A 144,179-nucleotide genomic window follows, 5' to 3' on the forward strand; every position below is an offset into this window, starting at 1 on the left:
AACGCTCTGCCCTCGAGCAGCGCTCCCCATCCCGATGTGGATGCGTCTGTCGACACCACTAACACTCTCGAGGAAGTCCCCAGGCTTACACCTGATTGGTACCAGTCGCTCGACTTCCAAGGTTTTAGAGCTTCCACACAGCTCTGATTGACCCTGAGACGCAGCCAACCGGATGCCCACGCTCTGCGCGGTACCCGCTCTTTCAACCAGAACTGCAGAGGGCGCATGCGGAGCAAGCCCAGCTGGAGAACTGATGATGCTGAGGCCATAAGACCTAGCATCCTCTGAAATTTCCTGAGCGTGACGGTCGCGCCGCAGCGAAAAAGTTTCGCCGTGCGCTGAATGTCTAGCACGCGCTGTGGTGACAGCCGCGCTATCATAGACTGTGAGTCCAGAACTGTGCCCAGAAACGAAGTCGTTTGACTGGGGTTCAGCGAACTCTTCGTCCAGTTGACTCTGAGACCAAGATTCTCGAGGTGATCGAGTAAAATGGTCCTGTGCTCCACGAGCTCTGATCGCGATTGAGCTAGAATCAGCCAGTCGTCCAAATAGTTCAGCACTCGCATGCCTCTGAGTCTGAGAGGCGCGAGCGCTGCGTCCATGCACTTCGTAAATGTACGGGGTGCCAGGGATAAGCCGAACGGCAGGACTGTATACTGGTATGCCTGGCCCTCGAAAGCGAACCTCAAGTATCGCCTGTGACGTGACGCTATCTGTATTTGAAAATACGCGTCCTTCAGATCTATCGACATGAACCAGTCTCCTCTGCGAATTTGCGCGAGGATTTTACGCAAATCGCACTGGTCGTGAGCATTCTGAAACTGCGTTTCATTAATGCTTTGTTCAGCCGTCTTAGATCCAGTATGGGTCTGAAACCCCCGTCTTTCTTGGGAACCAGAAAATATCTGCTGTACAGCCCCTCTTCGCTTTGAGCCTGAGACACAGGCTCTATAGCCCCTTTGCTCAACAGTTTTGATATTTCGGCGCGAAGTAGGTGTGCTACTTCTGAATTCACCGTAGTCTCGACGCGCGCTGTGAAGCGGCGAAGACGTCGATAAAACTGTAGCGAGTAGCCTTTCTTTATAATGCCTAGCACCCATTCCGAAACCCCTGGAAGCGCTGCCCATGCGTCCGCATGGATGGCTAAGGGCTGGATGCGAAGCGCGCTCTGTTCGCTGGGCGACAGAGGTGCTTCGGTGTGCTGCAGCATAGGCGGGATGCCCGCGAAATTCGGGGCGGGGGGCGCGCTGATCACAGCGGGCAGAGCGCTCGTCCTCAACCCGACTACGGTGCTTAACCGAGTGAGGGAGGGCTGAGCGGGTCCCGGAGGACTCATGGTGTCTGTGAGTAAGTGTGGGCACGGGGAAGCGGGCACATTTACTGCTTTGGATGCGCTGTCTGCCTGGGCAGAGCGAGCGCGCACAGGTTTCGTTTTTACAGAAACCCTGTGACATGTGTGACATAGTGTTTGTGGGCACTGGGAAGTGGGCACGTTTACTATGTTGTTTGCGCGATCGACCTGAGTCGATTTTATGGGCGCGCGCCCTGTGTGAAGGGCTGTGCTTGTGTGTAGGGATGGGCACATAGGAGTGGGCATCAGCGCTACATTTATTGCACCATCGGCCGTGGCCGGAATACCAGAAAATACACTCCGCACCCCTAATCCTTGGTTAGGATTAGGGGTGCGGAGTGCGTGCCTATTACACGCCATTAAAGGGATAGTTTGCCCAAAAATGAAAATTCTGTCATCATTTACTCACCCTCAAGTTGTTTCAAACCTGTATGAATTTCTTTTTTCTGCTGAACACAAAAGAAGATATTTTGAAAAATGTCGGTAACCAAACAGTTGATGGACCCCATTGACTTCCATAGTAGGAAAAAAATACTATGGAAGTCAATGGGGTCCATCAACTGTTTGGTTACCGACATTTTTCAAAATATCTTCTTTTGTGTTCAGCAGAAAAAAGAAATTCATACAGGTTTGAAACAACTTGAGGGTGAGTAAATGATGACAGAATTTTCATTTTTGGGCGAACTATCCCTTTAAGTGCGTATCATATGCACGCGAAAACTGCGTTTCATAAGAACTACAAATACAATTCGTGGTATTCGTACTTTCATGAGATCGGGCTGAGCAAACACATTTACGTTGTGGCAACATCTGCGCGAAATTCAACAACTGAGAGACGACATTCTGACAATATTTTTTTTATGCTAGATATCCCCCATTTAGCATGTTATGTTTTGAGGTTAATTTTTAATTAGTCAGATGTTCGATAATTATAGCCTATACTTTTTAAATATTGTTTATCCTTATTATTATTTAATGGGCCTAACCGTAAATTAGAAACAAAACACCTAAGTAAGTGTACACTTAGAAGAGTAAAAATGACAGAAGGTTACGTTAATTCAACTTTATTAAAACTGCATGGCAATCAATTTGCACTTCCAAAAGTCATACATTTGTGGAAAAAAAACGAAATAAACGAATATACAAATTTATTTTAAGTATAATAAAATAAAACATAAAAAGCAAAGGCAGATCAGAACATTTAATGAACAAAACCGGGTTCTGTACATGGCAGACAGGGGAGCGTAGTCGAAAGCCGGGCGATAAAGGTCGGTAAACGGAATCAGAGGAGGATACATCCACAAATCCAGAGTAGCAAAACTAAATAGCAGACAAATCAAAGGAAAAACTAAACATGTGTGCAAGCGGTTACCAAACATTTTTTTCTCTGAGTTTTGAGTTTTCAAAAAAAGGAAAAAACATTAACGTGCACACCAAGTCTATGCGCTTAAGTTGCTGTCTGTTTGGTTTCCATGGTGACGCGTCTAGCTTGTTACGTGACACCGCAGCCACAACAGCGCTGAATGAATGATGATCTGCTTTTATGTCATTTTTCCTTTTTTACATTTGTTAGCTATGGCATGAAATATCTGATATTCCGATTGTCAAATATATGCAACGCAATAAATATATATAACGCAAAGTATTGCAAGAAAAAAGCAAAATGAATGCGACCTTAAGACAATTTTTTAAATACTCGACGGGCCGGATTAAACAGCCTAACGGGCCGTATGTGGCCCGCGGGCCGTAGTTTGCCCACCCCTGATTTAGTGCATTAAACTTTTTCCTCTACATTATTACTTAGACATCAAGAATCAGTGTATGACTCTCAACAATGGTGACAATCAATGAAATGATTCATGCTGCAGTGCATGCTGGGTACCACCAATCAAAACTCACCCATATCTCCCAGCATGCATTGCGACATTAATAAATTATGCATCTGGGTTTTTTGTAGCTTGTTTTATGATCAGACTTGATCTGATTATCTGGATATTTTGTTTGATTGTCACCATTGTTGAGATTCATATGCAGTTTCTTGATGTCTGTGTGTGTCTAAGTAATGCCATAGATTTAAGTTTTTGTGCACTAAATATTTTTTAATAACCTATTTTAAATAATAGGTATTTGATAAATAACACTGCTAGATATACTGTAGAATTAAATTACTTCTATTATGAATAAAACAATATTAAAATCACAAGTCCTATATAATCAAAGCATTAGATACTACATAAGATCAGGAATTCAGGCAATTATATGATGATATCATCATCAATAAACAGCCAACATCACCCTATCTCATTTTCTCATGGCTTTCTTTGTTACAACAATTGTGCTTTATAAACACACAAGTATAACAACCAAAGAAAAGTTTACATTAAAGAGTCAAGGGTCAAGAGCCAAACTAAAGCAAACGCTAACCACCATCATGGTGACTTTAAAATACAACTATTGATTTCATTAAAACGGAAATGAAATAAAGTCAGTCTGGTTAGTAATAAGTGAAGCTGGTAATGCTGTTTGTGGAGTTGTTTAATCCTCCTCTCCTGAGATCTTCACAGATTTAATGTCTTCTTTTATCTTCAGTTGATTTCATCTGAGGCTGTGGCTGAAGTCAGTTGTAGTTCTTGTGTTTCTCTTTCCTTCAGTGATTCTGCTTGTTAACAGCAGGTGTTCATAATTAATGCTCAATCACCACTTAATTATCTCATTAACTTCAACACTGCTTCAATGGTACTTTAACTCTGTAGTGTGCACACATATGAACACTGAGCAGTGTTAATTTAACATGGGCGTTTTTCTGTGTACTATTACATAAATCTTACCCGTTTCATTTACATATGACTGACAAATATGAATCACATTCAGTTTATTAATACAATTGCATAAATCTTATCTGTTTCATTTATATATGACTTAAAATATGAATCACATTCAGATTATTAATTGGTTTATGTTAAAACTATGTAATCCAAATGGATGGAAATTTTATATGCAATTCAAATACATAAATTGTATGTTTAGACATAATTTTTTTTTGTGTGTGTGTATTTATATATTAATTTATTTTTAAATAATTAAATACATAATTATACTAAACAGTTGCATGGTTCGTATTGATTTTAAAGTTTTACTTTTATAAATAGTTTCCAAATATATGTAAATGTAAATTTTAAATTGTTTAAAAATATTTATTTTTCAATCCACTTTGGTTATAGGCCTAGTAATAAGCCAAAATAGTTATGAAATCACATATAAATATTTAGCTCAATAAAAATATCAATTGTAAAACATTTTAATATCACTTTCTTCAAAACAATATCAGCTTCAATATGAGTGGCTCATGGGCATAAAATATACAATGGTCTTCCACATTAACTTTAAAGCACAAGTGTCTAATGAGTGTAGGCCTACTCAGTGTTATTTATCTTATATGAAAACTCATTAACTTTGTTTGTTATAGAATATCTACACTCACAAAAAAAATTGTGTCTAAAAATAAGATTTATGTATTTGAATTGCATAACAAATTCCCATGCATTTGGATTACATAGTTTTAACATAAACCAATCAATAATCTGAATGTGATTCATATTTTTAAGTCATATCTAAATGAAACAGATAAGATTTATGTAACTGTATTAATAAACTGAATGTGATTTATATTTGTCAGTCATATGTAAATGAAACAGGTAAGATTTATGTAATAGTACACAGAAAAACGCCCATGTTAAATTAACACTGCTCAGTGTTCATATGTGCGCACACTACAGAGGTAAAGGGTGTTGAAGTTAATGAGATAATTAACTGATGATTGAGCATTAATTATGAACACCTGCTGTTAACAAGCAGAATCACTGAAGGAAAGAGAAACACAAGAACTACAACTGACTTCAGCCACAGCCTTAGATGAAATCAACTGAAGAGAAAAGAAGACATTAAATCTGTGAAGATCTCAGCAGAGGAGGATTAAACAACTCCACAAACAGCATTACCAGCTTCACTTATTACTAACCAGACTGACTTTATTTCATTTCCGTTTGAATGAAATCAATATTTGTATTTTAAAGTCACCATGATGGTGGTTAGCGTTTGCTTTAGTTGGGCTCTTGACCATTGACTCTTTAATATAACATTTTCTCTGGCTGCTATAATTATGTGTTTATAAAACACATTTGTTGCAGTGAAAAAGCCAAGAGAAAATAAGATCAAGTGATATTGGCTGTTTATTGATGAAGGTGTAATCTTCATATTGTGGCCTGAATCACTTGTCTTTTTCAGTGTCTAACGCTTTGATTATTGGGGTTATGTGATTTTGTTTTATTTATTATAGTAGCTGTGTGACCTGATAGCATTAGATCCAACAGTTAATCAAATACTATAAAGAATTTTAAAAACATTTAGTGCATTAAACTTTCTCTTCTACATTATTACTTAGACATCAAGAATCAGTGTATGACTCTCAACAATGGTGACAATCAATGAAATGCTTCATGCTGCAGTGCATGCTGGGTACCACCAATCAAAACTCACCCATATCTCCCAGCATGCATTGCGGCATTAATAAATTATGCATCAGGATTTTTCGTATCTTTTGTCACCATTGTTGAGATTCATATGCTGTTTCTTGATGTCTGTGTGAGTCGAAGTAATGCCGTAGATGAAAGTTTTTTGTGCACTAACTATTAAAAAAATATATATATTGTTTGATAAACAACACTGTTAGATTTCATGCTGTAAAATCAAATGGCTTCTGTTATGAATAAAACAATATTAAAAAGCATTAGACACTGAACAAGATCAGTGAATCAGGCAATTACATGATGATGACTTTGTCGTCATCATCATCATCAATAAACAGCCAACATCACCTGACCTCTTTTTCTCTTGGCTTTTTTGCTGCAACAAATGTGTTTTATAAACACATAATTATAGCAGCCAGAGAAAATGTTATATTAAAGAGTCAATGGTCAAGAGCCCAACTAAAGCAAACGCTAACCACCATCATGGTGACTTTAAAATACAACTATTGATTTAATTCAAACGGAAATGAAATAAAGTCAGTCTGGTTAGTAATAAGTGAAGCTGGTAATGCTGTCTGTGGAGTTGTTTAATCCTCCTCTGCTGAGATCTTCACAGATTTAATGTCTTCTTTTCTCTTCAGTTGATGTCAATAAGGCTGTGGCTGAAGTCAGTTGTAGTTCTTCTGTTTCTCTTTCCTTCAGTGATTCTGCTTGTTAACAGCAGGTGTTCATAATTAATGCTAAATCATCACTTAATTATCTCATTAACTTCAACACCGCTTTAACTCTGTAGTGTGCGCACATATGAACACTGAGCAGTGTTAATTTAACATGGGTGTTTTTCTGTGTACTATTACATAAATCTTACCTGTTTCATTTACATACGACTGACAAATATAAATCACATTCAGTTTATTAATACAATTACATAAATCTTATCTGTTTCATTTATGTATGACTTAAACATATGAATCACATTCAGGAGTACTGATTGGTTTATGTTAAAACTATGTAATCCAAATGCATGGGAATTTGTTATGCAATTTAAATACATAAATCTTATTTTTAGACACAATTTTTTTTGTGAGTGTATGAGGTGTCATCTATAATTTACTCCAATCTAAAACATGTTTCTTGAACAGAAAGTTCAATGTATTTGTAACATCAAGAATATATTTTGTTTAGACAATGGAGCATAGGCAATTATTACATCCATAACTTAAAAAATGTTTATTATTCAGCCTAAACTGGCAAGTACTTCAAGTGTCTCTAGTCCAATAAGCCTCAAAAGTTCTCTGGGAATTGCATACAATTAAATATTAGCTAAATATTTGTAAGTTCTATAAAACTAAAGATACCATCATCTTTAATCAATTTCCACAACCAAAATTCCCAAACCAATTGTCATTAAAAAAAAATTTTGTTTCTAACCTTGATTTATTTACTATTCCAAATTGTGCATTAATCCTTTGTGGAGGAAGAAATTATTACTGTACAAAGTAAAACCTATTTATGAGTGTATAAGTGTAATTGGTATGTTATTAACATCAAAATTGCATTTTAGTAAAAACTCTGGTGCCTTTTGAAATATAGCATTTGGTTTTACAGTTATAAGACATGTAACTACTTATTTCACTGTTATACTAGCCTAGATAACGGTGATATTACAAAATCCCAAGACCATAAGTTCACATTTGTTAATATTTAAAGAAACAGACGAAAATTAAATCAAACTCTTGATTGTTTAACTTCTGTATGTTTTCTTCAATAAAGTGATGTCATGAGCTAACTGTATGCACTTAATTTCTTTTTCCTCTATGAAAATATGACAAAACATGTATTTCTTAATGTGAATGGTCATTACTTGTGAAATCAATCTAATTTCACAGCTTTGTCAAATTCCTCTTTTAATATCAATTAGAAAAATAAAAAATAGAAAACTTTAGAAAACCTGTAAAAATGTTCCAAGGGTTGGTGAATAAATTCCAGGTGGTGTGACATCATCAGGTCACATGACCAGGAAGTTATATAGATTTGCATATTTCAAAAAATCATTAAAAATAGACAAAATGACATTTTCTAAATCAAAGACGTGTATGGTGTGTTCCAAAGGTTGGTGAATACATTCCAAGTGGTGTGACATCATCAGGTCACATGACCAGGAAATTATATCGATTTGCATATTTCAAAAATTCATTAAAAATAGACGATTTGTGTATTTCAAAAATTCATTAAAAATAGACAAAATGACATTTTCCAAATCAAAGTCATGTATGGTGTGTTCCAAGGGTTGGTGAATAAATCCCAGGTGGTGTGACATCATCAGGTCACATGACCAGGAAGTTATATAGATTTGCGCATTTCAAAAATTCATTAAAAATAGACGAAATGACATTTTCTAAATCAAAGTCGTGTATGGTGTGTTCCAAGGGTTGGTGAATAAATCCGAGGTGGTGTGACATCATCAGGTCACATGACCAGGAAGTTATATAGATTTGCGTATTTCAAAAATACAATAAAAATAGACGAAATTACATTTTCTAAATCCAAGTCGTGTATGGTGTGCTCCAAGGGTTGGTGAACACATTACATGTGGTGTGACATCATCAGGTCACATGACCACGAAGTTATATAGATTTTTTTTTTTTTTATCATAAGAAATGTAATAAAAAAAAATTTCACCAATCTAAGTTGTGTATTATATGCTGCATGTGTGTATAAATACATTGTAGGTCATTTGAGGTATTTACATAAAACAACCACAAAGTTAAATAGATGTATTTCATTTAAAACATTCAGTTTAATTACATATGTATAACAGATTTAAACCATATACAAGTTAAAAATTGGCTTAATCTATTTTAATCTATTTACTAACATCACACTGTAAAACCTAACAGTAATATTAACTAAATACAATTGAGTTCACAGCACTCAAATATTACCGAAACTTGAATGACTGAAACAGAACTCAAACTGAATGAGTTATAGAACATTTCTAGATCCCAGAATGATAATTGTATAATTAAGTGATTAATTAAGTGATGATTGAGCATTAGTGATGAGCACCTGCTGTTAACAAGCAGAATCACTGAAGGAAAGATAAACACAAGAACTACAACTGACTTCAGCCACAGCAAAATCAACTGGAGATAAAAGAAGACATTAAATATCTCAAGATCTCAGCAGAGGAGGATTAAACAACTCCACGGACAGCATTACCAGCTTCACTTATTATTAACCACTTTGACTTTATTACTGCCATTCGTCTACAGAAGTTCTTATTAGAATTAACAAAGGTTTAGAAGTTGATGATTTGAGTTTCATTTAAGGTCACCATGATGGAGATCAGCGCTTACTTTAGTTGAGCTCTTGACCCTTGACTTTTGCACTTAAGATTTTCTTTGGCTGCTATAATTGAGTGTTTATAAAACATATTTGTTATGGCACAAAAGCCAAGGAAAAGTCTGATCTGGTGTTGATGGTGCAGAATTGTTGATGACAATCATCATTTTGTGACTTGATTCACTGATTTCATTCAGAGTCTGATCTCTGATTAAAAGGGCAACATATTAGTTTCACTCAAAACTGTGATTCTACAGCATAAGAGCTAGCTATGTTGAGACATCAGATAATATGAAGGATATTAAAAAAATAGTTGTGCACAAAAAGTTTCACAGAAAAGGTATTGCATTATTAAGACTCACACAGACATCAAGAATCAGCATATGAATCTCAACAATGGTGACCATTAAAAAATGATGCATGCTGGGTACTAGCATAATACAAAACTTATCCATGGCTCCCAGCATGCATTGCAGCATAAATCATTTTTTAATGGTCACCATTGTTGAGATTCATATGCTGATTCTTGATTACTGTGTAAGTCAGCATAATACCATAGAGGTTTTTAAAATATATTAATCACAACAATGGGCCTTACAGCAGAATCAGTTATACTTTAATGAATAATACAAGTAATACATCACCTATCTAATCAGAGAATCAAGTCACTAAATGATGATTTTTATCATCTTAACACAACCACATGCTCATATTTTCTTTTGGCGTATGTGCCATAACAAATGTGTTTTATAAACACTCAGTTACAGCAGCCAGAGGAAAAACTGGTGTTATAAAGTCAAGGGTCAAGAGCCCAACTAAAGCAAACACGGATCACTATCATGGTGTCTTTAAATAAAACTCAATAAATCATTATCATCTAACCCTCTGTTCATTCTCAATAACAACTTCTGTAGACGCATGACAAAAGTCAAACTGTTTAGTAATAAGTGAAGCTGGTAATGCTGTTTGTGTAGTGGTTTAATCCTCCTCTGCTGAGATCTTTAGAGATTTAAACGTCTTTTATCTTGAGTTGATTTCATCTAAGGCTGTGGTTGGAAGTCAGTTGTAGTTCTTGTGTTTCTCTTTCCTTCATTGATTCTGCTCGTTAACAGCAGGTGTTAATCACTAATGCTCAATAATCACTTAATTAATCACTTAATTTATTTACTGCAGTGTATATCTACTTTTAGTAAACTCAACTGAAATAAGTTCAGAGTACTCATAACTATTGTTTTTATAAACTTAATTGAATTGAGGCAATCGGTTTCCTCAAATGAAATGAGTTAGCTTAACTTGTTGGGTTTTACAATGAATTAAGGCAATCGGTGTCCTCAAATGTAATAAGTTAGCTTAACTTATTGAATTTGACTTTGTATTACTGTTTTAGTGGACTCGATTAAAATAAGTTCAGAGTACTCATAACTATTGTTTTTTATAAACTTAATTGAATTAAGGCAATCGGTTTCCTCAAATGAAATGAGTTAGCTTAACTTGTTGGGTTTTACAGTGCAACTACATATGTAAAAGGATCACGTTTTTAGTGTTTTTGTGGAATAATGCACATACTTAAAGACCCACTCCGATGAAAATCATGTTTTTCTAGGTGTTAACATGTTCTTGTGGCATTTTTCTGATGTTAGAGGACATATCTTGAGAAAAATAAGTTCAAAGTTGTATTTCTGAGTATTTCTGCATTCAAATGGCTGTGAATCAGTAGCAGACGCTAAAATGCCAGCTAAAATAGACTGGAGTTGTGACGTAGTAACTCCACTGGGCGGTGCCACAAGCTCATACTCCCCTCCGCCCCCGCCCCCGCCCGCGCGGCTCAGGTTCTGAGGAGTAGAGAAGACGATGGCGGATCAACACCTATGTGCGGTAGCGGGTTGCAATGCTAACTGTACGTTCACACCGCCGCCGACTTGAGCGGCAAAGAAGCTCTGGCCGCCCTGTCAAGGACGCTTGTCAAAAAGTACGAGGAAGCTTGTTGACGCTTTGGCCGCTCTGACGTAGCAGCATTCTATGTTCGATCATGGGAGAAGAGAAGTGTCACACCATGAAAAGTAAACAAAATAAATAAGCAATACATTGACACTAGAAACCTTTTATAATGACAGCATTTGTATAACCGTTTTGGTCACATTATTATTTATTATTATTAATAGTGAGTGCGCGCGCGCGGCCGAGGCTCTCTCTCTCTCTCTCTGCTATCTCTCTGCGTTCTTATATGCCCTGTCAAGCGCGCCCTGTTAAACTGGCAGGACTTAAAAACACATGCAAATGATAAACTTTCACTCTGATGGTTAAACTGCAATTAATCCGATAATGATAGGAAACCCAGCAACGGCGATGATCAGCTTCTCCTCCGTTTTCTCGGAAGCTCAAGTCGGCGGCGGTGTGAACGAGGGGGAGGGTCGTCTCCGTGCCAACGGCTCCCCCCACAACGCAGAGGCGAATTTCTAATGAGCTACTGCCGCTCTGCTGAAGCAAAGTCCCAGAAAACGGCACAGGTTTTGTGATTTTGGCTAAAAACGGCATAATCATCATTTAAAGACCACTGAGAATGTTTAAAAATAGCTCAAAATATGATCGGAGTGGGACTTTAACCAACTTTGTTGTCGATTTGGCACTTTTGAGACACTCCCTAACTTGAAGTGCCCAAGTGGGGATCGTTATGAGGACTTTTTCACTTCCAATTCTTAAAACAATTACATAATCGAATAATATTAAAATTCACCTTTGACATTATGCTTTACAATGTGACCTAGACGAGATACAGCATCATCCATGACTATTAAGCCATTACATATCAATTAATGCTGCAGAAAAGATCGAATGTCTAACGAATGTCCAACATAAAACCTACTTTACCGCACCGTCTGTGGTCACGGTCTCAAAGAGCAAGGACAGAGTCCAAATTAAAACAATTCTCCATCGTCCAAATTAAACAATTCCCCATCGTAAGTACACATTGATGGCCTAAGACACGAAACGAGCGGTTTGTGTGAGAAAACGAACAGTATTTATATCGTTTTTATCTTTTGTACAGAGCCACGTCCAAGTGATCTGAAGGCGCGGGCGCTTCCTATTGTGTGACGTGTGCACAGACTGGTGCAAAGATATATACAATAGATGCCGCCTCGTTCCAATGAACTGCCGTAGCCAAGGCGGCATCTATTATATATGTCTATGCACCAGTCTGCGCACACGTCACACAATAGGAAGCGCCCGCCGCCTTCAGATCACCTGGACGTGGCTCTGTACAAAAGATAAAAACGATATAAATACTGTTCGTTTTCTCACACAAACCGCTCGTTTCATGTCTTAGGCCATCAATGTGTACTTACGATGGGGAATTGTTTAATTTGGACGATGGGGAATTGTTTTCATTTGGACTCTGTGCTTGCTCTTTGAGACCGTGACCACAGAACTGCATTATATGACTGACAGACAAGAACGGTTTGACCTAAAAATATCAAAATTGAAACTACTGCGGAAAAAAAAGACATCTACATCTTGAATGCCCTTGATGCCCTTCGGTATCACTAATCTGATACCGAAAAGTAAGACTGACTGATCTGATCTATCATACTAGATCTTAAGACACTGTCTTATCATAATGGCTATATTTATGTAACTGACCCTTAAAGTTGAAAAATAAGCCACTGTACATTTGTTGTAGGTGTTGATAGTGACATCAGTCAGAATGGCTCCTCCTCTTCCTCTGATCGTTCTTCTCATGATTCATGGTTAGTCAATGCAACACTTCAGAAACACTCAAGATAAATTTGATACTGCAATTGTATATGCACAAGCTGCTGCTAAATTGTTCGAGATGAATTCTGTGTTTCAGGGGTTTCTAGTGATGATTGGAGTGTGAGTTACAGTCCTTCACACATCTGTGCACTAAAGGACTCAACAGTGATAATGAGCTGCACTTATAAATACCCTACTGGACATCAGATCATGAAAGCGTTCTGGACAAAAAAGTCTATAAAGGGCAAAGAGCCTCGAGATCTGTCTGAGGATCCTGAATACAGTCAGAGGCTTCAGTATCTGGGAGATAAACAGCAGAACTGCACCGTCAGACTGAGTCATGTGACACTGAAGGATTCACACATGTACTATTTCAGATTCATCACTAATATAACAGAAGGAAAATGGACTGGTGATCTTGGAGTGACTCTTACTGTCACAGGTGACTTTGATGAGGTTTATCTCTTCTTCTGTGCATTATGTTGAATAATAATCAGTGTATGACAGCAGCACTAGATATAATGTGTGTGTTGTGTTCAGATCTTCAGGTGGAGTCTCCTAAGAAAGTGACAGAGGGAGATTCAGTCACTCTGAGATGTAAAAGCAGCTGCGCTCTGACTGACAGAGCAACATTCATCTGGTACAGAAACTCACAGCCATTAACTGAGAGAAGAGACAGAAACAATGAACTCCTGCTGCAGTCAGTCAGAAGAGAGGATTCAGGCAGATATAGCTGTGCTGTAGACGGACACACTCACATCTCTCCTGCTGTTCAGCTCAATGTCATGTGTGAGTGCAGATTCATCAGATTTACTTTTTTTCTTTTTAAAATTAGGAGATCGTGTTTGAATTATATGATTTAAGGTTTTATGTTTTGTCCTGTGTTAGATCCTCCAAAGAGCGTCTCAGTGTCCATCAGTCCATCTGGTGTAAAAGTGGAGGGAGATTCAGTGACTCTGAACTGCATCAGTGACTCAAACCCTCCTGCAGAAATCAACTGGTTTAAAGGAAAAACGTTTGTAGGATCTGGAAGAATCTACAGCATCTCAAAGATCAGCTCTGATGACAGTGGAGAATACAAGTGCAAGTACAGAAATAAGCATGGAGAGAAATACTCTGATGCTGTGACTTTAAACGTCATGTGTAAGTTAATGATCACCTACATATTGTTAAAAAACTTCAAATTCATAATTTTCTAGTATTTGTTATGAATTTTAATTTTTGTCTTTAGATCCTCCCAGGAGCGTCTCAGTGTTGATGAGTGGATCTGGTGTAATAGTAGAGGGAGATTCAGTGACTCTGAACTGCATCAGTGACTCAAACCCTCCTGCAGAAATCAGCTGGATTAAAGAAGGAACGATTGTAGGATCTGGAAGAATCTACAGCATCTCAAAGATCAGCTCTGATGACAGTGGAGAATACAAGTGCAAGTCCATCAATGAGCATGGAGAGAAATACTCTGATAATGTGACTTTAAACGTCATGTGTGAGTTTATTATAAAACATAAGATGCTAATTCTCTGTTTTGATTAATTTGGTTCATATTAGTAATTTTAAAAATGTGTAAGAGGTCTTAAATAATTTGGTGATTGTTATTAGATCTTCCCAGGAGCGTCTCAGTGTTGATGAATGGATCTGGTGTAATAGTGGAGGGAGATTCAGTGACTCTGAACTGCATCAGTGACTCAAACCCTCCTGCTCTGAACTTCAGCTGGTTTAAGGAGAATGAAATCTCAGCTGTTGGATCTGGACAGAGTTTCAGTGCACTACAGAGTGGACGCTTCTACTGTCAGGCTCACAATCAACATGGATCTCAGAGATCAGACGCTGTAACTGTCACTGTTAAAGGTAGAGCGGCTCATATACTTACATTACTCTTTCTATAGTGACTCAAATGAATCTTTTCAGATGTTTTACTCTTTTGTCTCAGTTGCAGGACGTCTGGTGATATTATACATATCCATTGGAGGGGTTTGTGGAGCTGCAGTGATCATTACGATGTTAGTGATTTGGTAAGATGTGTGTCTGTGGTACTCTCTCGTGTGTGTGAATGAATGACTGAGTTAGAAAGTTGTGAATTCAGTGAGACGTCATGATGAACGTGAACTGAGGCAAAATTTCCAATCCTAATTTTCCACACTGACAGCTACTCAGTTAGTTATTGAATAATGAAATCTGAAGCTCACATCATTACTGCAGTAAATCCTGAAGATAGACCAGATTTCATCACATTCAAAACGGCAGTGCCACGTCCTAGAGAAATACCATTAGTTCAAATCATATCTGTGTATTAATCATCAAATAGGTTCTGATTGGGTGTAATTGTTTCAAATCATTGTCTTTAAAGGGGAACCAGGTGTTTGAAACAGAGAAATGACACACAGGAATCTCAGGTGAGAAAAAAATATTTGGTTTTCAGTAGTTTACTAAATTCATTTGTAACTAAAAGTGAAAGTCTGAATTAGTGACTTTTTCTAGTGAGTTGTTTATTGACATTATTTATTTTCTCTTTATTCAGTTTTTTCTTTAATGGCAAAGATGAATCATCCCAGACCTGATCGTGACAGACGCGACGCTTATGATGTTGAATTGAGTGATCCTGTGTATGAGAATGTAATGGAAAGTGTTGTAAGTGTTTCCTACAGTAGACTAAACTCTCTTCACCTTTAGCCAAAAGAAAGTAAACGCTTAATGTCAGTGTGGAAATGTCTATATTGACTATATTGACTAAGTATATGGGAATTTAAAGGGTCATGAAACCTTAAACCAAAATTTCTGAGATTTTAACAGAGGTATGTGTGTTGAACACCATTGAAGACAATGTTAGCATCTGTTAGATTTAATAGTAGGGGGAAAATGGTTAAATTTTAGTTTTTTTCCGCTATTTTCATCTTCCGGGTTTAAAATCTTCATCATGTCCACGTCACAGGCTGTAGTACTTTGATGACTCATCGGTGTCTCATAATTATTCATTACTGAGTTTTCTTATCCAATGAGAAGACACTTGCTCTTAATTATTCATGACACCACGTGGAACTTTCCAATGACAGACATGTCAAACTGTGATATTGCGTAGTAGATGAGAGAGGCAATGATGGGACGCGCGTTTGTTTTCGTTGTGCAAAAGTTCCAGTGCATCTTTCCCTGCGATTCTGCCAGGGCTAGACTCTGACTGAGGGCGGTTGGTTGGCCATCAACCACGGACACATCTAAACGATGTGCGTGTAGCAACCATTCAACGGGAGAATGGTGGACTTCGGCCTTGTACACCAAATGCAGGTTGCTCTAGTGATGCGGTCCCGAGGACTTTTCTATCGCTTCAGAGGTGTGTGTGTGTGTCTAAAATGTAACCCTGACCGTTTTACTTGCCTTTTGTTAAATAATCACTCGTTATTAAAATTTAGATATTTTGATAATACCTCAAGTGTATGGAACGTATGCTTAATTTGCGAAAATTTCTATGTCACTGTCCATCTTTATTATGTGGGTTTAGGGGGCGCGTAGATCTAGGCTATGTACGGAACGTTTTTTTTTTTTTAAGCGGAAAATTTATTATTTTCAAATATATGCATTTATAGTGTGTATAGAAATAATTTATATGTTTTAAATACAATTATGATCACTGTAGGCTAATATATGTAGCAGGGCATTCAGTTACTTTTGAAAGGACAAAAATAAGGTGTCCTTGTATTTCATTAGACTTTAACTTTGCGAGCTATAAAAAAAAAAATCTAGCATTTCATCACGTTTTACCACTGATTTTTAGTGACAGTCAATATGCATGGGCCACTGGCGATGACAGTTTCCCCTCTCCCCTGCCGTGCCATACCCACTCCCCTCCCTTCTTCTCACAGCCATCCACGCCCATTTAAGTTGCATTTTTCAAAAAGATTGTGAGCTTAACTTGAGCTGAAAGAGGGGGGTTTCATGACCCTTTTAAAGGAACACTCCGACTTTTTGGGACTTTAGCTTATTCACAGTATCCCCCAGAGTTAGATAAGTCCATACATACCTTTTTCATTTCTGTGCGTTCTGTAAGTGTTATTTGACGCACCCACCGCTAGCCTAGCTTAGCACAAAGACTGGATGTAAATGGATAATGGTAGCATACTAATCCCAATAAGTGACAAAATAATGCAAACATTTTCCTATTTACATGTTGTGATCTGTATAGTCACAGCGTGTACAAATAACAAGGCTATATGAGACAGAGACCATTTTTAATCGTATAAATACTGGGAACTATATTCTCACTAGGCGTAGGAGCACAGCTAACGTTACTTGGGCGGAGTGGCTACTTGGGCGGAGTGATTAGCGCCGCACACGAGACGCCCTGTTGATGGTTCCGTAAACAAAACAAACGTGACTAACTAGCTAGACGTGACTCGTGATCATGGCTGATTTTGAGGAATTGTCAGAGGAATTTTACTGTGTATCAAACCAAGATCCAGAACCAGTTAGTTTTGAGCCAGAATACACAGACGAGGAGTTACAAACTTTGGAAGCTGTAAGACAAGATGCCGAACAGATTGATGTCGAAGGGAGAATCAGAACGAACATGACCTAATGGTCAGCTGTCCACCAAGTAAGTGATTTTGTTGTAATGATCATTCATAGTTCAATGAAATTGTAGTATAGCCATTGCATATAGTGTGGTCATGACAACACAATAATAACAATAAAAGGGATACACGGAGCCCCTATTCACGTAATAGTGTCACTCACTACTAAGGTTACATTACATTAGCATGGCACTGTTACAGTATGGCTAATGTTAGTCATCTCAAAACATAACGGAACACTTACCGCAGCAACAGGTGATCCAATTTGTCCTGTCTTTATTATCGATGGGATGGCTGTATCCTTTAGCACGCGTTTCATGGTCCGTGTGGCAACTTGCATTTTTACAAAATAGTCGTCTATAGTAAAATGTTCAGAGCAAACGAAATACTTCGTGATGCTGTTTACAGGTGTGTTTAGTAGCCATCGATTCATCAGGTCAGCGTTTTTGGTTGGAATTCTATGAAACATCATAGTATTACCTGGTCTCCCCTGTTTATTGTCGCAGCTCTTTACAATACAGCAAACACCCATGATTGTAAACTATAAATTTACTATCTAGTAATTGCTGACTCTATTACTCCAACTCTGAGCGAACTCTCTGCTCCTCACCACAGGGCGTCTCGTGTGCTGCGCTAATCACTCCGCCCAAGTAACGTTAGCTGTGCTCCTACGCCTAGTGAGAATATAGTTCCCAGTATAAATACGATTAAAAATGGTCTCTGTCTCATATAGCCTTGTTATTTGTACACGCTGTGACTATACAGATCACAACATGTAAATAGGAAAATGTTTGCATTATTTTGTCACTTATTGGGATTAGTATGCTACCATTATCCATTTACATCCAGTCTTTGTGCTAAGCTAGGCTAGCGGTGGGTGCGTCAAATAACACTTACAGAACGCACAGAAATGAAAAAGGTATGTATGGACTTATCTAACTCTGGGGGATACTGTGAATAAGCTAAAGTCCCAAAAAGTCGGAGTGTTTCTTTAATAACACACTCCTGTTTTTACTTTGTCTTCATTCATAAAGGCTGCTCAACTTGATGATTGTACACCCGAACTGGACTCGTCTCTGTATGAAAATCTTCGAGCAAGTAAGAATACCCACTAGACAGAGACAAAACCCAATCTATTAGCCTTTCCTCTTGACACATGTTGTTGATGCTTTTATTGACATATTTCAATATTAATGTTTTCACTTTCTTTCTTTCTTTCTTTCTTTCTTATTCTTTCTTTCTTATTCAGACTAACAAGAAGAGGACACAGTAAATATTACAGCCTTTATTCATCTCTTTGTGGGAGGAGCCCTGAATGATTGGCAGGAGTGCCATGATGAGTGTGACTGAAGTAATTAAGGGATCATTTTATAGATGGATGTGCGATAATGAAAGTAAACGGTTAATGAATTTATGTAAAACTGTGTAATCACTAGGTTGTGTGTTTCTCTTTATGCTTTTTTATCATGTATGAATCTTACTTAATTTAGATTATTAATGTTTTTGACTGTGAGTATCGGTATTGTTCATGTTTCCAATAAAAGGCAGAATAAAATAAGGCTCTAGTGTAAAAAAAATCCACACTTTTCTGTTATTCAGTAAATTAAGAATAACAGCATAACAAATGTTAAAGACCATTACACTTAGATATTGCTAGAGAGAAAAAAAATAGATCAAACTACATAAGATTATTAATAAGGATTACTGGTAACACTTTAGAATACTGTTCCTTCATTAATGAATAATTACACAGGAACAAACAAGTAACGCATTATTAACATTCTAGTAACTACTATTAACTAACAAGAAACTCTGATTAACAAATTAGTAAGTAATAGCGCTCAGATGAATGTAGTAGTTCATTATTAGCTAATCAATAACTACTATTTTTTTCATACCTCCCAGAGAACTACTATCTACAGGTTCATAATTAACATGAATAAAGCATAATTTATAATAAAAGGTAATGGTAACCCACTAGTAATGACTCAAGTATTACTACATCATTCAAAAGGAACTACTAATTATTTGGATCAGTATTCTAAAGTGAAAAACATGATAACAACCTAATATTGACTGAAGTCATTGTAAACTTTTGAGATTTTTGTAAGATTTTGAATAGTAATTCCTTCCAATGGATTTGGTAACACTTTAGTCATTACTAGTGTGTTCCCATGATCTTCACTTTAGAATACTGATCCAAATAATTAGTAGTTCCTTTAGAAATATGTAGTAACACTTGAGTCATTACTATCCAAAACCTTACAAAAGCCTTAAAAGCTTACAATGACTTCAGTCAATATTAGGTTGTTATCATGTTTTTCACTTTAGAATACTGATCCAAATTATTAGTAGTTCCTTTAGAAGGATGTAGTAACACTTGATTAATTACTAATGAGTTACCATTACCTTATTATATATTATGCATTATTAATATTAATTATGAACCTGTATATAGTAGTTCTTAGTAGTCTTCAGTGAGGTATGAAAAATAGTAGTTACTGATTAGCTAATAGTGAACTACCACATTCGACTGAACGCTATGACTTACTTATTTGTTAATCAGAGTTTCTTGTTAGTTAATAGTAGTTACTACAATGTTAATAGTGCATTACTCATTTGTTCATGTGTAGTTATTCATTAATGAAGGAACAGTATTCTAAAGTGTTACCGGATTAATGCACAAAATTACACTCGTTGTTCGGAACAAAAACATTTCTATGAAAAAAAGTCCTTAATACACAGCAACTTACGTTTCAACTTATTCCTTCTACGATGATGAAAACAGTTCAAACAGAAACAAGTTGTGAGTGACTAACCGAAACACAGACCACTCGAGCTCTACTTCGGGTTTTCAATCTCCCGCTCGGAGCGATACTGCAGCCAGCCAGAGAAAACACGGCCGATAATAACAATAACTTTTGTTTTCTGTAGTGCCTTTAAAGGAGATTCTCAAAGCGATCACAGTATAAGATAATACAAGTAAAGTAATAAACAAAATACAAAAGAAATCAAACAAAAAAGCATAGGTGGATTAAATAAACAAGAAACCAGCAATGATTACCACAATCAACAATAACCTAACTTTCCTAACCAAACCTAACCAAACCTAAGTTTTAAAATGCGTTTTAAAAATTCCAAGCAATTAGCTTTTCTGCAGCTGAAAAGAATAGCATTGGGACGCAATTTTGCAATATCTCTGAGATATAAAAAAAAGAAGTCTTAACAACGTTTTGTACACGAGGGTCAAATGTTAATGGGGAATCAAAGATAACTCCTAGATTCCATAATTTCTTCTGAAACTCAAATACAGAACCATCAGAACCACAGAACCAACCAAACAGGCGGCTATAAAAGTCATGTCATAAAAGTCATATCATTTGTGAGTCATAAAAATGTTCAAAAACCAGATTGAAGTTGCTCAAAAAGATTACTAACAGAAAGATGATTATGCAACTGTGAAGCTACAACTCATTATAAAATTTTAGCCAGGAAAGGAAGATTTGACATAGGTCGATTAGTTATTTAAAGGCAGACTAAGCAGTTTCCGTTTTTCTCAAACAGCGACCCCTAGAGTCACTGTGGAGTACTTGTATTTAACGTTACTTTCGTAAATACCACTCACGCAGAGCCGTCGTTTTCTTTTCCTTGACTCTTCCGACCGCGCTTCATTTTCTTCGTCGACTTTGCCATGATTCACGTCTGAAATGCGTGCTAGTGTCTTCCATAGAGGCTGCTTCATATGTTGTTGATGTATGAGACGTCGTGCCGTAAAGCAAATTATGACTCTCTCGAGATTTGTCGAGGCGCCACCTCTCAACCCTCCCCCCTCCCCCCTCCCCCTTTTTCATATCTGAGCTGTAACAAGTGAGGCAAAATCAGGTTGCACAAAATTCTGAAAACAGGGCACCCGAAAAACTTGCCGCACTAGCATTAGAACTAAAGGAGAGGAAGGTTGTTATTATACCAAGGAGCAGAGCGAGTATACTTGATTTCAGTAAGAGATGAGACAACAACAGTTGCATATACTAGCTGTGTCCCAAAGTGAAGGCTGCATCCTTCGAAGGACCCAGCCTACCCAGCCTTCCCAGCCTTCCCAGCCTCCGAAGGACACTCCGAGTCTAGCCTTCATAGGATTTGTAATTGCCACCAGGTGTTCCCCATTGTCGTCTAGCAACGCTGCGACAGGAGAGCTGCCATCCTACGCGGCATTTATAAAATAAAAAAAAATGGAGCAAGATTTTATAATTTTAATTTTTTTTATTTAATGTTTTACTGGAGGAGATGGTGGGGATGTATCTCCGGCTTTGTCAAGACCGTGGCCAGGTAAGGTAAACTGGTTTGCTGCATCCCGATTCAGAAGTTGCGTCCTTAATTGCTGGAGTACACTTTAAAATGTACATAAGTATTGGGTGTACTTGAGTAATGTAATGATAGGCTACTTATAAAAATACAAAATACACATAAAGCTGTTCAAATGTTTAGTTATAGGCTACTGTAACGATGGTGGCCCATTAATAAACATTTATGTTTACTTTTATATTTAATTTGGTTTGTTCTTGCGCCAGCCAGGCATATAATCCTGGCAATAAATAAATTCTCACAACCCACCAGCTACATATGAAGACATTGAAAAAGGGAAACTTGTAGAAACCAACCATCGTTTAACCATTTATTTTAGGAATTCAGCCCTAACATTCCAACATCACTGTTGTGACAGTAACACACTTCCATGGAAAACAAGAAAAAAAAATAAAAAATAAGTATAAACTATAAAGAAATATACATTTTTCTCTTTATAAGAGGGGAAAACACATGATTTGCACGCAAACAGCAATGACGTTGACACGGGCAAATTTTATGAACTTTCTCAGACAGTCACAATATAAGAGGTAAAGGAAAGTCTATGTCCAAGCAACCCATCAACTGATGAATTCACAACTTAGTTTCGATTCACACTCTTTTTATACTCTCCGACAGTCAAGGAAAAGTTCGATTAATTGTGTGTGTGTGTGTTGTGGGGCGTGTGCGTACTGTGGGTGCGTCAAGTCTGTACCCGATGCTGCTGCTGGTCTTCGTTTTGGGCCTTTGGTAAGTACAGGAACTTCGTTTTCAGCACAATCCAGGAAAATGCGATGAAGATTAGTCCAAGGCAACGCACCTCTACCGACAGCCGAGATAGAGAGCGTCCAAACCGCTCACAGTTTCACTTTCATTCCCACTGTCACGTCATCCGCACCCAGATAAATCACACCTCCAGGATACTGCAAACTTCCGTCATACTTCTCTTCCAGGCAGGTCAATTTCTCGTACCAAAGCACGATACTTCTGCACGTTCCTCGAACAAACAGCACCTTCCTCGAACAAGCAACACACTTCACTTCCCCATTACCAGTTCCCTTCCGCTCACAATTCCCCTCCTTAAATAGTTCGTCACACTGATCATCCTCTTCTGATTGGTTAAAGAGAAAAAAACAAAAAAACAAAAAATAAAGTGGCTAACGGATTCTGTTCTGCCACACTACCTTACAAAGATGTGATTTTTATGGAGTTTATTCTCTTGATCATGGTGATCTTATTTAGGCATGTTTCCAGCGTGCTTTGTTTTAACGCAGTTGACGCATAAAACACAAAACAATAAATAAACACAGTGAAATATACCTCTTAAATAAATACAGTGAAATATACCTCTTTAATATATATATATATATATAAGGTGGTAGGCTACTCCCGCTCGCCTTCGGATGCAGCCTTTTATATGGCATGCATCTGTATAGCAACAATTCCTTAAAATTGTGCTCGTTTCATTTTCAAAATAGACTGTAGACTGTAAGCAAGTACATTCGTTAAGTATTCGCATACAAATGTGAAGTAATGAGGGTTTTTTTTCTCTCTCACAGGACAGCAACACTACAAAAACATGGTATTTTAAAATATGATGCATTCCCAGCTAACACAAATACGTGACTGTTACGTAACTGCAACGTAATATGGTGACCAAACTTTCGTCGTGGCGACGTAACTTGTTACGTCGTGGCAACCGGAAAAGTGAAATTCCTGGATTCGTTGTCACGACGTAACTTTGTAACGTTGTCAGTAAGTAACGGTGACGTCGTGGCAACGTTGTGGATCGATAGTCGTGTGTTGGTAACCAGTTGGTCATTTTAGTTTTTAATAATATGGGCGGACATGCAGTGGTCTAATTTAACTTGTCCTCATTGGCCCAAAACTATTTTATAGACTTTTTCAATGACATATGAACGATACAGACTCAAAATTTGGTTAATTCAGTTAATTTACTATAGAACAAAGCACAAACAGCAAAAACAGTATGCAAACAGGTTATACATTTAAATGAACAAGGTTTTCCCCAAAAGCTTGAACATCTAACTACTCCTACACGTCTTCATTTCGGTGGCTTGCTTTGCTAACAAAGCAAGAATAAGAAAAGAAAAATGCAAGAAAAAAGAACAGTTGAGTGTTTTCCCATTTAACATTTAAATACACAAAGCAATTAGCACTGAAAGATAGAATCTGTATAAGCAGACAGTTTTGTTTAAAAATCGCTCATATATTTTTCTAAACATAACAACACAAAGTTATGTTGTGGCAAGTGCATTATTTCCTTTTAAAATAATTTGACAACTTCATGACAATGTATCACTATTCACTATATTCTATAAAACCTTAGTTTGAAATCTTTTTTTTTGGTACATTTAATAATACATATTATTTAGTTTTTCTTCTTCTGAAGTCGTGATTACGATGTCCATTTTTTTAAACTAGGAAACTAGGCCTATTTATGATGATTCCTGAAGGCAGCATTAAACCCCCAAAATGTCAGGTGATGGTGCAACTGTCCGAACAAATGAACAGACTAAGAAAACAATTTAAAATGGTGTCTTAATAATAAAACATTAAAAACAGAGCCAGAGGAGCCTAACTGATCTCTTTGGCAAAGTGAAAAAGCTTGTAGAGCTCTCTCAAATACTGATAAAAACTGCTAATTTCAAGTATGGGTAGGTTGGTGGTACACTTTCCATGTCAGGTGGTACAACTACAATACATAATATTGTTGTTGTACCACCTGACATAAAAACTTAAATTAGTTTAAACACTTTAAAATATCATTTAACATCTGAAAATTGTTTAAACACATTGTCTTCAAGAGTGTTGATGTCATTAGAAGTCTTCCCAAGTGAGGCTGGATCCGAACTGGAGCTGCTGTAATCTCTAGTCAAATATGCTGAGCATCCTGAGATGGAAACAAGGAGACAACAGGAGAAAGATTAGCATTGCTGCTGTTCATATTATTTCAGGCAAAAGATGGTCATGTGAACTTTTTACTATTTCATCATATAGTGCAAGATTATGAGATGTGTTAATTGAATGCTTGGCTAAAGAGATGTGTCTTTAATCTAGATTTAAATTAGGATAGTGTTTCTGGGCCCCAAACATTATCAGGAAGGTTATTCTAGAGTTATTCCCTTACATTCTATTGAATTAATAGGAAATCATCTGATTTTAATGAGAAAACATGGCCTAACGAGTCAGCATTTTAATATTTGAATACTATACATTCTTACAGTGCAAACATCCTAAACATTTCTGAGTATTATCAATGTTGAAAACAGTTGTGCTGATTAATCTTTTTGTGTAAACCAATGTAACAGTTTAATCCATTTTCTTTTCTCTCTCTCCAGGATTCATTGTGAAATAGACCCAACATATAAACAGTAGTTTACACTACTGTTCAAAAGTTTGGGTTCAATAGCGTAAAAAAACCAAAAAAAACTAAAAACAAACATATTTTATTCAGTAAGGAATCTAAGGATGCATTAAATTGACCAGAAGAGAGAGTAAAGATTTCGGTTTCAAATAAATGCTGCTTTTTTTCTTTCATTCAAATAACCCTGAAAAACACAAAAATATGAAGCAGCACAACTGTTTTCAACACTGATAATAATCATAAATGTTTCATCTATGGTTTTAGTTTTACTTATTCATATTGCTCATACAGTGTCACTTAAGTTTGGATGTCAAAACTTTCTTAAAATAAATTAAACAAACAAATGTAAATGTAAATATGAGAATTTAAAAACTAAGAAAATAACAGATGCATGTTGATATACAGTAGGTGACAAAATATTGTGAGAAAATGGATATGAAGTAATTTAATGAGCTTCCTCACTTCACCTGTTTCCAACTTCTCTGGCAGCAGCTTTCTTCAGAAATGTTGAAGTCATGGAGCTTCCCCTCTGTTGTAGAAGGATTATTTTGTTGCTGCTGAAATCACAGAACTATTTTTTATCAATTTGTGTTAACCATTGAGCTAGTTTCAGCCAATTTTTACACTCCATGTAAGTGACGTCATCGAGTACGTTTATGTTAAATACATACGTTTATGTTAAATAAATTAGCTCACTTCCAAACTAACTTATTTTTTTTTACAAAACTACCAAAACCTCTCATCTACCTATTAAGATGTGATTAAAAGCCTAAACGTTCATATCAAAAGCTCAAGCTATGAAGTTAGCAACGTTACCTCTTCTGAAAACGGTTGAGATGCTAACGGACTTTTTCCGAAGACACTAAACCATTTCTATTAAGCAAATATTCAACAGAAGCGTGTCAATTACGAGTAAGAGAAGTGTCAAGAACAGTTGTGTGTATTATTTGTGTGATTTTAGAGACTAAACTCACCAGAAAGCAGTGAAAACAACAGCGAGAGACGGAGTTCAGCTGCTTTGTCAGTTGCAGTCAGTGAGGCAAGCGCAGGCGCGTGCGGGTCGGTGCCGCGCCGTTTCCATGGCAACTCATCTCCGCTCCAGTGTTTGAGGTCGACTCGAAGGTTCACGCGCACGCCCATTAAAACGTCAAAGCCACGCAACATTTAGAAACATAAACATCCAGAATTATAACCTTACTTGAATAAAATGAACGTCTTTCAAACGTAAGAAATACTGAACAAACAATTGAAACAAATAAAATATTTCATGCAGTCTGATAAGATGGTAATGAAATTACGGGCCCGTGACGTTGCAGTTCCGTTGCCAGTAAGTCATGAAATTACCAAGTTATTACGAATAGAGTACGTATCTGGGACGTTGTTTGTTATCTTATAACTTTAGGAGGACGTACTGACGACGTTGTGGGTTGGTAATATGATGGTAATGAACTTACGGCCCCGTGACGTTGCAGTTCCGTTGCCAGTACGTCATGAAATGACCACATTATTACGAATAAAGTACGTATCTGGGACGTTGTTGGTTATCTTATAACCTTACGAGGACGTACTGACGACGTTGTGGGTTGGTAATATGATGGTAATGAAATTACGAGCATGCGACGTTGTAGTTACGTTGTCAGTTAGTAAGGTCATGACATGACCAAAAAGTACAAATACATTACGTAACTGTTACGTCGTGTGTTAGCTGGGTTGTTGTATAGTAAACTACTCAACAGTAGGCTAAATTACTTTAAATATAACAACCTTCAGCATATTCAGAATTAAAATGCAATATGCACATAGCCAAACAGTAATATGAATGCATATAAACATATCTGAAAAACCCTGACAAGGAGTTTTTTATGCAGAATAAATAACTGTACTTTTACTCTTGATATCTTAAGTAAATTAAATACAAGTATGCAAGATAACACTTGTACATAAGTAAGGTTTTAAATATAACTACTTAGATTTCCCAAATGTGCCATTAATACTTACTAAAAGTAGTTTAAGTATCACTATATCTTCCAACAATTACTTTGTCACAACTCTAAACAATTTCTCTTTTGTTTGTTTCTCTAAATCAGACCAGACCCCTGTACTGCAGGATAAACCTGAGCGTGCCAGTGCTGGACAGGTTTTTCAGTGACTTAGACACACAACCTGATTTTCGGCTGAGCAGAGAGGCCCTGAGAGTGGTCCTGGACCTGTTGAGAAGTGAACGGCAACACGGATGGGGTTCCACAATAGAGACCCTGGTATTTCTTTTCTGGCTGGCGTGTGGTACATCCTACAGGGTCGTCTCCAGAGCATTTGATATATCTCGTTCCACTGTCCACCGCATTATCCACCGGGTCGCTGAGGAGGTGGTGGCCATTCGCCACCAGGTCATTCGGTTCCCCGACACCCCAGAAGACCTGGAGGCAGTTTGCCGTGGGTTCGCAGGGCTGGCCAGACACAGAGCTTTCTTGAAAGCTGCAGGAGCAATCGACGGCTGCCATGTCCGCATCAAGCCTCCAAGCGGCCCTGATGGTCACTGCTACAGGAACAGGAAACTGTTCCCCTCCATCATCCTGCAGACTGTTTGTGACCATCAGGGCCGCTTCATTGACACCTACGTGGGCTGGCCGGGGTGAGTGCATGACGCACGAGTGCTCCGCCACAGCCCACTGTACAGGAGGTCAATGTACCCTCCTCCAGGGCACTTCATCCTCGCAGACGGAGGGTACCCATGTCTCCAACACCCACTCCCCCTCATCACTCCCTACAAGAGGCCAGTACGAGTTGTGGGAGCCCAGCGCTTTAATCTTCATCATTCCAGGGCACGCTCCATTATAGAGCGTGCTTTTGGGATGATGAAGACCAGGTTCCGATCCATCTTCCTGAAAGCGCTGGAGGTGCACCACACCTTTGTACCTCATGTAAGTTAGATGAAAAATACATTTGCAAAAAACATAATTAACTTCTTTCTTCCAGACCATATCATTTTTTGTTTTGTTTTTTCATTTCAGGTCATCACAGCCTGTCCCATCCTCCACAACATCTGCCTTTGGGTTGGTGACATCATGGCCCTGGAGGATGAGCATGAGGAGGATGAGCATGAGGATGAGGGGGAGCATGTTTTGGAGACGGTCAGTGTTGCTCCCTGGCGTGACCAGCTGTCTGCAGAGGTGTCTGCCCTGGAGGAGGTTCCCATTGACCATGATTACTTGTAACAGGCAAGTCAGAGAACTTTAAAGCTATAATGGCCAAAACCAAAAATTAATGTCCATAGAATGGGTTTATATGTTGAAATTCTTGATGCTTTGATTTGAGGATGTGAGTTCATTTATTTTATTCTTCCCTCTTTCTGAAATGATCTCAGTGAGATGGCAGCCGTCGATTGAGTCAGTCCTGCAAACCTGTTGTTAGACAATGCAGTGGACAGTGGAAATTATGCAGTCAAACACTCTGGACACCATCCTAGATGATGTCCCACTCACCGGCAGAGAGGCCTTACCAGGGTCTCTATCGTGGAGCCCACCCGGGTCCAGCAGCACCACCAGGGTCTCCCTGCTCAGCTGGAATCTTGTTTTATGTACTGTTCATTTAAATTATGTTGTCAGATGATATATAAGTTATGTTGTAAATGGTTATTTATTACTTATAAAACGTTATGTATCTATATAATTATTTGTTATTACAAAATATTGTTTGTTTGTTTTCAAATTGCACCTGTCATTAAAAACCTGTTAAAAAATAAACAATGCACAAAATTGGAACAAAAATTATGTTTATTATGCATTTTAAATAAACTGTACACAAGTTTGTTTTGTCATTTCAAAATAAATAAAATACCTCATTTAATATAACTTAGATTACAAAAATAAACAGATGCATTTTCTCCAGAATTGCTCTAAAAAAGCAGAAAAGGGTATTTATGAAAAATGATAACACAGGGGTGCAAATGAAATATTAACATTAGTGCATTGTTAACACTGAAAAATGACACATCCGGACATGCATTCAAAATAGTTTAGAAATCATATTTCTGGATACTCAAATGTGGTTAAAACCTTTGTAGACATAACTTGCATGACAGCACTACAAAAACACATTGCATCATCCCATTGCATCATCTACTGCTTTTCTTATTGTTGTGGGTTTTCTAGGGTGAGTGATATGTATTATAATACACAAATATGAAAATGCTGTCGTCACCGGCGCGCAATGACTTATGGGGTAGGAGAGGCCACTAAGGATCCGTTTTTGTATCTTTCCTTTCACGGGGAAAGAAGGGTGCATTTGGTGTCGCTTTTAGCCATCGTCGAGGCAACTGGCCTTCGAATACGTCCTTCGTAGGATGCAGAACTGAATTGGGACAGCCTTCATCGGGCCGTGGTGACGCAATCGGCCTTCAAATGTGACCTTTGAAGGATGCAGTCTTTGAATTGGGACGTCCTTCGTCGCACCGCTGTGACGCAATCGGCCTTCAAATGCGGCCAATTGGCCTTCAAATACGGCCTTCGGAGGATGCAGCTACTGGGACACAGCTACTGTCTGATCAGTTGATTTCCACAGTTAATCAAGTGCTTACAGCAGCAAACTATGGGATCCAGAATTTATTCGTGACATGGCCTTCCTCACAGATTATATGACTGTGCATCTGAATTATCTGAACACACAGTTACAAGGTCGGTCTCAGACTGTTTCAGACCTCTATGCACATATGAACGCTTTCCAACGTAAACTTAACCTTTTTCACAGTGGATTTTCGTCCAATCCAGCAAATTTGACACACTGTTAGACCTTACCGGGTTTTTTTACAGTAAAATACTGGCAACACTGTTGCCAGTAATTAACTGTTAATTGTGCAGTTCTTTACTGTAATCTATAGTATGTTACTGTAAAATGCACTAAAACTCGAGTTAACTAATTACACTTGCAGAAACCGACTGCCTTAAATTGACCAACTGTCATTTAAATGTATTAACTAAAATTTATGATGCATTAATAACGTGAGCAAAGTATTACTGTGAACTTATTTCATTTGAAACCACAACAAAACTTTTGTAAATAAAGAGATTTCCACTGGACCAGCAACTACACAGTCACCGCCTGTTAAATAAAGCAACATGCAGCATATCATCAATGTTTGTAGATCTTCTCCTGGACTGAAGCACAGGCTCTACTCTTCTGCACAATGGTGACCCAAAAAACAAGATTTTACAGTAAATTACTGGCAACAGTGTTGCCAGTATATACCTGTTTTATAACTTACAGTTTATTACTGTTAAAATACATTTTGTGGGTGTGTATTTTTATCTTACACTGTTAACCCTTTCAACCCCACAGGGAAATCCACACTACAAAGAGTAAAAGTAACATTGATGCAGTGTTGCAGTGAGATAATTAAGAGAATATGTAAGTGATTGTTGAGCATTAGTGATGAACACCTGCTGTTAGAACAGAAAATAGAGAAACACAAGACCTACAACTGACTTCCAGCCATTACACATTATTACACTTATTATTAACCAGTATGACTTTATTACAGAAGTTGTTATTAAGATTTTTAATTGAAAATGTTTGGTTTGAAGTTACCATTATAGAGATCAGTGTTTGCTTTAGTTGGGATGCTGATGCTAAAGCATCAGTGTTTATTTTGCTGCTTGAGCTGTGTTTTTGCAAGTCACACTTGTGCGCACACAGTTTATGAATGATTGCAGTTATAATGATTATGATGATAAAATCATCATATTACCTGTTCATTCACTAAGGCATTCATTCTCACTCATTCAGAGTTTAATCCTCAATCAAAAGTGTTACATTACCACCACTGTGAAACCACAGAAATAAATTACAATGACTCATTTTTTTTAACACATCATGCATAACCAGAGAAACAGAGCTACACTGACTTTTAGAAACACAGAGATATCACAATTTAGCACATGAATCTCAACAATGGTGGCAATATATATTTTTTTATTCATGCAGCAGTGCATGCTGGGCATTTTATATTATCCTGGAACCCAGCATGCATTGCGACATGAAACTTTTGATTGTCACCATTGTTGAGATTCATGTGCTGATAGTTGATGTCTGTGTGTGTCTGAGTCAGGCAGGAGTTTTTTTAATGCACTATATAATTACGATATTCTTCAGAAGACCTTATTACAGAAGTATTGATTTTGTGTTGTAGATTTACAGTTATATGCTAAATATGAAATACCCATCAATTCAAAGAATAGAGGCGTAGAATAACCTATAAAGACAAAGAATAGATCAGAGAAGTCGACATGTCCAGGATGAATGTGACATCATCACAAAAGCCAAAAACACCTGATCATCTTCTTCTTGGCTCTTTCTTGCCATAACAAATGTGTTTTATAAACTCACTGTTACAGCAGCCAGAGAGAGCTGAATGATAAGAAGTCAAGGGACAAGAGACCAACTAAAGCAAATACTGATCTCCATCATGGTGACAACAAACTTTATTATTAACTATTTCTCTGTTAATTCTCAACAAGAACTTTTGTACATGTATGATAGAAATAATCGTAAACTGGTTTCACACTCAGTGTGGCTGGAAGTCAGTTGTAGTTTTTGTGTTTCTCTTTTTTCTGTTCTTGATTCTCTGTCGTTCAGTGATTCTGCTTATCAGGTGTTCATCAGTGTCTCAATTCACTCACTTCTTTTCATTCACTCTGTCAAGGGGACTATATTAGTGAACTACTGTAGGGAATAGTGAATGAGGGTATAGGGTGTGATTGTGAAAACAGCCTCTGAGTGTCGATTTTGAGCAATGTTAATTCACAGTATATTCCTGTAGGCTATTTTTGTTTTATACGGTATATTACTTTTTTAATGGAAAATGGTATAATATTGTCAGAATTTGGCCTTTTTTTACAGCAAGGGTTAACAGTGCACACTTCTCTGCCTGCGAGGAGATGTGCAAATATGCTCCCAAATGCAAGATGTGTTTTGCCAAGTACAGAAAAGAAATTGAAAGTCTACAAGAGCAGTTCAGAATTCACTTCCAGGTCTTTCACATCATCCAGCCTTGCATGTGTCAGGGTATTGTAAAAGTTGTGTTGTTCTATCCAGCCCACCAGGGGGACTCAAGGAGAACTGAATGCACAAGTTACACACGAGTAAGTGTGTTCCTGATGTAAACAAGCTGAATACAGTGTTGTTCCATGCAGCTCTTCAAAAAACCTCAAGCGTGATTTAATGCCTCCTTGTTAATGCATACTAGAAAGCATAGACCTCTTCGCAGACCCTCTAAATGCAGCTGTCAGTGCAGAGCCTGAAGAGATGACGCTAGAACACTGGTCACACCGGTTGTTAGTTTGCAGCAAGAACTCTACAAACTTATATTGCGAGCCTTCGATCCCTCCATTACCATTACTCCAAGTTTAGAGGCGAGTATTATTGCTAGTTTTAATTTAACACGTATGCAGTGCAGTTGGCCTTCAGTCTAGATTATTGCCATATGTGCAGTGGAATGACAAATCCCTTTCCCAGTTGCAACCAATCTCCTCCTTGGTTTCATGAATTATAAAGTGATAATTTGTGGTTCTCTTAAAGAATTATGGAACAAGAATAAGGCAAATGTCTGTGTTGTACAGGATACAGCTTCTGCCAGGTCAGGATTTGCATAAAGGTTTAATGCAGTTCGCAGGTCTCTTATCAACACACAAAAGAGGAAGCGAGACTAAGGGTTTTAGTGAAGATGATCTTATAGAGTCCCATAAAACTCAATAAATTAATTTCAAGAAAAAAGGATCACGGTTGCATTTGTTCACTCAGCAGGAACTCAGTATGTGAACAATCCTGTCTGAGAAGAAAATCACACACATCTTAAAAAAATGCTCTGTTTACTTCCTCTTTCTTTCTCCGTTTGGCTAATTCTCGTGCTATGAAGGATGCTGCTTCATTTGCCCTGTCCAGTTTATGATGAGGTTTTTTCTTATGTTACAAAAAGTATTCTTGGAATAGAAAAAATGCTTTTTGCTTGATAGCTCTTAACTATATAGAATAAGTTGCCTTCTCAGGGTGCTGACCCACCAAAAAATAAAATAATTGTTTACAACTGCCCCTAGATTTCCATAAGCAAATATGTGCATATACAAAAAGGCTTCAATTCTTCTGTGGGGTTTACAATTAATTTTATCAGGAATAGCAGGTAATTGTATAAGGCATGCAACTGGATAAGTGTATGATTTTTGGCTGTCCTCACTCTGGTGTCAGTTACGGAGAATACTTCTGACACCTTTCCCACAGGCCGGAGATTTCTGGGTAGCTGAGCATCCATGATCAGCAACGTAGGGCCAACCCGGATGTCATTTTTGATGACTTTTGAAGTCCAGGCAGGCAGAATTTGAGGTAAATTCTCCAGAATTGGTTGGCAAGGATCTGGCTGTGACGACATCGGCTGACCAGCTCAGACTGGGGGAATACTGTCAGGGGGAGTGAAGCATCTGGCCCCCCCATTAGAAGACAATTTGGAGTAATGAGGTCAGGATCAGAAACATCGGATGGTGTATATCCCAGTGGTTTGGATTCCTTCAATCTCCACCAGCACAGTTTGAAGGACCTCAAAAGTCACTGATTGAGTTCCTAGAGTATCCATCAATGCGTTTTTCAAAAAGCGAATTTCTCGCTCCCAGCAACATCCAAAGTGTGGTGAGTTAGGAGGGTGAAATGGAATTGAATCTGCTGTTTACATGGACAGAACACAAATTCTCAGGACCTCAGACCAGCTTTTTTATCTGTTATGGATGGATGGCTTCCAAGCAGAGTATGGCCCACTGGATAGTGGATGCCATCACCTTGGCGTACCAGTCCCAAGAGCTCACTCCACTAGGAATGTTGCCTCTTCCTGGGCGCTGACGCATGGCACCTCGCTGGCAGATATCTGTAGAGCTGCGGGCTGGGTGACACCAAACACGTTCGCTAGATTCTATAGCCTATGTGTAGAGACAGTTTCTTCCCTTGTGCTTGCCTCAAGCAGCCAGTAACACCGAAGTACCCGCTCTAGTGTTGGCTTGCTGCGCCATTCCTCTCCCCATGGTGGAACCAGTGCTAGGCTGGGTCCTATATGTAATGATCCCTGCGGCGATCCCATATGTGTATTCTTTCACGGAAGGGCTCCCTGCTGTGAGCCCGTGGATTTCCCTTGGCAGAGCCCGCTCTGCCGTCATTGTCCGGTGTTGTGTCCCCCTACTATGGTGACATTCCATATGTTGTACTGCCCTGCTCGGCCAGTCCATTTTTTACAGTGTGGGGGGACCGGATGTAGAAGGAAGTTCACGTTAGGAAGCAGAAAAGTAATAGACGCCATTTGGAAAGTTATCAAGCGTGTAACTGATTTAATTCTGCAGAGTGTATCAGAGATATCTGAATACACAAGAAAGCTGATACATGTATATAACAGTCATCTCCTGCGACTGACAACAACCTTGATGAGCCTCACCTGTAAATCACTATCATTCATCTTCATTCATCTTCACAATTATACATCTTCATTCATCTTCAAGATCATCATTTTTCTTTAAGTAGGTTTAGTTCAGTAATGTTGTTCTCTTGTTGAGGGAGGGACTGTGATATTTCCATCACTGGTCATTAATAAACAGTGTTATCCACACAAAGCTTCACTGTAAAGCTAAAGTGCTTGTGTTAAAACAGTCAGTCATTTGGTTGCTGTTGATCTGATGAGCTTCAACACGGTAAGACAAACACACTCTTGCTTAACCCGTTTAATCCCAAATTTTTCCCAGACACAAAAATATCCAAATCATGTGTCATTAGTATCCCTTTGAAACAATCAATCATCATTTTTAGAAATTTTCATGGAAAAGTGTGTGAAAAAGTGTGTTATATGATCGGTCACAATTGTGACCGGTGGGATACTGTGTTGTATCAACCATTGGACAGACTGAATATAGGTCTATTTGACCTGTGCAGTGTGTGTGTGTGTGTGTGTGTGTGTGTGTGTGTGTGTGTGTGTGTGTGTGTGTGTGTGTGTGTGTTGTATCAACCATTGGACAGACTGAATATAGGTCTATTTGAACTGTGCAGTGTGTGTGTTTTTGTGTGTGTGTGTGTGTGTGTGTGTGTGTGTGTGTGTTTGTGTTTGTGTGTGTGTGTGTGTGTGTGTTGTATCAACCATTGGACAGACTGAATATAGGTCTATTTGAACTGTGCAGTGTGTGTGTTTTTGTGTGTGTGTGTGTGTGTGTGTGTGTGTGTGTGTTGTATCAACCATTGGACAGACTGAATATAGGTCTATTTGACCTGTGCAGTGTGTGTGTGTGTGTGTGTGTGTGTGTGTGTGTGTGTGTGTGTCTGTGTGTGTGTGTGTGTGTGTGTGTGTGTGTGTGTGTTGTATCAACCATTGGACAGACTGAATAGGTCTATTTGACCTGTGCAGTGTGTGTGTGTGTGTGTGTGTGTGTGTGTGTCTGTCTGTCTGTTTGTTTGTGTGTGTGTGTGTGTGTGTGTGTGTGTGTGTGTGTGTGTGTCTGTGTGTGTGTTGTATGAACCATTGGACAGACTGAATAGGTGTATTTGACCTGTGCAGTGTGTTTGTGTGTGTGTTTCTGTGTGTGAAAATTATGATTAGATTATTATTAGATTATTACATGAGAAATGTTAAGAATAGGGTGATTTGCATGTACTTGTTTAAGTGATGATTATATGAATGCTGTATTATAGATATATGTTATGCTGATGTGGGTCAGAATGGCTCCTCCTCTTCCTCTGATCTTCTTTCTGCTCATGATTCACGGTGAGTCTCTCTTACATTCACATTAGAAACACTCTGATGTTTTATTTAAGGCCTCATGAGTGGCTCATCTGCACTTTCTTCTGTCCTGTTCTCACATATTTCTCTCTGAAACAGGAAGTTTGTATTGAACATGTCAATTGCTCCTTTTAGAAATGTCCAATAGTCTTTTGCTACATGCTAGTCAGTGTCACATGGTTTAGGGGGAGGGACTTTCTCAATATTCAGAGCTTTTGATTGGACAGAAATCACTGTAGCAACAGATCATGAATATGTTTGGCTCATGTTCTCAGAAGTGAATGTGTACATGTTAAATATTTATCATGTCAAAGGAGTTCACTAGCATAAATGAGCTCTGAGCTGATAGATAAGAACTAAAAGCCACAAAACTAATATTATGATGTCATTGGGTATTTAATAAATCAACTTTGATTATCTTTGTCTTATTTGTCATGTATTTCATTATTTGAGAGAGCGTCATGTTGTTCGTGGCTGATTTCTTGGTTCTCTCTTCACTCCTCTGTCTCTGTACGTTTACTTCTGCTTTTCTGCAACACCCTCCATCAAAGCTGAAGAAGTAATTCACACTGAGATTATTTATTCACATTTATCACTCCATAGATTCTGAGAAGATGAGCTTATATTTCCTGTAATGAGTCGATGTTTCCAATAGTAATAAAGTATTGTCATATTTTCATGGTCCAGTGTAACTGATAAAACAATATTTTCATAAGTACACTCTAAAAAGAGTTGTGTTAAAAATGACACATTAAAATTGTGTTAAAAATGTTTTAACATTTAATGTTTAAATTAACATTTAAATGTTTTAACAGTTTTAAGACATGTAGTGTGTGTGCTCAGGCACATGTTGTCAAATGTAACACAATAGTTGAGTAAGTCATTTTAACACCCAAATTGTGTCAGGTTATTACATACTCAGAATTGTAAAAAATAATGTGGAAAAAATATTAACTATTTAATCAATAGTCAAGAACAGAATGCATGTGCACACAAAGTACAAGACAATGTCTCAAGCTCAATGACTGGACAGACTCACTGTACTGGACATTATTCAGTTATTCACGCTTCAACCCCTAACTGATAATGCTGCTTTTGACAAAAGTTCATGAAGAGATAACAGTTCACCGAGTTTGCACTTTAAATTCAATTAAAATGTGACAAAATATTATATATAACTAACTTTTATTCACACAGGCCAGTTTGTTTGAGAACACAGCAAACACTGCATACGATGCACATTGATAATTAATGTTGGCGCACTCTTATAAAATTGTGTCGAAAACAACACAACCTGTAAAAAGAAATGCGTTAAAAATGACATGTTGTGTAGAATCTAACGCACAACCTGTGTAATTTATTTGCACATCTGTGTGTTTATATAAGGACTACACGTGTTATTATACTAATGTGTTATTCCTCTTGTGTAACATACTAATTACACATACTAATGTGTAAACCTTTTACGCACTAATGTGTAGATACACAACTCGGATCGTTTCATTGAATAATTAGTGGCACATTTACTCTTGAACCCTTTACTTTTCTGTAGACTTTTCTCTGGCTGCTGTAACTGTATTTGTATAAAATATGTTTGTTATGGCAGGAGAAAATATCAGATGTATATTGATGATTATATATACCCTGTAGGTTCAGTGTTTGTCACGGAGTCCTTGTTATTCGTCACATCACTTTGGAGGTCTGTTTTCTTACCTGTTCTTGTTTTGTTTCTCGTTTATGGATTGCTTATATGGATTTTGACCCCTGCCTGGACTGGTTTTATGATTTATGGATTACCCATTAACCCTTGTGTGGTGTTCATATTTTTGTTACTCAGCCAGTGTTCGTGGGTCTGGTGGACCCGCTGCATTTTTGGGTTTTTAATTCAACACAATCAACAATGTTATGTTAAAATACTCAACAGATGTTTACTTCATCCCAATTACAAGCAATATAAACAGCATATATGGTCAATATTTTCTCTTTACCTTTGTTAGATCACATTTAAGAATTGCAACCTCGTGTGGGAATGGCAGGAGTAGAAACACAAAACTCACTCTTGCACTCTTTCACACTTACACACAATCTCTCTCTCACACGCATGCACACACACACTCATGCACACACATACACACACCCACAACACATCCACAGACACACACAAAACACACACCCACACACACACACATACACATGCACACACACACACACACTTACTTGGAAATGTGGTGTACGGTCACTCTCCATAGGCGTAATGGTTTTTCTAATGTACAAACTGTATAATATATCCCCCTACACTAACCCTACCCCTAAACCTACCAATCACAGAAAACTTTTGGCATTTTTTGAATTTCAAAAAACACCATTTAGTATGTTTTAGTGTGAGGACACAGATGTCGTCATAAACCATGTTTACGTTGTAATACCCATGTCATTATACACATTTGTGTCCTCATAAACCATATACAAGAACATACACACACTAACAGCAGGCCCTGACAGGAGGAGGACAGAGTAAAGGTACACAGGACCTACAATTTCCACACTTTTATTAGCCCCGGGTCCAGTGGACCCGAACATCCTGTGTGTAATATAAATGTGTAGGGGGGGGGTGTACAGTGTGTTTTCATTGAAAATGTGTTCTGATATATGTTCCTCACAGAAAATGAGCCAAGGCCAATGAGTCTCAGTTTGAAAAAATAATTAATTGTATCATTTTTCTTTTGATAAAAAATGAAAACGGGTCCAACAGACCCGAACACCATACAAGGGTTAAACTGCTATTGGATCTACCCCTGATTCCTGTGTGTGGTATCGTGACAATAACAGTGTTGTGAAATTACATCATATTATCCAGCCGTGCAGAATGATTTCTTTAAAAAATTGTTTTCAGAAAGTCTTAGTCAAACAAATACATCAAGAATACGCATATGAATCTCAACGGTGACAATCGACAAAATATTCATATACACAGATCAACAAAGAGGAAGAGTGTGAGTATACGAGGAGGAAGAGTATGAGGATAAGAGGAGGAAGAGTATGAGTATAAGAGGAGGAAGAGTATGAGTATAAGAGGAGGAAGAGTGTGTGTATAAGAGGAGGAAGAGTGGGAGTTAGAGGAGGAAGAGTATGAGTATAAGAGGATGAAGAGTGTGAGCATAAGAGGATGAAGAGTGTGTGTATAAGAGGAGGAAGAGTGGGAGTTAGAGGAGGAAGAGTATGAGTATAAGAGGAGGAAGAGTGTGAGTATAAGAGGAGGAAGAGTGTGAGTTTAAGAGGAGGAAGAGTGTGTGTTAGAGGAGGAAGAGTGTGAGTTAGAGGAGGAAGAGTGTGAGTATGAGAGGAGGAAGAGTATGAGTATAAGAGGATGAAGATTATGAGTATAAGAGGATGAAGAGGAGGAAGAGTGTGAGTTAGAGGAGGAAGAGTGTGAGTATAAGAGGAGGAAGAGGAGGAAGAGTGTGAGTACAAGAGGAGAAAGAGTGTGTGTATTAGAGGAGGAAGAGTGTGAGTTGGAGGAGGAAGAGTGTGAGTATAAGAGGAGGAAGAGGAGGAAGAGTGTGAGTACAAGAGGAGAAAGAGTGTGTGTATTAGAGGAGGAAGAGTGTGAGTTGGAGGAGGAAGAGTGTGTATAAGAGGAGGAAGAGTGTGAGTATAAGAGGACGAGTGTGAGTACAAGAGGAGGAGTGTGAGTACAAGAGGAGGAAGAGTGTGAGTATAAGAGGAGGAAGAGTGTGAGTTAGAGGAGGAAGAGTGTGTGAAAGAGGTGATGAACGAGGAGGAAGAGGAAGAGGAAGGTGTGGAGAATGTTGTCAAGGCTGGATCTGCTTCAGGGTTTTCCTCTTCTCCTGCAGAGATGATATTCTCCGGCCGGACCGACATGAAGACGTGAAGCTGAAGCAGAATAAATCTCTCTCACTGACCTTGATTCTGCAGTTGCTCAACTCTTCTGACTGTACTTTACAGTAACATGCTTTTCATTTACAGTGTTTTACTGTAACCTTTTGGGCTTCTGCAGTTGGTCACTGTATTTCACATTATGCAAATGCTGAATATACAGACATTCCATACTATACAATATTCAGTGCAATACTATACAGTACTTGCAGTGCATACAGTATTTATTCACTCACCACTGTCAGGTGTCAGTACTACTTTATTACATAATTGCAAATTTTTTTACATTGTTACAATAAATAAATACATATTTTTCCTGTAACTGCTTTGGATTCTGTGTTCTCCATTCTTCATGTAGTGTCTAACGAATGATCTGTAGTGTTTCTAATATTGACTGATGTGTGTAAGATCTGAAAGCATTGTTTGATTTTGCCAGAAGAGTCAGAGATTCTCTGAATGAGTTTTGAACATTTGCTTTTGTGTTTAAGGTTTTGAGAAAGTGAGTGATGGTTTCAAGAAATGTGTTTTAGCAATTCAGAAAAACTGTAATTGTGCAGCTTGTTGTTTTTGGCTGATTTCTTGGTTCTCTCTTCACTCCTCTGTCTTAAAGTAATTCACACTGAGATTATTTATTTACATTTATCTTATATTTCCTGTAATGAGTCGCTGTTTTCAAATAGTAATAAAGTATTGTCATGTTTTCATGGCCCAATATAACAGATAAAACAACATTTACAGTTTGATGAATTCTGTGTTTCAGGGGTTTCTAGTGATGATTGGAGTGTGAGTTACAGTCCTTCACACATCTGTGCACTAAAGGACTCAACAGTGATAATGAGATGCACTTATAAATACCCTACTGGATATAAGATCGAGAAAGTGTTCTGGACCAAAAAAAGTATAGATCCTCCAGATCTGTCTAATGACCCTGAATACAGTCAGAGGCTTCAGTATCTTGGAGATAAACAGCAGAACTGCAACATCAGACTGAGTCATGTGACACTGAAGGATTCACACATGTACTATTTCAGATTCATCACTGATAAAGATGGTGCAAGCTGGTTTGGTAACCCAGGAGTGACTCTTACTGTCACAGGTGACTTTGTTGAGGTTTATCTCTTCTTCTGTGCATTGTTGAATAATAATCAGTGTATGACAGCAGCACTAGATATAATGTGTGTGTTGTGTTCAGATCTTCAGGTGGAGTCTCCTGAGAGAGTGACAGAGGGAGATTCAGTCACTCTGAGATGTAAAAGCAGCTGCGCTCTGACTGACAGAGCAACATTCATCTGGTACAGAAACTCACAGCCATTAACTGAGAGAAGAGACAGAAACAATGAACTCCTGCTGCAGTCAGTCAGAAGAGAGGATTCAGGCAGATATAGCTGTGCTGTAGACGGACACACTCACATCTCTCCTGCTGTTCAGCTCAATGTCACGTGTGAGTGCAGATTCATTAGTTCTTTTTAAAATTAGGAAAAAATTAAAATGATTTTTTTTCCTTATTAGACCCTCCAAAGAACGTCTCAGTGTTGAGGAGTGGATCTGGTGTAATAGTGGAGGGAGATTCAGTGACTCTGAACTGCATCAGTGACTCAAACCCTCCTGCTCTGAACTTCAGCTGGTTTAAGGAGAATGAACCCTCAGCTGTTGGATCTGGACAGAGTTTCAGTGCACTACAGAGTGGACGCTTCTACTTTCAGGCTCACAATCAACATGGATCTCAGAGATCAGACGCTGTAACTGTCACTGTTAAAGGTAGAGCGGCTCATATACTTGCATTACTCTTTCTATAGTGACTCAAATGAATCTGTTCAGATGTTTTACTCTTTTGTCTCAGTTGCAGGACGTCTGGTGATATTATACACATCCATTGGAGGGGTTTGTGGAGCTGCAGTGATCATTACGATGTTAGTGATTTGGTAAGATGTGTGTCTGTGGTACTCTCTCGTGTGTGTGAATGAATGACTGAGTTAGAAAGTTGTGAATTCAGTGAGACGTCGTGATGAACGTGAACTGAGGCAAAATTTCCCATCCTATCTTTCCACACTGACAGCTACTCAGTTAGTTATTGAATAATGAAATCTGAAGCTCACATCATTACTGCAGTAAATCCTGAAGATGGACCAGATTTCATCACATTCAAAACGGCACTGCCACGTCCTAGAGAAATACCATTAGTTCAAATCATATCTGTGTATTAATCATCAAATAGGTTCTGATTGGGTGTAATTGTTTCAAATCATTGTCTTTAAAGGGGAACCAGGTGTTTGAAACAGAGAAATGACACACAGGAATCTAAGGTGAGAAAAAAATATTTGGTTTTCCGTAGTTTACTAAATTAATTTGTAACTAAAAGTGAAAGTCTGAATTAGTGACTTTTTCTAGTGAGTTGTTTATAGACATTATTTATTTTCTCTTTATTCTGTTTTTTTTTTCTTTAATGGCAAAGATGAATCATCCCAGACCTGATCATGACAGACGCGACGCTTATGATGTTGAATTGAGTAATCCTGTGTATGAGAATGTAACGGTAAGTGTTGTAAGTGTTTCCTACAGAAGACTAAACTCTCTTCACCTTCAGCCAAAAGAAATTAAACGCTCAATGTCAGTGTAAACATACAGTATCTATATTGACTAAGAATATGGGAATTTAAATAACACACTCCTGTTTTTACTTTGTCTTCATTCATAAAGGCTCCTCAACTTGATGATTGTACACCTGAACTGGACTCGTCTCTGTATGAAAATCTTTGAGCAAGTAAGAATACCCACTAGATAGAGACAAAACCCAATCTATTAGCCTTTCCTCTTGACACATGTTGTTGATGCTTTTATTTAAATATTTCAGTATTCAAGTTTTCACTTTCTTTCTTTCTTATTCAGACTAACAAGAAGAGGCTGCAGTGTTTTGGTTTTATTCATCTCTTTGTGGGAGGAGCCCTGAATGATTGACAGGAGTGCCATGATGACGTGTGACTGAAGTAATCAGGCGATCATTTTATAGATGGATGTGTGATAATGAAAGTAAACGCTTAATGAATTTATGTAAAACTGTGTAATCACTAGGTTGTGTGTTTCTCTTTATGCTTTTTTTTTATCATGTATGAATCTTACTTCATTTAGATTATTAATGTTTTAGACTCTGAGTGCCGGTATTGTTCATGTTTCCAATAAAAGGCAGAAAAAAATCAGGCTCTAGTGTAAAAGTCCACACTTTTCTGCAGCTGAAAAGAATAGCATTGGGGCGCAATTTTGCAATATCTCTGAGATATAAAAAAAAGAAGTCTTAACTACGTTTTGTACACGAGGGTCAAATGTTAATGGGGAATCAAAGATAACTCCTAGATTCCTTAATTTCTTCTGAAACTCAAATACAGAACCATCAGAACCACAGAACCAACCAAACAGGCGGCTATAAAAGTCATGCCATAAAAGTCATGTCATAAAAGTCATAACATTTGTGAGTCATAAAAATGTTCAAAAACCAGATTGAAGTTTCTCAGAAAGATTACTAACAGAAAGATGATTATGCAACTGTAAATCTACAACTCATTGTACATTTTTAGCCAGGAAAGGAAGATTTGACATAGGTCGATTAGTTATTTAAAAGCACACTAAGCAGTTTCCGTTTTTCTCAAACAGCGACCCCTAGAGTCACTGTGGAGTACTTGTATTTAACGTTACTGTTGTAAATACCACTCACGCAGAGCCGTCGTTTTCTTTTCCTTGACTCTTCCGACCGCGCTTCATTTTCTTCATCGACTCTGCCATGATTCACGTCTGAAATGCGTGCTAGTGTCTTCCATTGAGGCTGCTTCATATGTTGTTGATGTATGAGACGTCGTGCCGTAAAGCAAGTCGTGATTCTCGCAAGATTTGTCAGGACGCCACCTCTCAAACCTGCATTGCTGGTTTTGCCAGTGGTGTGTCGTCCCCCGCCCCGCATTGCTATCGGGATGATTCACCCTACTAGTTTGTTTACCATCGAAATGATTTTGAATGATTTTATATTAAGGTACAAATCTTGCATAGTGTGCCTTTAAATCATCCAAATCTAAATTTCGCTTCTTGAGTACAGGACTAACAGCAGCATTTTTTTATGCAGCTGTGACAACAGCAAGGATTCATTAATTATGTCAAGCACTGCAGGGCACAAATGCTCAAAACAAGACTTAAACAAACCTATAGGAAGGGGATCAAGTATACAAGTAGTAGCTTTCATATCTGAGCTGTAACAAGTGAGGCAAAATCAGGTTGCACAAAATTCTGAAAACAGGGCACCCGAAAAACTTGCCGCACTAGCATTAGAACTAAAGGAGAGGAAGGTTGTTGTTATAGCAAGGAGCAGAGCAAGTATACTTGATTCCACGGACCTTGTGAGGAGCAAATATATCCAGGTTAATAGCCAGTGCATTATTTAGCTGTGAGATATAATCATCCAAGGGCATTGAGCCCAATTCAGTAAGAGATGAGACAACAACAGTTGCATATACTGTCTGATCAGTTGATTTTCACATTTAAACAAGCGCTTACAGCAGCAAACTATGAGATCCAGAATTTATTTGTGACATGGCCTTCCTCACAGATTATATGACTGTGCATCTGAATTATCTGAACACAGTTACAAGGTCGGTCTCAGACTGTTTCAGACCTCTATGCGCATATGAAAGCTTTCCAACGTAAACTTAACCTTTTTCACTGCGGATTTTCGTCCAATCCGGCAAAAACTGCCTGCGAGGAATTGTGCAAAGATGTGTTTTGCCAAGTACAGAAAAGAAATTGAAAGTCTACAAGAGCAGTTCAGAATTCACTTCCAGGTCTTTCACATCATCCAGCCTTGCATGTGTCAGGGTATTGTAAAAGTTGTGTTGTTCTATCCAGCCCACCAGGGGGACTCAAGGAGAACTGAATGCACAAGTTACACACGAGTAAGTGTGTTCCTGATGTAAACAAGCTGAATACAGTGTTGTTCCATGCAGCTCTTCAAAAAACCTCAAGAGTGATTTAATGCCTCCTTGTTAATGCATACTAGAAAGCATAGACCTCTTCGCAGACCCTCTAAATGCAGCTGTCAGTGCAGAGCCTGAAGAGATGACGCTAGAACACTGGTCACACCGGTTGTAAGTTTGCAGCAAGAACTCTACAAACTTATATTGCGAGCCTTCGATCCCTCCATTACCATTACTCCAAGTTTAGAGGCGAGTATTATTGCTAGTTTTAATTTAACACGTATGCAGTGCAGTTGGCCTTCAGTCTAGATTATTGCCATATGTGCAGTGGAATGACAAATCCCTTTCCCAGCTGCAACCAATCTCCTCCTTGGTTTCATGAATTATAAAGTGGTAATTTGTGGTTCTCTTAAAGAATTATGGAACAAGAAAAAGCAAATGTCTGTGTTGTACAGGATACAGCTTCTGCCAGGTCAGGATTTGCATAAAGGTTTAATGCAGTTCGCAGGTCTCTTATCAACACACAAAAGAGGAAGTGAGACTAAGGGTTTTAGTGAAGATGATCTTATAGAGTCCCATCAAACTCAATAAATTAATTTCAAGAAAAAAGGATCACGGTTTTGTTCACTCAGCAGGAACTCAGTATGTGAACAATCCTGTCTGAGAAGAAATAAAAAGTTTCACTGCATGTGGAAATCACACACATCTTAAAGAAATGCTCTTTTTACTTCCTCTTTCTTTCTCCGTTTGGCTAATTCTCGTGCTATGAAGGATGCTGCTTCATTTGCCCTGTCCAGTTTATGATGAAGTTTCTTCTTATGTTACAAAAAGTATTCTTGACATAGAAAAAAATGCTTTTTGCCTGATAGCTCTTACCTATATAGAATAAGTTGCCTGCTCAGGGTGCTGACCCACCAAATGCTGTCCAATTACAGACAAAACGAAGACGCAATTGTTTTCTGGGACTCGTTTGTGTGGTTGTGGTTTTCTATAAAATAAACAGTAAATAAATGTGAATATTCATAATAATAATAATAATTGTGATAATAATGCAGATCAAACACCTGTGTTTTATGACCTTTAGAGTATGAAAAATATGCAATATGAAAATTATTTTCAAAGTAAATTACTTTCTTTATAAAATACATGATTTGGCCCTCAAAAAGCTTTTTTCCAAAAGGTACATCTTGACAAAGGGGGGTCTTATAATCAGGGTCGTCTTACTTTCAGATAAATACGCTAAATGTCCTCCTCTGTCGGTCTTATCTTGACACCAGTGCAGGAACACTATGAGTGTGCAGTTTAAACATTTCAAAACTTGATAAATGGATCTCATTTTTGTCTCATTTTTTTGTCTCAGACTAACAGGAATATGCTGTGGTGGACGATGGCACACACCAAAACATTACAGTCTTCATGTAACTGTGTGGGTGGAGCCTGACAGGAGTGTTTAGAAAAGAATCAGGAAAATATGACAATGGATTCAAGTGGAAATCAAAGGCTTGTGGCCGGCAAATAATGTCATCATGGAAATATGTTGTTGCTTTGTGCATTGTGACTTGTTTGATTATACTTGCTTATAGGTAAAGCTAATTGTTTATTTGTTTTTGTTGTTATTTGTGTCACTTAAACATTTTTAAACTGTGTAGAAATACAACTGTTTAAATATTAAATTCACTTTAAATACTTAACATTTGGAATTCATCTTTATTCAATAAATTACCAGTGTCAATACTAGTACCCATGGATCCTTGCAATGCCGACTTTTCACAATCCAATCAACAAGTCCCACTCATTTTCTTTACTTATTTAATAATCCACTTCACAAAATGCATCACAATATGGAGGTGAAGTTAGTCTTAAATTCTCTTTAAGTGCCGACTTTAGTTACTGGACCTTCACCTTTTGGTGATACAACATAATCAAAGTCCCTTTCATGGAAAGTTAGTTTATTTGCAACCCTTTCAGGCAGGAACCCTTTGTCGCTCATGCAAGAACAACTCCTATATGCTTGAAGGGCGAAATATCCTGAAAAACTGTTGGCCAAAGTCACATTTTAATAACATATTTCAAATCAACATTCAAATTTTACATGATCCATAAAGATTCATAAATGTTGTTTTTGATGCTCAAAAAAAAAAAAAAAAAAGTGTTTATTTCAGGTTTGTCCAGACAATTCCCAATTTGGATCTTTTATTTAGAAGTCAGGACTTCCATTACTAGAGCTGAAATATTTGGTATGTGAAAAGGCCTCAAGCGTTACTCTGACAGGACTGATTTCCTCTTCCTCTTCCTCTTCGGTGTGACGTCCCTCAGCGTCTCTCCATCGCTTAATGAAAGTCACGTGATCAACACTGTGATGCTGATGTCAAAAGTTCATGCATTTGTTTTTCTCACCTACAAAAGAGGAAACTGTATTTTTTACCATGTGAACAAGGCCACATGAACAACGGACTGACTGAATAAAAAGCTTAGTAGTTTTCATGATAAAAACATTCAGTTTAATCAATTCTGCTTTATCTGCATTTTTAAGTTCTTTATTTAACTTCCAGATTGCTGTTAATAAATCAGTAAATTGGAGGTTTGTCAAATGCACAGTTGGCGATGCTGGAGATGAAATGTGTTTTTTGACGTCACTGCCACTGCAATTCCTTCCAGTGTTTTACAATCCCGGATCCAGCAGTTTCCATACCAGGATAGTTGGTCACCGTTCCCTATATGTAGCCTTGTGTTTGCTGTGTTCATTGTCAGATCGTTCTGGTGTTCATGTCTTGCCGTCTTGCTTTCATCAGCACTTCTCTAGTCTACTATTCCTCCTCGTGTCTGGATTACTTACTGCCTGACTGTGTCTGTATTGAGTCGAGATCAATGATACTTCCTCTGCTCGAGCTGCACTAGTTGAGGTGTCATAAGCTCATATTAAAGTATAATGTGTTAATCACGTGTCATTCAGTGTGTGAAAACACCTATACTGGTTTCATCCTGATCATTTGTAGTGCTGTCACTGGTCACGGATGTAGGTGAAATGGGTAAGAGCATGATTTTACAACTTTTCAGTCAAATATCTTAAGTGTGGGGGATTTATGGGAGATTGGTTGGGGTTAGTTGTCACAGGGCTGTCTCAGTAACTAAATGGTTTAAAATCAAAAGTCCAATTGCACAAATTTGTTTTCTCAAGCAGTGTTTTGTTGGCGAAAAACAAATTGATAGATTATAAAGACTTATACCCAAGACTTGTATATTAAAGTGGCTTTTAAAAATAATCCTGCATATTTACCAGAGTTACAACAAGCTCCAGAGTATGTTTTGTAAACATTAGCAATGCACTGATACAAAAGTCAACTAAGGTGCTTTATAGCAGTTTCTCAGTATGAAATTAAAGGCCATCGTTCTGGCAGGGTCCTACTGTCTATCAAGTCAAGTCAAGTCAAGTTTATTTATATAGCGCTTTTCACAATACAGATTGTATCAAAGCAGCTTCACAGTATTAAATTAAAATAATACATCAATGCTTGTTTCTAGTGGAAAATGTCCACGTTTGGTAATGCTGATCAATAGTATTGTTGATTGATTAATTAAATTAAATATCCCCAACTGAGCAAGCCAAAGGCAACAGTGGCAAGGAACCGAAAAACTCCATCAGGTGACCTAATGGAGAAAAAAAAAAACCTTGGGAGAACCCAGGCTCAGTCGGGGCCAGTTCTCCTCTGGCATTTATGAACTAGAGGTTGGATTTAACTGTAAGATTAAAAGTATTATAAGGCTTTATAATTCAGTAGCAATACCTTGTAATTAATACGGAACTTTATAGGTAACCAATGTAGTGATGATAAAATTGGTGTTATATGATCATATTTTCTTGATCTAGTAAGAACTCTAGCGGCGGCATTTTGGACTAACTGTAGCTTGTTTATTGAGGATGCAGGACAACCGGCTAATAAAGCATTACAGTAATCTAGTCTCGAGGTCATGAATGCATGAACTAATTTTTCTGCATCAGAAACTGATAGCATGTTACGTAGCTTAGCAATGTTTCTAAGGTAGAAAAAGGCTGTTCTTGTAACATATGAAATATGATTTTCAAAAGACAGGTTGCAGTCTAGTATAACACCTAGGTCTTTTCTGTAGAGGATAAAGTAACAGGACATCCTACTATGTTAAAGTTGTAGTGTGAGAGGTTTTGTGGGCGGTTTTTTAACCATTTTAGCAACATTTTCTGTTTTAATAACAATTAGATTTTTCCTAGATCCTGCAGTAGAATTATTATTTGATCTCACTAAATGAGGAATAGACACAGTTTCTATTCAATGTTCTACACTAGTATTTATATCATTTAAATTGGTGCAGGAGAGACTATGATTTGGACTTTTGGTTACTAGTCATCTAATGGTATGATATAAAAGCTACTACTTGCAAACTTGATCCCCTTCCTATTGGTTTGTTTAAGTCTTGTTTTGAGCATTTGTGCCCTGCAGTGCTTGACATAATTAATGAATCCTTAAGTAATGCTGTTGTCACAGCTGCATAAAAAAATGCTGCTGTTAGTCCTGTACTCAAGAAGCGAAATTTAGATTTGGATGATTTAAAGGCACACTATGCAAGATTTGTACCTTAATATAACAGCTTCAAAATCATTTTGATGGGAAGTGTTTGTGTCCAGGTATGGTGCTGATTGGCTCTTGCAGGTTAATGACTGGCTCATCTTGATTGGTGCATTTGATTCCAGACACACCTTAAAAGTCCTGATGTCACTTCCTTTGGGAGGGAACATTGTGTTGTTGTGAGGACAGAATTGTTGGTTTTCGTGGCTCTGTATGCGTGATTAGATGAATTTTGACTGTTAAGAGTGATCATTGTTTGTTCTCTGAAAAGAATTACAGGTTGTAAGTAGGAAACTGTTTGGTATTTCGACCCTATTGACTGTTACTGACACTGATTTGGATTTCCCTTTTAACACTGTTTGCTTGAGCTTGTAAATAGTTTGTCTATCATTGTAAATCTTGAGGGTTTGGGAAAGTAAAGAGTTTGACACCATTATTGTTTATTGTAAACCTTTTAAATCTCTGTTTTGGCTAGGCATTTAGGTTAATATATTGTACTTTTATTTTATTTTGGTTAGGTTTTAGGCACAAGGTTAAAGTAAGAAATTTTGTTTGTTATTTTGGCCAGGTCAACTCCCGAAGAAAAGTTCCCTATTTATTTATTTTGACTCTTGTATTTTTGTTTGGTTTCATTAAACTCTCAAAAGATTCCTCGCTTCCACTCTCTCATTTCATGTTGTGTCCTTTACCCCTAGACGGGGCTGTCATGATTCCTGTCTTGTGTTCCCCTTGTTTTGTGTGGACTTTTGTTATTTCCTGTCCTGTGCCATTTTTTTGTAGTCCTTTTGTAGTTTTTCTTGTTTATTAGTCTCCCCAGTTGTTTCTGATTAACCACGTCCCCTTGTTATCTTGTTTAGCTTGTTTGCCTGTGTATTTAAACCTCTGTGCTTCAGTTGTTGTTTGTCGGTCATTGTAGCTGTTTCCATGTTCCATGTTCCAGTCCTGAGTTCCATTTTCCAGTCCTGAGTTCCATGTTCCATGTTCCATTGTTTGCCCTGGATTTCCTGTTTGTTTCATTAAAGTAGTGCTTGCGTCTGGATTCTCTATCCGCTTCTTTCCTGCCTCAACATTACAGAACGACCAACCAAAGATGAATCCAGCAGCATTAACCCTCTGAGGTCGGCAAACGCGTGGGCGCGTTTTGCTGGATTTTCTCCATACTGTAGCACTATAAACTTAAATTACTCCGTCATTTATGGTCATACAGAAAAATATATTATTGTAGCAGAGTTTGTGCTGAATACAGTGTAATTAGACTTTAGCCATGAAAATGTCACAAGTAACAGAAATAACCAGAAATGTCAGAGCATGTCAGAACACCTCCAGGGCCAGAAAACAGCTCAGACCCCAGAGGGTTAAAGGGGAATCTCCAGCCAAGTAGGCGGCCACGCCAGATTCTGGTTCCCAGGATGGCCGCCGCCATGTCGCCTGAGTGTCTCCAGCCAGGAAGGCGGCCACGCCAGTGTCTCCGGAAAGATTGGCTGCCACCACGCTGTCTGTTCCTGTTCCCGGGCCGATGTCTGTTACTGTTCCCGCCATGCTGTCTGTTCCTGTTCCCGGGCCGGTGCCTGTTCCTGAGCAGAATCCCATAGCTGCCCTCAATAAAAAAATTTTTTGGGGGGGGCAGTGTGTCCATTGATAGGGACTGCCCCACACACCCGAACTATCTGGTCCACCCTGGCCGCCTGAACTGTCTGGTCCACCCTGGCCGCCTGCATTGCCTGCTCCGCCATGGCCTCCCGTCCTACCGCAGTCTCCAGGCCCTCTTCTGCTCCACGGGCCTGGCCCTCCATCCCGCCCCCGGGTCCGCCTCAGCTACACCACCCTCCTGGACTGTTTTCCTGAGGAGCGTCTGGAATCCGCTCCTTAAGTGGGGGGCTATAGCCGCGTTTACACCGCAGGAACTTTCCCCAGGAACTAGGAACTTTGGGCTGGTACTCGATGTGTTTACACCGCAGGAACCAGGGTCTAAATGAAGTTCCGGGTAAATATTTCCCCCTCCGATAGTCCCTGCTCACGAGGTAGTACTTTTTCAAAGTTCAGGAACTTTCAGGGGTGGGACTTGTGCGCTGCACAAGCTGATTGGTTGTGTTCACGCCGCATTTTGGTTGGATGACTCCATGCAGCATTTTATTTATTTTTAACCTCCCTTTTTAAAAAATCTATTGCGGTTCGTGTCGTGGCTTCATGCAGTAAGAGTTGTCTGTCTGCAAATATGGAATTTAATAAAAAAAACTGGTGGACTAGCGACGAGTTTCAGGCTTTATTTTGTGGAAGAGGAAACTTTCTGCGTGTTCGTCCCAGCCATCTCACGGTCAATGTCCGCAATCGCTGATAACATATTTTATATCTAACGTTAGCATTACGAGCTTACTGAACACGCTTTATCAGTGCTCGTCTCTTTTCTGCCACAGCTTTTATTATTAAGTCATTATGTTTACACATTGTCATCTATTGCAATGCACTCCAAACCATGTTAAATTTACTATTAACAGGATTGAAATAGCGCTTTGAGGTTAGTAACAAACAACTATTTACAAGACTGTCACTATTTATGATTGATAGATGGGGTTCAGGCTTTTTTTAAGCGTATTTGCGAAAGAGGAAATTTTTGCGCGTTCGTCCCAGGCATCTCACAATAACTGATAACATACGTTGTCTAATTTTATACACATACGAGTTTTCTGAACACGCTTTAGTATCAGTGCTCGTCTATTTTGTTTTGTTAATTACCTCGTTAGTAAACCAATACATAACTGCAGCACAGTTTGAATCTCCTCCATACTTATTATAAATGTGGCGCTCAAAACTGATTACTGTCCGTCGCAGACTGGGAGGAGCAGTTGCGCGCAGTTTACCTTCCCGGTACTTTAGACCGTGGTCAAAGAGTATAGAAGCCCAAGAGGCGAAACTCTGTTGTGTTATGGGTAACAGTCTGTAGATGGCGCTGCGGAGGCGCGTCCGCCATTATGGACTGAAAGCTGCTGAAATCGTTAGCGCCAGTCAATGGCAAAATCCATTTTAGTAGGTGTTTATAGTTCATGTGTGCACTTGCTAGATTGCACATCTTTTTTGTACCTTTCCGCCTGTAATAGGACATTCACAGATTGTTTTTGTTCTTGCCATTGAAACGTTCACTGTGTGCACTTTCACTGAAGATGTTGAAAAAACAAGTTGTTCATATTTTTGTGATATTCTATGTAACATATTAACTGTCTTTAGAAATGTTCATTTATAATTTTATTTATTTATTTTTCCAAATCATATATATGGTGATGTTCACTAATTTCAAAATCAACATTTGAATAAATATCTTATTACTTATATCTAATTACTGTGTGTCTGCCTATAGCCTATATTATTTCTTGAATTTCTGTTATTCATATAACAAGGAAAATGCATAATAGAACATAAATATTGATAGATTAAAGTTTTGCATTAATTTTATAATTGTATCTTTGCAAACCGTAAGTGGTAGGCTAATGAAGCCGATTCGGTGGGGGACATACTCTTACTAAAAAGTACTATAGGAATCTAGTATTTTTGGACAAAATATTGTAGTAATCTTATAGGAATACTATAGTAATTTGGGACATACTACAGAAGTACGATAAGACTACTATATAAATACTATAGCAGCTTTAAAATATTATAGAGGTATTACAGAACATCACAGAAGTATGTTATGTTCTGTTATGTTCTGTAATACCTCTATAATATCCTAGAGCCGCTATAGTATTTCTATAGTAGTCTTATAGTACTTCTACTATTTTCCTAAGGGTAATTAGGCCATGTATAACCAACACATAGATGTATATTTTCTGTCATTTAACGTCATTTAACGTCGGTCATCCTCATTAATGTATTTTAAATTGTTTTCATATTTAGATATGACGGCCAGAAAAAATTAAGTTATGTTAAGTTTTTGTTTTGTTAAGTTTTTCAGTGCCATTGACTCCCATTATTTTTCGGCGTTTTCCTTCAGTTTTCAGTCCATAATGGCGGCCGCGCCGTCACGTCATGGGGGCAACTGTTGCTATGGAGCATTCTATTGAGTTTCGCCTCTTGGGCTTCTATACTCTTTGCCGTGGTGTAAACGCAGAAAGCAACCGGTCTGGGGCAAAAAAAGTTCCTGGGAAAAAAGTTCCTGGGACAAATTGTTCCGGGTAATTTCGGTGGAAACGCGGCTTATGTCATGATTCCTGTCTTGTGTTCCCCTTGTCTTGTGTGGACTTTTGTTATTTCCTGTCCTGTGCCATTTTTTGTAGTCCTTTTGTAGTTTTTCTTGTTTATTAGTCTCCCCAGTTGTTTCTGATTAACCACGCCCCCTTTTTATCTTGTTTAGCTTGTTTGCCTGTGTATTTAAACCTCTGTTCTTCAGTTGTTGTTTGTCAGTCATTGTAGCTGTTTCCATGTTCCATTATTTGCCCTGGATTTCCTGATTGTTTCATTAAAGTAGTGCTTGCTTGTGGATTCTCTCTCCGCTTCGTTCCTGCCTCAACATTACAGGGGCGTAACAGTGCCTTTAAATAACTAATCGACCTATGTCAAATCTTCCTTTCCTGGCTACAATTTTTTAATGAGTTGTAGCTTTACAGTTGCATAACCATCTTTCTTTTAGTAATCTTTTTGAGCAACTTCGATCTGGTTTTTGAACATTTTTATGACTTACAAATGTTATGACTTTTATGACATGACTTTTATAGCCGCCTGTTTGGTTGGTTCTGTGGTTCTAATGGTTCTGTATTTGAGTTTCAGAGGAAATTAAGGAATCTAGGAGTTATCTTTAATTCCCCATTGAAATTTGACCCTCGTGTACAAAATGTTGTTAAGACTTCTTTTTTTTTTATATATCTCAGAGATATTGCAAAATTGCGCCCCATGCTATTCTTTTCAGCTGCAGAAAAGCTAATTGCTTGGAATTTTTAAAACGCATTTAAAAACTATTTGTTAGGTTTGGTTAGGTTTGGTTAGGAAAGTTAGGTTATTGTTGATTGTGGTAATCATTGCTGGTTTCTTGTTTATTTAATCCACCTATGCTTTTTTGTTTGATTTCTTTTGTATTTTGTTTATTACTTTACTTGTATTATCTTATACTGTGATCGCTTTGTGAATCTCCTTTAAAGGCACTACAGAAAACAAAAGTTATTGTTATTATCGGCCGTGTTTTCTCTGGCTGGCTGCAGTATCGCTCCGAGCGGGAGATTGAAAACCCGAAGTAGAGCTCGAGTGGTCTGTGTTTCGGTTAGTCACTCACAACTTGTTTCAGTTTGAACTGTTTTCATCATCGTAGAAGGAATAAGTTGAAACGTAAGTTGCTGTGTATTAAGGACTTTTTAATTTCATAGAAATGTTTTTGTTCCGAACAACGAGTGTAATTTTGTGCATTAATCCGGTAACACTTTATTGGTCTGTGTTTCGGTTTCGGTTAGTCACTCACAACTTGTTTCTGTTTGAACTGTTTTCATCGTCGTAGAAGGAATAAGTTGAAACGTAATTTGCTGTGTATTAAGGACTTTTTTTTTTAATAGAAATGTTGTTGTGTCTGAACAACAAGTGTAATTTTGTGCAGTAATCCTTATATTAATAATTTTATGTAGTTTGATCTATTTTTTTCTCTCTAGCAATCTCTAAGTGCAGTGGTCTTTAATATTTCTTATGCTGTTATTCTGATTTATTGAATGACAGAAAAGTGTGGAATTTTACACTAGAGTCTTATTTTTTTCTGCCTTTTATTGGAAACATGAACAATACCGATACTCACGGTCAAAAACATTAATAATCTCAATGAAGTAAGATTCATACATGATAAAAAAGCATAAAGAGAAACACACAACCTAGTGATTACACAGTTTTACATAAATTCATTAACACTTCACTTTCATTATCGCACATCCATCTATAAAACGATCCCTTAATTACTTCAGTCACACGTCATCATGGCACTCCTGTCAATCAATCAGGGCTCCTCCCACAAAGCCCTGAATAAAGGCTGTAATATTTACTGTGTCCAAAACACTACAGCCTCTTCTTGTTAGTCTGAATAAGAAAGAAAGAATAAGAAAGAAAGAAAGTGAAAACATTAATATTGAAATATGTCAATAAAAGCATCAACAACATGTGTCAAGAGGTAAGGCTAATAGATTGGGTTTTGTCTCTATCTAGTGGGTATTCTTACTTGCTCGAAGATTTTCATACAGAGACGAGTCCAGTTCGGGTTTACAATCATCAAGTTGAGCAGCCTTTATGAATGAAGACAAAGTAAAAACAGGAGTGTGTTATTTAAATTCCCATATACTTAGTCAATATATATACTGTATGTTCAGACTGACATTGAGCGTTTAATTTCTTTTGACTAAAGGTGAAGAGAGTTTAGTCTTCTGTAGGAAACACTTACAACACTTACCGTTACATTCTCATACACAGGATCACTCAGTTCAACATCATAAGCGTCGCGTCTGTCATGATCAGGTCTGGGATGATTCATCTTTGCCATTAAAGAAAAAAAACAAAAAAACAGAATAAAGAGAAAATAAATAATGTCTATAAACAACTCACTAGAAAAAGTCACTAATTCAGACTTTCACTTTTAGTTACAAATTAATTTAGTAAACTACTGAAAACGCCTCGGTTACGACTGTAACCTCGGTTCCCTGAAGAGGGAACGAGCGTTGCGTCGAGTTTGACGCTATGGGAACGCTTTGCGTGATGACGTCTTGAAGCACATGTAAAATCAGTCCAATGGTGTGGCGGAACGTCAGAGGCGGGTGACGTCACGTACCAGGAAGCTATAAAAGCCGGCCCGAAACAGAAAACGAAAGCTTCGTAAAGTCTGAAGTCGTGTTGACAGGCATGAAGGAGATATGGCAAGGTGACGCAACGCTCGTTCCCTCTTCAGGGAACCGAGGTTACAGTCGTAACCGAGGCGTTCCCTTTCAAGGGAACTCGCGTTGCGTCGAGTTTGACGCTATGGGAACGTCTATACCAACGCCTCCATAGCTACAAATGTCTGTCCTGTGTGAAATCTGGAGAGCAGCACTAGGAAGACAAAACATGAGACCCTGGAGCAGAGTCTAGATCCAGAGAGTAGAACCTGACGAAAGTGTGCGGTGAGGACCAGCCTGCCGCATCACAAACGTCCTGTAACGAAACTCCTGATATAAGGGCCTTAGAGGCCGCCATACTCCTCGTAGAGTGCGACCGGACAGCCAAAGGAGAAGGCTGTCCAGCCGCCTCATAAGCAAGTGAGATAGTCTCAACCACCCACTGCTCATCCTTTGCTTAGACACTGGACCTCCCTTGTTAGGGGAGCAAAAGTCACTTTTACGCCACAGGGCAGCTCTGTGGACATACGCGTCTAACGCCCGAACAGGGCAAAGCAAATTATTAGCCTCCTGGTCCGATTTCGAAAGGAAGGAGGACCTCCAAGTGCCACGAGGGAAACGAGATACCAAAGGGGTCTTTCCCCACAGACATTCCACCCAAAGGAATGTGGTAAGCACCTATGGCCGCCACATAAACCTTTAAGGTGGACGGGGTCAGACCTGCAGTGAACCGGTCCTGCAGGAACTCCAGAACTGTACCAATTGGGCAGTTGACTGGATCCAACCGACGGTCACTACACAAAGAGGTGAATACTCTCCAGTTCAGGGCATAAAGTTTCCTCGTGGAGGGAGCTCTGGACTGTAGAATGGTCTCAACAACCTCAGTTGAGAGACCTGACTCTATGAGCTGGGCCCCCTCAGAGGCCAAGCCCACAGGTTCCACAGTTCTGGGCGGGGGTGAAATATCGAGCCCTCCGCCTGGGACAGAAGGTCCCTCCTGACGGGTAGCTCCAGAGGAGGCCCGTCGAGGAGCGACACAAGATCGGGAAACCATACTCTGCCCGGCCAGCGCGGGGCTATAAGAAGCAGGCAAACCCGGTCCCTGCGAACTCTCTCCAGAACTCCCGGGAGCAGAGCAACTGGGGGAAAAGCGTACAGACGTAGCCTCGGCCACGTCTGCACCATAGCATCCAGTCCAAAGGAGCTGGATGCGTGAGGGAGAACCAAAGTGGACAGTGAGACGTCTCTCGAGACGCAAACAGACCCACTTATAATTTCCATATCAGCTCCACCACCTCGGGGGTGGAGCCACCATTCCCCGGGCCTCGGCCCCTGTCTCGACAGAGTGTCTGCTCCTATATTCTGGACCCCGGGGATGTAGGCTGCCTTGAGTGACAGCAACTTCCCCTGGGACCACAAGAGGATATGGCGTGCCAGCGCAAACCCCCTTGATATAGGCGACTACCGACGTGTTGTCCGTATGTACTACACATGGTGTCCCCTGAGACCTGTGATAAAGCTCCTCAGAGCCCGGAAGACAGCTAACATCTCTAGGCTATCGAATGCCAGGAACGATGATGGTCTTCCCACAGACCTTGAGATGAGCGACCCTCAGGATCGCTCCCCAACCCGTGAGGGAAGCATCCGTCGTTAGCAGTTTGCGACGACAAGGAGCTCCCAGCACTGGGCCCTGGGACAGGAACCAAGGTTTCTTCCACATAACCAAGGCACGTAGGCATCACCGCGTGACCTTGATTGTGCGAAATGGGTTGCCCCTCGGGGAAAAACCCTCTGGTCCTGAGCCACCACTGCAGGGGCCTCATGTGCAGCAGTCCAAAAGGTATCCCGTTGGAAGCTGCTGCCATGAGACCCAACAGTCTCTGGAACTGTTTGACAGTGAGTAGCTGGCCTAGCTTTACACTTCTCACAGCTGCCAGGATCTAAGCGTGGCGATGACAGGCGCGCCTGCATCGACACTGAATCCCAAACCACGCCTAAAAAAGTGGTCCTCTAAAATAGAGAAGCACACTCTTCTTGGCGTTCAGCCGTAACCCCAACTCTTTGATATGGGCGAGAACAACATCTCGATGTTGAACCGCCATCTAATGCGACTGAGCTAAAATCAACCAATCGTCGATGTAGTTCGTGATGCGAATACCCCGGAGGCGCAGAGGCGCCAGAGCTGCATCCACGCATTTGGTGAAAGTGCGGGGTGATAAAGCCAGGCCGAATGGAAGAACTCGATATTGGTATGCTTTGCCCCCGAAAGCAAACCTCAGGAACTTCCAATGACACGGACGGATGGAAATATGCGTCCTTGAGGTCTATCGTGACAAACCAGTCCTCGGACTAATCTGTGGCACGATTGTCTCAATGTTAACATTTTGAACTTGAGCTGCATGACAACTCGAAGACCTAAAATGGGACGCAATCCCCCGTCCTACTTTGGAACTATGAAGTACCGGCTGTAAAACCCGGTTTCCCTGTTGGAGGGAGGTACATACTCTATGGCCCCTTTCTCTAACAGAGTGTTTACTTCCTGTTCCATAACCAGAACCTGCTCGGGGCCCACCATTGTGGGCAGGACCCCCATAAACCGCGGTGGGCGTTACTAGAATTGTATCTAATACCCTTTTTCCACGGTCTGCAGGACCCAACGAGAAACATTTGACAGTAGCTTCCACGCTGTCAAAGATTCTACTAGAGGTACCAGTCTCTCGAGACTGGTTTCTGGATTTTGTTGCTGTTGAGTAGTCGGTTCGTCGCCCTGTAACGGCGCACCGGCAGGGAACGACCAAACAGACTGCTCTAGCACCCTCCTCAGAGGGGGCGGGCATCCCGAGGCCACTACGTTTCCGGGTGGACCTTGAGATATGTGCTCGCCGGAGACCGCTGCGCCCTGTAACGCCGGAGGCGGCAGGGTTGGCAGAACGGTCCCCTGAGGGCACCGAAGAGAGACGGCACCGTATTTTTCTCCTGCTGTTGAGCAGTCGGTTCGTCGCCCTGTAACGGCGCACCGGCAGGGAACGACCAAACAGACTGCTCTAGCACCCTCCTCAGAGGGGGCGGGCATCCCGAGGCCACTACGTTTCCGGGTGGACCTTGAGATATGTGCTCGCCGGAGACCGCTGCGCCCTGTAACGCCGGAGGCGGCAGGGTTGGCAGAACGGTCCCCTGAGGGCACCGAAGAGAGACGGGCACCGTGAAAAGAGGTGTTAACCGCTCTGCTTCGGGGGGACTACCCTCATTTGTCCTGAGCCCTCAGACATCAGGACTTTTTCCCAGCAGCCTTCTTGGCGGTAATAACGGTCCGCAGATCCGTTTTACCCCTCGAAGACTGCTGGGTTTGAGAGCGCCCTCCGTGTCCCCGAGATTTTTGTGGGGGAGCACGGGAGGACACGCTCTGTTTCTGAGTGGCGCGGTGCTCAGCGCTCTTTTTAGAGGAGTGAGGCTGCTCCCGCTCAGCAGCCTCATAGAAAGAACGGCGGGGGAGAAGTTTCTGAAGTGCAGCTGCCTGTTTTGAAGCTTCTTGTGACTTCGCTACAGCACTATTAACTGCGTCTCCAAATAACCCTTGCGTGGATACTGGTGCATCTAAAAGAACATGTTTTTCTTTGTCCTTTATGTCACTTAAGTTAAGCCACAGATGCCTCTCAGTGGCCACCAGGGCTGCCATAGAGCGGCCGATGGATTTAGCCGTCTCCTTGGTGGCCCTGAGAGACAAATCCGTGGCTCTACGCAGTTCAGACACCGTATCAGCACTAATACCCCCGCCCTCCTCAAAATCACCCAATAACTCAGCCTGGTAAGCCTGCATTATGGACATAGTATGTAAACACGCTGCAGCTTGACCGGCGGCGGCATAAGCTTTATGAACCAGGGAAGAAGTAACTTTTACTGGCTTGGATGGAAGTGCAGGAGCCTTCAGAGAAGATGCCGTTGCTGGAGAGAGATAGCTCGCGAGCGTCTCTTCCACCTTCGGCATCTCCCCATAACCATGCTCTTTATAATTGTGAATGGATGAATAGTGTGATGTTTGTGCAGTATACACTCGATATGACACTGGTTTCGCCCACGATCTCCACACCTCGGTGTGGAGATCGGGGAAAAACGGCAGGCTCCTGCGCTGGGGCTGCGCACGAGATGGCAGGAAGCGTTCGTCGAGCTTACTTTTCGAACGAACGTCCTGCCTATCTTCTGGCCACTCAATAGACAGTCTGTCAACAGCTCTAGTAATGACATCGAGCAGTTCCTCAAACGCATGAGACTGAGGTGGCGAATCCTCAGACTCAGCTACAATACTCACAACATCCAACTCCTCAGAGCTGGATAGTTGCAGTACTGGTACCTCTATCGGGGGGGAAGAAACCGCAGCGCGTGCTTCCACACCCTGATAAGAGGCACTGGATCTATCAGACGGATGCTGAGATAAGGCAGAGCCCGTCTCAACATCCACTGATAAATCCATCTGTGAACCCCAGGTCTGAGATCGACGCCGTGCCTCGGCAGCGGCGGGACCCGAGCCCTGGGGAGCGTGGTCGGGATTGAACCGAGCCAAGCGGGATCGGAGCGTACGCAATGGAAGCGCACAGCAATGCACACAGTCACCACCCTCGAGTGCTGACTGGGCATGCTCCTCTCCCAAACAAACAACACAAAGAGTGTGTGTGTCACCTCCCGTTAAATAACGCGGGCAGGGATGGACACACACTCTAAACTGCTGCTCGCTCGCCATACTGAATATATATACAGTGAGGAAAATAAGTATTTGAACACCCTGCTATTTTGCAAGTTCTCCCACTTGGAAATCATGGAGGGGTCTGAAATTGTCATCGTAGGTGCATGTCCACTGTGAGAGACATAATCTAAAAAAAAAAATCCAGAAATCACAATATATGATTTTTTAACTATTTATTTGTATGATACAGCTGCAAATAAGTATTTGAACACCTGTCTATCAGCTAGAATTCTGACCCTCAAAGACCTGTTAGTCTGCCTTTAAAATGTCCACCTCCACTCCATTTATTATCCTAAATTAGATGCACCTGTTTGAGGTCGTTAGCTGCATAAAGACACCTGTCCACCCCATACAATCAGTAAGAATCCAACTACTAACATGGCCAAGACCAAAGAGCTGTCCAAAGACACTAGAGACAAAATTGTACACCTCCACAAGGCTGGAAAGGGCTACGGGGAAATTGCCAAGCAGCTTGAAAAAAGGTCCACTGTTGGAGCAATCATTAGAAAATGGAAGAAGCTAAACATGACTGTCAATCTCCCTCGGACTGGGGCTCCATGCAAGATCTCACCTCGTGGGGTCTCAATGATCCTAAGAAAGGTGAGAAATCAGCCCAGAACTACACGGGAGGAGCTGGTAAATGACCTGAAAAGAGCTGGGACCACCGTTTCCAAGGTTACTGTTGGTAATACACTAAGACGTCATGGTTTGAAATCATGCATGGCACGGAAGGTTCCCCTGCTTAAACCAGCATATGTCAAGGCCCGTCTTAAGTTTGCCAATGACCATTTGGATGATCCAGAGGAGTCATGGGAGAAAGTCATGTGGTCAGATGAGACCAAAATAGAACTTTTTGGTCATAATTCCACTAAACGTGTTTGGAGGAAGAAGAATGATGAGTACCATCCCAAGAACACCATCCCTACTGTGAAGCATGGGGGTGGTAGCATCATGCTTTGGGGGTGTTTTTCTGCACATGGGACAGGGCGACTGCACTGTATTAAGGAGAGGATGACCGGGGCCATGTAATGCGAGATTTTGGGGAACAACCTCCTTCCCTCAGTTAGAGCATTGAAGATGGGTCGAGGCTGGGTCTTCCAACATGACAATGACCCGAAGCACATAGCCAGGATAACCAAGGAGTGGCTCTGTAAGAAGCATATCAAGGTTCTGGCGTGGCCTAGCCAGTCTCCAGACCTAAACCCAATAGAGAATCTTTGGAGGGAGCTCAAACTCCGTGTTTCTCAGCAACAGCCCAGAAACCTGACTGATCTAGAGAAGATCTGTGTGGAGGAGTGGGCCAAAATCCCTCCTGCAGTGTGTGCAAACCTGGTGAAAAACTACAGGAAACGTTTGACCTCTGTAATTGCAAACAAAGGCTACTGTACCAAATATTAACATTGATTTTCTCAGGTGTTCAAATACTTATTTGCAGCTGTATCATACAAATAAATAGTTAAAAAATCATACATTGTGATTTCTGGATTTTTTTTTTTTAGATTATGTCTCTCACAGTGGACATGCACCTACGATGACAATTTCAGACCCCTCCATGATTTCTAAGTGGGAGAACTTGCAAAATAGCAGGGTGTTCAAATACTTATTTTCTTCACTGTATATATGATATAGACAGACAACACCAAATATACAGACAGATTTCACACAGAGCGCAACTGAAGACTCAGAAAGCTTTCGTTTTCTGTTTCGGGCCGGCTTTTATAGCTTCCTGGTACGTGACGTCACCCGCCTCTGACGTTCCGCCACACCATTGGACTGATTTTACATGTGCTTCAAGACGTCATCACGCAAAGCGTTCCCATAGCGTCAAACTCGACGCAACGCGAGTTCCCTTGAAAGGGAACCAAATATTTTTTTCTCACCTGATACTCCTGTGTGTCATTTCTCTGTTTCAAACACCTGGTTCCCCTTTAAAGACAATGATTTGAAACAATTACAACCAATCAGAACCTATTTGATGATTAATACACAGATATGATTTGAACTAATGGTATTTCTCTAGGACGTGGCACTGCCACTTTGAATGTGATGAAATCTGGTCTATCTTCAGGATTTACTGCAGTAATGATGTGAGCTTCAGATTTCATTATTCATTAACTAACTGAGTAGCTGTCAGTGTGGAAAGATAGGATGGGAAATTTTGCCTCAGTTCATGTTCATCATGACGTCTCACTGAATTCACAACTTTCTAACTCAGTCATTCATTCACACACACGAGAGAGTTCCACAGACACACATCTTACCAAATCACTAAAATCGAAATGATCACTGCAGCTCCACAAACCCCTCCAATGGATATGTATAATATCACCAGACGTCCTGCGACTGAGACAAAAGAGTAAAACTGAACAGATTCATTTGAGCCACTATAGAAAGAGTAATGTAAGTATATGAGCCGATCTCTACCTTTAACAGTGACAGTTACAGCGTCTGATCTCTGAGATCCATGTTGATTGTGAGCCTGACAGTAGAAGTGTCCACTCTGTAGTGCACTGAAACTCTGTCCAGATCCAACAGCTGAGGTTTCATTCTCCTTAAACCAGCTGAAGTTCAGAGCAGGAGGGTTTGAGTCACTGATGCAGTTCAGAGTCACTGAATCTCCCTCCACTATTACACCAGATCCATTTATCAACACTGAGACGCTCCTGGGTGGGTCTAATAACAATCACCAAATTATTTAAAATGAACCAAATTATCTAATATGAACCAAATTAATCAAAACAGGGAATTAGCATCTAATGTTTTATAATAAACTCACACATGACGTTTAAAGTGACATTATCAGAGTATTTCTCTCCATGTTCATTGATGGACTTGCACTTGTATTCTCCACTGTCATCAGAGCTGATCTTTGAGATGTTGTAGATTCTTCCAGATCCTACAAAAGTTCTTCCTTTAAACCAGCTGATTTCTGCAGGAGGGTTTGAGTCACTGATGCAGTTCAGAGTCACTGAATCTCCCTCCACTATTACACCAGATGGACTGATGGACACTGAGACGCTCTTTGGAGGATCTAACACAGGACAAAACATAAAACCTTAAATCATCTAATTCAAACACAATCTCCTAATTTTAAGAGAACTAATGAATCTGTACTCACACATGACATTGAGCTGAACAGCAGGAGAGATGTGAGTGTGTCCGTCTACAGCACAGCTATATCTGCCTGAATCCTCTCTTCTGACTGACTGCAGCAGGAGTTCATTGTTTCTGTCTCTTCTCTCAGTTAATGGCTGTGAGTTTCTGTACCAGATGAATGTTGCTCTGTCAGTCAGAGCGCAGCTGCTTTTACATCTCAGAGTGACTGAATCTCCCTCTGTCACTCTCTCAGGAGACTCCACCTGAAGATCTGAACACAACACACACATTATATCATAGTATAATTATAGTGCTGCTGTCTACACTGATTATTATTCAACATAATGCACAGAAGAAGAGATAAACCTCATCAAAGTCACCTGTGACATTAAGAGTCACTCCTGGATAACCAATATATTTTCCATCTTTATCAGTGATGAATCTGAAACAGTACATGTGTGAATCCTTCAGTGTCACATGACTCAGTCTGACGGTGCAGTTCTGCTGTTTATCTCCCAGATACTGAAGCCTCTGACTGTATTCAGGGTCATTAGACAGATCTAGAGGCTCTTCACCCTTTATAGACTCGTTGGTCCAGAACACTCTCATGATCTGATGTCCAGTAGGGTATTTATAAGTGCATCTCATTATCACTGTTGAGTCCTTGAGTGCACAGATGTGTGAGGGACTGTAACTCACACTCCAATCATCACTAGAAACCCCTGAAACACAGAATTGATCCTGAACAATTTAGCAGCAGCTTGTGCATATAAAATTGCAGTATCAAATTTATCTTGAGTGTTTCTGAAGTGTTGCATTGACTAACCATGAATCATGAGAAGAACGATCAGAGGAAGAGGAGGAGCCATTCTGACTGATGTCACTATCAACACCTACAACAAATATACAGTGGCTTATTTTTCAGCTTTAAAAGGCCAGTTACATAAATATAGCCATTATGATAAGACAGTGTCTTAACATCTAGTATGATAGATCAGATCAGTCAGTCACACTTTTCGGTATCAGATTAGTCCAATCATGGCCGTAGCCAGCTATGAGGTCACCGAGGTCTGGACCTCGGTCATTTTTTTATATTCAAAAATAAAATTTCAAGCTTTCTGAAAGACTAATTAGCCGTTTAAACCGCGTCATATGTGTGTTTGCAATTCATGTCGCTGAGAGAAGGAACAGTGAACGGGGCTTGAGAGCGCGTTGTGAGTGAGGGCGCGGGTGCAGCCTCCATGTTTCCAGATCCACCTATACGTCTTTTTGGACTCGTTTTTCCCATTTATTGTGACACTTTAGGACGTTAATAAAGTGGGGAGTTGAATGTTAGGGCTAGTGATATATTAATTTTCTTTTCCAAAACACAAGCTTTGAACTTATTTCTCATTATTATTATTTTTTGTTTTTTTAATGTTTTTCGTGGCATTAATAAAAAAGAAGAAGCTTAGACAAACTGTAGGCTAATTGCTGACAGGAAGATATCACATTCGGTAAGACAAACGCAATGATCATCGTGATTATCTGTAAGAAATGTATTCAAAAACAATAGCATAATACAGATCTGTATCATTATTCTAACGTTATTTGCAACTTGTTACGAAATAAAACGTCTCTCACCTAAAAAAACGTACTTTGTTCCTGTCCGGTCAGTCTCGTTGCGCGTCCTCTTCAATTACACGCGCAAATGCGGCAAAGCGCTTTATGTCACTTTATTATAAATAAAGCGCAAAAGAGACTACAAGCATGATGCAACAACATCGTAGTTGATGTCAATTTGTAAGTCATGAAATTACCAAAAAGTGCCAATAAATTCCGCAACTTACTTCATGTTTGGAATGATTTACATGCAGGTTTATGTTCATTCAATTTTCATTCTATTCATCAGGATCAGTGGTCATGTTCATTAACAGCTCATGTTAGTAGGCTATTGTGTATTTACCATGGTTACTGTTGTTTCCTTAACCCCAAAATGCCACTTTATTTTCACTGTGTTTTTGCACTATATTTCTAAATGACTGTGGTCTGACATACCAACTTATTTGTAAACTATTTTGGAACTGCTATTTAATAGCCTTATACTTTATTCATCATCAGTAGGCCTATGTGTCATATTCTTATTATATACAGTGTATATATATATATATATATATATATATATATATATATATATATATATACACTCACCTAAAGGATTATTAGGAACACCTGTTCAATTTCTCATTAATGCAATTATCTAATCAACCAATCACATGGCAGTTGCTTCAGTGCATTTAGGGGTGTGGTCCTGGTCAAGACAATCTCCTGAACTCCAAACTGAATGTCAGAATGGGAAAGAAAGGTGATTTAAGCAATTTTGAGCGTGGCATGGTTGTTGGTGCCAGACGGGCCGGTCTGAGTATTTGACAATCTGCTCAGTTACTGGGATTTTCACGCACAACCATTTCTCGGGTTTACAAAGAATGGTGTGAAAAGGGAAAAACATCCAGTATGCGGCAGTCCTGTGGGCGAAAATGCCTTGTTGATGCTAGAGGTCAGAGGAGAATGGGCCGACTGATTCAAGCTGATAGAAGAGCAACTTTGACTGAAATAACCACTCGTTACAACCGAGGTATGCAGCAAAGCATTTGTGAAGCCACAACACGCACAACCTTGAGGCGGATGGGCTACAACAGCAGAAGACCCCACCGGGTACCACTCATCTCCACTACAAATAGGAAAAAGAGGCTACAATTTGCACGAGCTCACCAAAATTGGACAGTTGAAGACTGGAAAAATGTTGCCTGGTCTGATGAGTCTCGATTTCTGTTGAGACATTCAGATGGTAGAGTCAGAATTTGGCGTAAACAGAATGAGAACATGGATCCATCATGCCTTGTTACCTCTGTGCAGGCTGGTGGTGGTGGTGTAATGGTGTGGGGGATGTTTTCTTGGCACACTTTAGGCCCCTTAGTGCCAATTGGGCATCGTTTAAATGCCACGGCCTACCTGAGCATTGTTTCTGACCATGTCCATCCCTTTATGACCACCATGTACCCATCCTCTGATGGCTACTTCCAGCAGGATAATGCACCATGTCACAAAGCTCGAATCATTTCAAATTGGTTTCTTGAACATGACAATGAGTTCACTGTACTAAAATGGCCCCCACAGTCACCAGATCTCAACCCAATAGAGCATCTTTGGGATGTGGTGGAACGGGAGCTTCGTGCCCTGGATGTGCATCCCACAAATCTCCATCAACTGCAAGATGCTATCCTATCCTAAATGGGCCAACATTTCTAAAGAATGCTTTCAGAACCTTGTTGAATCAATGCCACGTAGAATTAAGGCAGTTCTGAAGGCGAAAGGGGGTCAAACACAGTATTAGTATGGTGTTCCTAATAATCCTTTAGGTGAGTGTATATATATGCACAAAATTTCAAATTTTGTATGTATGCAATTAGTTATCATATTGTATTTTCAGAAAGGTTTGGAATATTTTTCCTCTCCCCAAATTTGTCACTACCGAAACACAATAATAAATAATTTAATAAGGCTTATGACCTATTCATATTTTGTTTACATCTACCTTCTTTGCTATTTAAAAAAAAAAAGTTTTCACAGGTAAATCAATAATAATTACAATTTTGACAATATTTCAAGTGTACTTTATAAGATTTGTTGTATTTTGAATCCAATCTTTCGTTGTAAAAGGAATTGTTAATCATACTGATTTCAAAGTTAAGGATTCATTAGTTTGAATAAACATTGAACCAAACATACTAACATCTTAGTTGATAATTCAATATACTTTATTTTTAGACAAAACATCCACGTTCCGGTCGTGAAGGCACATTTTCGGTAATGACAGTAATGTTTTTTAGCAATTACAGAATTTTAACTCTCATACTAAAACACTAGTAAAACATACTAAGATACTAATGATTTGCATAACTGTACAAAAAATTTTATTTCCCCCAAATAAATGATTATGTGTTCCCTTTTGTCACTACCAAAACAATGATGACATGTTTGGGTCATGACTGTTCGGGACAGCCACCTCCCAATTGAAAGTACCCAATAAATTATGATTTTATATATATTAATCTTACTGATATTTTAAATATTATTGTGGGATTCAATAGATAATAGAAGGATCTTTGTAAACATCTAAGATTTGAATACTTAAATGCCTTTTAAATGTGTTTTTTGGTTGTGGGACAGCAGTGTGCACCAATTCTGTACTTATCCATATAGCAATGTTTACTATGGAAATCTATTACAGTAATCGGTATTGTTACATAACAAATTGTGATGCAATACAGAAGGTCTAAATTATCAATGTTTATCCTCCAAAACAGACAGAACAGAGAGAGTGTAGAATGGCAAAAATGGCAAAAAAAAAAAAAGTGCTCTTCTCCCTTTTCCCAATACACATGAGATGTAAAATGTATAGCCTAACATAAAGGTCTCTAGCGTTATATTTTGGCAACAAACTAAAATCGAAACCGTGATGGTTTTGTGCTTTATAAAACAGCACAAGACTTTAATTAAGTATCCTATATAGGCATTATGTTTGTGCTGCGTGATTTAAAGAAAAGTGCGCACTTTGCTCATGCGATCAAAGGGTTTATTTCTTGCAAGTAAAGACATAGGACAAAAGTATTGTAATTTTCCTATAGTGTAATGTAAAATATACTTTTGAAATATTCATTTTCATTTATTAGGCTATATGGATTTTATATAGGAATAATTATATAAATCATTATTATACTAATTGTTTGGCATACTAAAACACCAGTGATAATGTATTGTAGACTGAAACTCTATATCATAACTAAAAAATATGTTTGAGCCCCTTCAATGTCCAGGTACAAGTCAATGTTTTTTCTTTGTGCACAGTTCATTGGTTGAAGCCCGTTGAAGCTCTTAATTTTGAGCTCTCAAAGAGCACCAGATTGATGCATTTAACCTTAAAATGTACAAACTTTTCTTGCGGGGGAGCATGTCCCCGAACCCCCCTAGAGGGACAGAGGTCCACCCATCATAGTTTTATAAAATCCTATGAAAAAGAACAATCATTTATGAACTTTACTCCAGCATAGTACAACAAAGTTCCTTTTAAGTCAGTTAACTAAAACTGTTAATGCAAAATTTAAATATCCTTAGACAAACTATACATTTGGTCTGCCTAAGGGGGGGCCTACAAGACATTATGCCCAGGGGCCTCTGAATTCTAAATCCGGCCCTGCACCTCACCCCGGAGCCCGGACCTCACTAATTTTCAAACCCTGGTTACGGCCTTGAGTCCAATGTATGTTTCTATGTAACTGACGTAAAGTTATGAACAGTTTTAAAGAAAAAAATGTGATGACTAACTTGTAAGACTAGTCCTGGCGGTTTATGCAAGTCTTGTCGTTTCTGTCTCATTGTTACACATTAAGAACTACAAACACCTGTGTCTTGTTGCAGTAATTGGACTGGAGAAACGGATAAAAGCCACTGGGAAACTGGGAGATTCTGAGAGAGAGTGGACTGAGGAGTCGTGCGCTGATCGTGAGCATTTCTTTCAAAATGACCAAAGAGTTTCAATATTTTTCCTATTTAAAACTTGACTCTTCTGTAGTTAAACCGTGTACTAAGATCGGCGGAAAATGAAAAGTTACGATTTTCTAAGCCTATATGGCTAGGAACTACTCTCATTCCGGCGTAATAATCAAGGAACTGTGCGGCCGTACCATGAGTCCAGCAGGCGTAATGATATGACGCAACTTTTCATTTTCCGTCGATCTTAGTACACGGTTTAACTACAGAAGAGTCACGTTTTAAATAGGAAAAATATTGAAACTCTTTGGTCATTTTGAAAGAAATGCTACTGGGCTCGTCAGAATCAATGATCTATGCTAAGCTATGCTAAAAGTGGTACCGTCAGACCCGGAGTTCGGCTGAATGGATTCTAAATCGGTAAAACTCAACTGTTTAACTCTGGGAGAGTTGTAAAATGAGCATATTTCCGAAAAAAGTGGATCCCTTTAAGATATTTGACTAAACAGTTATAAAATCATGCTCTTACCTGTTTCACCAACACCAGTGACCAGTGACAGCACTACGAATGATCAGGATGAAACCAGTATTGGGGTTTTCACACTCTGAATGACACGTGATTAACACCTTATACTTTCACATGAGCTTATGACACTTCACCTAGTGCAGATCGAGCAGAGGAAGAGTTTTAACAGACAACATTAGACTAAAGGCATACACATTAAACTGAGAGCAACTTTACATCAGTCCATGAAGATGCTCATGTAACAAAGTTTTCAAACTTGGGAATATCTATCTTTAATCAGTTGCATATAGATAGTAATGACAAGGAACCTGTTCTTAAGAAACAGAGAAAATAATTGCTTTAATAACTGTACTTTAATTTGCATATGCAGACCAACTATCCTATAACACTGGAAGGTATTGCAGTAGCAGTGACGTCAAAACACACATTTCATCGCTAGCATCACCAACTGTGCACCTGATAAACCTCCAATTTACTGATTAATAGCAATCTGGAAGTTAAATAAAGAACTTTAAACACGCTGATGAAGCAGAATTGATTCATCTGAATGTTTTTATCATGATAACTATTACGTTTTTTAATGTGTCAGTTGCCTTGTCCTTCTTGAATGCATCTCATGTCTCTATGTAACGGGTGTATTATTTTGAAAGGAGCTTATTTTTGCGTGTGCTGTGAATGCAGAGGTATGCAGAGCGCGTGGTATGAGTGTGTGATGCACACAGAAGGGAGTGCAGTGTCGTGATCGAGAAGCTCGTTCGATAAAGTTGTTTCAATGGAAGATTATCGAGGCTTGAGTTGAATAAAGGACGACAGCACTAAGTGAGAGTGTGAACAGTGACCCATGTTTCATATTGAAGAAGATATTTTTTCCAGTTTTGTTTCCGGTGGTATGTGTTGGCTGTTAGAATGACACAGTAACATATGTGAAGACCACGGAAGCAGTGAGTACGTTTAAAGTGCAAACCCCGCTTGATTTTTTTCATTAAGAGACATTGTCACATGTCTTCTTGCTGTATTTTGCACTTCTCGTGTTTTGATCGAAAAGCATCACCAAGAGTTAAGTTAAACGGGACTGTTCGTGTGTAATTGAGTTATCCCGCACGTGTCAGAGCACGTGAGACTGAGATCGCTGTACAGTGCACTTAAACGTACAGTATGGAATCTTTTTAGCCGCTAGGGGTCGCTAACCTCTTACAATAACAAAGGCGTAGTTTGATGACGCAACATTTGCTAAGAATTATGGATCTTGTCGTCAACATCAAGCTGACCGATCTAATAAAGTTTATGGATGACTGAATACATCAATGCTTTTATCATGACTGTGATATGAAGCAGTTCAGGATTGCTAAGAGACAGCTATCAGCTCCACAAGCGACGCGAGTCCCGGGGATATAAAAGCAATATGGACATTTCATTCTACCGAACTACACGCAAGTGCAGAATTACAACTCACAGGTCAGTTTATTAGACAAATTAAACTTGGGAGGTAACGCAGCGTTGTTTCACTTGGTCTAACATTACACTAGCACACTAAACTGCATTTAAATGTGTTGAAATGTATGTGTTAGTTTGTCTGTATGAGACTAGCAGTGAGCTAGATCAACATTAGAATAACATACAGATCGTATTCTGACATTTTATCATTGTTGAACTATATAACATTGATTAGTTTTATGTAAATGTGCTCACCTGTTTAATAAAGTACATGTAGAAGCGGTCGAAGTCTCGGACGTGGAGCTCTCGTTTATATACTGTCTATGGGAGCTCTCGGCATCTCGAAAACACCGCGCTGATATTGATTCTCGTTTTAGTTCTCCTTTTTTTATCCAAAGTCTGCTTGCCATGGTCCATAATGTTTGAACGAAACAACAACAGCGTGCAGATAGATATTGCGAACTACATTGTCCAAGTCTGTCACCTTGGTTACGATCAGAGGGCTCTGGTTCATAGCTCTGGTTACCATGGCAGTATGAGTGGAAACCAGGGACAACGCGGATATGACGCCATTGACGGCGACAAAACGGAAATAAAGAAACGTGGTGTGTCTTCGAATTAAATTAAAATTTCTCCTGGTTTGAAAGGTGGGATAATGTAAGTACACAACTAAAAAATATATATAACATAGATATAGTATAATATATATAATTTTATGTAGTTTGATCTATTTTTTTCTCTCTAGCAATCTCTAAGTGTAATGGTCTTTAATATTTCTTATGCTGTTATTCTTGATTTATTGAATGACAGAAAAGTGTGGAATTTTACACTAGAGTCTTATTTTTTTCTGCCTTTTATTGGAAACATGAACAATACAGATACTCACGGTCAAAAACATTAATAATCTCAATGAAGTAAGATTCATACATGATTAAAAAGCATAAAGAGAAACACACAACCTAGTGATTACACAGTTTTACATAAATCATTAACCGTTTACTTTCATTATCACACATCCTTCTATAAAACGATCCCTTAATTACTTCAGTCACACGTCATCATGGCACTCCTGTCAATCAATCAGGGCTCCTCCCACAAAGAGATGAATAAAGGCTGTAATATTTACTGTGTCCAAAACACTACAGCCTCTTCTTGTTAGTCTGAATAAGAAAGAAAGAATAAGAAAGAAAGAAAGTGAAAACATTAATATTGAAATATGTCAATAAAAGCATCAACAACATGTGTCAAGAGGAAAGGCTAATAGATTGGGTTTTGTCTCTATCTAGTGGGTATTCTTACTTGCTCGAAGATTTTCATACAGAGACGAGTCCAGTTCGGGTTTACAATCATCAAGTTGAGGAGCCTTTATGAATGAAGACAAAGTAAAAACAGGAGTGTGTTATTTAAATCTCCATATACTTAGTCAATATAGATACTGTATGTTCACACTGACATTGAGCATTTAATTTATTTTGGCTAAAGGTGAAGAGAGTTTAGACTTTTGTAGGAAACACTTACAACACTTACCGTTACATTCTCATACACAGGATCACTCAGTTCAACATCATAAGCGTCGCGTCTGTCATGATCAGGTCTGGGATGATTCATCTTTGCCATTAAAAAAAAAAAAAAAAACAGAATAAAGAGAAAATAAATAATGTCTATAAACAACTCACTAGAAAAAGTCACTAATTCAGACTTTCACTTTTAGTTACAAATTAATTTAGTAAACTACTGAAAACCAAATATTTTTTTCTCACCTGAGACTCCTGTGTGTCATTTCTCTGTTTCAAACACCTGGTTCCCCTTTAAAGACAATGATTTGAAACAATTACAACCAATCAGAACCTATTTGATGATTAATACACAGATATGATTTGAAAGGTATTTCTCTAGGACGTGGCACTGCCACTTTGAATGTGATGAAATCTGGTCCATCTTCAGGATTTACTGCAGTAATGATGTGAGCTTCAGATTTCATTATTCAATAACTAACTGAGTAGCTGTCAGTGTGGAAAGATAGGATTGGAAATTTTGCCTCAGTTCATGTTCATCATGACGTCTCACTGAATTCACAACTTTCTAACTCAGTCATTCATTCACACACACGAGAGAGTACCACAGACACACATCTTACCAAATCACTAACATCGTAATGATCACTGCAGCTCCACAAACCCCTCCAATGGATATGTATAATATCACCAGACGTCCTGCAACTGAGACAAAAGAGTAAAACATCTGAACAGATTCATTTGAATCACTATAGAAAGAGTAATGTAAGTATATGAGCCGCTCTACCTTTAACAGTGACAGTTACAGCGTCTGATCTCTGAGATCCATGTTGATTGTGAGCCTGACAGTAGAAGAGTCCACTCTGTAGTGCACTGAAACTCTGTCCAGATCCAACAGCTGAGGTTTCATTCTCCTTAAACCAGCTGAAGTTCAGAGCAGGAGGGTTTGAGTCACTGATGCAGTTCAGAGTCACTGAATCTCCCTCCTCTATTACACCAGATCCACTCATCAACACTGAGACGTTCTTTGGAGGATCTAAAGACAAAAATTAAAATTCATAACAAATACTAGAAAATTATGAATTTGAAGTTTTTTAACAATATGTAGGTGATTATTAACTTACACATGATGTTTAAAGTCACAGCATCTGAGTATTTCTCTCCATGCTCATTTCTGTACTTGCACTTGTATTCTCCACTGTCATCAGAGCTGATCTTTGAGATGCTGTAGATTCTTCCAAATCCTACAAAAGTTCTTCCTTTAAACCAGCTGATTTCTGCAGGAGGGTTTGAGTCACTGATGCAGTTCAGAGTCACTGAATCTCCCTCCACTATTACACCAGATGGACTGATGGACACTGAGACGCTCTTTGGAGGATCTAACACAGGACAAAACATAAAACCTTAAATCATCTAATTCAAACACAATCTCCTAATTTTCTAATCTAGTGCTGCTGTCTACACTGATTATTATTCAACATAATGCACAGAAGAAGAGATAAACCTCATCAAAGTCACCTGTGACATTAAGAGTCACTCCTGGATAACCAATATATTTTCCATCTTTATCAGTGATGAATCTGAAACAGTACATGTGTGAATCCTTCAGTGTCACATGACTCAGTCTGATGGTGCAGTTCTGCTGTTTATCTCCCAGATACTGAAGCCTCTGACTGTATTCAGGGTCCTCAGACAGATCTAGAGGCTCTTCACCCTTTATAGACTCGTTGGTCCAGAACACTCTCATGATCTGATGTCCAGTAGGGTATTTATAAGTGCATCTCATTATCACTGTTGAGTCCTTTAGTGCACAGATGTGTGAGGGACTGTAACTCACACCCCAATCATCACTAGAAACCCCTGAAACACAGAATTGATCCTGAACAATTTAGCAGCAGCTTGTGCATATAAAATTGCAGTATCAAATTTATCTTGAGTGTTTCTGAAGTGTTGCATTGACTAACCATGAATCATGAGAAGAACGATCAGAGGAAGAGGAGGAGCCATTCTGACTGATGTCACTATCAACACCTACAACAAATGTACAGTGGCTTATTTTTCAGCTTTAAAGGGCCAGTTACATAAATATAGCCATTATGATAAGACAGTGTCTTAAGATCTAGTATGATAGATCAGATCAGTCAGTCACACTTTTCGGTATCAGATTAGTCCAATGTACGTTTTTATGTAACTGACGTAAAGTTATGAACAGTTTTAAAGAAAAAAATGTGATGACTAACTTGTAAGACTAGTCCTGGCGGTTTATGCAAGTCTTGTCGTTTCTGTCTCATTGTTACACATTAAGTTTTTCATATTCTCATTGCATTAGATGTTTCATCAAATATATTATACAGTGTATATGTCTGTGGCGAGGGAGGTGTGGTTCAGTGAAGTCTGCAGCGGGATAGAGAGACAGGAGACGAGCGGTGAGAAAGCAGGTCAAGTGCAAAACTACAAACACCTGTGTCTTGTTGCAGTAATTGGACTGGAGAAACGGATAAAAGCCACTGGGAAACTGGGAGATTCTGAGAGAGAGTGGACTGAGGAGTCGTGCGCTGATTAATTTTGTGTGGCGCATTCGCACGGGATGAGCGAAGCCTGTGATTTTACTCGAATTTACTGACTTATCTCCTGGATATGATGTCAGTAGGCTATTGCTTGAAAATGTATTGTTGTTATTATAGGTCTAACTGTAGGATATATCATAAACACAAGAATGTTCCTCACCGCATGCTACTATACATGTCATCCATCTCCATCTAATCATTCTTTTTGTTTTTGCTCTTCTGATGGTTTTCAGCTTTCTCTTTCTGCAAATTGTATAGTTGTATCGTATCATGGTGTACAGTGATATGACCCAGCACCCAAAATACTATCAAAACACTCCAACGCAGCCTCTTCACGAAAGATGGATAAAAAAGCGCACAGGAAACAAAAACCTTGAAAAAATTATAAACGACCCTGCCAAATCACAGAGATGCTGATTCACACAGGACTAATATCATCACAGGACCTCGGTGTTCAGCGAAATATGGTCGGTCATTTGCGGGGGAATTTTTACTTTACAAATTACAGACATGGCCGATTCGCACGGGATTAAGATCACAGACAACCTCTGCAATTATTACAAATGACTAGAGGTCACCAGGTAATACTTATCCAGTGGCATTATTGCGTTAATTGCAGTAATTGTCATAATTGTCATGGAGAAAAGCCACTGGGAAACTGGGAGATTCTGAGAGAGAGTGGGCTGAGGACTCGTGCGCTGTGTCTGTTCCAGACCAGACTTTATGCTACTTTGATCTACTGAGAAATGTATGTAAGCTCAGAGAACATGTGTTTGTTTTTGGTTTATTTTAAACTAATAATAGCACTAGCCTCAGCCTATTCTTGGACCTACAGATGAAGCCACTAGCTCAACATAAACCCCCTGTATCTTGACTATAGCTGCGAATGCACATGTACAAGTGTGTGGGTTACCTAATGTAGCATCAGTGACCTTATCTTCCTTTTCTTATGAAAATTGAGCAACATCTATTTTGAGATTGAACCGAGAACTAAAAGAGAAATACACTCTAGTTCTTAGCTTAAAGTCAAACAGAAATCAATGAAATTCTTTATTTATGCAAGAAAATGACAGCAACCATCATTTTTGACTTGTGATTTTAAACCATTTAGTTACTGAGACACAGCCCTGTGACAACTAGCCCCAACCCTCCCCCATAAAACCCCCACACTTAAAGGGATACTCCACTTTTTTCGGAAATATGCACATTTTACAACTCTCCCAGAGTTAAACAGTTGAGTCTTACCGTTTTAGAATCCATTCAGCCAAACTCCGGGTCTGGCGGTACCACTTTTAGCATAGATTAGCATAGATCATTGATTCTGACGAGCCCAGTAGCATTTCTTTCAAAATGACCAAAGAGTTTCAATATTTTTCCTATTTAAAACTTGACTCTTCTGTAGTTAAACCGTTTACTAAGATCGGCGGAAAATGAAAAGTTACGATTTTCTAAGCCTATATGGCTAGGAACTTCTCTCATTCCGGCGTAATAATCAAGGAACTGTGCGGCCGTACCATGAGTCCAGCAGGCGTAATGATATGACGCAACTTTTCATTTTCCGTCGATCTTAGTACACGGTTTAACTACAGAAGAGTCAAGTTTTAAATAGGAAAAATATTGAAACTCTTTGGTCAATTTGAAAGAAATGCTACTGGGCTCGTCCGATTCAATGATCTATGCTAAGCTATGCTAAAAGTGGTACTGTCAGACCCGGAGTTCGGCTGAATGGATTCTAAAACGGTAAAACTCAACTGTTTAACTCTGGGAGAGTTGTAAAATGAGCATATTTCCGAAAAAAGTGGATCCCTTTAAGATATTTGACTAAACAGTTATAAAATCATGCTCTTACCTGTTTCACCAACACCAGTGACCAGTGACAGCACTACGAATGATCAGGATGAAACCAGTATTGGGGTTTTCACACTCTGAATGACACGTGATTAACACCTTATACTTTCACATGAGCTTATGACACTTCACCTAGTGCAGATCAACCAGAGGAAGAGATTTAACAGACAACATTAGACTAAAGGCATACACATTAAACAGAGCAACTTTACATCAGTCCATGAAGATGCTCATGTAACAAAGTTTTCAAACTTGGGAATATCTATCTTTAATCAGTTGCATATAGATAGTAATGACAAGGAACCTGTTCTTAAGAAACAGAGAAAATAATTGCATTAATAACTGTACTTTAATTTGCATATGCAGACCAACTATCCTATAACACTGGAAGGTATTGCAGTAGCAGTGACGTCAAAACACACATTTCATCGCTAGCATCACCAACTGTGCACCTGATAAACCTCCAATTTACTGATTAATAGCAATCTGGAAGTTAAATAAAGAACTTTAAACACGCTGATGAAGCAGAATTGATTCATCTCAATGTTTTTATCATGATAACTATTACGTTTTTTAATGTGTCAGTTGCCTTGTCCTTTTGAATGCATCTCATGTCATGTAACGGGTGTATTATTTTGAAAGGAGCTTATTTTTGGGATACTCTTATTTTGGTGAGCGGTCCGCTTTTTGCGTGTGCTGTGAATGCAGCGGGCAGAGATGAAGAAGAGCGTGTGGTATGAGCATAGACATCATATAGGTAGACGCCCTATCGACCGCTACTGCCTATTGGCACGGACGAGCCGTGGGGCCGCCATCTTAAACCGGTCAACCGCTCCGCTCAGTGTAATCTGTTTGGCAGGAGTCAGCACATTTAATTAATCATATCTCACTGAATACCGAACCGATTTTCACGCATTTTTTTTTGCTGCAAAGGTCATACATGTAGCTATGATACAGGACACATTGCATATTTTATTTACAAAATACAACCAATAGTACGGTAATGTTAAATGTTAAATCTTACTAGTGAAAAGTAATCCCCGAGCGATGGTCCGCCGATTTGAGCAGGAATATGCTGCACAGTGCTCTGGCGTCTACTGCTGCTATGCAACGCAAATAGGAGTATGACCGGTTTAAGATGGCGGCCGCATTTCTTTCGCCCAGCGGCCAATAGGGCGTCTAGCTCTATATGATGTCTATGGGTATGAGTGTGTGATGCACACAGAAGGGAGTGCAGTGTCGTGATCGAGAAGCTCGTTCGATAAAGTTGTTTCAATGGAAGATTATCAAGGCTTGAGTTGAATAAAGGACGACAGCACTAAGTGAGAGTGTGAACAGTGACCCATGTTTCATATTGAAGAAGATATTTTTTCCAGTTTTGTTTCCGGTGGTATGTGTTGGCTGTTAGAATGACGCAGTAACATATTGTGAAGACCACGGAAGCAGTGAGTACGTTTAAAGTGCAAACCCCGCTTGATTTTTTTCATTAAGAGACTTGTCTTCTTGCTGTATTTTGCACTTCTCGTGTTTTGATCGAAAAGCATCACCAAGAGTTAAGTTAAACGGGACTGTTCGTGTGTAATTGAGTTATCCCGCACGTGTCAGAGCACGTGAGACTGAGATCGCTGTACAGTGCACTTAAACGTACAGTATGGAATCTTTTTAGCCGCTAGGGGTCGCTAACCTCTTACAATAACAAAGGCGTAGTTTGATGACGCAACATTTGCTAAGAATTATGGATCTTGTCGTCAACATCAAGCCGACCGATCTAATAATGTTTATGGATGACTGAATACATCGATGCTTTTATCATGACTGTGATATGAAGCAGTTCAGGATTGCTAAGAGACAGCTATCAGCTCCACAAGCGACGCGAGTCCCGCGGATATAAAAGGAATATGGACATTTCATTCTACCGAACTACACGCAAGTGCAGAATTACAACTCACAGGTCAGTTTATTAGACAAATTAAACTTGTGAGGTAACGCAGCGTTGTTTCACTTGGTCTAACATTACACTAGCACACTAAACTGCATTTAAATGTGTTGAAATGTATGTGTTAGTTTGTCTGTATGAGACTAGCAGTAAACTAGATCAACATTAGAATAACATACAGATCATATTCTAACATTTTATCATTGTTGAACTATATAACATTGATTAGTTTTATGTAAATGTGCTCACCTGTTTAATAAAGTACATGTAGAATCGGTCGAAGTCTCGGACGTGGAGCTCTCATTTATATACTGTCTATGGGAGCTCTCGGCATCTCGAAAACACCGCGCTGATATTGATTCTCGTTTTAGTTCTCCTTTTTTATCCAAAGTCTGCTTGCCATGGTCCATAATGTTTGAACGAAACAACAACAGCGTGCAAATAGACATTGCGAACTACATTGTCCACGTCTGTCGCCTTGGTTACGATCAGAGGGCTCTGGTTCATAGCTCTGGTTACCATGGCAGTATGAGCAGAAACCAGGGACAACGCGGATATGTCACGGAACACTAAACGAGAGACGAGGATTCAAGTGCAGAGGAGATTTAATAAACAAACACAGACGAAGTACAAAAACTCAGAACTCAGGTATCCAACAGACAGGAACATCAAGGACAGGTAACTCGGACAACGAACCAGCACAGGACTACAAACACAGGGAGGCTAAATAGGGGAACAAACAAAGGAGGGAAACGAGAAGGACAGGTGGGACAAATTAACCAATAATTAGATAACAAGATGGGAGGGGCTAGACAATAGACAGGAGAGCACATGGCACAAAACAACAAACACCCATGTGCAGCACAAGACAGGACAGACATGTGACATTACCCCCTCCCTACGGAGCGGCTACCAGACGCTCCACAAGACCCGGACGGGACGGGAGGGACAGACCAGGGCGGGACGGGAGGGACAGACCAGGGCGGGACGGGAGGGACAGACCAGGGCGGGGCAAGGGGAATGGACAGTTCAGAAATCCAGGGAAGCCCACAAAGTTCGGGAGTCCAGGGCGGGACACAAAGTTCGGGAGTCCCAGGTGGACCACAGAGTTCGGGAGGCCATGGCGAAAATGTCAGTCCATCTGGCGGCCAGGGCGGAGAAGATCGTGCAGGCAGCCATGGCGGAGACGACCCCTCGGGCGGCCAGGGCGGAGACGACCCCTCGGGCGGCCAGGGCGGAGACGACCCCTCGGGCGGCCAGGGCTCAGGCACTGGAACTGGCACCAACGGCTCAGGCACTGGAACTGGCACCAACGGCTCAGGCACTGGAACTGGCACCAACGGCTCAGGCACTGGAACTGGCACCAACGGCTCAGGCACTGGAACTGGCACCAACGGCTCAGGCACTGGAACTGGCACCAACGGCTCAGGCACTGGAACTGGCACCACTGGAACTGGCACCAACGGCACTGGAACTGGCACCAACGGCTCAGGCACTGGAACTGGCACCAACGGCTCAGGCACTGGAACTGGCACCAACGGCTCAGGCACTGGAACTGGCACCAACGGCTCAGGCACTGGAACTGGCACCAACGGCTCAGGCACTGGAACTGGCACCAACGGCTCAGGCACTGGAACTGGCACCAACGGCTCAGGCACTGGAACAGACAGGCACTGGAACTGGCACCAACGGCTCAGGCACTGGAACTGGCACCAATGGCTCAGGCACTGGAACAGACAGGCACTGGAACTGGCACCAACGGCTCAGGCACTGGAACTGGCACCAACGGCTCAGGCACTGGAACTGGCACCAACGGCTCAGGCACTGGAACTGGCACCAACGGCTCAGGCACTGGAACTGGCACCAACGGCTCAGGCACTGGAACTGGCACCAACGGCTCAGGCACTGGAACTGGCACCACTGGAACTGGCACTGGAACTGGCACCAACGGCTCAGGCACTGGAACAGACAGGCACTGGAACTGGCACCAACGGCTCAGGCACTGGAACAGACAGGCACTGGAACTGGCACCAACGGCTCAGGCACTGGAACTGGCACCAACGGCTCAGGCACTGGAACAGACAGGCACTGGAACTGGCACCAACGGCTCAGGCACTGGAACAGACAGGCACTGGAACTGGCACCAACGGCTCAGGCACTGGAACAGACAGGCACTGGAACTGGCACCAACGGCTCAGGCACTGGAACAGACAGGCACTGGAACTGGCACCAACGGCTCAGGCACTGGAACAGACAGGCACTGGAACAGGCACCAACGGCTCAGGCACTGGAACAGACAGGCACTGGAACTGGCACCAACGGCTCAGGCACTGGAACAGACAGGCACTGGAACTGGCACCAACGGCTCAGGCACTGGAACAGACAGGCACTGGAACTGGCACCAACGGCTCAGGCACTGGAACAGGCACCAACGGCTCAGGCACTGGAACAGACAGGCACTGGAACTGGCACCAACGGCTCAGGCACTGGAACAGACAGGCACTGGAACTGGCACCAACGGCTCAGGCACTGGAACAGACAGGCACTGGAACCGGCACCAACGGCTCAGGCACTGGAACAGACAGGCACTGGAACCGGCACCAACGGCTCAGGCACTGGAACAGACAGGCACTGGAACCGGCACCAACGGCTCAGGCACTGGAACAGACAGGCACTGGAACCGGCACCAACGGCTCAGGCACTGGAACTGGCACCACTGGAACTGGCACTGGAACTGGCACCAACGGCTCAGGCACTGGAACAGACAGGCACTGGAACTGGCACCAACGGCTCAGGCACTGGAACAGACAGGCACTGGAACTGGCACCAACGGCTCAGGCACTGGAACTGGCACCAACGGCTCAGGCACTGGAACAGACAGGCACTGGAACTGGCACCAACGGCTCAGGCACTGGAACAGACAGGCACTGGAACTGGCACCAACGGCTCAGGCACTGGAACAGACAGGCACTGGAACCGGCACCAACGGCTCAGGCACTGGAACAGACAGGCACTGGAACCGGCACCAACGGCTCAGGCACTGGAACAGACAGGCACTGGAACCGGCACCAACGGCTCAGGCACTGGAACAGACAGGCACTGGAACTGGCACCAACGGCTCAGGCACTGGAACTGGCACCACTGGAACTGGCACTGGAACTGGCACCAACGGCTCAGGCACTGGAACAGACAGGCACTGGAACTGGCACCAACGGCTCAGGCACTGGAACAGACAGGCACTGGAACTGGCACCAACGGCTCAGGCACTGGAACTGGCACCAACGGCTCAGGCACTGGAACAGACAGGCACTGGAACTGGCACCAACGGCTCAGGCACTGGAACAGACAGGCACTGGAACTGGCACCAACGGCTCAGGCACTGGAACAGACAGGCACTGGAACTGGCACCAACGGCTCAGGCACTGGAACAGACAGGCACTGGAACTGGCACCAACGGCTCAGGCACTGGAACAGACAGGCACTGGAACAGGCACCAACGGCTCAGGCACTGGAACAGACAGGCACTGGAACTGGCACCAACGGCTCAGGCACTGGAACAGACAGGCACTGGAACTGGCACCAACGGCTCAGGCACTGGAACAGACAGGCACTGGAACTGGCACCAACGGCTCAGGCACTGGAACAGGCACCAACGGCTCAGGCACTGGAACAGACAGGCACTGGAACTGGCACCAACGGCTCAGGCACTGGAACAGACAGGCACTGGAACCGGCACCAACGGCTCAGGCACTGGAACAGACAGGCACTGGAACCGGCACCAACGGCTCAGGCACTGGAACAGACAGGCACTGGAACCGGCACCAACGGCTCAGGCACTGGAACAGACAGGCACTGGAACCGGCACCAACGGCTCAGGCACTGGAACAGACAGGCACTGGAACCGGCACCAACGGCTCAGGCACTGGAACAGACAGGCACTGGAACCGGCACCAACGGCTCAGGCACTGGAACAGGCACCAACGGCTCAGGCACTGGAACAGACAGGCACTGGAACTGGCACCAACGGCTCAGGCACTGGAACAGACAGGCACTGGAACTGGCACCAACGGCTCAGGCACTGGAACAGACAGGCACTGGAACTGGCACCAACGGCTCAGGCACTGGAACAGACAGGCACTGGAACTGGCACCAACGGCTCAGGCACTGGAACAGACAGGCACTGGAACTGGCACCAACGGCTCAGGCACTGGAACAGGCACCAACGGCTCAGGCACTGGAACAGACAGGCACTGGAACTGGCACCAACGGCTCAGGCACTGGAACAGACAGGCACTGGAACAGGCACCAACGGCTCAGGCACTGGAACAGACAGGCACTGGAACTGGCACCAACGGCTCAGGCACTGGAACAGACAGGCACTGGAACCGGCACCAACGGCTCAGGCACTGGAACAGGCACCAACGGCTCAGGCACTGGAACAGACAGGCACTGGAACTGGCACCAACGGCTCAGGCACTGGAACAGACAGGCACTGGAACTGGCACCAACGGCTCAGGCACTGGAACAGACAGGCACTGGAACTGGCACCAACGGCTCAGGCACTGGAACAGACAGGCACTGGAACTGGCACCAACGGCTCAGGCACTGGAACAGACAGGCACTGGAACTGGCACCAACGGCTCAGGCACTGGAACAGACAGGCACTGGAACTGGCACCAACGGCTCAGGCACTGGAACAGACAGGCACTGGAACTGGCACCAACGGCTCAGGCACTGGAACAGACAGGCACTGGAACTGGCACCAACGGCTCAGGCACTGGAACAGACAGGCACTGGAACTGGCACCAACGGCTCAGGCACTGGAACAGACAGGCACTGGAACTGGCACCAACGGCTCAGGCACTGGAACAGACAGGCACTGGAACTGGCACCAACGGCTCAGGCACTGGAACAGACAGGCACTGGAACTGGCACCAACGGCTCAGGCACTGGAACAGACAGGCACTGGAACTGGCACCAACGGCTCAGGCACTGGAACAGACAGGCACTGGAACTGGCACCAACGGCTCAGGCACTGGAACAGACAGGCACTGGAACTGGCACCAACGGCTCAGGCACTGGAACAGACAGGCACTGGAACTGGCACCAACGGCTCAGGCACTGGAACAGACAGGCACTGGAACTGGCACCAACGGCTCAGGCACTGGAACAGACAGGCACTGGAACTGGCACCAACGGCTCAGGCACAGGAACAGACACTGGCTCCGGCTCAGGAACAGACACTGGCTCCGGCTCAGGAACAGACACTGGCTCCGGCTCAGGAACAGACACTGGCTCCGGCTCAGGAACAGACACTGGCTCCGGCTCAGGAACAGACACTGGCTCCGGCTCAGGAACAGACACTGGCTCCGGCTCAGGAACAGACACTGGCTCCGGCTCAGGAACAGACACTGGCTCCGGCTCAGGAACAGACACTGGCTCCGGCTCAGGAACAGACACTGGCTCCGGCTCAGGAACAGACACTGGCTCCGGCTCAGGAACAGACACTGGCTCCGGCTCAGGAACAGACACTGGCTCCGGCTCAGGAACAGACACTGGCTCCGGCTCAGGAACAGACACTGGCTCCGGCTCAGGAACAGACACTGGCTCCGGCTCAGGAACAGACACTGGCTCCGGCTCAGGAACAGACACTGGCTCCGGCTCAGGAACAGACACTGGCTCCGGCTCAGGAACAGACACTGGCTCCGGCTCAGGAACAGACACTGGCTCCGGCTCAGGAACAGACACTGGCTCCGGCTCAGGAACAGACACTGGCTCCGGCTCAGGAACAGACACTGGCTCCGGCTCAGGAACAGACACTACCGGCTCAGGCTCAGGAACAGACACTACCGGCTCAGGCTCAGGAACAGACACCACCGGCTCAGAAACAGACACCACCGGCTCAGGTTCAGGAACAGACACAGGCTCGACGGCGGCCATCTTGTCAGGGGACACAGGCTCGGCAGGCATGACGTGAACAGGCTCGGCGGCGGCCATCTTGTCCGAAGACACAGGCTCGGCAGACGTGATGTGAACACTCTCGGCGGCGGCCATCTTGTCCGAAGACCCAGGCTCGGCAGGCGTGACGTGAACAGGCTCGGCGGCGGCCATCTTGTCCGAAGACACAGGCTTGGCAGGCGTGACGTGAACAGGCTCGGCGGCGGCCATCTTGTCCGAAGACCCAGGCTCGGCAGGCGCACTGTGTCTCCTCCACGCATGCAGTACCGCCACTGCATATAAGAGGAACACGGCCTTCCTGGCCATGGCAGGACTGATGATGGGGGGTTCTGGGACCACCGGACTCGGGACCACCGGACTCGGGACCATGGGAACTGGGACCACCGGACTCGGGACCACCGGAACTGGGACCACCGGAACTGGGACCACCGGAACTGGGACCACCGGAACTGGGACCACTGGACTCGGGACCACCGGACTCGGGACCACTGGACTCGGGACCACCGGAACTGGGACCACCGGACTCGGGACCACCGGACTCGGGACCACCGATACTGGGACCACCGGAACAATTACGGAGGGAACCTTTCTCCTCCTCCTGTGTTTCAGGACCACCGGAACTGGGACCACCGGACTCGGGACCACCGGAACTGGGACCACCGGAACTGGGACCAACGGACTCGGGACCACCGGACTCGGGACCACCGATACTGGGACCACCGGAACAATTACGGAGGGAACCTTTCTCCTCCTCCTGTGTTTCAGGACCACCGGAACTGGGACCACCGGACTCGGGACCACCGGAACTGGGACCACCGGAACTGGGACCACCGGAATAGTCACAGAGGAGGTCTTCCTTCTCCTCCTCCGTTTCCGGACCACCGGACCACCTCCTCCGATCTGATCACCGTCTGACATGGTGCTCTCCTCCTCCAAAGTCCTTTGAGCGCATCTGGAGAAATACTCAAATAGGGAAATGGAATTTCCCTTATCCTCCTCTGGAGAAAAAATCTCGCTCCGCTGAATCCACATATGTCTGGTTCGTTCTGTCACGGAACACTAAACGAGAGACGAGGATTCAAGTGCAGAGGAGATTTAATAAACAAACACAGACGAAGTACAAAAACTCAGAACTCAGGTATCCAACAGACAGGAACATCAAGGACAGGTAACTCGGACAACGAACCAGCACAGGACTACAAACACAGGGAGGCTAAATAGGGGAACAAACAAAGGAGGGAAACGAGAAGGACAGGTGGGACAAATTAACCAATAATTAGATAACAAGATGGGAGGGGCTAGACAATAGACAGGAGAGCACATGGCACAAAACAACAAACACCCATGTGCAGCACAAGACAGGACAGACATGTGACAGGATATGACGCCATTGACGGCGACAAAACGGAAATAAAGAAACGTGGTGTGTCTTCGAATTAAATTAAAATTTCTCCTGGTTTGAAAGTTGGGATAATGTAAGTACACAACTAAAAAAATATATATAACATAGATATAGTGATTTTTGCTATTTTTAAAGCAAAAAAGATACATATTGTGCCTTTAATGCAGAGACATAACTTTTCCGATGATTCGCTGATGAAGATTGTTGTTACCCTGCCATCCAAGTGACATCTCAGTTTGATTCATCTTCAGGTTGATCCTTTTTGAGACAGTTTTTCTGTGGAACGTTTTATACAAAGTTGAGTGTATTTTTGAACTTGTACACTTAAATACGTGATCACCAGTTTATTTCAACGCACCCTACGTCCAGACAACGCACTCTAATTCATCGTTCTACGAACTGGTATTTTCCTAATTTTTCCTAATTTTTTTTCAGTGATTGAACTGATAAACAGTGAACTGTGATAATTCAAGTGGACTAAAATTGAAAATTAAGAAATTAAGGGAAATTAAGCTATACTACACAAAATCTGTTTTAGTGCAGATCTTTTTCTAAGCCAGTAACCCAGAGACAGGCACAGCACCCCTATTATAGGTCCTACTATATTATACTTTTTTATAGATTCAAAGTCTATATTGTCCGTGTGCAGAGCAGAGTGAACTGTGGATGCTGCGCTCTCTGGTTGTTAATAGCCGCGTGACAGTGGAAACACGATTGGCCCTGGCACGCACTAACACGCCCAGCCCTGACCCGACAGTGGAAACGCGGCTGACACACCTCCACTCAAAACGGCCAATAGAAAAGCAATAGGCTACATTTTTTTAATGAACGTTCTGGTCATGAACCTTGATCTGAAGGAGAACACAAGACATCACCTTAGGTCAGAATTAGCCAAAAAATAGCAAACATTTTTCTTTTTTAATTTATCATCAGATGGACAGATAATTTCTTAGGGGAGGCAGGGCTTATTCTATATCCTATCCCAGCCGCCCCGTATAAAAGTCTCCTCTAAACTTCAAGAACATAACCTCCACCAGCACTTTACACCTCCACTGCTGCTCATGTGAACACATTCACTCTCTCATTAGACGAAGAAACGTCTGTCAATTCGAATAACTAAAGTGCAACCAAGTGTCACCAGCAGGTGGTGCACAGACATGGAGAACAAAATCACTGATTCACATAACATATTGTAACAATATTAGCTCAAAGGGGAAATATTAATAATAATCCATAATTATCAATTATGATTAATTATCAGTATTTGGGTCAGTTAATTAGATTAACTTTGAGGTAAGCCAAATTAATATTACAATCAATTAATCAGTTCCAATGAACTCTTCGATTAGTCATTTATTCTAGGAAAAATGTATCTTTCAGGGTCACTGAAAAATTATTATTTCTTATCGTGTACAGCCATTAGAGCATGTAACTGGATCGAAATCGTAAAAGGGACTTTGTATGCAAACAGAGGATCAGAAATCAAATTCATAATTGTGCACAAGTTTTATTAACTAAATCACAAACATAACTAACACTAAACAAACATACATACATTCATACATACATACATTCATGCGGGTAAAGGGGTGAGTGATGTGGAACCGGAAACAGGAAATAGAACTCTGGAGTAAGATCTATTTTAGTATGAAAAGAACCATAAGCTTATCTTCAGAGCACCTCATGAACTTTCTACTTGCATGGTCAATTCTTGAAGTGGTTGAAGATTGAATTCGTCGTTGGGTCCTTGAGTGTCAAAAGTCATGGTGCAAGTTGCAATCATTTCTTCTCCGTTGGATGAAGAAGATAGGATGAACTTGTATTGTCGCTGTTCTCATGGCTGGAGTGCAGATTGTGGCCTACACGTTCTGGGCTGGCAGGACACAAAGAGCACATGGTGAGAGTTGCGAGGGACTTCGTCCGTGTTGAATGACGTCACTGAACTCCTGAGGTTGTCCTTGATGCTGGAGTGAGCACATGTCCTGGATGCTTCGAAGCCTCCTGCCCTGGGCCTGTTGAGGCCATGCTGGAACACACGGCATCCTTAAGGCAAGAGTTGTCTGTTTCCTTCTTGGTTGGATTTAAGAAAGGCAGTCTGACTCGGCCTGCAGAGGCCTGCAGGGCCCAGTGGGGGGGGAGGGGGTCAATGAATTGTGTGTGTCCGATTGGTCCAGACGCTACAATATTAAAACTACTTAACTTTATATAAAAAACTGTATAAATATTTCCATTTTTGCAGCTTACTAAATGTATACCTTTTTTTGTACACAATTATCATGGTAAATGATATGCCACTGGTTAGCTGTTCTTGCAATATTAATTTTTATTGGGCAATTTATTTACAGAATACAGTAAAATCTCTATATTCTGGATACAGTTTGTCTTCTAAATTATTGAACATTACAAGGATGTGTCAAGTATGTTGTGGATTTTAAGTACTTATTGAAAAGTTTTGTATTCAATTTCAAAATGGCCAGTTCATCTTGTCTTTCATTATGACAGGGGTCGCTGGAATACCTTACTTGATTTTGGCAAAATGTGATATTCACCCATAATATTTCTGAATAACGACCGTTGCACAATAACATCATAACTGACCGTTCATAATACGTCCTACATAGCTGTGCTCCTCTTTCTCCTCCCGCGAACGCCACAAATATGATAATAATCAACTCGTATTTGTAGGAAGAGTGTTTTTTAAAGTAATTTCGCCCACGTTTTCTCTGGCGGGCTGCAGTCTCGATCCGAGCGGGAGATTGAAAATCCGAAGTGGAGCTCGAGCGGTGGATTACATGACGCTTTGAGCGGGGAGGGGAATATCTGTCGCTCCGCTCCACCCATTTATACTATTCCAGTCCGGCTTTCAGTCTGTGTTTCGGTTAGTCACTCATGATGAGTTGCTTCTGTTGGAAGTTGGAACTAGTTTCTAGGGGTGGGCGATACTCCAAATTTCGGTATCGATCCGATACCAAGTAAATACAGGGCCAGTATCGCCGATATCGATACCGATACCAATACTTTTTCATTTTAAAAGCATGCACTTGAACTTGTATGCATTTTCCTGTGCTAGAGCAGTGTGTCATGATTTATGAGGTGAATGCATCATTAATATGCTACATCTGAATATGTTTTCATGACTACTAAATATTTTGTGATTTGTGCTCTCAACTCTCCTGTAATTAGTCAGTGACTTTTACAAAACTACCCTAATTATAGTACTAGCCTACTACTAGCCTACTAGTACTAACCAACTGTTCAAAAGTTCGGGGTCTGTAAGATTTTTAATTCTCTTCTGCATGTATTTGATCAAACATACAGTAAAAACTGTAATATTACAATTTAACATAGGCTATCTGTTTTCTATGTCATACTAAACTGTAAATTATTCAAGTGATCAAAGCTGAATTTTCGGCATCATTACTCCAGTCATGATGATAATTCATTTTAATATGCTGATTTACAGCTCAGGAAACATTTCTTATTATTATCAATGTTGAAAACAGTTTCATATTTGTTTGTGGAAACCATGATGCAGAATTATTTGATGAACACAGTTGAAAGAACAGCATTTATATGAAGTAGTTTTTTTTAACAGTGAAAAACCCTTGACTGTCACTTTTGATCAATTTAATGCATCGATCCTTGTTGAATAAAAATATTAATTTCATTAAAAAAATCTTACTGACGTCAACATTTTAAACCGTTATATACACTTTTGCTTTGTTTATTGCAAAATAACTCCCGATTGTTTCTCTGTCATGTCATCTAAGCAAGGCTTCGTTTCCCAAACGCACTGGTCCTGTGAGCTCAGTAAAGCACCAGCATCCAACGCTCTCTGTGATTGATTGGTTTCGTCTTGTATCCAGATGACTAGGAGAAAAAGTTCTATCCTACACAATTATCTGCTAACATTCGCTTATTTTTCCACTTAGAAGCTTATTTTACGCACTGCATTCGTGCTAAATTAATAAAAATTACTGGTAAAAAAAACACACATTTGGATCGATATTTTTATGTGAGGATCGATCCTTTTCGATACCACGTCAGTATCGATAGTATCGATACTTCAGGATCGATCTGCCCACCTCTACTAGTTTCGTCGTCGTAGAAGGAATACAAACTAACTTCAAGTTGAAACGTAAGTTAAGGACTTGTTGTTAACTGAAATATTGTTGTTCCGAACAACAGCAAGATTGCAAGAGTATTTAGTTTAGTATTATATTCATTGGGCTAAATATTTCAACTCAATTCAATTCAATTCACATTTATTTGTATAGGGCTTTTCACATTACACATCATTTCAAAGCAGCTTCACAGAAAGTGCATGAGTCCACATTACAATTTAGAGTGATCTGTTATCACGTAACTGTCTTAGTCTCTAGCATGTAATGCACTTTAAAATTTATTAGCCTATGCTGTTAATCTGCTGTACTAAATGACAGAAAAGTGTTTAAGACGTACTTGGAGCCTATTTTTTTCTGCCTTTCATTTGAAACATAAACAATACTGATGATTAAAAACATTCTAAATGAAGTAAGCTTCATACGTAATAAAAAAGCATAAAGTAAAAACACACTTCAGTGATTACAAACTTTGCATCAATTCATTAACCTTTTACTTCCATTTTCGCCAAGGCATCCATCTATAAAATTATCCTTAAAATACTTCAGTTATTCATCATGACACTTCTGTCATTCAGGGCTCCTCCCACAAAGAGATGCATTAAGGCTGTAATATTTACTGTGTCCAAAACACTACATCCTCTTCTTGTTAGTCTGAATAAGAAAGAAAGAAAGTGAAAACATTAATAATGAAATATTTAAATAAAAGCATCGACAACATGTGTCAAGAGGAAAGGCTAATAGATTGGGTTTTGTCTCTATCTAGTGGGTATTCTTACTTACTGGAAGATTTTCATACAGAGACCAGTCCAGTTCAGGTTTACAATCATCAAGTTGAGGAGCCTTTATGAATGAAGACAAAGTAAAAACAGGAGTGTGTTATTTAAATTCCCATATACATGTAGACATTTCCACACTGACATTAATCAGTGTATCATTTGTTAAATCGTTTTTTGATTTAATATTGAAAAAGTAGGAAAATGAGAAAACCTTTTTCGACCCACCAAGCTGATGCAAAGCGTAGGTGAATTTATATCTACACAGAAGAAAGCCCTGTCTAGGCTCTTCCCCGGTACGGGTTGTGTCGAGCCATTCGTTAGTCTGGTTGTTTGATGAGAAAAAGATGAAATGTAGTTGCAATAAACGAGATAAGAATCCGCACATCAGCAGCAGCAGCGGAGGACTCTTATTCTGCAGTGCAGAACTGAGGAAGAACTGATGACGGATCAGTATGATCTTCGGCTGACAAATCAGAGGAAAGGGGCGTTTCATTCCCGTTCACGTGTAGAAATCGAATATTCAAGCTGTTTATTAATTTTTCTACCTCAGAACGAAAAATCAAGCAGAATTCTGTTTTCTCATTTTTCTACTTTCAATATAAAAAACAAACAAACAAAAAAAAACGACTGAACGAATGATACACTGATTGCCATTGAGCTTTTGAGTGTTTAGTTCCTTTTGGCTAAAGGTGAAGAGAGTTTAGTCTTTTGTGGAAAACACTTACCGTTACATTCTCATACACAGGATCACTCAATTCAACACCATAAGCGTCGCGTCTGTCATGATCAGGTCTGGAATGATTCATCTTTGCCATGAAAGAAAAAATCAGAATAGTGAGAAAATAAATTATATCTATAAACAGCTCACTAGATAAAGTCACTGCTACATTCAGACTTTCAATATTTTAGATACAATTCATTTAGATACCATATCAACTTCTGATAATCTTTCTCACCTGAGATTCCTGTGTGTCATTCCTCTTTTTCATCCTCCTGGTTCCCCTTCAAAGACAGTGATTTGACACAATTACAACCAATCAGAATTTATTTGATGTTTAATACACAGCTATGAGTAAAGAAATTTATCTATAGGATGGGCTGTTTTGAATGTGATGAAATGTGGTGTATCTTCAGGATTTGCGGCAGTAATGATGTGAGCTTCAGACTACCTTATTCAATAATAAAATGTTTTATAATAATTTATGTTCCCATAATTGATCGTTGTTTAAAGGTACAATTTGAAAGAATTTTGTATCAAAATATCCAAAAAACACTTGCACAGTGTTATATATTTATTTCAATTGTGTACTTCCATTATCCTAATTGTTTCCAATAATTTATAAATTCACAGAAATTCACAATTTTAAAAAGTGCCCGTCCCTGTTCACTTGTCGCTTGTCAATGACATAATATCCGCGTTATCCCTGGTTTCCGCTTGTACTGCCATAGTAACCATGGCGACAGATGTGGGCAACGCACATGCTGTTGTTGTTTCGTTCAAACGTTATGGACTATGGCAAGCAGACTTTGGGACAAAAGGAGAACTAAAACGAGGATCAATATCAGCGTGGCGTTTACGAGATCCTGAGAGCTCCACGTCCACAACGAGCTTCGACTTGACAGACGTCGCTCTTGCATGTACTTTATTAGACACGTGAGTAAATGTACGTAAAACTAATCAATGTTATATAGCTCAACATGATGAAATGTTAGAATATGATTAGTATATTATTCTAATGTTTATCTAGCTTACTGCTAGTCTCATTTAGCAAATAAACTAACAGATATAATAATATTATAATTCACCACACTCAAATGCTGTTTAGTGTGATAGTGTAACATTAGACCAAGTGAAACAGTGCTGCGTTACCTCACAAGTTTAATTCATCAAATAAACTGACCTGTGTGAGTAGTAATTCTGCACTTGCGGGTAAGTTAGTTCGATATAATTAAATGTCTTTATTCCTTTTTATCCGCAGGACTCGTGTGTGGAGCTGATATCTGTCTCTCATTAGAAACCGAGCCCTGCTTCATTCCACAGTCATGTTAAAAACATGAATGCATTCACTCATCCATAGACATTATTAGATCTATCAGCATGACAGCAAATCCCATTATTCCGCTTATCACTGCGTCATCAACCTACGCCTTTGTTATTGTAAGAGGTTAGCGACCCCTAGCGGCGAAAACAAATGACATATTGTAGCTTTAAAGTAATGATCAATTAATCGATTAATCGTTGACCTCTTAATTCTGAAGCTGGGGGTACTACTATGGGTACGTTTACACGACAGTGATATGCTTAAAATGGAGAAGTCTTTCCTTTGAGTTTTCCGCGTACAGACAACACCATTGTCAAAACGATCCCCATTCACACGGATCCGTGAAAACGACTAAAAGTGCTGTATTCTGCTGCCAGGCCATTAGATGGCGATGAAACACTATAGACTAAACATGTAATACGCATGTGAATGACGTCATCATCTTCACAGGGTTCGTACAAGGTGCTTAAAGTGCTTGAAGTACTTGAATTTGACTATTTGAAATTTAAAGGGGGGTGAAATGCTCATTTTCACTCAATCTCCTGTTAATCTTGATTACCTATAGAGTAGTATTGCATCCTTCATATCTCCAAAAAGTCTTTAGTTTTATTATATTTATAAAAGAAAGATAGGCTGTACCGAGTCTTTCCGGAAAAAAACGAGTGGCTGAAGGCGGTCCGTGTGGGCGGAGCTAAAGCTGTGCTAACGCGCCGAGCTAACAACACACAGAGACATTTGAAGCAGTTTTACTGACCGCCCGGTTCCAACGCACGACCGCGAACCTTTATCATTGTGACTGCTCGATCCTTAAGCATTAGACGATCTGCAAATCCGTCGATCTGGGCTTTGTTTATAAAACAATCATCGTCGAAATGCAGGGAACAAACAGTCTTGCACAACCTCCGTTGATGCTCTGGAAAAACAAACTCCATCCACTGGTCCCTTAACGCTGGGTTCTTTGGGAATCTGTGCAGGGTTGTCTTGCCCTGGCAACCAAAAACCCACTTCTTTGGTGACATTGACTTCCCTAAAGCCGAGCACAGCGCTTTGATGGGCGTACTGCTTTCGCTCTCTTGCTCTGGTCTACGGTTGCGCGCGCGCCCGCGTCCTTCCGGAGAAGTGCCCTTAGGACCCGTATAAGGAAATTCCGCTACATCTGATGTCACACATGCCCATACTCGAAAAAAACTTTCCGAAACTTGTGACAAACCGGAAGGAGCATTTTTGCAACAGAAATACTCCTTCAAACGTACAATTTAATTTTTGAAACTTTGTCCATGTTTAGCATGGGAATCCAACTCTTTAACAGTGTAAAAAACTCAGTATGCATGAAATAGCATTTCACCCCCCCTTTAAGTGCTGGAAAACCCTTGAAAACAGCCATATTTTTGAAGAGGTACTTGAAAAGTGCTTGAATTTGATGCACCTTTACGAAGTTCATGAACTCGTACTCGTAAAAATGTTCCGATACCAACAACCAATAGGCCTACCAGGCAGCGTGTGTATAGTAACACATCTGTGGTGCGTGAGCTGAAAAACGTGTGGTGGATTGAACTCGCACCGGCACTGCTGGTCGAGCACATCCCTTTAAACAGACATCAGTGGAAAGTTTGTAGTTCAGTCGGATGTCAATGGCAAAGACAATAAAACGAGGCGTGTAGCTTATTATTAACGTTAACTGACGAGAGCGCACTTCTATTGATTGCTCTTGATTGCTGATTGTTCACTCAGCACGTGTCATTTGGATGAAAACTAAATCGTACACTCACCTAAAGGATTATTAGGAACACCTGGCATGGTTGTTGGTGCCAGGCGGGCTGGTCTGAGTATTTCACAATCTGCTCAGTTACTGGGATTTTCACGCACAACCATTTCTAGGGTTTACAAAGAATGGTGTGAAAAGGGAAAAACAGTATGCGGCAGTCCTGTGGGCGAAAATGCCTTGTTGATGCTAGAGGTCAGAGGAGAATGGGCCGACTGATTCAAGCTGATAGAAGAGCAACTTTGACTGAAATAACCACTCGTTACAACCGAGGTATGCAGCAAAGCATTTGTGAAGCCACAACATGCACAACCTTGAGGCGGATGAGCTACAACAGCAGAAGACCCCACCGGGTACCACTCATCTCCACTACAAATAGGAAAAAGAGGCTACAATTTGCACGAGCTCACCAAAATTGGACAGTTGAAGACTGGAAAAATGTTGCCTGGTCTGATGAGTCTCGATTTCTGTTGAGACATTCAGATGATAGAATCAGAATTTGACATAAACAGAATGAGAACATGGATCCATCATGCCTTGTTACCACTGTGCAGGCTGGTGGTGGTGGTGTAATGGTGTGGGGGATGTTTTCTTGGCACACTTTAGGCCCCTTAGTGCCAATTGGGCATCGTTTAAATGCCACGGCCTACCTGAGCATTGTTTCTGACCATGTCCATCCCTTTATGACCACCATGTACCCATCCTCTGATGGCTACTTCCAGCAGGATAATGCACCATGTCACAAAGCTTGAATCATTTCAAATTGGTTTCTTGAACATGACAATGAGTTCACTGTACTAAAATGGCCCTCACAGTCACCAGATCTCAGCCCAATAGAGCATCTTTGGGATGTGGTGGAACGGGAGCTTTGTGCCCTGGATGTGCATCCCACAAATCTCCATCAACTGCAAGATGCTATCCGATCAATATGGGCCAACATTTCTAAAGAATGCTTTCAGCACCTTGTTGAATCAATGCCACATAGAATTAAGGCAGTTCTGAAGGCGAAAGGGGGTCAAACACAGTATTAGTATGGTGTTCCTAATAATCCTTTAGGTGAGTGTATATGTAAGTAAAGTAAAACATGAACTGTTACCTGATTTATGTATAACGAGTGGTTCCCTACATTATTACAGGACGTTTGCAGTTCAAGAAGTTCAATGAACGCAAACATCCGAAGCGCAAACCAACGTCTTTTGATAGACAGCGCGCAAATACTGAATTGAATTGTCTTTCACGTCTTGTGCTTAAACGGACAAATTCACACAAATTTATGTAAAAACGCCCGTCTTGGAGAGTATCCCAGTAAACAAAGTCGGTTATATCTCAAGTGAACGTAGACATGTTCAAATGGGGTCCGTGCATTCGGTCTTACAGTTACATTTACATTTAGTCATTTAGCAGACACTTTTGTCCAAAGCGGACTAAAGTCATCGTAAAAAAGGCAAGAAACAACGCAAGATGTGCTCAAAATACGAAGTTCAGACATTGGTCAGAGTAGCATAAGCCCGATAAGCGAGGGTTTAAAGGAATTTTTTTTTTTTTATATATATATATATATATATATAGGTTAAGTGCTCACGGAAAAGATGGGTTTTCAGTTGTCTTTTGAATGTTGTCAGGGATTCTGCATTCCGGATGAGGGTGGGAAGAGCATTCCACCAGCATGGAACTGTGAATGAGAATGTTCTGGAAAGTAATTTTGTGGCTTTCTGTGATGGAACCGCGAGACGTCGCTCGTTGACCGATCGTAGGCTTCTGGTAGGGATGTAGACTCGGAGAAGTGAGTGAAAGTAGGAGGGAGCTGAGCCTGTGATAGATCTGTAAGCAAGCGTCAATGCCTTGAACTTGATGCGAGCAGCGAGTGGTAGCCAGTGCAGAGAGATGAACAGAGGAGTGACGTGGGCCCTTTTGGGCTCGTTGAAGACAAGACGAGCTGCAGCGTTCTGAATCATTTGTAGAGGTTTATGAGAGAGGCCTAGAGATGACCAGGGCCTGGACGAGAAGTTGTGTTGCATGCTCAGTTAGGAAAGCCCTGATCTTCCTGATGTTGTACAGTGCAAACCTGCATGATCGGGCTGTCTTTGAAATGTGATCTGTGAAGGTCAGCTGGTCATCAAGTGTTACTCCAAGATTTCTGACCGACCTTGATGGGGTGATTGATGATGATTCTATCTGGATAGTGAAGTTGTGCTGTAGAGATGGATTGGCAGGGAGGCAGAGAAGCTCAGTCTTTGCCAGGTTGAGCTGCAGGTGATGTTCCTTCATCCATGCCGAGATGTCCGCCAGACAGCTTGAGATCTGTGGAGCTACTGTGGGATCATCTGGTTGAAATGAGATGAAGAGCTGTGTGTCATCAGCATAGCAGTGGTAAGAGAAACCATGTGCCTGTATGATGTGTCCCAGTGATGTGGTGTAGATGGAGAAGAGGAGGGGTCCAAGAACTGAACCCTGAGGAACCCCTGTGGTCAGTTGATGAGCTTTGGATACCTCACCTCTCCATGCGACCCTGAATGACCTACCTGTGAGATATGACTCAAACCAGTGGAGGGAAGTTCCTTTGATACCCAGTGATGAGAGGGTGGACTAAGGATCTGATGATTCACAGTGTCGAAGGCAGCAGACAAATCTAGGAGAATGAGAACTGAAGATTTGGAAGCAGCTTTTGCGATCCGTAGGGCTTCTGTGACCGACAGTAGTGCAGTCTCAGTTGAATGCCTTTTCTTGAAGCCGGATTGGTTGATATCCAGCTGGTTGTTCAGAGACAAGAAGGATGTTACTTGGTTGAAAACAGCTCTTTCAAGTGTTTTCACAATGAATGGTAGGAGAGAGATAGGTCTGTAATTCTCTACAGATGATGTGTTTAGTGTTGGTTTTTTAAGCAGTGGAGTAACCCAAGCTTGCTTGAATGCTGTAGGGAAAGTGCCAGCATGTAGGGATGAGTTGATGATGTGTGTGAGTGCTGGTAGAAGTGTGGGAGAGATGGCTTGTAGAAGGTGTGAGGGGATGGGGTCTAGAAGGCAGGTGGTAGGATGACTGGAGAGGAGAAGTGTAGATACTTCTTCCTCGGTTAGCGGAGAAAAGGTGGACAGAGGGTTATTGGCTGTGGAAGGGGTCGGTCTGGGTTCCTGTGTGTGTGGAGCTGAGAATTGACTGCTGATAGTTGTTGTTTTGTTGGTGAAGAAGTTCGCAAAATCGTCAGCAGTTAAAGAGGAGGTGGGTGGTGGTGGAGGTGGACAGAGGAGAGAGTTGAATGTCTTGAAGAGTGATCGTGTGTTAGAGGAGCTGTTGATCTTGTTGTGGAAGAATGAAGATTTTGCAGCATGAACATCAACAGAAAAGGAAGAGAGGAGAGATTTATACATACTCAGGTCAGATGTGTCTTTTGATTTGCGCCATTTCCTCTCCACTGCCCTGAGTTCGGTCCGGTGTTCACGGAGAACCTCAGACAACCAGGGGTTAGAGGGAGTAGCGCGTGCTGGCGGTATCCGTTGCAGTATTCACATCCAGAGATGAGAATTGTGAGGGTGAGGGAAGAGAAGAAGACATGGCAGAGGAAAGATGGGTGGGAGAAAGTGAACGCAGGTTTCGTCTGAAAGTGACTGGTGGGGGGGTTGTCTTAAAGGGGAAGCAGTCATATAAACCTGTTGCTGTGTTTTAATGTTAATCACACAAAGGACAAATAAATTACTCACTGCTCTTGACTAAATAGGCTACCCTTTTCAACTTTACAAAAATATTCATCTATATTTAATTTAGACAGTAGTGAATATGCTTTTTTTTTCAGCCCTGCTGAAACAGCTCTAAATATGTGCTGTACTGCGACCCAAATTTATTTTATGTGCTTGGGGAAGAAATAATACAAATTAAATAAAAACACAAATAAAAAACTTTGAGACAAACTATAATTTACGTTTTTGTACACGGTGTTGCGTGATGTAAGCAGTACTACGTGACGTTAGCAGGTCCCAGCTTACCACGCCCTCCTTTGGTACGAGCTACCACGCATAGTATTCGCTCCGTACACAAAATGGCAACCGTTGACATTCGAACTTGTGTGTGGGCCAGTACTTCCGGTGAAAACTTCCGGTGATCCGACAGCGAGAGCGAGAGACAGCAAGCGACAACGAGACAAGGAGACAACAGCGACCGAGTTCCATTACCAGAGAGATAATTTTTCACAATGAGTGTTTTTAGGATTCAAGAGAGGCGACTTGCCTTTCAGAGGATTACAGCCTCAGCACTTCATTGTTGTGTGCCGTTATGTACAGTTTTGTCATGTTACAACAAAGAAGTCAGCTTTTTATGCATCCCCCGTTGACGCTGCGGTATGGGCTGAGTGGATGCAGAAGATCCGGAGGGATGACTTCAACCCGACCACATTTTTAAATGCTTATAATTTTCAGTGTATTTCACCTGTGCGTTTCTATGCTTTCTATTACTTCATTTATTTTGTGCAAGTGAGATGAGTAAAGACCATCTGTTTCATAAATCATTATCTGTACACAAACTTAGCTATATTAAATTGTTTGTGGTACCTACAGTTAAAAATGTAAAATATGTGATGATAATTTTGATCAAGCAATTGTAAGTGGAAATATATGCGCAGATTGAGAAAATAGTATTTATGATAAATAAATTGATAAATTGTAGCCTATCACAGGTCAAACGTGTGAATGTTCATGGTGCATTTTATGCAAACAACTCTAATCGTAGTTGTAACTATAGGCATAATTGTCATTGAGTATGTGTATGCAGCAAATACAATCTTCTGTTCGTGAACGGTTGTATATGATTCATTAATCTGACTATGCATCCGTGCATTTAAATACCATTGGCTCGTGTGATAGTAATACGGATCTTAGTAGTATATTAAGTGATATAATTGATTCTATTAACAACTATAAGAGATAATTTTCAGCTTATGTGAAACCAGAAGTGTCTACCAACATTTTCCTATTTACATGTTGTAGCAACAATGACATCTGCTTTTCGCATTAAGTGATCATATGATGGTAAGACACATCGTCTTGTGTCCTACTGGTTAATAATTGCCCCACGAGGACCAATTTGCCAGCGCCAGTTTGGCTGGCCTCGTGACATTCCACACACACACACGCACACAAAAGCCCTTTGAGTGCAACTCCATATAGAAAGATGGCTCTTGAATGTATACCTTCCGATATGTATGTGTGATTAACTTTACCTTATAATAGAAGTGTGGTTTGCTAGAGTATAGGTTTGAATCCTAAATGTTCATTGAAAGGAATTTCTCAAATAGAATCATGGTTTTGTAACCCTACCTCAGACCATAAAACTTTACGACCCAGGAAAGCAGACATTCCAACGCACACACACACAAACACACTCGTGGACTTTGAAACATACACTTCCACACATGCGATCCAATAGCCATGTTTTTGATATGTATTTTTATGTGTGTATAATTTCCATGGCAGATTGAGATTTTCTATGTTCTATCATAGAAATCAATGGACTCTTAAGATGCTCAGAATCCTACATTAGAAATGCATATCTGTATTTCCCATATTCTGTACACCATGTCTAGTATCATTCTAATCGTAGTGATCCCACGGAATTGCATATATGTATGAGATTACAGTGAAATGTATTCTTATGGGTATTATCTTTTCTGAAAGAGAAAATACGAATTCCATCTCTCACATGACAAAGTCAAAGTAGGCGTTTCTTCTTCACACAAAGAAAATGTTCCCGCTGTCAGATAAGGAGATCTGATTGGATGTTGTCCCCAACAGGAGGGTGTAAACAAGTGTCTTTAAAAAGCAAGAGACCCTGTTTCCTCTCTCTCTCTCTCTTCTCTCATCGATCCCGCTGATCCCACTTCCTCGCTTCTCCGGTCCCTGACCTCCTCCTCCTTCTCCACGTGCAGCGCTGCTCCAGTTGGAGAGGCATTGCCTTGGCCTCTGGGACACATGGCCCGCGTCATGTAAAAGCCTGCCGTCTTTGCAACCAAGATTTGCAACCTCTCCCGTCCCGGGAGACGAACTTTCTCGGTAACATTACAGTCAGTAAGCCTTTTAAACTTCCGCGGCACTAGAAGACGCAGCGGAAACAGGACACCACCCTCGCTTCCTGCCTCAGCCTCAAACGAACAGAGAACGAACGTGCAAGTAACTTTAAACTCTCTCTCAAAGCTGTTTTCCAGGTGTCTCGTGAACCTAGGTTTCTGTATGTAATAATTACTAGCTTTTCTTTTCTCTTCTCTTCTTTCTTTCTTTCTTTCATTTCATGTTATTCTGATCACGTATTTTCTTGTTTGGTTAAATGTGTGTTTGTTTTATTGTTTGTATTTTTACGTACGTTTGTATTTATAGCTCATATAATCTTTAGTTTTACATGTATTAAAATCCATATATCCTTTTAACTGTCTCTGTATTTGAAAGCCCACTTTTATAAAGTCAATGAGACAAAAGATCTTGCTACAAGCTCGATATATATAGTCACTGATGCAGTTCAGAGTCACTGAATCTCCCTCCACTATTACACCAGATCCATTTATCAACACTGAGACGCTCCTGGGTGGGTCTAATAACAATCAACAAATTATTTAAGACCTCTGACACATTTGTAAAATGACTAATATGAACCAAATTAATCAAAACAGAGAATTAGCATCTTATGTTTTATAATAAACTCACACATGATGTTTAAAGTCACAGTATCAGAGTATTTCTCTCCATGTTCATTGATGGACTTGCACTTGTATGTTTTACTGTCATCAGAGCTGATCTTTGTGATGTTGAAGATTCTTCCAGATCCTACAAAAGTTCCTCCTTTAAACCAGCTGAAGTTCAGAGCAGGAGGGTTTGAGTCACTGATGCAGTTCAGAGTCACTGAATCTCCCTCCACTATTACACCAGATGGACTGATGGACACTGAGACGTTCTTTGGAGGGTCTAAAAAGGACAAAAATTAAAACCTTGAATAAATTCATTCAAACACAATCTTCAAATCTTAAAAAGACTTAATGAATCTGTACTCACACGTGACATTGAGCTGAACAGCAGGAGAGATGTGAGTGTGTCCGTCTACAGCACAGCTATATCTGCCTGAATCCTCTCTTCTGACTGACTGCAGCAGGAGTTCATTGTTTCTGTCTCTTCTCTCAGTTAATGGCTGTGAGTTTCTGTACCAGATGAATGTTGCTCTGTCAGTCAGAGCGCAGCTGCTTTTACATCTCAGAGTGACTGAATCTCCCTCTGTCACTCTCTCAGGAGACTCCACCTGAAGATCTGAACACAACACACACATTATATCTAGTGCTGCTGTCATACACTGATTATTATTCAACATAATGCACAGAAGAAGAGATAAACCTCATCAAAGTCACCTGTGACAGTAAGAGTCACTCCTTGAACACCAATCCATTTCACACCAGGTTTATCAGTGATGAATCTGAAATAGTACATGTGTGAAACCTTCAGTGTCACATGACTCAGTCTGACGGTGCAGTTCTGCTGTTTATCTCCCAGATACTGAAGCCTCTGACTGTATTCAGGGTCCTCAGACAGATCTGGAAACTCTCCATTATCTTTTACCAGTGTTTTGGTCCAGAACACTTTCATGATCTGATGTCCAGTAGGGTATGTATAAGTGCATCTCATTATCACTGTTGAGTCATTTAGTGCACAGATGTGTGTAGGACTGTAACTCACACTCTCATTCTGACTACAAACCCCTAAAAAAGTTAATCCTGAACAAATTAGCAGCAGTTTGTGCATAAAAACTGCAGAATGCAAAAATTCCTGATCAAGGGTTGCAGAGACTCACCGTGAATCATGAGCAGAAAGATCAGAGGAAGAGGAGGAGCCATTCTGACTGACGTCACCATAGCAACATCTGCAACAAATATAGTGCCTTATTTTCAGATTTAATGTCAGCATGAAACATAACAACAAATACTACTTTATTTATCAAAGAACATGACAGCAACAGTCATTTTTGCACTGCATGAGTTTGTAACTGTCCAACGTCTTTCACTTCCCCGTTTTGATTGACAGCCCATCATAGACAGTAGGACCCTGCCAGAACGATGGCCTTTCATTTCATACTGAGAAACTGCTATAAAGCACCTTAGTTGACTTTTGTATCAGTGCATTGCTAATGTTTACAAAACATACTCTGGAGCTTGTTGTAACTCTGGTGAATATGCAGGATTATTTTTAAAAGCCACTTTAATATATAAGTTTTGGGTATAAGTCTTTATAATCTATCTTCATTATATAGTTATCTGTTGTGTAAAATATTAAAAATGATTTTTTATCAATTTAAAAAATGTTTTTAAAATTTGTTTTTGTTTTTCACCAACAAAACACTGCTTTAAACCATATAGTTACTGAGACACGGCCCTGTGACAACTAGCCCCAACCAATCTCCCATAAATCCCCCACACTTAAGATATTTAACAGAACAGTTATAAAATCATGCTCTTACCCGTTTCACCAACACCAGTGACCAGTGACAGCACTACAAATGATCAGGATGAAACCAGTATTGGCGTTTTCACACTCTGAATGACACGTGATTAACACATTATATTTTAATATGAGCTCATGACACCTCAACAAGTGCAGCTCGAGCAGAGGAAGTATCATTGATCTCGACTCAATACAGACACAGTCAGGCAGTAAGTAATCCAGACACGAGCAGGAATAGTAGACTAGAGAGGTGCTGATGAAAGCAAGACGTCAAGACATGAACATCAGAACGGTCTGACAATGAACACAGCAAACACAAGGCTACATATAGGGAACGGTGACCAACTATCCTGGTATGGAAACTGCTGGATCCGGGATTGTAAAACGCTGGAAGGAATTGCAGTGGCAGTGACGTCAAAAAAACACTTCATCTCCAGCATCGCCAACTGTGCATTTGACAAACCTCCAATTTACTGATTTATTAATAGCAATCTGGAAGTTAAATAAAGAACATAAAACACGCAGATAAAGCAGAATTCATTAATCTAAATGTTTTTATCAGATGTACGCACTGCCCTGGTGCAATAAAAAGATTTGCATCATATCCAGACTGGAGCAGGATGTCGTGGAACTCCTGGAAAGGAAGACCGTAAGAGTCGAGGTGGATGGTGTCAAGCGATATACAACCCTTCTCTTGCGTGTCAAGAACATGGCCAAATGTAGAACACCCAAAGAGGCAGTATTATCACAGCTGAGCTTTTACAGCTCTTGTTCCAGATCTGCAGAGACAATTGGCTAAACAGCAGATTCAATTCCATTTCACGCTCCTAACTCACCACACTTTGGATGCTGGGAGCGAGAAATTCGCTTTTTGAAAAACGCATTGATGGATACTCTAGGAACTCAATCAGTGAATTTTGAGGTCCTTCAAACTGTGCTGGTGGAGACTGAAGGAATCCAAACCACTGGGATATACACCATCTGATGTTTCTGATCCTGACCTCATTACTCCAAATTGTCTCCTGATGGGGGGGCCAGATGCTTCACTCCCCCTGACAGTATTCCCCCAGTCTGAGCCGGTCAGCCGATGTCATCACAGCTAGATCCAGATCCTTGCCAACCAATTCTGGAGACATTACCTAAAATTCTGCCTGCCTGGACTTCAAAAGTCGTCAAAAATGACATCGGGATGGCCCTACGTTGCTGATCATGGATGCTTAGCTACCCAGAGCTCTCTGGCCTGTGGGAAAGGTGTCAGAAGTATTCTCCGTAACTGACACCAGAGTGAGGACAGCCAAGGTTCAGGTGGGAGAAAAATCATACACTTTTGCATGCCTTATACAATTATCTGCCATTCCTGATAAAAGTAATTGTAAACCCCACAGAAGAATTGAAGCCTTTTTGTATACTTGTATTTTGATGGAAATCTAGGGGCAGTTGTAAACAATTTTGTAAAAAATCTCTAACCTCTCTGTATTAACTATTTCCTTCCTTTGAGGTACACGCATACACAGCACCTTCCCTGAGCCAATGAACTTCCAGAAACCTTGAACACATGACCACTGTTTATTTTATAGAAAACCACAACCACACAAACCAGTCCCAGAAAACAATTGCGTCTTCGTTTTGTCTCTAATTGGACAGCGTTTAGTGGGTCAGCACTCTGATTGCATTATTAGCCTCTAAACTAGGAGTAATGGTAATGGAGGGATCGAAGGCTCGCAATATAAGTTTGTAGAGTTCTAGCTGCAAACGTACAACCGATGTGACCAGTGTTCTAGCTGCACCTCTTCAGGCTCCGCACTGACAGCTGCAGGCCAGCTGACAGTCTTGCCTGGGCCCGGGACGAGATAATCTTAGATGGGCCTTCAAACAACACGTCGAGCGCTGTTTTGCTCTCTCTCCCTCGTGCATATTAATCCAAATCAATTGACACTATAGAAGGTAAAAGGTCGGAAGACCGCAGTTTCACGTGGAACATTTGGAAAAAAATTTCTCCTGAATTACCGCGTGACTTGTGCTAAAAAAGAAAAGAAAAAAAGTTGCCTTATTTTCTCTAAAAAGCGTTCCGCCCATTCAGCTGACATAACTCCTGACAAGGCTCGTAAACGTTTGCTGCGATGTTTCTTACCTTGCTCTACGTTGACTTTACTAGTTCCAGCTTCACCGTCACTGGCTTTTTTTTAAATATTTGTTTAGAAAATCTCCCAGGCCTCTATTTTCTTCTTCTCTTCTTCTCTTTTCTTTCCTTTTCTGAGCACCGGATTTGTGCTGACCGGACATTTTGAGCGTTCCGAACTTCAAATTAAATGACAACATCAAATTTTGATCAGTGGCCAAACCATTTTTGTTTTGGGGGTGGGGGGGTTCTTGGCCACTATTTCAAGGACAATTAGGAAGAAAACAAATAAAAAGCTTTTATGTAACTCAAATATTACATTTTTTTTCCACAAATAAGCCTTATTTTTATTTTTATTATTCAATAATTTAATGAGGGCCCAGTTCTGCCCCCCCACCGACGCCATTCTACTCAGTGTTCCAGCTATCAACAATGAACGCGCGTCGGCGCGTGCTATGATTGACAGCTCGCTCACGAGGGCGCGAGGGCGGGTCTGTGTTGAAACGCTAACTGTCAATCAACCATCGTGGGAGGGGCGTCGATATTGTGACGTCACAATATCGAACAGCTTGATTTGAGACAGGAGAAAACATATAAGAAGATTTAAAAAAAAAACACTGGATGGATTTATATCATTTTATGATGGTTGTGTACAGGCACTGCCAACACACATTTCAGTACAATCAACTTGTAAAAGTGCATGAACCATTATATGACCCCTTTAACAAGGAGGCATTAATCACTCTTGAGGTTTTTTGAAGAGCTGCATGGAACAACACTGTATTCTGCTTGTTTACATCAGGAACACACTTACTCGTGTGTAACTTGTGCATTCAGTTCTCCTTGAGTCCCCCTGGTGGGCTGGATAGAACAACACAACTTTTACAATACCCTGACACATGCAAGGCTGGATGATGTGAAAGACCTGGAAGTGAATTCTGAACTGCTCTTGTAGACTTTCTTGGCGAAAGACCTCTTGCATTTGGGAGCATCTTTGCACATCTCCTCGCAGGCAGAGAAGTGTGTCAATTTTGCCGGACTGGACGAAAATCCGCAGTGAATAAGGTTAAGTTTACGCTGGAAAGCATTCATATGCGCATAGAGGTCTGAAACAGTCTGAGACCGACCTTGTAACTGTGTGTTCAGATAATTCAGATGCACAGTCATATAATCTGTGAGGAAGGCCATGTCACAAATAAATTCTGGATCCCATAGTTTGCTGCTGTAAGCGCTTGTTTAACTGTGGAAATCAACTGATCAGACAGTATTTGCAACTGTTGTTGTCTCATCTCTTACTGAATTGGGCTCAACGCCCTTGGATGATGATATCTCACAGCTAAATAATGCACTGGCTATTAACCTGGGATTTATTTGCTCCTCGCAAGGTCTGTGAAATCAAGTGCTCTGCTCCATGCTATCACAATAACCTTCCTCTCCTTTAGTTCTAATGCGAGTGTGGCAAGTTTTTCGGGTGCCCTGTTTTCAGAATTTTGTGCAACCTGATCTTGCCTCACTTGTTACAGTTCAATTTGCTATATGCAGTGTTGGGAAAGTTCACTTTCTACATGAACTAGTTCAAAGTTCAGTTCACAGTTCCAAAAATGAACTAGTTCATAGTTCTTTTTTTTCCATGTTGCTGCGAGATAATATTTTTAAAAATGATTACCACAGCCTATATAGAACCACAGACAATTATTTTATCAGTTTTAACACTGAAGCTATGCGTCAGATTTTCCCCTTCCTCACCGACCTTGTCATAAAACTCGTTTAAATGATCATACGACGCCTCCTTGCTGCTTTTTGTTTTGATTTGATTTGTAAGGTAAGTGAAGAGTCGTTCATGAACGATCCATTCATTGTGTCTGTCACGTGACAAATAAACGAAAGACTCGAGGTAAAGTAATTATTTATGTTCCCTGTAAACGATTTTTGACTGCATTATAATGATTTCTTAATTCAGAATATGATCAAGATTGCGTAGGTGGATGTGTTTGGGGAATTTGCCAGTTAATAGTATAACATTTAAAGCCCCTTAAATGAACGAAATGACTCGAAAAAAGATTTGTTCATTTTGATGAACGAGATCGAACAAGAGAGTCAATAGACACTGGTGGTTGGTGTTGCCAGATTGGGTGTTTTTTCCGCTACATATTAAGGCCGGTTTACAGTGGGTTTTAGGTGGGTTTTCGCCTGGAAGGCTCTATAGAAATCTGGCATCCTATTGAACAAAGTTAAACTGAGAGAGCGTGGCGTTCACAGACACCAGAATGAACGAGTTCACAGTAACGTTCATCAGGCAGTAATACGGTACGTTCAGTTCACGTTCGCCCAAAATATGAACGAGTTCATGAACTATCGTTCAATGAACGCGTTCAGGCACAACACTGGCTATATGGCACGACGTCTCATACATCAACAACATATGAAGCAGCCTCTATGGAAGACACTAGCACACATTTCAGACGTGAATCATGGCAGAGTCGACGGAGAAAACAAAGAAAGCACAGTCGGAAGAGTCAAGGAAAAGAAAACGACGGCTCTGCGTGAGTGGTATTTACAACAGTAACGTTTAATACAAGTACTGGACAGTGACTCTAGGGGTCGCTGTTTGAGAAAAACGGAAACTGCTTAGTGTGCCTTTAAATAACTAATCGACCTATGTCAAATCTTCCTTTCCTGGCTAAAATTTTAGAATGAGTTGTAGCTTCACAGTTGCATAACCATCTTTTTGTTAGTAATCTTTTTGAGCAACTTCAATCTGGTTTTTGAACATTTTTATGACTCACAAATGTAATGACTTTTATGACATTACTTTTATAGCCGCCTGTTTGGTTGGTTCTGTGGTTCTGATGGTTCTGTATTTGAGTTTCAGAGGAAATTAAGGAATCTAGGAGTTATCTTTGATTCCCCATTAACATTTGACCCTTGTGTACAAAACGTTGTTAACGTTGTTCTTTTTTTTTTATATCTCAGAGATATTGCAGAATTTCGTCCCAATACTATTCTTTTCAGCTGCAGAAAAGCTAATTGCTTGGAATTTTTAAAACGCATTTAAAAACTGTTTGTTAGGTTTGGTTAGGAAAGTTAGGTTATTGTTGATTGTGGTAATCATTGCTGGTTTCTTGTTTATTTAATCCACCTATGCTTTTTTTGTTTGATTTATTTTGTATTTTGTTTATTACTTTACTTGTATTGTCTTATACTGTAAGCGCTTTGAGAAGCTCCTTTAAAGGCACTATAGAAAACAAAAGTTAATAAGTGTGCTTGCTGAAAGCAGCACACTTATTGTTCTTCTTAAGTTTTCTTCTTCTTCTTCTTCTTATTCCAGGGAGAGAAATTTTGGCCAGCTCCTGCGCCTAGGCCCTTTGAGAGAGAGACACCATTCCAACTTTAAAAGTCAGTACCGGTGTAAGATGCTTGCGAAGATGACATCACGAGTCCATGTCGTTTGTCCGCCATATTGGATTGAACAGAAAGCGAAACAAAATTTTCACAGGTCACAAATTTGGTCCAAACTTCACGAAACTGGACGTACATGATCCTTGGACCAAGCCTCATAAAAGTTACTAGAAGGATTTTTGATTTTCGGAAGCGTTTGCCCGTCTCAGCCAAATGAAATTGGCGGCGTAGTCGCCAAACAGGAAGTCGTCCATATCTCAGGAATGCTGTCACGTATCGAAACCAAACTTTGTACATGAACTCGGGACTCCAATGTGAGGATGCACAAGATCTGAATGTTTTTTTTATTTTTTTATTTCAGGCTAATTGACAAATCCATTTACTTATGTCTATGCAAAAGAGTTTCACCTCACACTTTTAATGTTAATGCATTTAGACAGTAGGTGGCACTGTTGTATTACATTTCACAGAGCTGCCAATTCTCAGATCAAGCAAACTTCAACGCACCCTTATCCACTACCTGCTAACGTTAGTGAACCGCACCCGAGCAAGCACACTTCGCAGTTCCTCCGGAAATGCATTCTAGTTTTGTGCAGTAATCCTTATATTAATAATCTTATGTAGTTTGATCTATTTTTTTTTTATCTCTAGCAATATCTAAATGTAATGGTCTTTAATATTTATTATGCTGTTATTCTTGATTTATTGAATTACAGAAAAGTGTGGAATTTTACACTAGAGCCTTATTTTTTTCTGCCTTTTATTGGAAACATGAACAATACCGATACTCACGGTCAAAAATAGTAATAACCTCAATGAAGTAAGATTCATACATGATAAAAAAGCATAAAGAGAAACACACTATAGTGATTACACAGTTTTACATAAATTCATTAACACTTCACTTTCATTATCGCACATCCATCTATAAAACGATCCCTTAATTACTTCAGTCACACGTCATCATGGCACTCCTGTCAATCATTCAGGGCTCCTCCCACAAAGAGATGCATAAAGGCTGTAATATTTACTGTGTCCAAAACACTACAGCCTCTTCTTGTTAGTCTGAATAAGAAAGAAAGAATAAGAAAGAAAGAAAGTGAAAACATTAATAATGAAATATTTAAATAAAAGCATCAACAACATGTGTCAAGAGGAAAGGCTAATAGATTGGGTTTTGTCTCTATCTAGTGGGTATTCTTACTTACTGGAAGATTTTCATACAGAGAGGAGTCCAGTTCGGGTTTACAATCATCAAGTTGAGGAGCCTTTATGAATGAAGACAAAGTAAAAACCGGAGTGTGTTATTTAAATTCCCATATACTTAGTCAATATAGATATTTCCACACTGACATTGAGCGTTTAATTCCTTTTGGCTATAGGTGAAGAGAGTTTAGTCTTTTGTAGGAAACACTTACAACACTTACCGTTACATTCTCATACACATGATCACTCAATTCAACATCATAAGCGTCGCGTCTGTCATGATCAGGTCTGGGATGATTCATCTTTGCCATTAAAGAAAAAAAAAACAGAATAAAGAGAAAATAAATAATGTCTATAAACAACTCACTAGAAAAAGTCACTAATTCAGACTTTTACTTTTAGTTACAAATAAATTTAGTAAACTACGGAAAACCAAATTATTTTTTCTCACCTGAGATTCCTGTGTGTCATTTCTCTTTTTCATACACCTGGTTCCCCTTTAAAGACAATGATTTGAAACAATTACACCCAATCAGAACCTATTTGATGATTAATACACAGATATTATTTGAACTAATGGTATTTTTCTATAGGATGTTGCACTGCTGTTTTGAATGTGATGAAATCTGGTCTATCTTCAGGATTTACTGCAGTAATGATGTGAGCTTCAGATTTCATTATTCAATAACTAACTGAGTAGCTGTCAGTGTGGAAAGATAGGATGGGAAATTTTGCCTTAGTTCACGTTCATCATGACATCTCACTGAATTCACAACTTTCTAACTCAGTCATTCATTCACACACACGAGAGAGTACCACAGACACACATCTTACCAAATCACTAACATCGTAATGATCACTGCAGCTCCACAAACCCCTCCAATGGATATGTATAATATCACCAGACGTCCTGCAACTGAGACAAAAGAGTAAAACATCTGAACAGATTAATTTGAGTCACTATAGAAAGAGTAATGTAAGTATATGAGCCGCGCTACCTTTAACAGTGACAGTTACAGCGTCTGATCTCTGAGATCCATGTTGATTGTGAGCCTGACAGTAGAAGCGTCCACTCTGTAGTGCACTGAAACTCTGTCCAGATCCAACAGCTGAGGTTTCATTCTCCTTAAACCAGCTGAAGTTCAGAGCAGGAGGGTTTGAGTCACTGATGCAGTTCAGAGTCACTGAATCTCCCTCCACTATTACACCAGATCCACTCATCAACACTGAGACGTTCCTGGGTGGGTCTAATAACAATCACCAAATTATTTAAGACCTCTGACACATTTTTAAAATGACTAATATGAACCAAATTAATCAAAACAGAGAATTAGCATCTTATGTTTTATAATAAACTCACACATGACGTTTAAAGTCACATTATCAGAGTATTTCTCTCCATGTTCATTGATGGACTTGCACTTGTATTCTCCACTGTCATCAGAGCTGATCTTTGAGATGTTGTAGATTCTTCCAGATCCTACAATCGTTCCTCCTTTAAACCAGCTGATTTCTGCAGGAGGGTTTGAGTCACTGCTGCAGTTCAGAGTCACTGAATCTCCCTCCACTATTACACCAGATGGACTGATGGACACTGAGACGTTCTTTGGAGGATCTAACACAGGACAAAAATTAAATATTTAAATCATCTCATTCAAACACAATCTCTGGTTTTTAAAAAGAACTAATGAATCTGTACTCACACATGACATTGAGCTGAACAGCAGGAGAGATGTGAGTGTGTCCGTCTACAGCACAGCTATATCTGCCTGAATCCTCTCTTCTGACTGACTGCAGCAGGAGTTCATTGTTTCTGTCTCTTCTCTCAGTTAATGGCTGTGAGTTTCTGTACCAGATGAATGTTGCTCTGTCAGTCAGAGCGCAGCTGCTTTTACATCTCAGAGTGACTGAATCTCCCTCTGTCACTCTCTCAGGAGACTCCACCTGAAGATCTGAACACAACACACACATTATATCTAGTGCTGCTGCCATACACTGATTATTATTCAACATAATGCACAGAAGAAGAGATAAACCTCACCAAAGTCACCTGTGACAGTAAGAGTTACACCAGGTTTACCAATCCATTTGTCTTTATCAGTGATGAATCTGAAATAGTACATGTGTGAATCCTTCAGTGTCACATGACTCAGTCTGACGGTGCAGTTCTGCTGTTTATCTCCCAGATACTGAAGCCTCTGACTGTATTCAGGGTCCTCAGACAGATCTAGAAGCACAACACCCTCTTGTATTGGGCCTTTTGTCCAGAACACTTTCTTGATCTGATGTCCAGTAGGGTATGTATAAGTGCATCTCATTATCACTGTTGAGTCCTTTAGTGCACAGTTGTGTGAAGGACTGTAACTCACACCCCAATCAGCACTAGAAACCCCTGAAACACAGAATTTATCCTGAACAATTTAGCAGCAGCTTGTGCATATAAAATTAAAGTATCAAATTTATCTTGAGTGTTTCTGAAGTGTTGAATTGACTAACCATGAATCATGAGAAGAACGATCAGAGGAAGAGGAGGAGCCATTCTGACTGATGTCACTATCAACACCTACAACAAATGTACAGTGGCTTATTTTTCAACTTTAAGGGCCAGTTACATAAATATAGCCATTACGTTAAGACAGTGTCTTAAGATCTAGTATGATCAGTCAGTCACACTTTTCGGTATCAGATTAGTCAAATGTACGTTTTTATGTAACTGACATAAATTTATGAACAGTTTTAAAGAAGAAAATGTGATGACTAACTTGTAAGACTAGTCCTGGCGGTTTATGCAAGTCTTGTCGTTTCTGTCTCGTTGTTACACATTAAGTTTTTCATATTCTCATTGCATTAGATGTTTCATCAAATATATTAGACAGTATATATATCTGTAGCGAGGGCGGTGTGGTGCAGTGAAGTCTGCAGTGGGATAGAGAGACTTGAGATGGAGATGAGCGGAGAGTAAGACCTTCTCCACACAGACACGGGTATTTTTATAACCGTGACTTTTTTATGCGGTTCGGCCGTTCGTCCACACGGAAACGCAGTATCAGGTCACTGAAACCGAACATTTTTGAAAACCCCTGCCAGGGTGAGGATTTTCAGAAACGCCAGTTGCAGTGTTGTCGTGTAGACAGTAAAACGTCTCGGGTTACTATTGTATCCCTCGTTCCCAACGGAACATAGCCGTGTCAGCTTTTAAAGGGTCGAAGCAAGTCGTTCTCAGGAGCTTGAAAAGTGTGGCCGAGGGATGCAGCGTCTCGTTCCCTACTCAGGGAACGAGGGTTACAATAGTAACCCGAGACGTTCCCTTTCGTAAGGGAACTCCCGCTGCATCGATACTCAACGCTTTGGGGAACGAATACCCACGCCGCCACACTGAGAGACCCCGCCCTGGTGTGAAGCAATCTGGCACACTCAAGACCTCTTGAAGAGAAACCCCTGCTAGCAAGGCTCTAGAGGATGCCACTCCTCTAGTTGAGTGAGCTTTTATCAGGAGAGGTAAAGGCAGATTGCGCATCTCGTAAGCTGAAGAAATAGCCTCTACTATCCACTTGCTAATAGTCTGTTTGGAGACCAGGGAACCCTTCTTGGATAACCCAAAACACACAAACAGCTGGTCCGACTTCCTCCAGCCCGAGGTCCTATGTACATAGGCCTCAAGAGCCCGGACCGGGCATAACAAGTGTAATTTAGCTTGATCAGCCAACACATGCGGTGGAGGATGAAAGGCCTGAAGGATTATAGACCGTGCCACATTCGTGGGCAGCTTAGGCACGTAGCCAGGTCTAGGGTGGAGAATGGCTCTCACTCTGCCAGGAGTGAACTCGAGGCACGTAGCCAGGTCTAGGGTGGAGAATGGCTCTCACTCTGCCAGGAGTGAATTCGAGGCAAGAGGGAGCCACAGATAGTGCCTGCAGGTCGCCAACTCGTTTCAGGGAAGTAATAGCGAGCAGGAAGGCTACCTTAAAGGATAAAAATTTCTCAGACACCTTATCCAGGGGTTCGAAGGGTGTCAGGGATAACCCTCCGAGGACCACTGCCAGGTCCCACGTGGGGACCCTAGGCTGGATGGCAGGCCTCATCCTCCTGGCTCCACAAAGGAAACAAATAATGAGTGGGTGTGTCCCCAGCGTGCCCACCCTTAAAGGTGTGTGGAAGGCTGATATAGCCGCCACATAGACATTAAGCGTGGACGGGGAGAGCCCGTCAGAGAAACGATTCTGGAGGAACACCAGTACTGAAGCCACTGGGCAGTTAACTGGGTCCAACTGACGTTCTCTGCACCATGACATGAAAATTTTCCATTTAAATGCATAAAGTTTCCTCATGGAGGGGGCTCTAGAGTTTAGAATGGTCTCAACGACCTCGGTTGAGAGACCAGCATTTGTGAATTGGTCCCCCTCAGGGGTCAATCCAGCAGCTTCTTGGGCTTCAGCCAAGGGTGAAATATCATGACCTCGGACCAAGGAGGGAGGACCATCCTGATCCGGATTTACCACGGAAGGCCTGCCAGGAGAGCCCAGATGTTTGGAAGCCATATTCGGGCCAGTCAGTACGGGGCTACTAAGAGTAAGCTGATCCCGTACTGCCGAACCCCTTTGTACTCTAGAACCCCCGGGGGCAGAACAATCGGGGAAAACATACACAGACGTGGCCTCAACCATGTCTGTATCATGATATCCAGACCCAGCGGAGCTGGAAGAGCATGGGAGAGGTGGCGCAGAAGGTGGCCGTCCACATGAAGGGGAAACGGGACCACCTCTGACACACCAATCTCCATCCCAGCTAAAGCCAACTTGGGGTGGAGTTTGAGGTCCTGTGATAGTATTAGTCCCGTGCAAATCCCCCGGGCTGCCGCCCCTGCCTCAACAGGATGACTGCCCCCTCTTTGATCAGAGAGACCACCGACGTATTGTCTGTCAAAAATAGAACCTGATGACCTCTCTGAAATTTCCTCAGACCCTGTGTTTCCAACACAGGTTCTAGGAGCAGAAACCATAACTTCCTCCCCATGATCAGAAAACGAGGGCATATGCGCGTAACTCTGGTCATGCGGAGTGGATTCCCTCTCGGGAAAAACCCATTGGTCCTGAGCCACTACTACAGGGCCCCCACGCACAGCAGGCCAAAGAATAGTATGTTGAACACTGCTGCCAGCAAGCCCACTCTTTGATAAGGTCATATAGTGGTGGCCTGGCCTAGCTTGATATTCATGACTATGGTCAGGAAGGTAAATGTCCGAGCTGGAGACAATTGTGCCTGCATCGTGACTGTAACCGCCCCCAGGAATCGATTTCTCTGAAGAGGCACTAGTGATTTTTCCTAGACTTGGAGCCATATTCCCAAGCACCTCACGAGACTCAGAACAACACCTCGGTGTTGAACCGTCTGCTCTAGTAGTCAATGGACGGGAATGAGGATGCCCTGAAGACTCCATGGAGCTAGGACAGTGACCATGCATTCCGAGGAGGTGCGGGGATACAATACTAGGCCGAATGGAAGAATCCAGAACTGATGTGCTTTTCCCCCAAAAGCAGATCTCGGAAACTTCCTGTGATGGGGTTGGAAGAGCATGGGAGAGGTGGCGCAGAAGGTGGCTGTCCACATGAAGGGGAAACGGGACCACCTCTGACACACCAATCTCCATCCCGGCTAAAGCCAACTTGGGGTGGAGTTTGAAATCCCCGGGCTGCCGCCCCTGCCTCAACAGGATGACTGCCCCCTCTTTGAATAGTATGTTGAACACTGCTGCCAGCAAGCCCACTCTTTGATAAGGTCATATAGTGGTGGCCTGGCCTAGCTTGATATTCATGACTATGGTCAGGAAGGTAAATGTCCGAGCTGGAGACAATTGTGCCTGCATCGTGACTGTAACCGCCCCCAGGAATCGATTTCTCTGAAGAGGCACTAGTGATTTTTCCTAGACTCTGAGCCATATTCCCAAGCACCTCACGAGACTCAGAACAACACCTCGGTGTTGAACCGTCTGCTCTAGTAGTCAATGGACGGGAATGAGGATGCCCTGAAGACTCCATGGAGCTAGGACAGTGACCATGCATTCCGAGGAGGTGTGGGGATACAATACTAGGCCGAATGGAAGAATCCAGAACTGATGTGCTTTTCCCCCAAAAGCAGATCTCGGAAACTTCCTGTGATGGGGTTAGAAGGGAATGAGGAGTTAAGGAGCTTGAGGATCTATCACGACAGTCCAGTCCTCGGTGCTGGTCTGACTGACAGTCGGTATCTTCAATCTGAACCCCCTCGGAGGTTGATCCAGTAGCATGAGATCCGAAGCAAGGCCTAACTCCCCTCCCCTCACAGGAACTATGAAGTACCGGCTGTAGAACCCGGGCTCCCGTAACCAAGGAAGAGCCCACTTTGAGGTTTCCTGTGTTTAGAGGGACTAGACTTTCTGTTCCAAGAACCGACCCTGCTCGGGGCTGGCCGACATGTGAACCACCCTTAGTAAATAATATTTGTATATTAGCTCCACTGTAAGCAGGACCCGCTTGGCTATATTTTGAAGACCCCTCAGGGTGTCTAAATATGCCATTATGGGGACCAGTCCCCAGAGACTGGCCTCGGCTATAACTTTCCAAATGGCTTTGGTGACCTGAAGCAGCTAACTGGCAGGAACTAACCGAAATATGCTTTCTACAGACCTCCTGAGAGGCGGCGAACTCGACAGGGCCGCAACGTTTTCGGGCAGATACTGCGATTTGTGTTCGCTGGAAGCCAATGTCCCGAAGCGCCATTGGCGGTGGGAAGCAAACATCGATTTCCTAAGGGCTGCATAAGGGGGCGAGACTCCTGTGCTCGCTCTCCTGGGGGAACGCCCATAAGGGTCCGCGTGTTAGGACAAAACCTCTTAGTTGAAGCCATCTTAGCCCGAGAGATAGTCCTCAGACCTGTCTGAGGTATAGAAGGCTTCATGCGAGAATGTTTCTTCTGGCCCCAAGCCTTATACGGGGGGGCACAAGCCTTCTCAAAATATGAGGAGCTGGCGGCTGTCCCATGAGGCTGCCCCCTGGCAGCAACCCCATGAGACCTGGACTGACAACTGGGCATAGCTGATTGTCGCTCTGCCTCCTGAAGCCTCTCGACAACGGTTCTTGCCGCATCGCCAAAGAGGCCAGAAGGCGAAAGGGGGGCATCGAGAAGGAAAGCCCTGTCTTTCTCCCCGATCCCCCAAGCGATTAAGCCATAAATGTCTCTCTGAGACGACTAGTGCTGCCATAGAACGGCCAATAGCACGGGCCGTCTCTTTAATAATACGGAGAGATAATTCAGCTACGTTGAGTGAGACCTCCCAGTTATCATCCACCTTTTTGAGGAGGTCAGCCTGGTATGCCTGTAATAACCCCATCGTGTGTAGGCATGCACCGGCTCGACCCACCGCCATATATGATTTCCCTAACAAATTCGATGTAAGAGATTTGGAGGGAAGTGTCTGAGCTATCAGGGGTGACGCAATGTCGGGGAGAAAATATTTCGCAAAATATTCCTCAACCCGAGGCATCACCTCATAACCATTCTCATTAGATCCCCTAATGGATGAGTAAATATATACATGGGGGGAAAATAATTGAGATGAACATGGATTTTTCCACGATCTCGATACCTCAGTATGGAGATCAGTGAAAAAGGGAAGGCCCTGACACGAAGATTGTGGCTGGGTCTGCAGGAAGCATATGTAGCTGAAAACTGTTTGCACAGACAGCGCCCTCAAGCACTGCCCGTGCATGCTCCACTCCCAGACAAACAACACAGAACGAGTGCGTGTCATCCTCACTCAAATAGCGTGGGCAAGGGGACGCACACCGCCTGAATCGTTTCTATATATTCGCCATATATATATGAGATAGACAGACAACACCAAATAAGACAATACAGTCACACAGAACGCTTGCTGAAGACAGAACAGCTGAAGACCGTTGTCCTTATATAGCTTCCGGATCACCATCACATGCAACGTCACGAGTGACAAAAGACACAGCAACAATCAAGATTGCAGTAGTTCCACTACAGACTTCAGGCGCGTCATGCCGAAGGCATTCCCCAAAGCGTCGAGTATCGATGCAGCGGGAGTTCCCTTACGAAAGGGAACCGGGGTTTTTGCTTCTGATTCAGGCTTCTGATTGGCCAACGTGGCTTTACGATCGCCACCTGCTGGTGTGGCATGCTCTTGACAGCGCGTGATAGCATGATTTTGTGTTTTCATGTAGGCGGAGATTTCTTTTAAACCAAGCATGTGTGGACAGGATTTTTTTTTAAACGCAGGAGGAAAAACTCTGGTTATAAAAATACCTGCGTCCGTGTGGACTATGCCTAAGCAGGTCAAGTGCAAAACTACAAACACCTGTGTCTTGTTGCAGTAATTGGAATGGAGAAACAGATAAAAGCCACTGGGAAACTGGGAGATTCTGAGAGAGTGGACTGAGGAGTCGTGCGCTGATTAATTTTGTGTGGCGCATTCGCACGGGATAAGCGAAGCCTGTGGTTTTACTTGAATTTACTGACTTATCTCCCGGATATGATGTCAATAGGCTATTGCTTGGAAATGTATTGTCATTATTATAGGTCTAACTGTAGGATATATCATAAACACAAGAATGTTCCTCACCGCATGCTACTATACATGTCATCCATCTCCATCTAATCATTCTTTTGTTTTTGCTCTTCTGATGGTTTTCAGCTTTCTTTTTCTGCAAATTGTATAGTTGCATCATATCATGTTGTATAGCGATATGACCCAGCACACAAAATACTATCAAAACACTCCAACGCAGCCTCCATTCTTCACGAAAGATGGATAAAAAAGCGCACAGGAAACAAAAACCTTGAAAAAATTAACAACGACCCCACCAAATTACAGAGATGCCGATTTGCACGGGACTAATACTATCACAGGACCTCAGTGTTCGGCGAAATATGGTCGGTCATTTGTGGGGGAATTTTTACTTTACAAATTACAGACATGGCCGATTCGCACGGGATTAAGATCTCAGACAACCTCTGCAATTATTACAAATGACTAGAGGTCACCAGGTAATACTTATCCCGTGTGAATAGGGCATTATTGCGTTAATTGCAGTTATTGTCATGGAGAAAAGCCACTGGGAAACTGGGAGATTCTGAGGGAAAGTGGACTGAGGACTCGTGCGCTGTGTCTGTTCCAGAGCGGACTTTATGATTCTTTGATCTACTGAGAAATGTATGGAAGCACAGAGAACACAGATGAAGACACAAGATCAACATAAACCCCCTGTATCTTGACTATAGCTGCGCATGCACATGTACAAGTGTGTGGGTCACCTAATGTAGCACCAGTGACCTCATCTTCCTTTTCTTATGAAAATTGAGCACCATCTATTTTGAGATTGAACAGAGAACTAAAAGAGAAATACGCTCTAGTTCTTAGCTTAAAGCCAAGCAGAAATCAATTAAATACTTTTATTTATGCAAGAAAATGACAGAAACCATAATTTTTGCACTGCTTGAGTAAGGAACTGTCTAAAGCCTTTCCCCGTCTCCTTTGATTGACAGCAGCTTTCATTATATAGTCAGCCTGTATTATACAGTTACTTCTTGTTAACATATTCAAGTTTTAAAGGGTTTTGTCACCAACATACAAAACACTGCTAGAGAAAACTTTGTGCTATTGGACTTTTGATTTTAAACCATATAGTTACTGAGACACAGCCCTGTGACAACTAGCCCCAACCAATCTCCCATAAATCCCCCACACTTAAGATATTTAACAGAACAGTTATAAAAATCATGCTCTTACCCGTTTCACCAACACCAGGGACAGCACTACAAATGATCAGGATGAAACCAGTATAGGCGTTTTCACACACTGAATGACACGTGATTAACACATTATATTTTAATATGAGCTTATGACACCTCAACTAGTGCAGATCGAGCAGAAGAAGAGTTTTAACAGACAACATTAGACTAAAGGCATAAACATTAAACTGAGAGCAACTTTACATCAGTTTATAAAGATGCTCATGTAATAATGTTTTCAAACTTGGGAATATCTATATTTAATCAGTTGCAAATAGACTGTAATGACAAGTAACCTGTTCTTAAGAAACAGAGAAAATAATTGCTTGAATAACTGTACTTTAATTTGCATATGCAGACCAACTATCCTAGCTTGTAAAACACTGGAAGGTATTGCAGTGGCAGTGACGTCAAAACACACATTTCATCGCTAGCATTGCCAACTGTGCACTTGATAAACCTCCCATTTACTGATTAATAGCAATCTGGAAGTTAAATAAGGAACTTTAAACACGCTGATGAAGCAGAATTGATTCATCTGAATGTTTTTATCATGATAACTATTACGTTTTTTAATGTGTCAGTTGCCTTCACCTTCTTGAATGCATCACATGTCTCTAAACATTGTTAAATACTGCTTCCTCTTTTGTAGGTGAGAAAAACAAATGCATGAACTTTTGACATCAGCATCGCAGTGTTGATCACATGACTTTCATTAAGCGATGGAGAGACGCTGAGGGAAGTCACACCAAAGAGGAAGAGGAAATCAGTCCTGTCAGAGTAACGCTTGAGGCCTTTTCACATACCAAATATTTCAGCTCTAGTAATGGAAGTCCTGACTTCTAAATAAAAGATCCAAATTGGGAATTGTCTGGATAAACCTGAAATAAACACTTTTTTTGAGCATCAGAAACAGCATTTATGGATCTTTATGGATCATGTAAAATTGAAATATGTTATTAAAATGTGACTTTGGCCAACAGTTTTTCAGATATTTTGCCCTTCAAGCATATAGGAGTTGGTCTTGCATGAGCGACAAAGGGTTCCTGCCTGAAAGGGTTGCAAATAAATGAACTTTCCTTGAAAGGGACTTTGATTATGTTGTATCACCAAAAGGTGAAGGTCCAGTAACTAAAGTCGGCACTTAAAGAGAATTTAAGAGAAACTTCACCTCCATATTGTGATGCATTTTGTGAAGTGGATTATCAAACAAGTGAAAAAAAAAATGAGTGGGAATTGTTGATTGGATTGTGAAAAGTCGGCATTGCAAGGATCCATGGGTACTAGTGTTGACACTAGTAATTTATTGAATAAAGATGAATTCCAAATGTTAAATATTTAAAGTGAATTTAATATTTAAACAGTTGTATTTCTACACAGAGCTTAAAAATGTTTAAGTGACACAAATAATTACAAAAACTAATAAACAATTTACCTAGCTTTACCTATAAGCAAGTATAATCAACCAAGTCACAATGCATTGTAGGATTGAAAATAATCCAAGATATTTTAAATGAACAAAGATATTTGCTTGACTGTTTTTCTACCCCCTCTTTTTACCACAATGACCATTTGGAGTTCCTAAGGCACAGAGGGGCTGATAGTGATCTAGGCTTGCAGGCCAAATGTTTGTACTTTGGGGGTCGATGAATTGTCACACCTTTAGTACAGTGGTGGGAATGTAATTATCTGATTGGTCAGTTTGAATGTCTCACATTTGGGTTTTAGTCACATGGTCAAGGAAAGGATAAAAGAAGATTGTAAATGTTGCTCTGTCTTTTTGATGCTCTGGCTATCTTCTTCTCTGGGTCCCTTTCTTGGGGGCTCCTCTTTTCTTTGTCTCTCTCTCTCTCTCTCTCTCTCTCTCTCTCTCTCTCTCTCTCTCTCTCTCTCTATCTATCTCTCTCTCTCTCTCTCTCTCTCTCTCTCTCTCTGGTAACATTTTTTCATATATGCTGGGTACAATTAATAATATAAGTTATCATCATCTCATACATCTCTTTTGTGACTATTTTAAGTGTAACCATAACCATAATTTGTCATTAAACCTTTTCAATTGCAACTAATGTGCTAACTAGTTTTGATTTGGTATTGACTTTGAAGTGCTACATATTGCAATACAATATCGTCACTCTCTATAGCAACGCTCTCCCACAAATATTAAGCTATTGTAATTGCACTTATTTCCGTTGTTGGTATAAGTGGCAGTGGGTGGTATAGACAAGAAATGTGCAGTTTTCTACCATCTTGCCAATAACGTTTCTTTAGTCATTCGGCAGTTCTTGCAGCTTGAACCACTGCAGGAATTCCACCCTTACAGCATAAAGCAACAATATATTTCCATGATGACATTATTTGCCGGCCACAAGCCTTTGATTTCCACTTGAATCCATTGCCATATTTTCCTGATTCTTTTCTAAACACTCCTGTCAGGCTCCACCCACACAGTTACATGAAGACTGTAATGTTTTGGTGTGTGCCATCGTCCACCACAGCATATTCCTGTAAGAAATTAGACAAAAATGAGATCCATTTATCAAGTTTTGAAATGTTTAAACTGCACACTCATAGTGTTCCTGCACTGGTGTCGAGAGAAGGCCGACAGAGTAGGACATTTACCATATTTTTCTGAAAGTAAGACGACCCTGATTATAAGACCCCACTGTCAAGATGTACCTTTTGGAAAAAAGCTTTTTGAGGGCCAAATCTTGTCTTTTATAAAGAAAGTAATTTACTTTGAAAATAATTTTCATATTGCATATTTTTCATATTCTAAAGGTCATTAAACACAGGTGTTTGATCTGCATTATTATCACAATTATTATTATTATTATTATTATGAATATTCACATTTATGTTACTGTTTATTTTATAGAAAACCACAACCACACAAACCAGTCCCAGAAAACAGTTGCGTCTTCGTTTTGTCTGTAATTGGACAGCCTTTGGTGGGTCAGCACCCTGAGAAGGCAACTTATTCTATATAGTTAAGAGCATTTTATAAAAAGCATTTTTTCCATTCCAAGAATACTTTTTGTAACATAAGAAAAAACCTCATCATAAACTGGACAGGGCAAATGAAGCAGCATCCTACATTTTCTCGAGAATTAGCCAAACGGAGAAAGAAAGAGGAAGTAAAAATAAATTTTTTTTAAAAGAACACGCCGACTTTTTGGGACTTATTCACCGTATCCCCCAGAGTTAGATAAGTCCATACATACCTTTTTCATCTCCGTGCATGCCGTAACTCTGTCTGATGCACCCACCGCTAGCCTAGCTTAGCACAAATACTGGAGGTAATCGGCTACAGCTAGCATACTGCTCCCAATAAGTGACAAAATAACGCCAACATTTTCCTATTTACATGTTGTGATTTGTATAGTCACAGCGTGTACGTATAACAAGGTCACATGACACACAGCCATCTTCAAACCGTATACATACTGGGAACTATATTCTCAGAAGGCGAAGCACTGCTACTTCTGCGGAGGGATTTACTCTAACTCTCAGCGAACTCTGCTCCACACCACAGGGCTTCTCAGGTGCTGTGAGTAAATCACTCCGCAGAAGTAGCAGTGCTTCGCCATCTGAGAATATAGTTCCCAGTATGTATACGGTTTGAAGATGTCTGTCTCATGTGACCATGTTATTTGTACACGCTGTGACTATACAAATCACAACATGTAAATAGGAAATGTTGGCGTTATTTTATCACTTATTGGGAGCAGTCGGATAATTTTTTCTTTTTTTTTCTTTTTTTTTATAGGTCGGCTTTGGTCGGACTCGGGCTCATTTAGCTTTTCTCCTTTCATCGTGCCCATAGTATATGTGCAGAGCGCAGGCTACTGTATGAAATACTGTTATATTGATAATATTAAAAATATGCAAAGCAATATGCGAGTAACGCGACGCGCGTGCAATGCATTAGGTGACAGTTGACCATGCAGAGAGCATCAGGGAGAAGTTGGAGCGTGGGGAGTAACTAAAAGTTCCCAATACTTCAGGAAAAGCTGCATTTCGAAAGAGTTTTGATTTGATTACCACAACAAACAATGAGCCTGAAGCCTTCAACAGTGGATGCTATTCTTTTTCTTCACAACACTCGCAAATAAAGAGTGAATGATACTCAGTTCAACAGATTTTTTTTTCTTTATTATATTTTTATAATTATTGAACGTTAGCCAGTTGGCGAAGAGTTCTTTGAAACATTGTTCTTCAGTAAAGTTACTTGACATCAAAAAAAGGTAGGCCATAAATCTTTATTTACTGCTGGATTTGGCTATATAATATTCCCTACTGCATGCTTATGCTTCTCTGTAATGGACAGTCTGTATTAATATTTGTGGGCATAATTGTCGGTGGTGGTAGTTATGTTTTAAGCCTATAATAAAATTTTACCTAGTAGCGTGTGTGTATGTGTGTGCGTCTAGCAGAGACAGCACGCATCAGAGACAGTGCGTGTCAGAGAGAGCTTAGTCTCGCGTAGCCAGACCTTCAGACTGACGGCTGAAGGTCTGGAATTCATAGCAGCTTTCTTTGGCCAAGGCCCGCCCATAAGGCCGTTTGACCGACATGTCAAACAACCAATTACAGTTCGTTTCGTTCAGTGTCACGTTTCGTTGCGTGGAAATGTCCCCACAACAACAGATCGGCGTGCAACAAGTCAGTCAGCATAGAAAATCAAAGAAGGAGAAGAAAACAAGCAGTAAGTCATTGATCTGTTTGTGCACGTATAACAACAATTGCGTCTGCATTACCACATCTGATCAAAACACCGAGTAAATCAGTAGGAAACGCAATTACACGTCTGCGCTGTCTGCGCTTTGTTTCCAGGCGGACCGAAAATAAACGCGACACTCGCGCCCCCCGGAAATCCGATAAAATTCAACCAATCAGATGACGACTTCGACATTCCTTAAGTGTTTCCAGTTAAGTGTACCATATGCATCAGACGTTTAGCCAACGTTCCGTGGTCGTGACGTCTGAGGCTGAGACTAGAGAGAGCTCAAAGTGATATTGATGTTGGTCTTTGGTCGGGTTCGGGCTGAAACATTGCATACGTTTTCGGGCTGGGGCCAGATAAGGGCTTGAACACCACAGGCCAGGTCTCGGTTAGGGCTGGATTTTTTGCCCCGTGCAGGGCTCTAAGCAGTATGCTAGCTGGAGCCGTTTACCTCCAGTCTTTGTGCTAAGCTAGGCTAGCGGTGGGTGTCAGACAGAGTTACGGCATTCACGGAGATGAAAAGGGTATGTATGGACTTAACTCACTCTGGGGGATACGGTGAATAAGCTAAAGTCCCAAAAAGTCGCCTTGTTCCTTTAAGATGTGTGTGATTTTCACATGCAGTGAAACTTTTTATTTCTTCACAGACAGGATTGTTCACATACTGAGTTCCTGCCGAGTGAACAAATGCAACCGTGATCCTTTTTTCTTCAAATTAATTTATTGAGTTTGATGGGACTCTATAAGATCATCTTCACTAAAACCTCTTCACTAGTCTCGCTTCCTCTTTTGTGTGTTGATAAGAGGCCTGCGAACTGCTTTAAACCTTTATGCAAATCCTGACCTGGCAGAAGCTGTATCCTGTACAACACAGACATTTGCTTTTTCTTGTTCCATAATGCTTTAAGAGATCCACAAATTACCACTTTAGAATTCATGAAAACCAAGGAGGAGATTGGTTGCAACTGGGAAAGGGATTTGTCATTCCACTGCACATATGGCAATAATCTAGACTGAAGGCCAACTGCACTGCATACGTGTTAAATTAAAACTAGCAATAATACTCGCCTCTAAACTAGGAGTAATGGTAATGGAGGGATCGAAGGCTCGCAATATAAGTTTGTAGAGTTCTAGCTGCAAACGTACAACCGGTGTGACCAGTGTTCTAGCATCATCTCTTCAGGCTCCGCACTGAAGCTGCATTTAGAGGGTCTGCGAAGAGGTCTATGCTTTCTAGTATGCATTAACAAGGAGGCATTAATCACTCTTGAGGTTTTTTGAAGAGCTGCATGGAACAACACTGTATTCTGCTTGTTTACATCAGGAACACACTAGCTGTGTCCCAAAGTGAAGGCTGCGTCCTTCGAAGGCCGTATTTGAAGGCCGGATGGCCGTATTTGAAGGCCGATTGCGTCACCGCGGCGAGACGAAACATCACAGCGGCGCAACGAAGGACGTCCCAATTCAAAGACTGCATCTTTCGAAGGGCGCGTTTGAAGGCCGATTGCATCACCACGGCGTGATGCATCCTTAGAAGGCCGTAGTTATGCATCCTTCGAAGGCCGTATTGGAAGGCCAGTTGCGTCATCACGGCACGACGAAGGCTAAAAGCGACACCAAATGCACCCTTCTTTCCCCGTGAAAGGAAGGATACAAAAACGGATCCTTAGTGGCCTATCCTACCCCATAAGTCATTGCGCGCCGGTGACGAAAGCATTTTCATTTGAAAAAATGCCGTCCTCGAGTTCGGTGGTTGAGGGAAAATTCACTTTTAAATGTAAGTATTATGTTTTCATTTACTTAAATAGCTAGCGAAACCACAGTCAAAAGCCACAAGTTTTTATTTCTTTTAAACTTCATCTTAACTCATTTGTTACCATTGGGTGGCTTTATTTGTCAGGTGGTTAGATGCAAAACTTGTGCTAATTTCTTTAATAATTTTCAGGGAGCAAGAAGCAGACCGCTCAGTTTATTAAACTGCGGTCTGAAAACGACCATTTATTCACCGGGGTGAAAAACTCCGCCAGCGTGGCTTGGAGGTAAGACAACACCTACTTGTAAAATTTGCAGTCTCACTTGTGTATTATAATAAATATCATTCACCCTAGAAAACCCACAACAATAAGAAAAGCAGTAGATGATGCAATGGTTTTCACTTTCATGTGTTTTTGTAGTGCTGTCATGCAAGTTATGTTTACAAAGGTTTTAACCACATTTGAGTATCCAGAAATATGATTTCTAAACTATTTTGAATGCATGTCCTGATGTGTCTTTTTTCAGTTTTAACAATGCACTAATGTTAATATTTCATTTGCACCCCAGTGTTATAATTTTTCATAAGTACCCTTTTCTGCTTTTTTAGAGCAATTCTGGAGAAAATGGGCGACAGTTGGGATCGCGTTCAACGGAAGTTATTCTTTATTGAGAACTCCGCTGTACGTTGCTGTAGAACTTCCAACATGATCTGACTGAGGGAACTTTACATGGTATCTTATAGGCCATTCAGTGGGCTGTCCTTAAAGGTGCTGAACTTACACACAGCCTTAGAGATGACTACTGAATCTAATCATCTAAAGACAATAGAGGCAATTACCCCCAACTGAGATAATGGTACCCCCCAAATTGTATAAACAACACATGGTCACGAGAACTAAGACTAGGTAAACATTCACACACAGTTCAACTCTTAGTAGAAAGATCAAAGACTAACAAAACCCCTTCAAAGGAAACTGTTAAATCTAATCAGTAAATGGATGCCCTCATGTTCACCTTGAATGCCCAATACAGTATAGTTCACCTTAGTTTTTTATGTGATGTTATGTAGGGAAATAGGATAAGCAGATCTAAAACATATTTGAAATAGATTCTTAAAATGTGTAACCCTTCAGGAAGGTAACCCCCATGCAGGCAAAAAAAAAAAAAAAAGGGACAACTTAAAACCAAAATACAAAGTAATAAAGTTAATACACACATCTTTGCTGAAATGTATTGTGCTGTTGTTGTTAACAAGCCATGGTTAATTTGCTCTGCCTTAGGATTGCAAATGTCCTGGGACAGGAGAGGGAGTGGGTGGGAAACCCACTGCTGAAACGTGGCCCTGGTTTGTCCTCATGGATGAGGTGTTGGGGCAGAGGCATTCTGTCAATCCCCCTGTCCTCATCGCCTCAATCCGTGAGGACACACCAGGGCCAAGTGGATGGCCCAGGAGGAGCCAGCACCAGCACCCGCTGCAGCACCACCAGCACCCGTAGCAGCAGCACCACCAGCACCACCACCAGCAGAAGCACCTGCACCAGCAGCACCAGCACCCGTAGCAGCAGCACCACCAGCACCACCAGCACCACCACCAGCAGAAGCACCTGCACCAGCAGCACCAGCACCCGTAGCAGCAGCACCACCAGCACCAGCAGAAGCACCTGCACCAGCAGCACCAGCACCCGCAGCAGCAGCACCCACACCACCACCACCACGAGCACAGAGAAAGCAGGACTATGAGGAGGAGTTGCTGGACCTCATTAGAGAGGACATGGCTCTGCAAAGGGAGGCAGAGGAGAGGAGAGCTCGAGAGAGCAGGGAGAGGATGGACAGGCTGTTTGCGCTTCTTGAGCGCATGGTGGAGAAATAGTTTTTATTTTTTTTATGTATATATAAAAGAGGATTTTTTTATTTAAATTAAATGGAAAGAGGAAACTTAAGTTTTGTACAGTTTATTTTTGTAATCTAAGTTATATTAAATGATGTATTTTTTTTCCAAACTTGTGTACAGTTTATTTAAAATGAATAATAAACATTACTTTTGTTCCATTTCTGTGCATTGTTTATTTTTTAAGTAACTTGATGTGTTGGGATATGAAATAAAAAGGAACAGTTCTTGACATTGCTTTTTTTTTAATGACAGGTTTGACAGGCAATATTTTATACAATAATAACATTTGGAAAAAATAAATAATTATATAGATAAATAACGTTTTATAAATAATAAATAACCATTTACAACATAACTTAAATATCATCTGACAACATAATTTAAATGAACAGTACATAAATTAAGATTCCAGCTGAGCAGGGAGACCCTGGTGGTGCTGCTGGACCCGGGTGGGCTCCACAATAGAGACGCTGGTAAGGCCTCTCTGCCGGTGGGTGGGACATCATCTAGGATGGTCTCCAGAGTGTTTGACTGCATAATTTCTACTGTCCACTGCATTGTCTAACAACAGGTTTGCAGGGCTGACTCAATCGACGGCTGCCATCTCACTGAGATCATTTCAGAAAGAGGGAAGAATAAAATAAATTCTCATCCTCAAATCAAAGCATCAAAAATTTCAACATGTAAACCCATTCTATGGACATTAATTTTTGGTTTTGGCCATTATAGCTTTAAAGTTCTCTGACTTGCCTGTTACAAGTAATCATGGTCAATGGGAACCTCCTCCAGGGCAGACACCTCTGCAGACAGCTGGTCACGCCAGGGAGCCCCACTGACCATCTCTAAAACATGCTCCCCCTCATCCTCATGCTCATCCTCCTCATGCTCATCCTCCAGGGCCATGATGTCACCAACCCAAAGGCAGATGTTGTGGAGGATGGCACAGGCTGTGATGACCTGAAATGAAAAAACAAAACAAAAAATGATATGGTCTGGAAGAAAGAAGTTAATTATGTTTTTTGCAAATGTATTTTTCATCTAACTTACATGAGGTACAAAGGTGTGGTGCACCTCCAGCGCTTTCAGGAAGATGGATCGGAACCTGGTCTTCATCATCCCAAAAGCACGCTCTATAATGGAGCGTGCCCTGGAATGATGAAGATTAAAGCGCTGGGCTCCCACAACTCGTACTGGCCTCTTGTAGGGAGTGATGAGGGGGAGTGGGTGTTGGAGACATGGGTACCCTCCGTCTGCGAGGATGAAGTGCCCTGGAGGAGGATACATTGACCTCCTGTACAGTGGGCTGTGGCGGAGCACTCGTGCGTCATGCACTCACCCCGGCCAGCCCACGTAGGTGTCAATGAAGCGGCCCTGATGGTCACAAACAGCCTGCAGAATTATGGACGGGAACAGTTTCCTGTTCCTGTAGCATTGACCATCAGAGGCGCTTGGAGGCTTGATGCGGACATGGCAGCCGTCGATTGCTCCTGCAGCTTTCAAGAAAGCTCTGTGTCTGGCCAGCCCTGCGAACCCACGGCAAACTGCCTCCAGGTCTTCTGGGGTGTCGGGGAACCGAATGACCTGGTGGCGAATGGCCACCACCTCCTCAGCGACCCGGTGGATAATGCGGTGGACAGTGGAACGAGATATATCAAATGCTCTGGAGACGACCCTGTAGGATGTACCACACGTCAGCCAGAAAAGAAATACCAGGGTCTCTATTGTGGAACCCCATCCGTGTTGCCGTTCACTTCTCAACAGGTCCAGGACCACTCTCAGGGCCTCCCTGCTCAGCCGAAAATCAGGTTGTGTGTCTAAGTCACTGAAAAACCTGTCCAGCACTGGCACGCTCAGGTTTATCCTGCAGTACAGGGGTCTGGTCTGATTTAGAGAAACAAACAAAAGAGAAATTGTTTAGAGTTGTGACAAAGTAATTGTTGGAAGATATAGTGATCATGATCACCCCAGCTAACAAGGGACGTCCCCCGGACTTTTCGAATGTCCCCTTAGGTCTGCATTTGGTCCGCTTTGTAACGTTCACTGACGGACGTTCTGAGGACGTTCGCATTTGGTCCACTTTGTAACGTTCGGGGACGGACATTCCGATGACGTTCGCATTTGGTCCGCTTTGTAACGTTCACTGACGGACATTCCGATGACGTTCGCATTTGGTCCACTTTGTAACGTTTGCTGACGGACGTTCTGAGGACATTTGTCCGGGCCAGTTTACGAACGTCCCTTTTTCGTCCCTCACCTGCCATTTCCATGACAACACTTGCAAAATCCAGTCACCCATGCGTTTGCTTTTATCATCAGAACTGACACCTTGCAACTCAGACAAAAGAATAATTAAGCTAAAATATAAATGCAAATAAACTATAGAAAACATATTATTTGAATTAATTGTAAAATTAAGTTCATGTTAAAAATGTTAGTGTTTTAATGTTAATGTTAAGATAACGTAATGCTACTTAGTAACTTCTATCACTAATTAAAGTTCAGCATTATAATTTAAACATCAAAAACATGATACTTGATTCAATTGAATATAAGCTACAATTTGCATTCATGCATGAAGAAAATAAGGTTGAATCCCAGGACAGAGCTCTAAAAGAATGCATCGACTTCAGAAAATGTGAAGACTGGAAAAGCACATTTCTGGGAAGAAAGTGGAAAATAACACAGGTAAGACAAATAAAATTATCCTAACTGTCCTATCCTATCCTAAATTATCAAACTGTCTGTCAGGCGAAGGTGACGGGTTTTATTCAAAAGAAGTTATTTTAGGAAAAATATTATTCCAATTATTGCACTTAGGACTGATAGCACATGCAGCTCAAATAACAAAAAAAAGTGTAATATAGCTACACTGGGAGAAACGAGCAAGTGACGATCAAGTGCACCTAAGCGAGTGACGTCATTCCTTATGTTACGCAACATATCCATGGCAACGCTCAGCTGCGTAGTGACAGTTGGCGGTCCTCTTCAGACGCAGCCTTGTGTTTTCTCTTTCGTCTGTCTAAAAGGTATTTTTAATTTTTAGATTAGTATACATTAGTTACCGTAACCACTGTCCATCTTTAAATTATATGAAAATGTTACCTTTTAAAGCGTTTGCTGAAGTTGTCCGCCGTGTACTGCTGCTAACCGTTATGCTAACACTACGAAGCTAACGTTATCTGTTAAGATGAGATGAGACGACTTTATATTTCACATGGATATATTATATAGACATATAAAATCATAACACTACTGAATGTGTTCATTTTGTTGTTTTAGGTAGAAAGCCAAGGGGAAGAATTCCCATCGGACTAACCCCACAGCTGACCGACAAACACACACACAGCTGCCAGCGCGTTTGAAGACACACACACACACACACACACACACACGCACGGAAAGAGCACAACACCTTTACAATTGTTCAAATAAAATACATTTACTTTGTTCCTTACAACGTGTCTGTTTTCTTTGGTTAGCCAGTAGAATAAAATAAAATGATATTCAGGGGACTAAACGCGAAAGTCCCCTAAACGTTCCGAATGGCCGCTGGTGGTCCTGTGAATGTCCTCTTGAACGTACGGAGGACGTCTTTGCGAACGTCCGCGGGACATCAAGCGGACTCCACATGGGGACGTTCGGGGGGACGTTCGCACAGGCCATTTAGGGGACGTTCTGGGGACCTTTTTTTGTTAGCTGGGTGCATCCGAAGGCGAGCGGGAGTAGCCTACCACCTTATATATATATATTAAAGAGGTATATTTCACTGTATTTATTTAAGAGGTATATTTCACTGTGTTTATTTATTGTTTTGTGTTTTATGCTTCAACTGCATTAAAACAAAGCACGCTGGAAACATGCCTAAATAAGATCACCATGATCAAGAGAATAAACTCCATAAAAATCACATCTTTGTAAGGTAGTGTGGCAGAACAGAATCTGTTAGCCACTTTATTTTTTGTTTTTTTGTTTTTTTCTCTTTAACCAATCAGAAGAGGATGATCAGTGTGACGAACTATTTAAGGAGGGGAATTGTGAGCGGAAGGGAACTGGTAATGGGGAAGTGAAGTGTGTTGCTTGTTCGAGGAAGGTGCTGTTTGTTCGAGGAACGTGCAGAAGTATCGTGCTTTGGTACGAGAAATTGACCTGCCTGGGAGAGAAGTATGACGGAAGTTTGCAGTATCCTGGAGGTGTGATTTATCTGGGTGCGGATGACGTGACAGTGGGAATGAAAGTGAAACTGTGAGCGGTTTGGACGCTCTCTATCTCGGCTGTCGGTAGAGGTGCGTTGCCTTGGACTAATCTTCATCGCATTTTCCTGGATTGTGCTGAAAACGAAGTTCCTGTACTTACCAAAGGCCCAAAACGAAGACCAGCAGCAGCATCGGGTACAGACTTGACGCACCCACAGTACGCACACGCCCCACAACACACACACACACAATTAATCGAACTTTTCCTTGACTGTCGGAGAGTATAAAAAGAGTGTGAATCGAAACTAAGTTGTGAATTCATCAGTTGATGGGTTGCTTGGACATAGACTTTCCTTTACCTCTTATATTGTGACTGTCTGAGAAAGTTCATAAAATTTGCCCGTGTCAACGTCATTGCTGTTTCCGTGCAAATCATGTGTTTTCCCCTCTTATAAAGAGAAAAATGTATATTTCTTTATAGTTTATACTTTTTTTCTTTTTTTTTTCTTTCTTGTTTTCCATGGAAGTGTGTTGCAGACACAGTGCCGCCAAGTGTGTGTGTGTGTGTGTGTGTGTGTGTGTGCGTGCGTGCGCGTGTGTGTGTTTAAAAATCCTTAAACTCATTGCTCTAAACTTTTTAAATATAACTTTGTCGGTACCAACACATAACATAAGTTTATTTAGTAGATTTCATATGGGTAGTCAGTACTTTACATAGAAAAAAGGAGCACAAATAATCAGAAATAAAAACAAGTAGTATTAAAACATTTATAAAAGTAGGGGAGAGCAGGTGTACAAAGTAACGCTTTTTGACTTTCTCAGTTTGTGTAAATCTACTTATGGTTCAGAGCATTTATTTTTCCCCACATTAATTTCCCACATGTCTAGTGCAATTATGTGGTTTTGTTTTATTAATACAGTATATACTTTTTCTTGATATACTCCGAAAGAATGGAAGTGAAATGTGACAACATCCCCCATAGGTGGGGGTACATTGTAACATGTGGGGGACATATTGTAACATAACATATGACAGCTTAAAATCTTATCTGATCTAATAAAAAATATACAAAACAAACTAGATATTTTCTAAATAAAATACAATTAAAAACGTTTTCATATAAAATAATGACAATTTTTAATAATGAAATATAAACTCATTTTTGAGTTTTGACTACAAACACATGAAAACACAGCTATACAACATAGTTCAAAACAAATAAATATTTATTAATTTCTGAACATTGACTCTCAGTCTTTATTCACCTTTTCTCACGTTTTCTCAATAAAATTAATAAAACAGCCTGCGCAACCGAGATTTAAACCCTGCTAGTGTCTTCTGCTAGTTACCGAAGCATTAAAGAACTATCTCAACTGTTAAATAACATCTTGGAGATTAAAATATGTTCAGATTTGTCTTATTTTAAATAAACACAAAAATAGAGATGAAAATTAGCTTAAGTAAGAAATTTACCTTTGCTATGTTTTAATAACCGTCTATGGATATCTTCCAAAAAAAAAATTTGGCAGAACTTTTCTATATAGTGTTGATATGGCAACTAGTAAATACACATAGTTTTGTCATCCAAGCATGTGCGGAAGTATTTAAAACAAATGTGTTACAACTAACCTCAGCGTTAGGTTGTCACCCATGCACCCCCTATATTAAAAAGGCTTGATCTAAATGATACAGATATATTTTGAATTAGTGTAAAATGAACTGAAGTAGTACAAATAAATAAGAAACATTGGTAGTGCACATCTTATTTTACACACTTTTCGATTAGCTATCTACCTTTAATCTATCATCAACCTCTTATCTTTTGTTAGTGTGTGTGTGTGTGTGTGTGTGTGTGTGTGTGTGTGTGTGTGTGTGTGTGTGTGTGTGTGTGTGTGTTTACCAGGTGGTAGAGATGCCATAACACCTTTGTAGACACCCAGTCACCGTGTGTGTGTGTGTGTGTTTTACCAGGTGGTAGAGATGCCATAACACCTTTGTAGACACCCAGTCACCGTGTGTGTGTGTGTGTGTGTGTGTGGCTACTGTATAGTGATGCATGTCCGTGAAAGGTTTTACAGCGTATTCAATTGTAGACTATAATTTTTTTGATTATATGTTATAAGTTATTGTATCATACGATTTGTTGCACAAAGAAAATGAAAGATATTTATCAATTAGGATGGAAATACATCTTCACATTCATTTGTAATAAAACTGTGTGTCCTGTTTTATTATCACTTGTCATAACATTGTTCTAGATTTTGTTTTGATTATTGGGTTTATTCACAAACAGGACTGTCCTAAACAGCATGAAGCTTTGAAGTTTCCTAACTTTTGTGCATGTCTATTTACGTGGTGATTGTGGTGAAAATAATATTATTTTGATGCAAAACGCCTTGTTTTCGTAGCTTGTTTTCAATAATGACTGGAGAAAATCCGATTTCATCTAAATGTGATTGGTCACACTCCGTCCAGGACCTAGATTGTTATCTGTCATAGTTAATTTTTAACGGACACGAATAACGTTAATGCTATCTCCGGATGACTGGTCTGACTTCTACACACGTCTATCCGATAGTAGGACTAAAAAAGTGACATTACGTAGGAAATTTAATAATGTGAATATTTACTATAAAATAAACAATAATGATACATCGTATTAATTTTTAACCTATTGATTACCCTTTCTTACCAGGCTATTCAAAAAGTAACTGTCATAACTGTTATAGTCAAAATCAATCATAATAATATACAATAAAATTAAAAAATGGAGTCAGTAGGCTACTTCGTCGATTCTCGTGTCTCAATAACATGCTATGATGATATTTAATAACATAATAATAATTTAAGCTTTTCTTATTATGTAACCAGATCTGCTCTGGTTTGTATTGGTCACTTCCAGTTTTACGTTCGTTTTGTCAGCAGGTAGCGCTGTGACGTAACTGTGATGTAGGCTCGAAACTGACCTATGGCCGTTCTAGCTGTTATGGAAATCCAATAGTTCTTCTAGTGTTAACTTATTTCATTGCTGTTTTAACATTTTACAAAATGAATGAAACGCTATAAGACTGATGTATTTTAACACAATGAAATTACAGTCTTCTTTAATAAATAACAATGATCATCACCCTGAATACATTTTTTTATTTATTATTATTATTATTATTATTTTACATTGAACAAAACAAAAATGCTCTGATTGTCTTAGATAGATATCTTCTGCTACAATTCACATAAAACATCACAAGTACCTGGTGAAAGTAAAATGTAAAATTTTGTTCAAAATGTCATAGGGCTTATAGGGTGACAATTTGCTAAGGTTAAAATAAGTCACTCAAGCGTAGTCCGAATCGTAGTGTGCATTGCTTCGTTCTTAAATCTGATTCATACAGTGAAAATACATTAATTATGATTTTGAGACTATGTTTTGAAAAAGATAGACATATTGCCAGCTATGCATGTGCAACACTAGGAAGGTGTTTATTAAAAATTCTATACCCTCATCTGTTTGTAACTTTACAGGTAGGTTATATTAAAAAAGGTGTTAGTTACTTCAGACGTGGATTTATTTCGTAACACCTTGTCCAACCACATTTCAAGAAAATATCAATAATAGTTAGGATATATTTAATACTGATGTTCTCTTTAGAGAATGCATGTACAAGGTCAGATCTGATTGGAATTACCGATCCTTTCCATTAACCCACAACACAATTCATTTTTTATATTTTATGGGTGCTGAGCAGCCAATCACTTACGTCTTTATCAGATAATCTTACATCATATTCCTGTAACACACCCTGTTTTAATCTGTTTTTACCCCCCAAAGCACCAGAATTCTCTGGGTCGTAATAGATTTTTTTCATTAGTTCTGCCATGTAGACGCTATGAGATTTCAATCAGTAAGAATCATGTTACAAAGTTGTACATTATTTTTATTTCAGAATATAAAAGTCACAAACATTTTTTATTTCACAATATAAAAGTCACAAACATTTTTTTTTTTCACTACATAAAAGTTACAAAGCATTTCCAAACAACAAAAATGATTTTTTTCTTTTATTAGAATTTAAGAAGTAGAAAGTTAAAAACATGTATAATGTGAATTATATCACACAAACAAAAAAATAAAATTTCACAGACATTTCAAAATTCTTCTCCATGATGTATTCACCTAAAATATAAAATCATTTTACAAACATTTTTAATCATTTTACTGAACACTCAAGGACATATTATATATTGTCCAAACAAAGGTAAATTTATACATGCATTTTTTAAAAAGTAGGTTACATTGACAAATTATATAGTCTATTATCCACACAAAAAAAATGTAATTACCAGAATGACACCCAAAATAGCCTTGATAATCCGGTGACCTGTGAGACCGTGGCATCCGTCCACCTCATCGACAGTCGTGTCTGGGGTCTCGCTCACTGGGCCAGGTGTTGCAACTCCGTAGTTTCTGAGGAAAGCCAGATTGTGATATCCAAGTTCATTACAGAATGTATTTAACCAGTCGATGCTTTTCTGAGGTAATCCAATTTGTCATAATCGGTAATCCGTATGGTCCATCCGGTAATCCTTTTGGTATGTGTCCGTCAGTAGTTCCAAGTAGTTGAGATGATGAAGAAGAGGCAGCTCCATGAGACACGATGCGTTTGAATGAATCGGTTAGTCCAGAGAGTGGTGTCTTAATGTTTGTAGATAGTGGGAGGAGTTATATAGGCACCACGCCTACACGGGACTTGAAAGAGCTTCACTTTAATGTTGGTATAACGTTCATACGCGCTGGTCCACTGGAAAAACTGATTGATCTTGGAAAAAATCTCGTCCATCACCGCTAGATCTTTACATTGGAACATGAATTTCAGATCATATAATTTTAAATGATCTTTTTCAGATATAGGCCATGTGAATTCTGGGTACGTTCCAAAATCGCTGCACAGAATGTAAACGTAGTCGTCCGGGTGTTTATTTATCTGGTCCGCCAAAATTCGGTATCTTGTACCCATGATTAATCCAGCCCACTCACCAATAAAAAGAGGCGTGTCCATACCTTCTTGTAAATCTGGCCACACTTTTGAATAGAATAAAATCCAATCTCTTTCAGTGAATTTTAACGCAGGATCATCCGTGGAATTTGTGGTGAATCGCTCGTCGTTATCCACGTTAAAAAATCTGACTTCTCTGTTGATTTTGTCATAATCATATGTACACGCACGTCCTTCAGACAAGTGAAAAGTATATTTCACAGAATCTGCCGGCCCGTGAAGAAATCGCGTTAAGCAAGGTCCATGCGTTTCTCGTTTTTTTCGTGGAGCTAAAGGCAAATCCTCATGAGCATCGGTAATCCTTCTTTCAGGTGTTTTCGGGGGTGCAGCCGTTGCCATCGTAGATAATCTGATTTGTAAAAACCACAAGTATCTCTTGACTCTCTTGTCGTGTTTGTGTTCCTTTTTAAACTCTGTCACACTGAGGGAGAGGTAATCCAGGTGAGTGATGTCATTTTACGGACGTCCTTAAATCGAGATTGACCTCTCAGCTTTGAGAGGTGTGTTAGTGGGAGGAGTCTGGACCCCATCTTGGACCTCTAATGTATATGTCATTTCGGCTCAGACACTGTGCTGAACGGTCACTTTTCACAATGGGTCTGTTTGTTGTCTCCCCTAATGATTTGGTCTTTTGAATCTTACACAAATGTTTTGGACGCATGTGATTCCCGTATAAAGATGATGTTTTAAAGTTAGTCCGGCTTTACAAGACCGTGATGCGTCACTACGGTGTGACAAATATGTTGGTGTGTAAAAAATACACCCAAAGATTTAAGCACAACTATTTACACACACGCTAAGTAGGAGAATAACTAATATACTGTAGATTGTGAACATTCCATTATCTGTTTATTTGGGGTCAGAGTCATCCTTACCTCATATGTTTCTTTAATTTGTGCAGGATGTTGAAATGTTAGTTAAAAGGTTATTAGTTAATAACAAACAAACAAACATTAAAGCACCATGGTATCATACTATTAATATATAAACATGGTATAAGACCTCCATAATATTTTCTTTTAGTAAAGTGTATCACCGAGCACAAAGTTCTGCGTTTGTGGGTATGATCTCACAAAGATTACATCAATATTACTTTTCTCGAACACGACATGTATGTAATATGTCTTGTTATCTAGGCTTAACACATCAAACAATATTAGGCTAGAAAGATCTAATACTGAATTAATAACTAAATTAAATAAAACGTACACAAATTTAAAATGTTGTTTTGATTAAGTATTTTTTACCAACGTAGACCTGGGTTCACAGACCGATTTCTCATTCATGTTTTGCTTTCCGTGCGCATGGATGCTTTGCGAGACAGTGAAAGATATATATTTTAGCTAAAAACTAAACAAAAACTTATAGTGAATTGTAATGTTAAAAAGTTTTGCTTAAAAACTATTCACTTTATGTATTATTTTTTAACTGTCGTTGTTTGATATGTTTGATATGTTGTTCACGTTTGAAACATAATTTACAATTTTTTCTGGTATCTTTAAAAGTTGTTCGTGAAAGACATTCTATATCTTGTTTTAAATGATTTAACGTTGACTTTTTTGTTTTTAACAGGGTTTAAAATCTGTATACGTAAGAAGACATTCTTGTTTACATTTTTCTGATAGGCATAACGTTTTAAATACTACCCTATACACCTTTGTATTTTAAAGGTCTGTATCATTTTATTAAAGTTAAAGTTATTTTATTACTAAAGTTGTATGTGAAAGTGTTACATGTGTGTGTGGAAAATGTTTGTAGATCGTAGGCGGGGCTATATGAAGACCCCCCCTCCTACTGTCCTGTGCGAAGCATGGGAACTGTTTGTCGTCTTTTCCCACGCCTCTTCACCACCTGATGTGGGAGTGTCTTGGTGTGGGAGGAGTCTAGGGGGTGGAGCCTAGGTCTGGCTCCTGTGCAGCGGTACCTATTGTCAGTCTTGACTCCTTTCTCCCCTGTTCGGACGTGTTTCATTGAGCTCCCAGGAGATTACTTTACACAAAGTTGGATAACCTTTGTTCTTCTTTCAACAAACGGAATTGTAAAAACGTAAGTCAGTTTTTAAATGTACGCATGTGTTTATGCGTTTGATGTGTTTGATGTGTTTTAATATTTGTTTAATGTCTTAATACTAATACATTTTGATAGCTTTAAGATAATGTTTTAACATTTTACAATGTATGAACGCTAAAGACGTGTATTTTAACTTTATACAACGTTTATACATCTTTAAACACTATGCAATTGTGAATGTACAACTTTTCTTCAAATGTATTAGAAAATAGAACTATTTGCTCGATATAATTTTAATACATGTTGTTTTAACGTTTAATGTGGATCGTGGGAAAAAGTGTTTTAAGTGTTTTAACATAAAATGTTGTTTTAGATGTTTTAATACTAATACATTTTGATAGCTTTAAGATAATGCAATTTAAACTTTTTCATTAATGTTTTAACATCTTTAAATGTTGTTTTAGATGTTTTAATACTAACACATTTTGATATCTTTAAGAAAATATAATTTAAACTTTAAACAATGTTTTATACACCTTTAAACACAATGTAATTGTGAAAGTACAGCTTTTTCTTTAAATGTATGTTAGAAAATAGAACTATTTGCTTTTTCGGATTTTGTCATTTTTGGAGTTAAAAGCTCTAAGCCTTTGGAGATGGATAATAAGAGTTTTGGTTCTCTTTCAACAACGGACTTGCAAACGTAAGGTTATTTTTAGATACTATGATTTTAACATGTTGTGTTTTTAATATTATGATGTGTTTGAGACACTTTTTTAAAGATATTTTATGTAAAATGTAAAATTTTACAAATAATGCATAAAAAAACATTGATTTTTCAATGTTTTAACATTTTTAAAATGTTGTTTTAGATGTTTTGATACTGACACATTTTGATAGCTTTAAGATAATGCAATTTAAACTTTTTCATTAATGTTTTAACATTTTACAAATGTGTGAGAACACTAAACACATATGTATTTTAACTTTTATACAATGTTTTATATTATTAAATATAATTTATAATATCTCCCTGGTTCTGTTCACGCCCATAAGGGAGGAGCAAGCGTGGGAAAATTTCCACGGTCACGTGACCTGTCCGGAGGTGGGAGGGAGGGGGTAGAAAGGGGCGGGGCAAGCGTGGGAATATTCCCACGGTCAAAAATGGGGCGGGGCTTAAGGGCAATAAATCACTCAAAGTGACAGAAGCCGCCCTATATTCTCTCTCTGGGGATTATGGTGTGGGGTTGTTTTTCAGGGGTTGGGCGTGGCCCCTTAGGTCCAGTGAAAGGAACTCCTAATGCTTTAGCATACCAAGACAATTTGGACAATTTCATGCTCCCAACTTTGTGGGAACAGTTTGTAGATGGCCCCTTTCTGTTCTAACATGACTGCGCACCAGTCCTGACCTCAACCTGATAGAACACCTTTGGGATGAATTAGAGCAGAGACTGCGAGCCATCTATCACTCTGTCTCCTCTCCACCAATAAGCTGGTGTGTGGTGGGCGTTCTGGCGCAATATGCCTTCGCATCATCCAGGTGGATGCTGCACATTGGTGTCACTTTGGTGACTTTGGGTGTTCCTGTGCACCCAGGAACCCTACATCTTCCCTACTTGTAACACATTATTTGCCATTGTGAGGTATTGTCCAAGACATCCTTGAAAAGTACCCCTTATCGCACAACGTTGCCCTGAGGCAACAAAAAGAAAAACTGAATTTGTGAACATGCAAAATAAAATAAAAATTCACAAAACCTGCCAAAAGGCTTCTCTACACCTTCATACACACACACATATTTTTTTATGTACAGTTCATGTCATTTTAAATAAGATTACTAAAGCAAATAATATTGCTTTTATCTCACACCATGTGCTCCTGTGACCATGTGTCAGAAAAGGACGTCCCGCCTTCAAAATGTGCTTAATAGTGACTACCAAACCTTATTGGACTGTTCTTTGATACTTTTTCAAACATTCTAATTGGTTGCAATCATTTAAAGAAAAATGTACTGAACATAGGGCTTAAGAAAACTTTCCGTTGCCTGGGGGCAACGCTATGCAGTAGAGGGTTAAATTCACTTTAAATACTTAACATTTGGAATTCATCTTTATTCAATAAATTACCAGTGTCAATACTAGTACCCATGGATCCTTGCAATGCCGACTTTTCACAATCCAATCAACAAGTCCCACTCATTTTTTTTACTTGTTTAATAATCCACTTCACAAAATGCTTCACAATATGGAGGTGAAGTTAGTCTTAAATTCTCTTTAAGTGCCGACTTTAGTTACTGGACCTTCACCTTTTGGTGATACAACATAATCAAAGTCCCTTTTAAGGAAAGTTTGTTTATTTGCAACCCTTTCAGGCAGGAACCCTTTGTCACTCATGCAAGACCAACTCCTATATGCTTGAAGGGAGAAATATCCTGAAAAACTGTTGGCCAAAGTCACATTTTAATAACATATTTCAAATCAACATTAAAATTTTACATGATCCATAAAGATTCATAAATGTTGTTTCTGATGCTCAAAAAAAAAGTGTTTATTTCAGGTTTGTCCAGAAAATTCCCAATTTTGATCTTTTATTTAGAAGTCAGGACTTCCATTACTAGAGCTGAAATATTTGGTATGTGAAAAGGCCTCAAGCGTTACTCTGACAGGATTTCCTGACTGATTTCCTCTTCCTCTTCGGTGTCACGTCCCTCAGCGTCTCTCCATCGCTTAATGAAGGTCAAGTGATCAACAATGTGATGCTGATGTCAAAAGTTCATGCATTTGTTTTTCTCACCTACAAAAGAGGAAACAGTGTTTAACAATGTTTAGAGACATGTGATGCATTCAAGAAGGACAAGGCAACTGACACATTAAAAAACGTAATAGTTATCATGATAAAAACATTCAGATGAATCAGTTCTGCTTCATCAGCGTGTTTAAAGTTCTTTATTTAACTTCCAGACTGCTATTAATCAGTAAATTGGATGTTCATCAAGTGCACAGTTGGTGATGCTAGCGATGAAATGTGTGTTTTGACGTCACTGCTACTGCAGTACCTTCCAGTGTTTTACAAGCTAGGATATTTGGTCTGCATATGCAAATTAAAGTACAGTTATTAAAGCAATTATTTTCTCTGTTTCTTAAGATCATGTTCCTTGTCATTACAATCTATTTGCAACTGATTAAATATAGATATTCCCAAGTTTGAAAACAATGTTACATGAGCATCTTTATGGGCTGATGTAAAGTGTCTCTCAGTTTAATGTTTATGCCTTTAGTCTAATGTTGTCTGTTAAAACTCTTCCTCTGCTCGATCTGCACTAGGTGAGGTGTCATGAGCTCATGTGAAAGTATAAGGTGTTAATTACGTGTCATTCAGAGTGTGAAAACGCCTATACTGGTTTCATCCTTATCATTTGTAGTGCTGTCACTGGTCACAGGTGTTGGTGAAACGGGTAAGAGCATGATTTTATAACTGTTCTGTTAAATATCTTAAGTGTGGGGGATTTATGGGAGATTGGTTGGGGCTTGTTGTCACAGGGCTGTGTCTCAGTAACTATATGGTTTAAAATCAAAAGTTCAATAGCACAAAGTTTTCTCTAGCAGTGTTTTGTATGTTGGTGACAAACACCTTAAAACTTTAATCTTTTAACAACAGATAACTGTATAATACAGGCTGCCTATTTAATGAAAGCTGCTGTCAATCAAAGGGGACGGGGAAAGGCTTTAGACAGTTCCGTACTCAAGCAGTGCAAAAATGATGGTTGCTGTCATTTTCTTGCATAAATAAAAGTATTTCATTGATTTCTGTTTGACTTTAAGCTAAGAACTAGAGCGTATTTCTCTTTTAGTTCTCTGTTCAATCTCAAAATAGATGGTGCTCAATTTTCATAAGAAAAGGAAGATGAGGTCACTGGTGCTACATTAGGTGAACCACACACTTGTACATGTGCATGCGCAGCTATAGTCAAGATACAGGGGGTTTATGTTGAGCTAG

The 144,179-nt window shown here is 40.6% G+C and overlaps 3 protein-coding genes and 5 long non-coding RNA genes across 9 annotated transcripts; 4 read left to right on the top strand and 4 right to left on the bottom strand.

Moving 5' to 3' along the window:
- Window positions 1-12,925: 12,925 nt before the first annotated feature.
- LOC311077939 (sialic acid-binding Ig-like lectin 14) lies at window positions 12,926-42,001 on the top strand (the record flags this gene model as incomplete). The annotated part of the gene is made up of 5 exons (XM_084106584.1): window positions 12,926-12,968; window positions 13,073-13,417; window positions 41,145-41,393; window positions 41,462-41,710; window positions 41,793-42,001. The coding sequence occupies 5 exons, from the start codon at window positions 12,926-12,928 to the stop codon at window positions 41,876-41,878; spliced, it is 972 nt and encodes a 323-aa protein (XP_083962710.1). The 3' UTR covers window positions 41,879-42,001.
- LOC311078253 lies at window positions 15,490-19,071 on the top strand. Its single transcript, XR_014605097.1, has 3 exons — window positions 15,490-15,603; window positions 18,572-18,635; window positions 18,787-19,071. It is a non-coding gene; the product is annotated as an uncharacterized lncRNA (long non-coding RNA).
- LOC311078358 lies at window positions 23,761-26,367 on the bottom strand. Of its 2 annotated transcripts, XR_014605141.1 has the most exons (4): window positions 26,241-26,320; window positions 26,083-26,139; window positions 25,734-25,823; window positions 23,761-24,792 (listed from the first exon to the last, which is right to left on the bottom strand). It is a non-coding gene; the product is annotated as an uncharacterized lncRNA (long non-coding RNA). The 2 variants fall into 2 exon arrangements; XR_014605142.1 differs by lacking the exon at window positions 26,083-26,139 and having other exon boundaries at window positions 23,764-24,792; window positions 26,241-26,367.
- A 446-nt stretch (window positions 42,002-42,447) lies between the features above and the next one.
- Window positions 42,448-42,926, top strand: LOC311077758. The gene is made up of 3 exons (XR_014604978.1): window positions 42,448-42,485; window positions 42,650-42,713; window positions 42,839-42,926. It is a non-coding gene; the product is annotated as an uncharacterized lncRNA (long non-coding RNA).
- A 1,979-nt stretch (window positions 42,927-44,905) lies between these two features.
- Window positions 44,906-46,595, top strand: LOC311077753. The gene is made up of 2 exons (XR_014604973.1): window positions 44,906-45,153; window positions 46,265-46,595. It is a non-coding gene; the product is annotated as an uncharacterized lncRNA (long non-coding RNA).
- Window positions 46,596-55,405: 8,810 nt separating this feature from the next.
- LOC311077711 (B-cell receptor CD22-like) lies at window positions 55,406-120,568 on the bottom strand. Its single transcript, XM_084106314.1, has 11 exons — window positions 120,555-120,568; window positions 113,261-113,327; window positions 112,815-113,156; window positions 112,468-112,716; window positions 74,291-74,545; window positions 73,954-74,202; window positions 73,790-73,871; window positions 62,948-62,993; window positions 55,912-55,992; window positions 55,684-55,747; window positions 55,406-55,544 (listed from the first exon to the last, which is right to left on the bottom strand). Exons 2-11 carry the CDS (start codon window positions 113,301-113,303, stop codon window positions 55,540-55,542), a joined length of 1,416 nt encoding a protein of 471 aa, XP_083962440.1. The 5' UTR covers window positions 113,304-113,327; window positions 120,555-120,568; the 3' UTR covers window positions 55,406-55,539.
- Window positions 91,569-92,581, bottom strand: LOC311077764. Its single transcript, XR_014604983.1, has 3 exons — window positions 92,503-92,581; window positions 91,782-91,841; window positions 91,569-91,652 (listed from the first exon to the last, which is right to left on the bottom strand). It is a non-coding gene; the product is annotated as an uncharacterized lncRNA (long non-coding RNA).
- Window positions 92,750-103,458, bottom strand: LOC311069460 (B-cell receptor CD22-like; the record flags this gene model as incomplete). Its single annotated transcript, XM_084092639.1, has 5 exons — window positions 103,394-103,458; window positions 102,607-102,855; window positions 102,281-102,519; window positions 101,469-101,705; window positions 92,750-92,779 (listed from the first exon to the last, which is right to left on the bottom strand). The coding sequence occupies exons 1-5, from the start codon at window positions 103,452-103,454 to the stop codon at window positions 92,750-92,752; spliced, it is 816 nt and encodes a 271-aa protein (XP_083948765.1). The 5' UTR covers window positions 103,455-103,458.
- Window positions 120,569-144,179: the final 23,611 nt, after the last annotated feature.

The sequence above is a fragment of the Abramis brama genome, assembly GCF_963993115.1.
Source record: "Abramis brama genome assembly, chromosome: 2".
Lineage (NCBI taxonomy): Eukaryota > Metazoa > Chordata > Actinopteri > Cypriniformes > Leuciscidae > Abramis > Abramis brama.

Excerpts from the sequence above, each read along its gene's own strand:
- LOC311077711 (XM_084106314.1), bottom strand. The coding sequence starts at position 113,303 with ATGGCTCCTCCTCTTCCTCTGATCGTTCTTCTCATGATTCATG. Across the intron at positions 113,157-113,260 it reads CGTTCTTCTCATGATTCATG|GGGTTTCTAGTGCTGATTGG; the intron begins GTTAGTCAATTC and ends TCTGTGTTTCAG. Across the intron at positions 73,872-73,953 it reads TGTAACTGTCACTGTTAAAG|TTGCAGGACGTCTGGTGATA; the intron begins GTAGAGCGGCTC and ends CTTTTGTCTCAG.